This window comes from Pollicipes pollicipes, unplaced genomic scaffold (assembly GCF_011947565.3).
Source record: "Pollicipes pollicipes isolate AB1234 unplaced genomic scaffold, Ppol_2.1 Scaffold_4881;HRSCAF=5763_pilon_pilon_pilon, whole genome shotgun sequence".
NCBI classification, from domain to species: Eukaryota; Metazoa; Arthropoda; class Thecostraca; order Pollicipedomorpha; family Pollicipedidae; genus Pollicipes; species Pollicipes pollicipes.
Genome location: NW_023596576.1, coordinates 1,610,799 through 1,727,804, shown reverse-complemented (window position 1 = coordinate 1,727,804; position 117,006 = coordinate 1,610,799). Strand labels below are relative to the sequence as shown.

Genomic DNA, 117,006 nt, shown 5'->3' with positions numbered 1-117,006 from the left:
CCATTTCCGCGGATAGATGGTAGGCGTTTGTATGACCCGCCGCCAACCGATTCCATGGCCTACAATGACAAGCCAAGGGCTTGGGAAGGTAGCCGCACACCTGGTCTTTGACTTTTGCCGGGTCATTGTAAGCTACATCTTGTGATAGACCCGTCAGATCTGGTCAAACGAAATAAAACCACGATCCAGTGACCTACGCTGTGCTTTCCACATGTGTAGAGAGCAAACCTGGCTAAGATTTGTTTTCCTGGTTCCTGATTATTATATATATATATATATATATATATATATATATATATATATATATATATACATATGCATACACACACACACACATATATATATATATATATATATATATATATATATATATATACATATGCATACACACACACATATATATATATATATATATATATATATATATATGTGTGTGTGTGGTGTGTGTGTGTGTATAAATATATAAGCTTGAAAAGGCATGTTTTCAACCAACTTCCATAGTGTCGTCAGCAGCAATCATTTGTTCCGTCTCATTGCAGCATTGGTAACTCAGTCCTGCACTTCACGTACGAGAGAAGCTAGGACAGCATGCTTCCCTACCTAGATGTGCTGGTAGTGGCCCGGGGGAGTGTTTTGCAGCAATCGTACACCGGAGGCTGTCTGATGTTGAAATCCCCATGACTGTCAGGAGGGAATATTCCGAAAGACGTAAAAGGTGCGTCGTTAAGGCATTTGTTCTAAGGGCATTGCGTACGAAGTCAAGTTATCAGCTTTAACATGCTGAGCTAAACCGTGTCAAACAAATACTAGTGAACAGCGTGTACACGAATAGTGAAATTGACAAAGCAATACATTACTTGCTTGATAAATGCTTCAACCATTATCAAAAACAAAACAAAAACAGTCCATCCACGACTTCTACAAAACTACGTGAAGGTAGTAAAAACTTTAGTGTCCAAAAAGGTACCAAGAGTAGATGGAAATGTCCTCAGTTTGCAAATATTTCACACAAATCGCAAAACTAGAGATCTCTTTGTTAAAAATAATCCCTCCAAAACAGAAATTTTGAATACGCATCACCGAAGCATACATATTGTCTTATCGCAACGAAGATTGCAGGCTTCGTCCGTTTCCTAAATTGGTGCAACAACATTTGTGTCCCAACCCATCACAATGCACCTTACGGAAGGAGCACTAAGAGACCACATGCAACGCGACCACAGGACTCGTCTCACACGCCAAATGCTCAGACAAACCACTAATATACATATTTTTTACGAATAGCTGCACACGACACCAGAAAACTCAACAGTCTGGAGGCTTCACTTATGCATGACCGAACACCAGTTCTAAATAAACGAATTCATCAAACTTGTGAGCAAGCTTTTTGAAGCAATATCGCCCATAAATCACACAGACAAGAATCATGACGCTGATGAAACCCCGCGGAGACTGGGTCATCGGCGTGAAGTGGTGTGATAAGTTATGTTTATTGTGTAGGTCACAACGTGTGACGCTCATGATGCCTTCTGCACTAGTGGATGGTCTGTTTTCGCCAGGCCCAAACGGCAGCCAGCGTCTCATTTGTATAACCGCTTCACGCTTTTTCAACTACGTGACAACGTCTTGTGCCGACAGTTTTTTCCCCATTTTCGGCCATTTCACGTGGACCGTGGTGGAAGACGATGTGCGAAGGGCGCGGGGAAATGCCTCGTCTGCATGATAATAATAGCCATGTGCGAAAGTAATGTTGTGTAAAATGTTCGTACAATAAACATATATACAATGAACTCGGCGCTTTGCACCTCAGCTGCAAAAAGAACTTAGGTTTTAAAAATGACAACGATTATATTTCAAGTACAAAAGGCAACAAACAGGAAAATAGCTTATTTGTTGCGCATTTGGCTGCTTGACAAGATTATATGTTTGCAAAAAATGTCCTAAAATCACACAGTTACATTTATGTTACGGATCAACGCTCTTCAGTCCGAAAGCTCCAACCTTTTTTGTTTTGAGCACATGTGCTGCCTGTTGCGTTTTCTTGTCATTCGCCCCGACAACGGAAGTTTCTGGCGACTTGCACTGGTCCTTGAGCTGTCGCCGCAAGCAGCCAACAGGGTTCTGTAGTGGGCGCCTGAACACTTGTCTACACCTCTGTTGAGGATGGAGACGTCTTCAGCCGAACCCGCGGCCACCCGCCAGCGTCGACTCTTGTTCGTCTTCAGCCAAGCCCGCGGCCACCCGCCAGCGCCGACTCTTGTTCGTCTTCAGCCAAGCCCGCGGCCACCCGCCAGCGCCGACTCTTGTTCGTCTTTAGCCAAGCCCGCGGCCACCCGCCAGCGTCGACTCTTGTTCGTCTTCAGCCAAGCCCGCGGCCACCCGCCAGCGCCGACTCTTGTTCGTCTTTAGCCAAGCCCGCGGCCACCCGCCAGCGCCGACTCTTGTTCGTCTTCAGCCAAGCCCGCGGCCACCCGCCAGCGTCGACTCTTGTTCGTCTTCAGCCAAGCCCGTGGCCACCCGCCAGCGTCGACTCTTGTTCGCTCACCGCTGCGACAGAGGTGAGGCGGCCTCGGTCTTATTAATCCCACTTCTGGTGAGGGCACTCTGTTGTGTGCTGGTAGTAGGTGACAGTGAGAAAATCCGTGTTTGTATTGGTTCCGATGGATACAAATGGGGGGTAATCAGTGACCAGCGGTTATCTGTATTTGAAGCGAGCTGAGGTAAATGTGGACGCTCACAAGCACCTCTCCCAAAGTAAAAAAAACAAACACATGCTGACTTGAAACAAAGGCTTCGAAAGCCCTTTTAGTGACTACACAGGGTTAGTATATGTTGTGGACCGCGACAGCTTGCTTCATTTCGGTGACATCTGCGGCTGGTTCTTTCTTTGGTTCCAGGAACCAAAAAAACAGAGGTTCCAGGTTCCGAGAAGAACCAGGTCCCAGTGACAACCTGCGCTGTCCATGTATGCGCGCTGACTTGGCGGGAGCAACGGCACCGACATCAACTGGTTCGCATGTGCTGTTGAGAGACGCTCAAAGGCACTTATGGAGCACTACCTTGCACGCTCAAGCTATGCTACACGTGCATTTACCTGCCTCAGCTACGTGTTAAACCGCAAATTCTGATCCATACCTCACCTAGCGCCTCTGATGATGATGTTGATTTGGGCTTTGGGGCGCACCGTCTACAATGGTCACATGGCGCCCATAACTTACTTTTTATTCAACAGATGCGTGAAAACAGCGAGGAGACAGGGTTACGTCCGACGTAACGCCGCTAAAGTCTGTTGGGAATTTGTCGGAGGTCTGTTGGCCCGGCTGCGGGGTTCACTCCACTGACCCAGTGGCCCGGCTGCGCGGGTTCACTCCACTGACCAGTGGACCGCGCGGCCTCAGTCCACACGCCGACCGGCATCAGGCCAACGAGGCCAAGACGAGCGGCGCATGGCTGTCTTTTAAATAGAGAACGCGACGCACGTTGTCACGCCCTTTTTGTGGAGTGCCAGCTGCTGCATTAGCCACGTTAGCGCTCAATGGTCATGGGGTGACTGGGATTCAAATACGGGCTCTCCGGGTGGGAGCCCGACGCGTTAATCACTCGGCCATTACGCCCCGTGGGCATGGGCATCACCGTCTCTTGCAGAGAACCCTTGCACTCACCCGGCTGCCTGGCTGGCTCCGAGAGGGGCGCCTTAATTTAATATGAGCGTTTTCGCGCAGCGCCTCGCCATCATTGTTTTGGTAAAGCCTGTGCTCGTGTGAGAAATGTATGAAGTGAGACCTGACGAGAATGCCAAGGAGCCAGCCAAGCTCGGCTGAGGTGTGTGCCTGTCCCCGAGTTCCTGCTGCGTATAGAGGCAGAACCCGTCCAGTCTGGACTGGGCCTGTGCCGGGCTCGGCTCGCCGAAGCGCGGTAAAAAATATGTGAGTGCACAACTACATGGGATGTGAACCATATCTAATCTCATACCAATATCATCTGTGACCACACCTCATCGCACATACCAAACATATAATTTGTGTTATATAATGCTAGTTATATGTTCTTGCCACACAGCCATTTTTGGCCTCCACGTTGTTATTGGAATCCCAGGGATGCTTCTTTCCTGAGGTGAGATGCATCTAAAGGCCGTGGTCGCGACGGAACATTCCCACTGATCTGCGCGTGACATCCTTTGTCAGGACGGGACATGTACTAGCAACCCCTGCAGTGCGATCCATGCTGCACCAATACGCCGAGAATGTCAACGGAACAATGGTGATAACGTCGCGGGCAGAACAACGTACACATGTCAGGTCAAATGGACACCGCGCAGACAAATGCGCCCAAAAGCTTTCCCTGGCTTTGAAGCACGCATACTAAATTCGCCAAGCGGTGTCAGTGACAGAGCATTATGTGACAGGTTGGTGGTTTAACTCGATGGCCTAATAATACCCTAATGCATTACCTTAAGTTATCGCTATCATTCATTTTTATCCACACGTAATAAAACGTGTGCTTATGGTAAAACATTTTTAAACACGAGCCCCCTAAAATAGTGAAAGCGATGCTGGAATACAGCTGCAATGATGCTTTCTGATAAAACAACGCACGATGGCACAAAGTACAACGGCTAGGCCAACATCTTCGTCCAAATATGCTGGTCCGTCTCAGGAACGCGATCTCAAGCTGGCCGACGACCCATACCGGTTCAGTCATTCGGTGCGCTGGACTCCGGCAAAAGGCTCTGGAAGGCTTCACTCAGCGAGCAATGTCACGAAGTGTCTCCCATTGTCGGTCGCGGGCAGCCATTTCGCCCCGCAAGAATTTGCTGCCGAAGCCAGATAAACCCGGAAAAGGGTGGCGACAACGGCACTCGACTGCAACTCGAGCTATTGTTTGAACGTGGGCACGCTGTTAATGAGCCAGCCTTGCCCCGTCGGCCGGAGACGGAGGGACACCGGCCGGTGCCTTGGGTTAACAAAGCTCTTTTTGCTTCGCTGCCTGGCAGATCTTACGTGACGTGCGCTCGTGTCGGCCTCCTACCGTGCGCGAATGCAAATTGCTGGGCGGCCCAGGCGAACTGCTATACAAACAGCTCGCTCAGCGCCGCGCTTCAACAGTGAGATGGTGATGTTATCCGTTGGTTGCATACCGAACGAATCGCCGCGAATTCAGGGCGATGGTTATGTTGTGTGACTGCATGCGTCAGGACTTGCACAAGTTTTTGACGATGGTTCAGTCCGTCTGCTCTCAGAGCATATGAGCCATGACCCATCAAAACAGATTAATTGGCAATTTGAGAAGCCCGGTAGCAGCCTCACGGATTTGGATGAAGCTGCTTGGGCGGAGGCCGAAGACGTGGAGTGACGTCATGTCCGGCAACTTCAACGGGCGCGGGGACACTTTCTGCGAATTGGATCGGGCTCTGGAAAGGCAAGAATGTGCTAATTTGGCGACGAGCCAAATGAACTAATCTCCACAAGTTAGAGGTAGACCCACTGCAGATATTTCCGACGCTGAGACCCCTGAGGGGTTCATTAAAAGCAACAAAGGCGTGAGCATCTAACCAACTCCCAACTATAATTTGGACTGGCTTGGAGCGGACTAAAGGCTTTGATTTGAAACAGAATGTTGGCCTTAGATGTGCCGTGGTGCGCAGGATGCAACCGTGATCGAAGCTTTGTATCACTTGGAGGCTGACTTCCCCCCCCCCCCCCCCGCTTCCCTCCCTCAAGCGTTTCAGTGTTTGACTCGGCCTACCACAGTATATTGTCTTCGCACTTTGCAATAAATAAACTGCATGCGAACGCACATACGGCCTCTGACCCAGTTTAAGCCAAAAAGCTACGTTTCGGAATACCTTTAAGAGGAAAAGGCTGCTCTAGACAACACAATTTCTGTGTTCAGTAAATATGCTCTTCAATGCCTTATTGTTTGATTATGTCATCGTACCTTCCACAACATCAATTGAGAGTCAATTGACGGCCGTTATATCTGGAAGTCATGCTGACGAATACCAGATATAAGCGACTCGACAACTATAGTGTTTGGCCTTGATCGCCGCATGCGCTATGGAATGACAGGCTTTGAGTGGTGTTATGGCGTCGTGGACGCCTGGGTGACCTTGAAATGGTCCCCCGAAATAGTCTGCATATCTTCGCGGGCGTATAGCTCAGAAACTAGAAGGTGTTAGGTCGTAAGAAACACAGGCCTGTGATCTGCACCCAGTGATCTTCGAGATGAATTTTTGGTCCAAAGCCTCACATAGACGTTGGTGCTCCCTTTAAAAGGAATGTTCCACATTTCAAGATATTGAGGTATGCACCACATATGATGGGAAAAGCTTACTTGTAACTCTTGGTACGCTTTCAAGGTTCGAAAACGACGCTAAGTAGCAAAATTTCAAAGTTTGTAAAAATGCGCCCCATTACGTCATTGTTTGACGGCGTCATGGAATGGTTCTGTGACGACAGCAATACCTCGCAGCATCTGGCAGCCAGACATAAAGAATGCCTCAAAACACACGAAAGCTGACGCCAACTGGCCATTCTCGTCATGCGGGCATGTCGAGAGGCGGATTGGTGGGTGGTTTGTTCGTGAATTTGTTGTCGTGGTACTGGCCGTAAGAAAGGCTTTGGTGGACTGTTTGACATACGCAACGTAATGATCGCCAGCTGTTATGGCAGAATATTAATATCAAAGCACGATATGCTGTGCTGCTGCTGTTGCTGATGTGCTGTTGATGATTTTGTCAATACTTTCTTGCTGTTGAAAGTCCCTTGGCATCGTTAAATCACTTGTTGCCGGTCATTCATAAATTATAGGGTGCTGTCTTAAAGACTTGACATGAAGTAATCAACCAATGTGGTACGTTGTTCAATGGCACGGGTCAACAGCTTCATTGCGGCACCACCTCAGTGCTGTACTGTGGCATGGCATAATGAACAACGATGTGGTTTTTGTACTGCAATCCATGCTGCTTTCATAGTAAATTCCGTTTTGAAAGGATGGGTCAAGTTTTCTCTCTTGCATTGACTCCCCATCTGACGTATGACTGACCAAAACCACATGATGCAATATACAAATCACTTTCAGCAAAGCAGACAACCAGTACGTGGCATCACGTGCTCAGCCTGTTTTGGGAACTCATAAAACGTAGGCGAGAAAGATGCAAACACATCTTCCACTTCCACGGCCATGCAATATGCTGCAGCCATCACGCTGCTTTACTAAAAAAAATACAGGAAAATTTGACATGTGGTGCAATGACACTGCAGACATGCTGACCTTGCATAAAGATGGAGACATGACAAGTGCATTTAGTTATGGTTGGATGAGCAAAATGCAAGGAAATGTTAAAGCTGCCAGTGCACACAAGGCTCATGATAAAAATAGTATTAAGTGCTATCCATGACACTAACAGCAATACTTTTCCACCTCTCAGCACCCAGCATCACACGCAAGTTGCAGTGACCATGACATTGATGACTCACGAGCAATGCTCGCCTGCATACAAAATTTGTGAAGACAGTACCATGTGCATCAGTAATAATACAGCCCTATATTCTTAGAACTTTTTAGGGAAAGACAATTTTGCAGAGCTATAAAAAGTGAGCCTATACTGAGCATGTTCATTAACGAACTGCACGCACCAGCCCCCACTGCCAAAATGGCTTGCTGATATAATGCATGCGACTGATTGATTACATGCTGTAATACCTCAATAGGCTCAAAATGTTGGCGAGGCCATAATGAAGTACCCGTTTGCCTTTGTACACCCCTGCAACATAAGTGTTAGTGTTTCTCTTAGTTTGCCAGGATTCCTTTGTCATGTTCAAACGCAAATATAAAGGTAGAGCCAGGTATCAATATATCACACTACTGAGAGTCAGGAGACTTAAAGAATACCAAAACAATGTTTTCTCTCAACGTACAAACCTCGCACGCACACCTCCTATCACATCAAGATCAGTACAAGCCACCGCTGGTCACATATTTCGCACCCTCGATTCACACCCTTTTGTCACATAAGTCTGATCTCACACTTGCACAGCTCACGGGACCATCAAATTGAAGGTTTTCCCGCAATTGCGCGTACAGATTTTCAGTCGTAAGACCGCATTTCATCCTGACCTCTGTTCAAAACAAAGTCCCAACGGAGGTTCAAGGTAATGCGACTCAAGAGATTGTACTTGAAGAACACAATGTTTTGTTCAAGATTTAAATTTGTGGTACAATATGTGTGAAATATTAAGCGAAATATGCATGTAAAATTACTGCAATGTTTCCCTAATTTCATAATGTCTTGCTTACCCATAGCCTCGTGTAAGGCACTGTGCTCTGGTACCCAAGGCGCCAACGGAGCTGTCTGCAAGAGATGCGTCCGTAGAAGAAAAAAAAAACGCCAGCAGGGGAAAAAGGCAGATTTGCTATCGCACCTTCTTTTTTATAACTTTCGGGAGAGTGCCCGTTTGTGGGTGCCGTACTTTTTTGCAGACAGCGGCGTTCTTTTTTATACTATTGACCTGTGAGCTAGAAATAAGGGAAAAAGCCCCGTTCATGACGAGTGCCGCACAGCCCGAAAGTGTTCACGCTTATGTTCGCGACATGCATTCAGCAGCGAAGTTTTGCTACCAGCCAGTCATCTTCCGCGCCGTTCCGCATCATCGCTTTCTCGAATGTACCAGCGGCCATGCTGTTTTGACCATAAGCAGAATACAGCCTGTAGTATGGCCGCGATCGCACAACGTTTCTTTGACGTCATTAATGCCGAGGCAACTTTGAAATAGGCTCCAAATAAACCTTTTCGCACTTTTGCGGGCGTGTAACTCAGGAACCAGATCGCTCTGGGTCCTACAAAGGACGTGACCGTTAACTGCATCAAAAGGTCCTTAAGATGACTATTTCAGTTCGAGGCGCCATACAAGTGCCGAACATTCCCTTTAAGCTCCGCAACGTTGGGGGATTTGTTTCACCAGCTACCCGCTGTGACGGAATCCATGGCTTGTTTAGTCTTAAGGAAAGGCAAGAGCGTCATAACATAGCCGTTAAGCAAATATGTTAAATATGCGGTTTTGTGACACCCCAGGCGATGAGATAAGCAACGCCTGCAGTTCTCGAGAATCGCATGCAAAATGTTAGCTTGGCATCCCAATGATTCCTAGATTCGTAGTGTGGCTCTGGGAAGAGTATCGTAGGAAAACATAGAAATTTGGTGCTCAAGAAATGCTTAGGTTTGCTGGCTGACAAATGACCATCTATAACGCGACAGCTTTAGGTAAAAACCCAGCTTTGTCAGGTACGGATAATATGGCAATCTACTGGTGCTGATCTGTCAGTCAATCTGGTGCAATGACGTACAGTGCCATAATCTGTAAATGACACGAGAGAAGGAGTATCCGAGGTTGTCCACGGACCCAACCCGACTCGAAGTAACCTTGCTTGCCATATCTTATCATAATGCGTCGGCACTACCGACGCAGAAGGCCCAAGTTCAAACGCGTCAAGCATTTATTACTGGACGTGGCCACTAAATGTTGAAAATCGCTTTCACTCGGCAATACACCACGTGTATCGCGCACACTAGTCAGAGAACGCACTTCAGCGCCCCATCGAGATGGCCGCTAACTTTGCCTATTCAGCTCAACAAAGTTCCCCACGTTATCGCTGACAGTCGCAGCGTGGCCCGCCGTCTGACACCGCCAACTGGGAGAATGACATCCGCCCCACCTCCTGCGAGGGCAGACGGATGTTCTTACTCAAAGTCAACGGACCACCACCACCGAACAGCACCGATCTCGCGCGGCGCACCTGCCCCGTGTCACGCCTGCCCGTCGGTCCTCCATCTGACTCGCCTGCTCAGGCGAGGCCTGCACCAGGCCTGCTCAGGCGAGGCCGCAGGGCCGGAGCAGCCACCGTAAAAACGCCCACTCAGAGCTGTCCGACACTGGCCGGCGCGTGGCAACACAGCCATCCACTCGCAATCCGCCCGAGGTCGAGCGTTCTTAGAAAATAGTGAGACACGCGAGGCGAACAGGCGAGAACCGTGCGTGGCGCGGCGCACACCTCAGTAGCGCCGTTCTTGACGCCGCCGCCGCGTCGACCATTCCGCGTGCTGTGATTAAATCTGACACCGAAATGAGCTAGCCGACAGCGCGGCGCGGCCGGTATCCCGCCGGAATTCCAATGACGTCACATGAGTCTACAGAAGACGAGCTGACACAGCGCTACTGCCAACGTCGCGTTCCGAGCGCTGGGCTGCGGATGACGTCGGAGACGCGGGCCCAGAAATGCCGCGAGACGGTGCGCCCAGTTGACGGGGCCGGCTGTTCTTTACTCCGCAAGACATCCCTTGCTCCTTCTGTCTTCTATCTTCTATACCTGTAGTCTTTGTTACCCTGGTCTCATTTCAAAAGCAATACCATCCATGGACTTATGGCTCTAAAACGCTTTTGAACGCTTCTCAATGCCTCGAAATGCCTTTTGCCCTTGAACGCCCTCAGTGCAGCGAAACGAAGCGTTTGACAGTCATCACGCGCGTGAGCTTTGCACGCCACGTGGGCGTGGGGCGCCCACTCCACCACTATCTGCCCTCGCTCAATCCATTTAGCGTCTAGCACGTTTCCTTATGGGTATGGGGAGGGCGCCACGCGCTCCGGGCGGCGCCTTCGTGTTACTCTGGTCGCCTCAAAATGAAACTGACGGCCGGCACTTACGGCACCCGGGCGGACCGAGACCGGACGCGACGCGGAAGCGGGATCTACATCCAGATCCGGGCCTAGGTGCCTGCGATGAAGCCTAATCACGACATCGCACCCTCTGTTGTACCGCTGAGCCACATAACGACGTGGTGGGCTTTGTCAGGATTCTTTCACGCAAGGAAGAAATGAAGAAAACAAAACTGGGCCGTTAGATCTCTGTACGGATATGGGCGCCGTCCTTCGTAAATTGAACATCACGATTCCTCCTAAGCAGGAAGGTCAGGCGATACAACATATAGCGTGACGAGATGCAGCGTCGTTTCCTCCTGCGGCTCGCGGGCCGGCGCGCCCCGGGACGACTCGTCATCGCATCCCAGCCCGGCACGCGCCCTTCCCAGCCGCATCTGTATTCCACGGCGCCGCCGCGCTGCTCCGGACGTGACGCGCCCGCCGCGCCGGGTCCGCCGCACCCGCACCGCCGCCACCACCACCGCGCGGCGCTAATGGCGCCCTTCGTGCTTGATTGGCGCGGCGACCGACCCGCCGCTCCAGCCGGCGTCGTTAGTGATAGTTCTCCGGGCCGGACCCGGCCGAAGTGAGGACGGGCCGAGGACTGTGGCAGGCGGCCGATTGGCACTGATGAGGGACGGCCGAGGACTCGAGAGTTCGATGGGAGTTAAGACCGAGGAGCTCAAGTCTGACACTGGGATGACCGGAATCACGTGTGACGAGCGCAGGGATGCTGGTCGTACATGGAAAATCGCGCTGAGGTTATTTCAGGGCAATGGGTGGATGACTTCAATGGAAAGAGTTCAAAACGGCGTGGCAGCTTGCTACTGTGGTTCATTCGGATTCATCCGCTCTTGTCACGCACGCTGCGAAACGAAAATATTGCGCCAATTTGTTCCACGCATTAGCATCGTTCGTTTTCCACCGAATTTTCGTACAACTGGTTTAACTTTAGGGACATCAAAGCAGAACTTCAGGAAAATTAGTGCAACCCGGAATTTTCTATACTTGGCATTTTTCGAGGTGGGGTACTCCACGCCGTAAGTTATCGCATCACATTAAGTGTTCGGGGACATCGAAGGGCGCTTTATGTTATCATAAAACAAAGTTTCGCTGTTCATGTACGTCTTCCGCTATCCTGTCCTGCTCGAAGAATTGGCAAAGCCATCCGGTCCCCTGAGCATGAAGTTCGGCCATTGGGTGCTGTTGCTCGCACCGAGATGGCCATGGGTCGGTGGGAGCAGCCAACCAAATCGCAGGCCCAGTACGCCCACCTCTCGCCGGCGCCGCTAGATAGAATGCGCAGGGCGAGGCGTCACATCGCTCCGTCGCCCGTCTCCTCCATAGTGGACGACAGCGTGGACGGGGGGGGGGGGGGGGGGTGACGCGTGGGTAGAAAATACGGCAGGGCAGGTGTGGTACCCCAGCTTTCATTGAAGCTAGCTCAATTGTAACACTTCGCCACCGAACGGCGCTCGCCGCGACAGCCGTAACGCATAAACTTTTCTCCACGTGTTCCACTCGCTGGCCTGCCGCTCACTGATTCAGAGCGCGCGCCGTGACCCGGAGCCAGCGGTGCGTCTCCGCTGATGGCTGCCCTGCACCCATCCACATCCACACTCGCAACAAGGCAATGACGCGCGCCATGGATTCCTCTAGTCCTCTCAAGTTCGATGTGGATGTCCCAGGTCACGTGAAGCCGGAGATGCCGGCCAGCATTGCCTCAGCCAGCCGATCCCGAAAGAAGCATCGGGTGCCGGCAGTCTGACGCCGCCCGACCGACCGTGATGATCGACAGACGGTGTGAGCTACGGGTACTCAACGTCGGCCGCAGCCACTCTAACGGACTGAGCGCCACTCTAAATGCATGGATCCCACTGCCACTACGCTTATCGCGGTCTTTTGAGTCGTTTAATGACACCATTCATCCATATTCCAACGGGTCGGGGAGAGGGGGCTGGGCGGCCCGATGTGACCGGAGTTCCTCAGGGTCAGCCGCCGTCGCGGGGATTACTGACGAACGGTGCAATGGACGGACCGCGAGAGCGATGGAAAAGCGAAAGCTCAGGCGAGTGACCGGTGGGCGAGGTGTTCTGTCCAGCGAAGCAAGTGCTGACGTCAGTACGATTATATCTGAAATGACGCTAATGACCTCTCTGAAACGCCAAGACTCCACCTCCGGCGCAGCCGAGCTGGGTCAGGACGCTACAACGTGTCTCGACTTTTGTTTTATTTTCACGAGCGTTTTGAACTGAGCAGCGAGTCACCATGCCCAGTCACCATGCCCGACGCGAGTCACCATGCCCCACCTCCGGGGAAGGGGCGATACGCGAACAGTGTTTTTGTGGCGGACATAAGATTTTAAAGATATGACAGGCGGGGATGCCAGGCGATCTGTGCTGATCTACCGGGCGATATAGTGCCGGGGGTGTGGTTCCAAAGGACAATCTAGTGTCGGGAAGTGTGGTAACGAGGTCGGACGTCAGACAAGGTGTCTGCAAGATCTGACGGACCAATCAGCCAGCCTCGATTGAAGTGTTCACATCGCAGTGGGTAAGATTGGGGACAGTTCAGTCGTCAGCGATTGGCATGCTTCGAATGAGGATGAAGGGAGAGCAGTCACCTAATGCGGGCAAATGGCGTCCGTCACAAACGACGTGAGCAGCGCGAGCTCAATTCGACAGAAATCCGCGAAATGTGCGCGCGGCGGTTCACGGCGATGGCGCGCCAGAGCCGGCGTGACCGACGCAATCTGCGGGTCGGAACAGCACCTGTTCCCCAAGCGACACCCCGCCCGCTGTGTGGCACCCGTTCTCCCAAGCGGTGCTCCGACGGCATCGCCCTCCCCCCTCCCCCCCCCCCCCCCCGTTGCACGGCCGCGGTTGCGATGGATGCTCCCGTCGCTGTCCGCATCGTGCCAGAATCGGGAGAGGTGCAGGACGAGACGGGCCCGGATGGCGCCAGGACGCCACAAACACCGCTGGAGCAGGCTCCGAGGATTGCGACTGCACGTTTTAAGATAGTGTTTAAGAGTCCTGTCAATGGGGCCAGATGCCTTCATGCCTGCAAATGTGGATCCAGAACGACCATGGTAACAAGGAGCCGACACTAAAATAAACCCGTTTGGAGAAGCTAGCGAAATTTCAACAGTCGTTGATGGCGAGGGTCTCGAAAATTTATCTCGCACTTTGAACGTAATAAAATCTTACAGCGCACCTAATTTACATCTAGGGAGTGATTTTAAGTAGCTAGATCAGCTGCTGAAAGGGGTCGGATTGGCCACGGCCTCAGTCAGGTACAACAGTACCGACTGAAATGGCGGCGAGAAACGACGAGACGATATTTGAGGCCGATCGGCCATAACAACGTTCATTTGGTCCGGTCTGCTGATTTGCGACTGATGGCTTGACCTGACCATCGAAAAGACTCAGTCACCCCGCAAAAGACCGGCGCCCACAAACGAAAGCCAACTGCCCTAACGCACCGCCGGCCGTCACCGGTTCCCCACCGCCAGGCACGAAACGGCTCCGGCCCGCCCAGGACGACATTCGCCGCACGCACTCCCCAGGCCCGACCGCCAGTCAACCGGGCAGCCCTAGACGTAGAAGCGGCTCTTTCATCCCGCTCGGCCACACAAAAAGCCGGGCCATCGGCGCCGGGCGGGCCGCCCGCCGCCCGCCGCATGCACTGGGTCGTGCCGATCGATGCGATCCATGGCACAGCCACGCCACTCGCGCGCCATCTCGGGGCCGCCGCGGAAACCTTGGTACGGGCTGTCAATCGCCAGGGTACTTACCAGGAAGCGCGTTGCCATTAACAAAAACGAAGCTTGAGTAAATTCTCGGGCGTTCGGATAGCATACTCCGCCTGCACATCCTGTCAGCCTTTATTTACAATGCAACAAGGTTAGCCCCACCGAAAACACCTGCCTCATCCTCCAGACACCACAGACAACAAAATGGCCGACAGCGTATGCAAACACAACATCGCACTAGCTGATGCGCCAGCTATGCATACGATGGTGAGCGCGCAGTGTTCTTTTCAGTCCTACAGGAAAACTAACGGCATGCTGCAACGAATTCCGGGATGACCATGGCTTGGCATTTGTAAAACGCGGACGTCATTCATCCACGGAACAGGGCCTGGAAGAAAAGACCAAAGTTCGGCTTACGCGAAGTTCACTGGAGAGTCATCGTGGCGCGGAACGCGCGAAAAGAGTGGGAGGCACGAGAAACACACTTAGCAAAGCACTCACTAGATTGGAACTTCACTGAAAAGAAATGAGTCCCAATCTCCACCCGGAAGATCAATACGAAGACTACCAGAACGCTAATGAAAGAGCACCTTATCGATGGAGATCTTCACAAAGTGCCACGCCAAGATGAAAGACGACAAATGTATCTACGCTTATGTCCACCGCACTATCTGCGCGGAACCACGGTCAAATTCCACTGTGAACCGACAATCCCTAGTCCGTTAATTAAGATGCCGTTCACAGCTGGCCAACGACCGCTCCAGAAGGGCGCGGCACCGGACCGTTGGTGCCAACTAGTCCACAACCCCCTCCCCCTCCCGCGCCCCCCCCCCCCCCCCGACTCGGGCAGCCAGCCGCGCCGTGAGCCTCACCTAAGACTCGTAGTGATCCTTAAGCTTGCTGACCAGCGAGTCGCAGGTCTTCTTGGCATCTCCTAGCAGCATCGAGGTGTTGGGGTTGTAGAAGATTGGGTTGTCCACCGCCGCGTAACCTACGCCCAGCGACCGCTTCATGACCACAACCTGGAGTACGGGTCAACCGAGGTCAGCTGAGGTCACCACAGATCGCTCGAGGTCCGCCAACGCCCTGTGCGGTCAGCATTCGGGATCAGCAGCAACGATCAGGTCAGGTAAGCGGATTCAGCAACGCCAGTAGAACGTCATCACACGTCAGTCTGCGGCCCATGCAGGGTTAGTCGGTGCTCAATATCACCAGAGATCGGCCAGACCAGTCCCTGTCAATGACAGCACAGCACGGATCCACACGAGCATACGCCGCTCGCGTCGGTTGCGACGCCGAGCGACACTACCTTGCACTGCGCGAACACACGGACCTGAACGCTCGTGTGCTAGAGCAACGATCCAACCCTGTCTGCCCCCACCCGCCGCAAGCACGCATGCATCAGCTAGGTATCGGTGCCTCAGTACGCAGTCCGACGGCCCCAATACTGAGCGCAGCACGCCGCGCGGCGCCGCTCCTCTGTTCGGGCTGGGTCGGACCCGGACCGCGACCGGCCGCCGCGGGCGCGGCGTCCCACGCCGGGCCGCACGGCATCAGCGACCGGCCGCGCCCCGTCTCACATTCCGCCGACGATGAAGCCCACAGGCGAGAATGATGGCGTGCCGGCGGCGTGCGCGGCGCCCCCGAACGAGCGCGTACCCATAACCCCGGCGGAAGAGCGGCCCGGCGCACCCGCCGCCCCCCGTGGCGTCCACCGAGCTCGCCGGGACGCACGTCTCCCGACGGCCCGACAGCACACCTGCCGCGCCGTGCAGGCCGGCCGAGTGCATGCTACGCGCCGACAAACCCCAAGCTTAGCAGCGGGTGCTTCGGGTGCGTCGGCTATAACTATCACGTACAAGGATCAGCGTAGGCAAACGCAGGTTACATTACGAAGCAACGCACACTTGGCATGCGTCGCAGTTTAAGGCGGATTTTGCCAGCCCAAAACGCGCAAGCAACGGCTGCGTGCCGATTTGATTTTGACATATAATGGCTGTCCGCTATTTCTATCGTCATTTTTTGCGTATTCCGGCTTCGCGAACGCACAACTGAAACTGTCTGAGACTGAAACTAGAGCACACGCCAAACGACGGAACATAGGCAAGCGGCGCGCCTCAAACCAACGACCCACCACGATAACAAGTGAGCCACAACTGAACACGACGCATCCGGGGACCGCGGCGCCGGACGCGTTTGATGTCGCCCAGCGCAACTCAGTGGTACTTCAGGAGAGACGCGCGGGCGATAGCACGAGCGGCCCGCCCGACCGTTAGTGACGGCGAGTAGTCTCGGGGGAAGGGAGGCGCACAACGGGCCAGGGCGCGCTGGGAGGACCACGTTATCGCCACCGACACAAACACAACCGGACGCCGTGCCGGTCGTGCTCGGGTGATGGGCGCCCGCCTGTAGACAGGCACGCCCGGGGCCCACATCGCACTGGCCGGACGCACTTAGATAAGCGAGCTTTTAGCGGTCTTCCGCTACGAGGTGAAAATTAAAGCGCTGGCTTCAGCTCTCAGGGCATGGTCGCCGCAGAACCGGAAAACCAGCTTAGAACAAACCGCTGGCCTCTTAAAAATATATTGCACTCCACCCACTGATCCTCCACGGCGCCAAAACGCTCGCCTGGGCTTATAACGTACGAGCGGCACCACACTTCTCGTGCCACCGACCCGCCCTCGCGCTGGCGGCGGCCGCCATGGCCTGCACAGCGCGCGCTCGCCACCCCACCGCGCCGGGCGTCTGACCTGGTCCGACTTCCAGACGCGTAGCACCGGCATGCCGGCGATGATGGAGTTGGGGTCGTCCTCAGCGGCCGAGTTGACGGTGTCGTTGGCGCCGATGACGAGCGTCAGGTCCGTCTCGGGGAAGTCGTCGTTGATCTCGTCCATCTCCAGCACCTGGTCGTAGGGCACCCCGGCCTCGGCCAGCAGCACGTTCAGCTGACCCGGCATCCGGCCTGCGGCACGCGGAGAGGCGACCCGGCGGTCAGCCGCGCCACAATGGGCGCGCGGCGGACAGAAGTGTTCCGCGGGGTCGGCCGCCCGGCGGCTGCCACGGGAGGTGAATACGGACGGGGGAAGCCACGGGCCGCACCCCATTCGCCGCCCGCAACGCAGCTCGCAATGGGACCAGGCAGAGCGCCAGCATAGGGTAGCGCGTGCTGCTCAGTGCAGCACGCAACTGCGCGCACGTCACAGCGAAGGGCACGGTGGCCTCATTCGCGGCGGACAGTAACAGCGCCGACGGTGGCGGAGGCTCGGTGGCGGAGGCTCGGTGGCGGAGGCTCGCTGACGTCCTGCCGCGCCGTCGCCACACGCGTGGTCGCGGCGCCGCACGCCCACGCAGGAGAAGGGTTACCGAGTCACTCGTGTCACAAGGGCCCGGAAGCCAGCGGCGGGCGGCGGTTAACGGTGCCCACTGGGGAGAGTTATGACACCATCAATCGCAATATCCTGGTTAACTCAGCGTTCGTCCATTCCCCCCCCCCCCCCCTTCCCAGCGCAGCCACCGATTAAGTTTCGCAGCACCACAGATTCACATCGTTAAAACCTGAGGGGCACTCGTGGCCATGTGTACAGCTGGAAACGCACAGTTGTGCCTTAACATACTTCAATGACCGCGCAATTTCCTCTTTCAACCAATGCCATCTGGTATACTGAAGGTGGGTTATTTTCAGCACACGATCCAGAATTTGACAACTATGCAACAAGACTCTGCAGTCCCTTTCATTCACACCAGGCACGTCACTCTTTCTTACGCTAGTTCTTCGGTACCCGCAGGCCTTCCTTCCGTCCCAACAGGCCCCAGTCTGCCAGCCCTCCCAGTGCTGTCAGCCCGGTCCCTCTCCACAGGCGCCCGCGCCGGCTGCCGCCCCTCGACCATCTCCCCCAGGCCTGTCGTGTCCAGGAAGTCGTGGAGCGTGGTTCGTCGTCCAAGCCGTCGTGGAAGTCGTCCAGGAGCCGGTGACGCTCGCGAGCCGCGCCGCCACGCCTCGACGCAGCAATCGGCCCGCCCAACTCGCCCATCCAGCAGCGGCAAATGCGACCATCCGTCGCCGCGGTGCCGGCATTCCAAGTCGGTTTCAATTCTCTCGGAATACGCGCGCCAGACAGCGCCACAAGCGCGGGCGCGGGACAAACACGCAATCATCAGGCGCCGAGGATTACGCGCGCAAAATCTCTCCCGGCTCGTAAATCGGCTCCGTGCCGTCTTCGGCGCAGCTGCGATGGCGAGAAAGTGGGGCAGTCTCCGCAAAAAGAATGAGGCCCATTTATCATACGGAGAGGCGGCGTCGGCTGAATTTCAGCGCAGAGCGTATGATTAATACCGAGGCCACTTTGACCCACAGCAATCCACAGTTTCAATCTGTGAAAATGGTCGCGAGTCACTTGCAGTGCGGCACAACGTCGCATGGCAGTGAGATAGGCGCAACGGCCTGGACCAAATGACACCAGAGTCCACTCGTACGCCGGCGCACTGCCCTGGACCAGGTGCCTGCAGCGCTCAGTGACTGGCTGTATTCGCTGGCCGGTCGCACCGCTCCAGTCTTGCGCGCCGCTCTCTCCACCAGTGCCGCCATCCTCTGTTCCATCGCTCTTGCCGTGCCATGACCAGACGCTCGCCACAAAGGATCCACTGACTCGCGCACCCGGCCTGTTAGCCGACAGCAGAACAGGTGTCATCTGCATTTCCCCGAGAGATGGCTCTCCTGGGGCGTAAAAGACCCGGTTCGTTGGAGAGTTTTAGATCGCGTGGAGGAGAGAAGAGCAGTCCGAAAACTCAGCACGCATGCATTCAAAACATGTTGCTCAGTTCCCAGTGCGGAAAGCTTTTCAACTAAAATACCCTTTTCGTTTATCTGAACACTCACGACCTACGCCACAACGTAATACCTACTCCGCTACGGCACTATGCCAATACGATTGCTATGTCATGTACCAGCGCTTAACTGAGACACACGCACGCAAACGCGCACACACACACACACATACGCAATGCACGCACGCACGCACACACGCACGCAAGTACGTGCGCGCGTGCGCCCACACACACACACACACACACACACGCACGCACGCACGCACGCACGCACGCACGCACGCACGCACGCACGCACGCACGCACGCACGCACGCACGCACGCACGCACGCACGCACGCACGCACACACCACACACACACACACACACACACACACACACACACACACACACACACACACACACACACACACACACACACACATATATATATATATATATATATATATATATATATATATATACATACATACACACACACACACACATATATATATATATATATATATATATATATATATATATATATATATATATGTAACTGAAAGTGATGCATTGTCTCCCTAGATTGCACCCAGTACAAAATTTCCCCTATCTATTTGCTTGCCGAGACCACGCAGAAGACCCTGATCCACCTGTTTTTCAAGTCGCATTGGCCCACGAACGCCGGAAATAATACCACTTTTGCGCTTTACATTTCGACAGAACGTTACGTAATGCTGCGGAGTGCAAAATAACCACGACGCCGACGGGTCCTTAAACCCTACACCACCACCACCGGACTAAAATGCTGCAATAATGAAACTACCACGACGAACTCTGACTGTTTGTACTTACCTTCCATTGGAACAGAAATATGGTGAGAACTTGTTAAAGCTGTTGCAGCATAAAAAACTTCTAGTTCAAAAGTGCCACATAGCACAGCAGAATAAGCCGCAAATTTTGACAAATTAATGTGTGTCGCTATGCTGTTGTTAGCGTCCACTTCCACACCACTTGAACTATATAGACACTGCGCATGACCAGATCCTTGATTTCTCAGTCATGCCAGCCCTTGATACAACTTACAAATTTGACACCAATGCGCGTTTTAAGACTATCTCCTTGACGCTTAGATGGAGACAGATACAGAAGAGAACGTCTGAGCAAATATGCGGTAAAAGACTCACAGGGTACCTGGACAGAGAAAGAGCTGGAATGAGAGCGAGAGCGAAAGAGGAGAGGAGCGAGGAAGGCCGCGATAAGAACGAACAGATGATTGGCCACTGGGAGCGAATTTCCCGTGGGACGGGAGATATCGACAATCCATGGCGCTCGGCGCCGCCAGCCGCCAGCCGCCGGCGAACGCACCTGCGACCGGGTGAATGCCGAACCGCACGTTCTTGCCCTTCTTCTGCAGGAGTGACACCATCTCGGCAATCGGGTACTGGGCCTTAGCCACGCAAAGACCGTAACCTGCGGAGACGGATGGCGCGGGTCAGGTCAGTCACGGATCCTCCCCTCAGCGAAGACGCCAGGTCAGTCACGGGTCCTTCCCTCAGCGAAGACGCCAGGTCCGTCACGGGTCCTCCCCCCAGCGAACACAACAGTCGCCTCCCATTCCGAAGAGCAGACGTTCGGATGGCAGTTGATCACGACTTAGCTGCGCGGATTACAATCCCGATGGACACGATTGCCTTTCAATAGAAAAAGGCAGGAGAAAATCAGAGGCCAAACTGCGTCGCAGATTTAACGGGAGGTCCAAAAAACGATGCAGACGATAAATGAAGAAAGGCTGTGCGCAATCAGGCGCCAGGACATAGTTTCGGTTTATCTAAAAACCATGGTTAACTCTTCCGATAAACAAGTCAAGCGGCACGCGGGTATCTTTCTTGAGCTCCCAGCCAACGTGCGGCCGTGGTCTATGGGTCAAACTGATCAATTATCGCCATGGCAAGCAGCAGGCTTGAAACTAGAGTATCCAACGATTACCGACAAAATTGCCAAAAAGTAAGACAGAAAGGAGCTGGAATTAAGGATGCCAGGATTTACAAATTGTTGAATTTCTGCGGCCAGCACAGCAGCGTGCTTGGCGAGCACACTGGCAGCCCGTAGAGATAGGCGATGAAGTTAGGACGAGTGGCGTCTGAAGTTAAACAAGTTTCCGGGATGCTGGGTGTTGTCGAGAGTAGTTTGGTCATTAGTGTGACGGGCCTGGGAAGGCAATTCGAGACTGTCACGTGGTGTCGTACATCAGACAGGTGATCGAAAACACACAACGGGACCGGGATTCGGACTGGATTCGCGACTGTCACGTGGTGTCGTACATCAGACAGGTGATCGAAAACACACAACCGGACCGGGATTCGGACTGGATTCGCGACAAGCTGGGCATTTCGCATAGGAACTTATTTTCAGAAATAACTTGTAACCAATGTCACATCACACGAACGTAACAATTTGATTTGCGCTTCGCTGCATGGGCCGTGCTGTGCCAGAACACGGGCTGTTGCACATTGGGTTGAGACCAAAGCATCAAAAACGTTTGGATAAGCAGCTTACATCGCACATCGAGTCAGCATTGCCATTACGACGGTGTCACTGAATGGGACAAAGATAACGCCGGGTTTCAGCACCGCGGGCATAAGTTCAATGAATGGTGTCGCCGGGCACAATACGTTACGTCACCAGCAACTGGGAGAGTAAAAAAAGACAGGAATACGTCCAAACCAGCACTATACATTTCATCCCAGCCTCAGCACCATGCATCATCAATCTCGCCAACACAGCAAGGAAACTCACGTCACATGTAAAACACCTCTCATTCCCTGCATACCTTGCTGCGTTAGAACGCGCTGACAGCCAGAGCTCACGTCACGCCCAGTCTTTCGCTAAGCCCGGTCCACGCTGCGGGCCTCGCTAAGCCCGGTTCACGCTGCGGCCCTCGCTAAGCCCGGTCCACACTGCGGGCCTCGCTAAGCCCGGTCCACGCTGCGGCGCTCGCTAAGCCCGGTCCACGCTGCGGCCCTCGCTAAGCCCGGTCCACGCTGCGGCCCGGCGGACCAGACAACATTCCACTAGAACTGTATAAATTCATCGGATGCGGTGGCCCGGGCTTTCTTCAGAGAATCTGTTGACGCCTGACTGGACCGCGGTGGATTCGGCGATTGCGTGAGCGCTGGAATGGGACGGCGAAAAACGGACGAGCGATCGCTAGTTTGTTCGCCAATTTATGAGCAGCATGGATGGCCTGGATCATGACCCATTCCTTTTGATGGCGCTCGATAGCGACGGACCCCAAAAGTATTGTTTCGGTGCGGAAGGTGCTAGAGAGCCATCGTACGAACGGCGAGTTCGCAACGCTCTTTCCATGACTGATTCTATGGACCAAGTGAACGGAACCAAACTTTTGCACCACCAAATTGCGCCTATATGTTTACAGACGAAATAATGCTTACGTGGGTAACATTTGGAGGACAGCACGCGACGTTCCAATGAAAACTGGAGAGTTCCGAATGGCAAACGAAACCGGCACGGCTGGGTAGCAATGAACGATTGGCATTGATCAAATGTGCGAACAAGCGTCCAGGAAACGCGAAATGCTGAAATCGTGCCCATTTGAACGTAAGATGGTGTGGGCTTTGCTACACCTTTTGCACCGTATTTCCATTTATGCCATTTCGTCGTGATCTTTAATACTGTTTAGAATGTAACAAGCAAAGCATTCGAACGCTTCACCTTGACGTATCGGAAAGCTCCCTTCACACAGCCCACCTATTGCTGTACAGAGAAGCACGTATTTGTTGTGCGACTGCGCCACTGAACACATCGTCCACGAAAATGGCGCCAGGCCCCTGGTGTCCTGGCCTGGGCGGCCAAAAGTCGGGCAACGTCCAACTAACCGCCGGCCAAAGTCGGACATCGCTCAACTAACCGCCGGCCGCCATTGTCCCCCGGTTTACACCGCCGCCTTACAGATCGGCCGACGTTTCTACTTAACATGCTTTAAAAAAAACCATGGGCAATGGCAGCGGCAGTCCGGCAGTTCGGCTTAGCGGACCGGTCGCGGTGTGAGCCGGACTTGAGACTCGCGCCGCCACCCCCTCCGAGGTCCGTCTCCTGCCCTCCCACCTGGAGTAATGATGATGTTGCGGGCGTTGGCGATCAAGTCGACAGTCTGCTCAACGGACACCTCCGTGTGCGTGCCCGTGATCTCCATCGGCTTGCCGGTGCCTGTCGACGAGGTGCCGAAGCCGCCCAGGATCACATTCGGCAGGGAGCGGTTCATCGCCTGCGGCGTGATGGGTCACGTCAGGTCAGGCCGGACGGTCGTGACGCGGCAGTTGTCCGTCACCGCCGGTCACGACCGGTCGCAGGTCACGCTAGGTCACCACTCGGCGTGACAAGCGCCGGCCACGGCACGTCAAGCCGTGCGCGGACGGCGGGATGGGAGGTTGGGCCTACGTGGTTACAGGGACGCCCACTGCTTAATGTTTGGCTTCGAGGAACGCGGCCGAGTCAAGAGCAGGATCGATGGACACCAAAGGTTAATCTGCTCAGCCGCAAGTTCCCTGACAAAGCACCCCAAGATAGGGTTTGACATGAGGATAAAATTACTGAGATTCGGTGCCGCATTGGACGAGCGGCACTGCGGAAACCCGAGGAAACCCGTCCTGGCGTGGCCAACAACGGAAACAGCCAAACGGTCGTTAAGATTCCCGGCTTTCTGCAGCACCAGCAACATCAACTAACTGCCGTGAACCGCGTTCTTCGGCCATCGACAGCCCCGCCACACAAAGCCGTCCGAAACACTCAACTTTCCCATCAAAGCTGCATCATCTGCAAACGACACGGGCTCCCTTCCCGCCAGCCGCCCAAGCCGCTGCCGCCGAGCAGTGCCTCACTCACTTTACACATGATGTAGGAGAGGATGGCGCCAGAGCTGCCGATCAGCGCGCCCACCACCGTCATCAGGTTGTTGTTCAGCATGAAGCCCTCCGCGCAGAGCGCCCAGCCCGAATACGAGTTGAGCACGGTGATGACCACGGGCATGTCGGCTCCTGCGGTGGGCGGAGGTGCCGGTCAGCGGCATGGCCGGGGGCGCCGCCGCCCCTCCCCCTCCGCCGCACGCCACGCCAGACAACCACCGCACGCGACGCCTTCGTGTCGGCGCCTTCGGGACGTGGATCGGCTCGCGTGCCGGGTGAGACAACATGACCTGGCAGCGGCGTGATTCACCCGCCCGTTCCCAGGCCTCAGCGAGGACCGACAGCCGCACGTCAGGTGGCAGCACTGCGCTGGCCGGCTGACGATACCTGGTCGGACCGGCCGCGTCTGGTCCACCCGAATTGCGGCAGTCCAATTTCCGTTTCAGCAGCAGGATGCATAAAGATACGAGCCGCATACGTCTTTCCGATCGGAACGCTCGGCACTTTCAATACTACTCCCTGGACACGGCCTGCTAAGCTGTTGGAATACCCTGCTGATCTCCTCGCCAAGTGTTAAACGTGGCTCCGCATCAATCACCGTGAGAAAATAGCATCATGGCCCAGCGGTTCCTCCTCCCTAAGAGTACGAGCCATGAGTTCATAGCGGCTTCCTTGCCCGGCCCCATCACAGGTGCCTCTGCATCACCGGGCAGCCCGTCCCCCTCTCCTGCGCACCTCCGATAGCAGCCGTCAGCGTGACGCCCATGACGCCGCTGAGCGCCGCCGTGCTGCCTAGGCAAGCCAGACCCGTGCCCAGCGACGGCTCGTAGAAGAACAGGCCCATGGCGCCGACGTTGGCCGCGAGCAGCCCGGCGTTGAGAGCGTGCCGGCCGGGCAGCAGCAGAGGCGCCGAGTTTAGCAGGCCCTGCAGCTTGCCATAGGCCACCAGCGAGCCTCTGCGAGCAGACGACGCCGTCTCAGGACGGCACGCGGGCGGCACAGCACGGCACGGCACGGGCGCTGGGCACGTGGGGACGCAAGGCACGGGTGGGACACGGGCCGCACAGGGACTGCGCCGGGTCATGGGGCGATAGAGGAACGAACGCGGGCGGCAGAATGCGGGCAGGACCGGGGCGGACAGGGCGCTCCGGCCTGGGCGCTTGTTGAACAGCGTTACCAGATGCGCATACGCCGCGTGAGCAAAGCCGATGACAAAGAAACTCCGGGGCTCCGGCAGATGACAGAGAAACTCCGAGGCTCCGGTAGACAGCTGCGCGTGAAACACAGGAAAATGCAGTGCTGTTAGTTCACGGATCTTATGTTGAGTTAATGACCTTCAATATACCAGGAGGTACGGGAAAAATCATAGTGTACGGCTGAATAACAATTACGTTGACGACACTCGATATTTCGTGCTTTGCTCATCCTCAAGAGACTCTTGAGGAGCATCTTTTATCTTTTGTTTGCGAGCGTGTAAGTGTGCGTGTATGTGTGTGTGTGTGTTGTGTATCCTCTTGTGAGCTTCTTGAGGTCGTCTCAAGAGGCTCTTGAGGATGGGTAAAGCTCGAAATATTCAGCACCGCCCATGCCAACGTCAGTTAGCACTACAACGTCGTTTAACCGGTGCCTCCTGGTATACTGAAGATTGCTAATTCAACATACGAACTCTGACCCCATAACGCTGAAAAACTAAAGTTGAAGGCCTTCCTTCGTTATGCAAGATGCAGCACGTCTGATCAAATACGGGGCAAGGGTTCGGTCATCCCTGCAGGTAGCCTGCCGTAGCCACGTCAGCAAGTCCAGAACGGGCTGATTCAAGTCCTGAACGGCAGCCGCCCTGCCGGCCGCCCGCCTCCCGCGGGCCGGCTCCAGTCTCGACCCGAGCCCGAGCACGGTCGGGACGCTGACTCACGTGAAGGTGACGCCACCGATGTACGTGCCGAGGAAGAGGGCCGTCTTGACGACGTTGGCGGCCGGGTCGGTGGCGAAGTTGGGGAAGTCGTGCAGGTAGGTGGCGACGCACGTCAGCACGGCCGCCATGCCCACCAGACTGGTGATCAGGTCACACATCGGGTCACAGGGCGTCATAACGGCACAGGTCACGTCACAGCTCAGGTCGGCCCAGCCGCCATGCCTGTCAGGTAAGATCACACTCGTTGGATATCACTGACTATGTACTTCGACAATGGGCTTTATTGTAAGCCACATGCAAAACGGCATATGCCGCATAAGGCATGGCGGATCACAATAAGATCATAGCGTATCACGAGTGATAAACTCTCTGGCGTTGTCCGGTCCTGGCAAGCAAAGCCCCATATTGCTGGCAAAGACGCCAGAACAACTGCTGGCAAAGACGCCGGTTACGTGCGGACAACAAGCCGCAATCGCGCTCCTCCCAGACACGACTCCACGTTGCTAGCGTTGTCCTGCGACGTTGTCAGCAGTGTCCCTGACAGCCGGCGTCCGTCCTCGCAGCTGTTCAGTGGCCGATGACGGTTACAGTTCAGCGAGGCCGATGGAACCGTGATCGCGACGGACTCGGTTGGGACCCGTTCGACCTACTACATACGGTTCAGAACCAAGGAATGAAGCAGGGGTGGTAGGGAGCAAGTTAATGCTGCAGCCAGAATCGATTTGCCCCGACTCAGGTTCCCCACAGCCGAACCCCGTCGCCTTGGGGGCGAAGGCTCGGGGACACGCGATTGGGCCGTCAGGCGGGGTGAAAAGTCCGGCACCTGGGCTCTAGTGCACCAATGGCGCGCACTGCCAACACAGTGCGGCAGCCACATGATATTACAGAACTGGCATGATGACAACCAGAGGCCCAATGCGTGCCACTAGCTCGCCTTCCAAGACGCACTCTACCTGTGTCCTCACGCGTTCCGACATCGCCCACCACTCCCCAGCCCACCCATGACCGGCAGCTGCCCTTCCCTCCCCTCGCCGAGCGAGGCGCGGTGGCGGCGCCACACCTGTGGAAGGCGGCCACCAGCTGCGGCAAGTCGGTGATCTCGATCCGCTTGGCGATGGTGAGTCCGAGGGCACCGCCGCCGGCGCCGCACGCCGCCATCTGAGCCAGCACTGGCAGCGACGGCTGCAGAATGCCCAGCGTGGCCGCGATACCGCCCGACACGCCGATCTGAAGCCGAGGCGTGCTGTGAGAGGGGTGCAGTGAGGCGGGGGCGAAGGTGCAGCGTCAGGGGGACGCAGGAGGACGGAGGCCAGGGATGGAGGCGCAGAGCGAGACGGACGCAAGAGGCGACGGGGGGGGGGGGGGGCGGAGGCGCGCCGTGAAAGGGGCACAAGGGGGAGGGGGGGGGGGGGGCGGGCGCGCAGTGTGAGAGGGACGCAATGGGAGGAGGGCGGGGGCGGAGGCTGACGAAGGACGAACATGGCTGAGATAGATGAGACGTGTGCAGAGGGATGCGAGACAGCTAAGAAGCGACCGGAATGGTCGACGCATAGCAGTGCGTTTCTGCCCAGAAGCGTTACAGTCCAAGACACACAGCATATCAAGAGGGCAATAACTCTGAGAACTGGGCGACAGGGCCACAGACCAGGGCTGATATACTACGAACACCGCCACCACGCGGTCCGCGTACGACGAATGACTGGCGCCTTCGACATCGGCACCGGCCTCACCCACAACAAACCCGCCCATGACCTCAGACCTGGGCTCTCAACTGCACGCTGCACGCACGCGCCCCACGGGACCGCACTGGGACCTTGCGCGACTCAGCCCTCACGCGCCGCCTCCCTGACAGCGACGGCTGCGCCGCCCTCCGACGCACCATTCCGAGCGTGTTGCCAATGCGCGCCGTCGACTGGTTGCTGAGGCCGCCGAGCGCGCCTACACAGCAGAGCGAGGCGGCCAGGTAGGCCATCTGGTGGATCTCTGGGTAGCCCTGGCTGACGGCGGCGCCGTAGCCGCCCAGGAAGCCGGCCGCCGGCAGTACGTACAGGTAGTTGTACTCGGGCGGGTCGGTCGGTCTGCCGTAGGACACGAGCGGCTTTAGGAGATGTAGGGAGGGGGGGGGGGGACGTCGTCGACTCGACTTGCAATGACACTCGACGGGGCAGTTTAAGTGGGAGGAAGCGGCCATGGTGACTTCCTGGTGTTTGGAATACGGGCCACATGCTTTGGTGGCCGGAAGTTTGCCACTCCTAAAGTTGACACGTCATACATAGATTACTGTTCCCCGGAACCCAAAAGCAAATCAACAAGGGTCCCCGGATCTGACGCACCACTGCAGAGCTCTGAGTCAATGTCTTACCGTTTGAACATGTCAAGCATACGCTGTGTAACTACGAATCCTCCGAAGATGTTGATAAATGATATAAAGGCCGCAGTTGCACCCAACGCCTGCAATAAAGTACATGCATTAAAACAGATGTTCATGCAGTGAAAACAGGCAGACCGTAACATTCACCGCAATCAATTTGAAATAATGCAGATGGGCAACTGCTAAAAAAGGCACAACGCAGCACGAAAGTCTCCTAATTACAGAGCATTTAGAGAACCGTCCGAATAAAATGGTAACTACGGTGGGCCGACAATGAGATCATCCTTATTGCCGTCCGCTGAGATTAGCCCGTCCAAGCCAGAGTTCCCGTGTGTATTTTGAATGCATGGGCGTTAAACTTCACTCCAGCACTCAAAAGATATTTAAAAAGCACGCAGATGGTCGACTTCGCATCTTGTACGAAGCTAACTTAACGTAACTGAGACAAACCACCATACTTTGTACCTGAACCACTGGCTGGCTTATGTACGAAGCAGACCATGTAAAAACGAAGCATCGGTACGGGAGCCATTTCGTATAATAACTCCCCCCCCCCCCCCCCGTCAATACCACGACCGCAGCGTGGCTGTCTCTCCCGGGACCGCGCCGCGCTCTGCCGCACGCCGGCGCACCTCGATGGAGTTGGTCGGGTAGTACTGTCCGTTCATCAGCAGCATGCCGCCGACGGCCGTGATGCCGGAGATTGCGTTGGTGACGGACATGAGCGGGGAGTGTAGCGCCGGCGTCACCGACCACACCGTGTGGTAACCCACGATGCCGGCCAGCGAGAACGTCGTGGCCATAGTGGTGAAGGCCGGGCCCGGAGAGGCCACGCCAAGCGCCAGCAGACCGCCCAGACCTGGACGCCGGGCGAGGTCAGCATCATTGGAGGGGGGCGGGCACGCCCAGCGCCAGCAGACCGCCCAGACCTAGACGCCGGGCGGGGTCAGCATCATTGGAGGGGGAGCGGGTACGCCTAATGCCAGCAGACTGCCCAGACCTGGACGCAGGGCGGGGTCAGCATCACTGGAGGGGGGCGGGCACGCCTAATGCCAGCAGCCGCCCAGACCTGGAAGCTGGGCGGGGTCAGCATCACTGGAGGGGGGCGGGCACGCCTAATGCCAGCAGCCGCCCAGCCTTGGACGCCGGGCGGGTTAATATGACCGGAGGGGGAGGGGCGTCCCGTTTCGGTAACGCGTCTTTCGGTTGCCCTGGTCCGCCGGTCGGTCGCCCCGATCTGGTGTTCAGTGGTCCACACGTGTTAACCAACAATGCAGTCATAGCAGCGCCCATATAACCGATGCTGCCAAAATCGGCACCCGGCCGAGCCATCCGATAACGGTACCGTTCGCCCACAGACGGAGACGGTCGGCGTAGACTTCGACACCGTCACGGAGATGGCAAACGGGGTATCACATGATTACGAGCTGCCATCTGCCCTCTCTCTCACCTCCCGTGTACATGAGCGCGTCCTTCATGGTGATCATGAAGTAGTTGGGCGGCGCGGCCGGCTCTACGGCCACGGGCTTGGCCGGGCCGACAGCGGCGGCGGCAGTTGGCGACGGCTCGGGCGGCGGCGGTGGCGGCCACATCAGCTCGCCCTTGTTCAGCACGATCGAGCCGCGCACCACCTCGTCGTTGAAATCCAGATGGTAGTGGTCCTTCTCGCCTGCGGAGACGACCGGTGAGTTGTGAGAGACCGGGCGAATATACGGCACGCGCTGCGGCATGGTCTCCGTTGAAGGTGTGGGTGCAGCACAGCTGTAGATGGAGCCATGACCTCCCAGCAGAGGCGGCCAGGGTTGAAGTCTCCAGCGCCGCAGAGCCGGTGGCGGCGCCCCCACCCGTGGGCGTCAGCATACCGTCCGAGATCCGACCCTGATAACACGGACGACCACCAGCTCTGCATAACTGTTCTGGGGCTCTTCCGCGGGATGGCTGCGTGGTAAAAAAGACAACGCGAAAAATTGCATGCGGATGAAAGGAGGCCCAGATGTCCTATGGCAGCCAAGGTCATGTTTCAAATCGCTAAGCGTCGGCGTGAGCGATGCGTAAGCGTAACGATGACGTGACAGCGGCGCGGTACTTTGGCGTCAGGGCGTTAAAAAATATAGCGCCTAGTTAGAAAACTGAGGGTCGAAAACTCGTGGAAAAACCGGCTCTCAGCTCTCCAGTTATAAGAAGCGAAATATTTGCAGGACGGTCACGAACGCTGTTTGCGTCCGTCAGGCGCATGGGCTTGATCATACGATCGTTGAAGTTCAGCCGCAGAGAAGATGAAGCGACGGTGCAAATCGTCCTACGAGAGGGTTTGCAAGCATCCTGGCCATGGAGGCCGCCATGATGTGGTGACGTCACAGTCGAAGGACCGGCGGGACTTAAGTTTGATTGTATGGGAGTTGGGGACAGGCTACGTGGATATAATTTGGGAGGTCAACAAACAGCTTATGACACTAGGAAGACTACTGAACAAGCTACGGTGATCTCGCGGAGATTCCGAAGCGGATGAGAACGTCATCCGAACGTCATATATAGCCTTGGTACGGGAACGACAGGGCGCTGTCCGTGATATCAGAACGTGAGAGTCACGGACCTCCGCGAGCTGATCACAGCCGGGCCGCGTCGGCGCCTGACGCTGTCCAGACGACCCGATGGCAGCCAGGCCCGGGGCGCGCCGCCGCCGGACCACACCACCGGGGGCACCAGGCGCGGTCCGTTTGTTTACAGCCGTCTGCGCCGGCTGCCACACCGCGATCGCACGCGGCGCGGGCGGGCGCGCGCGCCCACCGCTGGCGCGGCCACTGACCCATGGAGAGCAGCAGCTTGGAGATGTTGTTGGCGTAGAGCGTGGAGCTCTGCGCCGGCAGCCGTGAGGGGAAATCGGTGAGGCCGACGTGCACCACGTCGTGGTGAGTGTAGATCTGGCCGGGCCGCGTGGTCTCGATGTTGCCGCCGGCCTCTGCCGCCAGGTCCACCACCACCGAGCCGGGTTTCATCGACTCGATGTGCTCCTGCGGGGCGCGAGACACGGTGAAAGCGCAGCACCGACACGCCGCCGCCGGGCACGCTATCCTCTCTCCGTCAGGAGAGCGGGCTTTAAGGGAGATACGCAGAAGAGCCATGGCGCAGTGGATATTGTTTTGTGATCTGCTTGTATGACATTCTGTATGTAACATTCTTTAAGATCACATATGTCAAGGATGTGTTCCTTACATATAAGGGCCCTGATGGGAAGATCGCACTCCTGATGAAAGCTGCACCAGGAAGCACTCACAATATGCAAATGTCAAAATGTGTACTTGGGCGCCCACATCAGTAGCCGCATCTTAAAGCCATCGGTGAATGGAACCCTCTGTGAGAGAATAACATACTGAACAAAGATAGTATGCTTGATTATGTTACGGATCGCTGGCGGCGGGAACTGTTATCGGCACCCGTGGTTACATCTGCCCTCGGACCAACCTTCTTGATGAGGACTGGGGCCTTCTTGCCAGGGATGAGGGCGGTAGAGATGAGAATGTCGATCTCCTTGCATTGTTTGGCGAACAGCGCCATCTCAGCGTCGATGAACTCCTGCGACATCTCCTTTGCGTAGCCTCCGCCGCCTTCGCCAGATTCCTGAAACATCAGCAATGATTTCGTTTCACACGTAAACAAAAAGAAAACACGTCGTGTACATTGGAGCTGATACAATGTCCAAAACGATCGTAACGAAACGATAAACATTACTAAGGATGTACCTCGCCAATGGATGAATGTGGTGAAGCAAATGGGTGAACTCAACAACAAAACGTCTCTGAAGTACCATTGGCTGAAATGCACTGCCAAACACACTTTGGACAGAGCAGCACACCTGCAGCGCTTCCCTGAATACATAAAATACTTGATGCTTAGGAGTTTACAGCAGCACAAGAAATTACGATCACATTTCTGGACGCTACCATAACGTTGGCCACTCCCTGTAGCCGTCCGCCACCACCCGACCTCACTTCCCCAGAGCGCGGGCACGCGCACGCTTCCTCAGCGCTCCGGGCCGAATCTCCTGCACCTCCGACGTGCGCCCAGTGACCTACCTCGACGTCGACGGTGAGGAACTCTGCGCCGAAGCTCTCCACTTGCTCCTTGACGGCGGCGCGCGTGTCAAAGGCGCGCACGATGGCGCCCAGGTTCTTGGCCGTGCCGACGGCGGAGAGGCCGGCCACGCCACCGCCGATCACTAGCACCTTGGCCGGGGGCACCTGGCGCCGGCGCACCACACCGGGTCAAGAGCGACGCCCGCTGGCGGCAAGGTGCCGACCGCCACACGGATCACGTGGGGGCGTGATGTTAGTATCAAGTTTCGTGACCGTTTTTATTTACACGTGATATAGATATCGAGAAAAGCCGCCGACGACGTGGCGGATAATGTGCTGTGAGATGGGAGACTGCGCGGCCGGAGACTGCGCGGGAAGAGATGCGCGCGTCGGAGAAGTAGCGGCCGATCAAGGCCAGGAATTATATCGACTTAAAACGAGCACAAAAGTGACATGATTTTCGTTGAATACGCGGCATTGTCATGCTATAAAGGGAAGCTGATGGGAGAGATAGGTCAAACGCTCGTAAATAATAGCTCAACCCAGATGCCATAACGCTAATGTTAAAAGGCGATATATGGCCAGCCGTAATTCAGTGCTAGCCACCAGATTAGTAACCCCTCTTCGGCGGTGGCCCCTCATAATATCAATTTGAGCCTGGGTGTATCTGGTCAGCGTGTCTGGAACTACTATCACGCCGCTCATCTGCCTGTTGACAAGTAACGCCGTTGTTGGTTTTGATCCTGTCGACGTTCGCGGTGTCCTGTCGTGTTCTCTCGCTGCACAGCCCCCACAGAGCGGCATGCGACCAGCTCAGCTGCGGTAAGCCTCGTGCGTGACCCGCCCGGCGCGGTGCCCTTGGCCTGACCTTGCCGGCGGCGGTGATCTGGCCGGTGAAGAAGCGCGGGAAGTGCTGCGCCGCCTCCACAACCGCCCGGTAGCCGGCGATGTTGGCCATCGAGCTCAGCGCGTCGAATACCTGCGCCCGGCTGATCCGGGGCACGCAGTCCATGGCTGCCGGGGGGAGGGGACTGGGTCAGCCAACACCGGGACATGACTGGAACATGACAGCTCACAGCCGTCGAGACGGGGTCTCTCTAATGTGAAATATCACGCCATAAAGAAATGCTAAGTGGTCTTGGCAGGACGGGTCGAAACCGCTAGTGATGTAGCATAACCGAGAGGTCTGATGGTTGCGCCTGCGAAACAGGTACTGCGAGCTCCATATGACAGAAATCAAATATAACGTACAGAGTGACAAATGTTTGTGAAACCTGAAAAGGGAGCCACCAGTTTTTCATCGCACCCGATGGACAAAACCCAAATACGGCGGAGTGTGTTCGCTTCGTTAAAAGCGTCCACACCCGTCGACAGCATCACCGGGACTGACCGAATACTGTCATCTTCTTGTCGGCCAGCTTGTCCAGCACCTCCTTGTTCTGCGCCGGGTAGATAAAGGAGTACAGAGTGCCGCCGTCGCGGAAGCTCGGCACCTCCTCAATAATCGGCTGCCGGATCTTGAACAAAATGTCTGCAGAAAACGGGCGCTGAATCAGCACAGGAATGGGTAGGTTTGGGGTTAGAGTCCCGATGCTGCTGTCGGCGTCACCTTCCCGAGTGGCGGATGCAAAAAGTGAGACAAAAACCTTCGGTATCACGCTGAACACATTGAAAGATGGCCTAATGATGTATGACAATGATGTCAACAGACCGCAGGTCGATCCAGTGGCCGCGGGATCCACCACTCACCAGCATTTTACGAACGTGAATTTTGACACCCTTCAAGAGCAATTCCAAAGCGTTTCGGTAGTTGGCAGCACTACCCAAAAGCTCTCAGAAAATGTTTACAAGCATTGGCGCGCAAATTTGTGCAAGACTCATAACGAGATCCCTAGATTTCATGATTATGACAAGTCATCAAAGGCACTTCCCAAAGTGTGTTTTATGCCTTGTTTCTTTGATGCACGCATCGGCCGCATGCATCATATTCCACACGTCATAGTAGATTTCCGGCCGGCGGATTACCCGAGTTATAAGCAGTTGCCTTGTCGACGATCTTGGCGCCCGCCTCGGCGAACGCGTCGTTGGTGAAGGACGCCTCGTTTCCGGCGTTCTCCTCAACGTGCACAGTAAAGCCCTTCTTGGTGAGCACGGCCGTAGCGGCCGGGGACATCGCCACCCTGCGAAAATCGGCGGACTATGGTGGCGCGATCAAGACAGCACGCTAATTAGTCGTCCATGCCAACTTAGGGGACAGCGAGCGTCATAACAGACAAGCGGCCCTGGCAAAACGGATTTTGTTCCATTCAAATGTACTCCTGAGGCCCGTGTGAGCAAGTATATGACTCAGCCGGCCCCTCTTCCAAACAGCCACATCCCATCACCACCGAGCACTGCCATCCGTTCTGCCCAACCTCCCCGGGTTGCGCCAGCTCACCTCCGCTCATTCTTCCAGATCTCCTTGGGCACGCCGATGCTGAGACGACCGTAGGGCACGCCCTGCGGCGCCGGCTCTGGCGCCTTGCAGCGGAGCGGCCCGTGAGAGCGGAGCCCACGCACAGCGCAGACCAGCTGGGCGGCGCCCGGCCGCCGCCGGCCCAGGCCCAGCGTGGACACCGACAGCCGCAGCACTGTCGACATGGCGGCCGGCCGCGCGGCTGCAGCGGAGCGCCGGTCAGCAGGAGACAACGCAGGTTAGCAGGGGTCGGCAGGGTCAACAGCGGTCAGCAGGGGTTACCAGGGATCATCAGGAATAATCAGGTGTCAACGGGAGTCAGCAGGGGACAGCGACGGTCAGCGCGGATCACCATGAGTCAACACAGAAGAGGTCAACATGGGATCAGAAGGCGCAAGTAGCCTCAACAGGTCAACAGAAAAGGGTGGGTAGGGGCCAACATGGGTCACTATGGGTACGAGTAAGAATCTCTGAAGGAGTGACGCGTGACAGTCTGTCAGTCGGACTGGTCCGGATGTCGCTTCATGACACAATAACACCACCAGAAGGGTGGCGTTACCGATCAAATCGCTGATCCGGCCACCGATCAGACAGTCGGAGTCCGTTAGGTCTGTCACAGACTGGAGGACACTTTTTATTCGCAGAGGACATGGTGTTTGTTATCATGGCTTGGCCACTGGAGTATTGAACGAGTCTGGTTCACCATTCCGGCATTACTACACACAATGTGATGTCGAGCAGTATCAAGGATCTTCACAGCACACAGACCAGTGTGCAGATGTTCTACCCCGCATCACTCCTGATGCCAGCGAATCCATTCGAATTGCGTCCAACGGCGCGAGACATAACGGCGCGAGCACCGCCCCCGTCGCTTGCACTGCCTCACGGGTCACGTGACCGGCGAGTCCGTCCCAAGCGGACGTCACGTGACAGGGCCGATCAAACCCGCCCTCGATTGCATCACCGGGTTCACTCCGGTCGGCCCGGTCCGCCGTCTCACCCCCCACCTGAGCGCGGGGGGCGGGGCGCCGCAGACGCGCCGCGTTGCGTCACCCGCGGCGCCGGCGCATAATAAGGGTGCCGATCGGCAGCGTCCAGCTGCTGAGTGGTGGCGTTAGACGGCGGAGCGGGGCACAAGACGGCTTCCAGGGCAGGTGCACGCTTGACAGATGCGTAGCGGCCAGTGCCTTCGGTTAGAATTAGCACCATGGTCCGGCAGTGTCAGGACTAAAAATACGCCACACTTATGTGCCTGCGTCTGAATTTCCAACCCGTTTGATAGGCAGTTGCTCTGCAGATACTTCCTCCTCGTTAAAAGACAAACTCATGAAATCTGAGCTATTAAGCTTACGAGCACCTGTGCTGTGAGCCGTCTCTGGGGGGGGGGGGGGGGGGGTCAAATTGAGTCCGATGCCTGACATTCAAAACCTTTGCATACCGTTTCACCAACGACGGCAAAACGGAAAGCTGACGAGCACACTCGCGGCCAGTCTGGCTCGCACAGACAGGAGTCGCTGGCGGCCAATCCAGCCCGCAGCATCTTCGGATAAATAGCCGACCGAAGACCGCGTCCGTGGCTCTCTAAGGCCATGAGCCCGTGAAGCCTCGCGCAGCGCCCACCACACGGAGGCCGTAAGCGTAACCAAGGGGGGGGGGGCTAAAGGAAGGAAATTCGGCTTCCTTCTCCCAATAAAGATAAAAATAGCCACTGCCGACATCAAAACGAGACATTGAGCGCGCAACAGCACCTTTCATCTGCACCGTTTGTCTACCCAGCGCTCCGAAAACGCCGTAACTAGAGCGTCATGTCTCACGCATCTCCACATAACCGTCCGCCGCCCATGGCCTAGCATCGCTCGGCCATGGGCGCTCCGGCGGGCGACAGGCCGGACCGGTCACAGCCCGTATGACAGGCCGGTCGGCCGGGCGCCAGTCACGCCGGGTATTTGTGTACCGGGTTGAGGCTGGTCTAAATGCTTCGTGACGGTCCGGTGACAGAAATAGCCGTCAGGAGCGACGGTCCGTTGGTTGTAAGACGCGGTCATGCGAAGCCTCTCGCTGTGTCCGGTATGAACAGACTGACGTCACTTAGGTCCCAGCCGACAATCACGTTGGCCCTAGTCCAGAGGAAACCGGGAGTCGACAGGTAGCGACACCTATCCAAGGAAAAGGGAACTAAGTGTTCCCAACGTGGGTTTAGGCTCAACATATGACAATGCATGGAATGGACAGCATGAACATCCCACATACATCACCTTTCTGTTGATTGGAATCACCTATCACTATGGAGATTGCAGCAGAATCCAATTCACACATGATGCATCATATTTGCTACAGCAGTGCTTTACTTTCCCAGGTCATCAAACTTGATTTTCAAAAACACAAATAATGTAAGTAAATAATGATTTAACAACATATTATAACAAATATAATTCAACATTTGTTTGCAGTTTTACCATTCAAAGTAGATAAACTCTTATATGCCACAATAGTAAAATGGCCTTAGCTTGAGCACTAATAGCATTTAAACATGGAGCCCTCAAATTTAACATACAAAAGCTATTAGGCATGATCAGTTATCACTAACCCCCTGCAAGCACATTGTTCTGCAACAATAAGGCAATATTAAAGCTTCCTTCTACTATTCAATATTGTTTTCAAGTATCATGCTTACAATTTAAGATATCTATGACTATAAAATGGCACATCAAATATTGCTTAACATATAGCATTTAAGAATTTATGATATATTAATATTCAGATCAAGGGGCATACACCTGCAGGAGGATGGAAAACGAGAAGGATAATTTTTCAGTAATGCTGCTGTGTGAGATACTAACTACTCCACAAACCATGGCAGGAGTATTAAAAAAGATGCTTAGAGAAGCTTGAAGCCTGCCTTAAATAAGCTGTGTCCCAGCAAACTAACCTTTTTGATGCACCTCCTACCAACTTTACCTATCACCAAAACATTGTTTTTCACTGATACAGATTGACTGACTTCTGATCATCTCTATTTGTGTGGTGGTTTGTTCAAGTTAAGGAATGTTTGCCCACACATTTCAGGAGCTACCAGACATTTTATTTCTGTCACAGCCTTACCAGCAAGAACTTGCCAAAATCTACAGTTTGTGGATTGACTCATTCATATTGACACAGCAGTCAAAATGAACATGGGGATAACTGGGTTTTACTCCCACCACCTTTCAAGATGGCTTAAGTTTTGCAAAACACCACATTTCTGAACTTTGAAGGAAGTCTAAGCAGCTTGCGCCATGTGAAGTCTTTTTTACACACTGGTGAAAAATCAAACTATTTTGAAAAATCAGGACACCCCTTTAAATTCCCCCCCCCCCACACTCAAACCGATATCACCTCAATAACCCAATGCCGCCACCACGACCAAAGGCTCCATTCTGCATCTGCCCTTACTTTAGCGCGACGTCACAGTGGCATCACTATCTAACCTACCCCAAAACTGGAGAATGACTGGCGGCTCCTATTCCAAATTGTTCATCATCTTATCTATAAGGGCAAACAGCTACCTAGCTTCCAATCTGTCTTCTTACTTGAAAATCATGCGGCATCAGCCGGTCACTCAGCATTGACAATGTGCCTGAATTTCACCTGGTTGCATGTATACTCTTCCTACGGGGAGGAGCACCATATAGCGCAGGAGATAGGTTGCCGGCAACAAATCATATGATCACAAGCAATTTCGCTCAGCCACTTACGTATGGACAACCCTGTACCAGCGACCGCCTCCTCCCCTCCAAGTTCTCGGACGAATGTGAGAAAATATTGTTGTTCTTTGTATTCCGATTTCGGGTGAGGGGCTGGCCAAAATATAACAAAGCTAATCATTGGTTACAAATGTTAGGTCTTTTTTGATTTGTGTAGTTACCCAGTGGAGTGAACTACTGTTTTGCCGATCATGGAAGACTCTCCTGTATGCAGTTTAGGTAAGAATAGCATGAAGTTGGAATGTATAATCGTTTTTAAGATTTTTACTATATCAAAAATATATCATAAGCCTGACTGTGAACTAAAATAATCTTTGGGTACCACGATTTCTACATAACCCTGCAAAGATCGAATATTCCAGTGCATCCGTTTTCGGTAGAAGAATAAGCCAATCAGAAGCCAGAATGCTGTGGCCGCGTCGATTGGAGCGCTCCTCCCTCTCTCCCGTGTCGGAGCCGGTACGGGTGTAAGCGGGGTTTGGAGACTGTGGCTCCCGTGGGTCAGCGCAGGGCTAGGTCTGAGAGGCACGTGCAGGAAGAATGGCTGGCGTACTCACAAAGCTTTCGCGTAGCGCTGTAGGGGTGCTCGGCCAGCAGTCGAAATATGCGGCTCCCCTCAGCGTGGCCTCGCACCGGAACTGTAAGTACCATGTATCAAAACATTCACGAGCATCCGGTAAATGTTGAAGTAGCGAAGCTTCCGAGCAGTTACTCTTTGGGTATATAAGGGCAGGGCAGGTGAACTGTATGCATTATGGATTTAATGCACGATCGCCGTCAAGTCACGTGCGATGGTTACCGTTTTTTTCCTCATGTGACCTTGGCACTCATGATACAGGTACCTATTTATCCCATACCGGTACTGGGAATCCCGCTCGTCTTCTGTCCTTTGAGGACCTGACATGCGACCTTAATCCTGCACGGTCTTGCCACCAGGGGCGGCGCCACGGATTTTGAGTCGGGGGAGGACAGGATTTTACAGGGGGTTTCCTTTTAGGTGCGGTGTGGGGCCTCTTAGGTGTGGCGGAGGGGCGGGGGCTCCTGGGTAGTCTTGTACTCAAAGGGTAGGGGCACAGAGGGTATGACCTCATAATTTGTGATAGCTGTCCTTTGCAAGCCAACAGACATCGTGGCTTGATCATCCATTAAAGAGGGGTCTCGCGATCCTAAAGCAGGGTATCATGTATCAGAGAAGGGCATTCTGATGCATGAAGGGTCTTCCTAACCCAGAAAAGGATGTTTCAGATTTACGAAAGCGCCTCCGAGTGTAGTCAAGGGGTCCCGTTATTTCAAAACGGGGCATCCTGATCGGGAACCGCGACCATTTGATGCATGGAAGGGACCTTCTGTTCCAGAAAGGGAGCATCCTAAATTTTAAGGCTGCTTACTAGCCCAGGACAGGGAAATCCTAGTTCGTAACCGGGGCTTCCAGACCGAAAATTGAACCTTCTTGACATAGCATTGGGTAATCTTATTTAGAGTATGAGCTGTCCTTTTCTTAAAGGTGTCATTGTGATTCAGAAAACAGGTCACTTTATGTAAAAATTGATCGTCTAAACCCGAGTTATTACGTTCTATCTCAGTTATGAGTGTCTACCTGATGTGCATTTTGGTAGCCTAGGAGTAGCTACAGTGCCCTTAGTTTGGGAAAAAGGGCCTCCCAAAAAGTTCTGAAGTGGAAAACATACCCTTGCCTCATGTTGCTAGCAAGGGGTGTGACTGTCTCCTCGCCCCCCCCCCCCCCCACGCTCCCTGCTGTGCGCCGCCACTGCTTGCCACACAAGACCTTCATATATCATAATTAGATCTATAGTTACAGCTAGGTTTACGGGAGGATTGGGACAAAGTGTTTGTGTTACAGATGGGTTCATCGTTGAGGCGATCGTGCTCGTACGGTGTGTTAGCATCTACGCAACATTTCGGTCAGCTCATTCTCTGGCCGTTTTCCCACATTGCTCAGTTGGCAGAGTGCTAGGCGTATATCAGAGGACCCCCGTTTGAATTCCAGCAAGTTCAAGGAGATTCGTTTTTTTGGCGTATGTGACTGAAAGCCAAACACCAGCCAGTCTTCAAGTCTTAATAACAAATTTCCAGATTGCCGTCAGGTTCCAGCTTTGGCATTGGCGAGCAGTACCTTGGTCAATAGCCTCAGGCATAAACATTGATGTTTCCATGGGAGGGCGGGGGTAGGACAGAGATAAGCTAAACAAGTGGCGATTTTTTTAAACATTACACCTATCGTCGTTGCGTTTACTGTGCTGACTAGATTACATTGCGTTCCTCTCAGCTGTCTGTGAGTGTCCTATTGTGGACCGAAAAATTGACGTCAACTAACATGCTTGTTATCCATTCCTCCTTCCAGGAAGCAAGAAAGAATTGCGATCAGGGACTGTTAGCGCAATTTTGTAGCTAGAGCTTTAGGTATTGCTGCGGCATACTCTCCGGATTCACTTCTTATCGCTCACGTTCGTACCAATTTTCTACTAACTACCATGATACTGTGAAGTTTTGCCCCTAGCACGGTTCCGGTGAAAGACAATCACAACCTGGCGTCACTTTCGTCTTGGTAGTGTGTTAGTTTATAGCGTTAAGGTTACAGAAAAGAACAAAAGCGTCAGTATTTCGAGTGTTTGGGAATCGCTGGGGTTGAAAAATGGAATGAAAGAAAACATCTTCCCGAATATATCAATGAATTATTCCTATTGATAAAAGAATCATAATGAATGATCCTATCCTAATAATAGAATATATCCTACGGGTTTATTTAAAAGAAGTTTCATGTCTGTGCTGTACAAATCGTGCCGTTGGAAACTGAAATCCTGCTAAGGAATATACGGTACTCAAATTTTTCATGCATTTCGCATCAAGCATATGGAAGGGAATGGTGCTCTATTGGAGGATCAAGTCATGGAAGAGCCGGCGAAAGGAAATAGCTCACACCCGCACCGCGTTCGGCTTGGTGTTTGCTTTCTGGTGTCGTTAAAGTCACGAGTCTGACAGCAGCAAGTCATTCGTGAACGTCCAATTGTCATTGTGCGCCAACCCGCGCTCAAATGGACTAATTTGCTCATTCATGAATCCGGTTTTGGTCGAATCGAGCTAGGGTTTTCTCTCTCTCAACCTCGCACCAAGCAGCGCACCACCGCACCGCCTGCCAGTCGTCAGCCGCTTCACTTGTGTACCGCGCCGCGTGGAGGGGCCCTGGGGCACGACCATTTCTGGGCTTACTGCGGCTCCTGCGTTGCTCCCCGCGCTGCGGGCGGGGCGCCTCGGAGCCCGCCCAAGGTGACCGTGCCGCTGTTCCGCGCTCGCGGTGGCCCCCTCTGACGTCAGCCGGCGCGGCCGTTGGCGCCAGGAATCGGCGAAATAATAACTCCCGGACGGCCGGCTGTCACCAACACGCCGCAGGCAGGGTGACAACCCCGACCACGCGCGGTCGGCGGGCCGACCCGCGGCCGTAGCCGGTCATGGGTGGGGGAAGGGGTCGAGGGGGAGGAAGGGGGAGCACCGCCGGACGAAGTCGGGGCGGCGTGCGTCGCTGGGGGTATTGTTTGGCTGCGTGCATTTTCATTGGCATGTGATTATTTGAGGGCTTGTTGCGTTTGATGACAAATGTAGGGGATATTGGAGCTCACAAGCCGGATAGGGAGGGGGCGGAGGGGGGAGAAACATAGCGGAATGTTGGTGTGCCGTTCAGTATTTTGCGCGCGCATACTGGTGTGCTCATCTCAGCTCGCAAGTCGGTACCGAGTCAGCTGACTAGCATGAAGCGTGTCGCTGGAAAAGGTATGCTGGAATTCCAGCTCCAATTTACGTTTCTGTATATATGCCGCTGCATAGATTGAATGGAAGACACCCTTTGGAAGCGTGGGACCAACTACATGAAGTAGTTTGAATTTTAGCTCTCTACTTCGATTTTGGCCCGCGCTTTGAGTCAGGGCCTTATCTGTCCATGTCATTATCGCCACCACTTCATATTACGCGTTGGTTTTGAGTGTGGATCGATCCCTGTCGACACTGCTCCAATGTGCGAACAGTGTGTGTGCTATTCAAGCTCCGACAGCGCATTGGGGCGAGAGGAGAATATCCCCAGCTTGATCACATAGGCGCTGTCCAGACCGATTTCTCGACGAGGCGTCACAGTACGGACAGTCTGACCTTGGGAGATTCATCTGCGTGCGTGTCTCCATGCGTCCCTGGACTCTGTTAGCTTATCTCATCGTCCTTGTCCGAAATTGATTCCGGGAATGTTTACGGCAGCTGCGTTTACGGATATCGAAGTCTTGCTTATGTCACCGAAAATCTGGGCCGCTCTTCCCCGTGCGGAGTGTAATGAAGGCGTGCCAGGCTGCCGATGGTATGCTACTCGTAGAGTGGATGCGAGAGCGTTAGCGGAAGCGGAGCGTTAGCGTTAGCGGAGCTGCGGGCTGCGGGGAGTGGGTCTCTGGTGTTCTCTTGCTAGACAAGGGGATATCTGTTTATCGTGGCGCCTTGGGGATGACTGAAGGTCCGTGCGTCGGTGCATCGATATTTCCGAGTCCGCGTGGTTGGATTGGCCCTAAGGGCCAGTGAATATCCAAAGTTCATGCCGTGACAAGCCGAGCTAACGCTTTGTGATGGGCCGTGTCCAGCCTTGGGTAGCCGTGAATCACCAAACCCCGAGCCTTAGCGGAGCGGAAGCTTCGACTTCGTTAGTGGGTTTGGCGACACTGGTGCTTTAGCTCCGCTGGGAAGCGACGCATGAGCTCCACTGGGTGGCGATGCGTCTGCTCCGTCAGTTGGCTGCCGCGAAGGCACCATAGCATCGAGGCAATTCAGTAAATGATGGGGCCATCTGGCTCCACCGGCACGGCATTGGGACGCAAGAAGACGTTTTTCTTGGCTGGCGTGCTTGTTGGCCCTTTGCGCCTAGACGGCAGGATTTATAGCCATAGAGGCTGGCTGTCTTCCCAACGAGGACAGTACGATGACGGTCGTGCATCGGTGATGTTGAACACCATGTGAAAGGACCAAATATCAAGATGGTCATCTGTCATCTATCCACCTTTGTTCACCTTAGTGCTAATTCTGACGAACTCAGTTTTATCGTTGTTTCAAGGGATGTCTTATATGTGCCTATGTATTCGTGTTCCAACCGAATGTGGCCCACTTGTTGCGGAACTCTATTGCGCCACTGTTCGCCATGAGGTATGATCTGCCAGAACGGACAGTAAATGTTTCCAAGCGACCCAGAGATAATGTAGCTGCCGTTTTCCGTCCTACGTAAGGTCATCTTGCCTTCAAGCATTTAGCAAACGTTATTTCCAGTAAGTTTGCATTATAATTATGTAGTCCGTTAATATGCATTACCTTCGCCACATTTGATGCACGGGACCCCGTGTCACGATTTTTCCGCAATTAGGGCAGCATTTTTCCCGCATGAATTTCCCGCTTGCGACGGCAGTGCCATAGGCTGGTATTATCACTGCAACTAGCATTAATGATTGTAGTTGGTGGCAATGCTGGTGGTATGCTGTTGGGACGCCTGGGCTCTTTTGGTAGTGAGCTCCACTCTGCTCATTTTCCGTCTCCCTCCCCGTCCTTTCTCCTGGCATTATTCCCTTTCTTCCCCTCCCCCTTCCACTCCCGGTATCGGACCCCCCCCCCCCCCCGAGTTCCACCGCCCGGCGGTGCCGCACTCGGCTGACGCAATCCCGCTCACGTTACCCGAGCGTGTGACCCCTCGTTGGCGTCGCCGCCCCCGCCCGGGCTCGTCCCTCTCCTCCTCCCCTCTTCCACCGCTGATCGTGTTCACCTAGCTGTCAGTGGTTGGGTGGGTTCAACACGACGCCGATCTCCGGTTGTGAAGGCCACCGGGTACCCAGTGAATCTACAGCCCGCTTTCATTACCTGTGCGTGGGTTTATCGAGGCGCTGGCAGCTTTGTTCTTGGGAGACGTTGACGCTGTGTTATGGACGTTGATGTGAATTATTAATGTTCAATTGCCCTGGTGTAGTTACGCATTTCGAAAAGTGTTTCCAGGCCTGTCGATCCAAGTTAGCGCCTAGCTTCAACCAGTTCCAACCACACTGTCGGTCATGGTGGCTGGTCGTGTGCGTAGCGCGGCCGTGGCCGCTGTCGGCGACTGCGTCATGTCGGGTCTTTTGCGATGGACCCGACCCGTTCAAATAAACAGGCGGCCTGCGGTCGCGGCCGATAGCCGGGGACCGTATCTGGCACGGTACACAGGCGTGGGATAGCGAGGCGGTGCAGCCGACGGCGGTGGCGTTACGGAGGGCCGGAACCGACGGGCAGGATTCTGCGGCCGCGGGGAGGATTTTCAGGACCGATGGGGAGGATCCGTGGGACCTTGGGGAGGATTCTCCGGGCTGCGGGGAGTGGGTCCCTGGTGTTCTCTTGCTAGACAAGGGGATATCTGTTTATGGTGGCGCCTTGGGGATGCCTGAAGGTCCGTGCGTCGGTGCATCGATATTTCCGAGTCCACGTGGCTGGATTGGTCCTAAGGGCCAGTGAATATCCAAAGTTCATGCCGTGACAAGCCGAGATGACGCTTTGTGATGATGGGCCGTGTCCAGCGTTGGGTAGCCGTAAATCACCTGTCGTCGATAATAATGTCGATAATAACGGGTAGTGACCGCAGTAGTTACCACAGCAGTTTGTTGTGTCGATCTGGCGAACATTGGTTAGTGATATTGAAATCATCTAAGTCAAATGTGAATATCGCATAAGTTTGCGTGGTTATCCAGTCAGGTAAAGACCCCGTTGAAAACAGTCATTCGAATTAGGCTGCGGTCGGTTATTGGTTCGCATACAGCTGTTGCCGTGGCCACAGCGACCAGCAGAATCGCCATCGCCTGGCCGCCACACCTGTGACGGCTGTGGGCCTCCCCTCCCCGCCGGGCCAGGTCGATAATGACAGGTGGGCACCTGTCACGGTGAACACGACCAACCGACCGGCCCGTCGGCGTCCCTGCGCCCTGCCTCCCGCCGCCTGCTGACGGGAGGCGGGGTGCGAACTGAGATGCAGGCCCACCCGGCCCTGCTGTCGACCGAGTTAAGCTAGGATATGGCTCTCGAAGATCGAGGTCCTCGTGACGTAATGGCAGGTGACCGCGCGTCAAAGTATGGCTCTTGTCGCGAGCGTTTTCGAACGATGCAGACATTGGACAACGAATAAAGAATCGTCTTCACGCGATGATGTTGCCGCTTGAATGCAGTGATCTGAGATGTGTAATGCCTGGTTGTCATATTGTTTTACCGTTGAACATTTTTGCCGGTGCATGCTAAACGGACGACATTTGGCAGGCTCTGGGTGACTACGTCTTCCTCTTTTTGTAAGCCTATAGTAATGGTCTGGGCTGAGTTGCTCTCTCGCATGGCTTCCTTTCAGCATTCAAAGTGCGACTGAAGTAGGACCCACTTCAGCAATTGTGGGTTCGAAATTATATTAAGTCAGATGTTTAACACTGTCACTTTTTGCTTTTTGTGCGAGTTGTGGTATTCTTGCTTTTCATCCAAGTCTTCCACAACGTGAAATTCTTTTTTCTTCTTTGAGTTCTTAGCTTGCTCAAACATGATCATGAAAAATTAAGGGTACTGGTGAAACGGAGACATGTTACTAGGCAGAACAACGCGGTATTCCCTTATAATTCATATGGCGTCTTCTTTTCGTCAGTCATTCACTCTTTTTCACTGCAAAAAGTTGGTGTATGTTGAGTGTTGCATAGCATTGCGCCGGACCTCCTTAGGACAGGCAGTATTTCTGTAGTTCTGAAATCGCGTGCCATTCGGAATGCTGCATTTTTTTTTAGAAAATCACATTTTTGTTTTGAAATCAGAGAAAAGAAGCTCGTTGGTGTGCCCACGATTGTAAGGGCTGTTTAAGGATTCCAAGTACACGGTATTTTGTTTGAATTGTCAATTCTAAAAGAGCTGTGATGTTTGTTAATTGGCATCTATTAAGGTACTTTGTGGTATTGCAGGTCTTTCAACATTTGGACGCCCTTGGTTTTTTTGGTCAGTGTTCATCTGTCGAGCGAAAGGACTACACGGCAGCTCCCTGAACACGAATGCACTTCTCTAAATCCCCGAATGGCCCACACTTGATACGGCTGCTGGTGTCCTGCAAATGGCGCTTTGAGCCGCTGAGCGCGGGGACGGCGGCCTGCATCCCTAGATCCCGGACCACAATTCCCTGAACGAGAATTTAACTGTCCGTCAATTTTGTCCATGATTTGCGTGCGGATCCATCCACCAGTTTTTCATGTGCTACCGAACCACCAGGAGAGGCTCCAGATGAATGTCTATATTGTAGTTCCTTATTTTCGCTCCAAACGATCTGTTTTCATCTGTTGTGGATGGTTTGTGATCGCGCTTAATTACATAGATGCATCCAAACAACGATATTATGGAGGGCTGATGAGGGTGTTAATCGCGCGCATAATTACGCGTACCCAAACGATATTATGGATGGCGGATACAAGTTACTACTCGTACGCCTAATTGTACTCATCTGAACAATGTCATTTTGTGTTAATGCATTATTCGGTAAGTCTAGAATTATTATCATCGATAGCCAAACCGACACTGGCGTGGAAGTTTTTTGTGTAAAATGAATGCAACGCGCGTCGTCACGCCCCTTCTACGCAGCGCCAGCGGTTGCATTAGCCGCATAAGCTCTCAGCGCCCCACCGTAATACTTCGGGTTTGAGTTTTTGTCATTTTGTCATTTCGTCATTTCAGTCATTTTGGCCGTCCGTGTAGGCAGCCACGTGGCCTGCTCGGGACAACAGCGTGCAGACTTAACCATCAAACGCGGATTGGGTGCGAACAATGCTGCACGAATGTGTCCGTTTGACCACCTTCACTCATGACACAGGCCAGGAGAACCAGACCAGCGCTGTACTGATGGAAAGCGTGTTTTAGTTTTCCTCTCAAGCGCATGAGTCACCACGTAAGGCCATGTTGCTGGATTTTCCCAAGTCGGATGCCGCCTCCCCCAGCCTTATTATTGGAAACCCATGATAGTTTGCACAACCCCGCGGGGCAGCCCTCCGTCAGTTTACTCTGCCGGTGCACCCGCGGCCGCCCCTGGTCGTGCTGCAGTCGCGCTCCCTTCGGCATAATTCCGCGGATCCGGCCTCCACCGCCGCGCTGGATCAATAGTCGGTCTGCGCGGGCCCGCCGCCGCGTCGGGGTCGCTGCCCCCGCAGCGGCGACCTCGGCTCGTCCCGGCGCCAAGGTCACCGCGTTGTTTAAGGCCGTCTCCGGCACCCGAGGTTGTGGGCGCCCAGGGTGTGGTGTGGTGGTGGAGAGACGCCGCCGTGCGCCCGGGATGCGCGCCGACAGCTCGCGTTAGGTTCGGAAGCGCCCACCAGCCTGGCGGATCGTCGTCAACTTTTTGCGCGCGTGGTGAGGCTAACTGGGCCGCGTGCCGGCATGCTGTCACACGTTTTTGTTAACGCGGCGTGATTTACGTGTAGTGTGCCGCGACCGTTAGCGTAAACAGACCGCGGTATGGAACGGGTTGGACGTTGGACGGGGACGGTGTTCTTTGCCCTGCTTATCTGCTCTCTGCTCGCACGGTGGGGGGTAGGGTGGTCAAGAGTTGTTTGCACATACGTCCGTATTGGCGGGATTTGTTTTATCCCTAGACTTGCGTTATTTTGCCTGATCCTTAAACCGAAATACACGATGGGGAAAATGCAGGCATTTTCGACGACGATGTAAGGTTACAGTGAGCTTTGCTCAGTCACAGTCGTAAATTTCCACCACGTGACCGATTTGGCTCACCTATCATACCCTAAATTCATTCTTCTGGGATTTAAAAGACAACAAAAAAGTGGCAAACTTGCTGCGATATATTACGGGGCTATAACGAGCTCGTCAAGGGGAAAGAGTAGCCGTCTGTGAGGGAATATCTGATACTGGGGAAAATTTGGCCGATGATGGAGCCATCCCCCCATACATGTACACACACGCTCACTGAACGTGTTAAAATGGTCCTGCTGGTTAAGCACAACCAAGACTATTAGAGTAAAGGCACAACCAGGTACTATTGATATTTGCCCAATAGTGCTTTATTGCCCGTAAATTCGATTCGTACCAGGGTGCAGGAGTTGAAAACGCATCAGCAAAATGCTTTAGCAGCGATGTGCTGATCGCTTGTATACAGTTTGCCGTGATTTCACGTTGGTGTCTATGAAATGCCTCTAACCACGGTGGAGTTGTGTTCGGAGATGCCCAGTATTGTCACCGCGCCCGACTGCAGTGGGCTTCTTTTACGCGCGCACGTCTGACGTCGCCGGCCTCGTTTCCAGACTCCGGCAAGCGTATCCAGGTGGTGAAGCCGGTCGTCGAGTTGGACGGCGATGAGATGACCAGGATTATCTGGGAGAAGATCAAGGAGACGCTCATCTTCCCCTACCTGAACGTGAGTGTGTGCCGCGGCGGTGGCACCGCTCCGCGCCGCCCGGTCGTTCACCTGCCGTCCGTCCATCCTATCTCCTCCTCGCGCTCAGTCTTGGGCTGGCCCCGGGGCGCTGTCGGCCGGTAAAAAGCGGCCGGCGAGAGCGCCCGCTCGCGACGGCGCTTCTCGGCCGCCTCGGCCGGCGGCGGCCGAAGCGCTGCCTGGTCACTGGAGAAGTGGCGGGATGGCCGAGCCGCTGGGGAGGCGCCGAAGCAGGCGAACCGCACCTTGTTTCGTCATTTCCACATTTGGCAGGTTTTATGTGCATCGTCATTGATTACAACCGAAGCTGTGTTGAACTATGCTATGTGTTTGGGAGGTGCGTAGCTGGAAAACGACGCCCAACCACGTAAAACTGACACCCTTCAGCGCGACCCTGAGCGCACCACGCGGCAAATTGAAAATGTGCATGCATGATGAATATATGCATGACGAATGCAACCTATAGTTATCAGTTTCATTGAGAAAAGGAGCATTTGTACGTATGCTCATATATCTAAATATAGTCGCCCCAATTTTCCAATTAACATGAGTACTACGCCACTTGACACAGCGTCGAAAGGCCCTGAACCGGCGCATAGGAGTGATGTCCGAGTTCCGATGCACCACGACTATTTAGCGACGCGCGCTGCGGCAGGAGGCTGCGCGTGGCGTCCAGCCGCGCCGCTCCGCCGCCGCCTGTCGCCGTATTGCGCCACATTCCCGGGGACGGACGGCCGGCCGGCCGGCGAGGGCTGCAGATGTGCTGTCTGATAGCGGCGGCGGCTGCACGCTCACGTTGCTCGCGTTGTGTAACCGGTCGGGCAGGTGGCAAGGAGCCGATGGCCGGCCTGGCTCGGCTTGGTTACACCGGCCCGGAGAACGCGCTACGTGAGGCGCCAATAAATAGCCGGTAGTGTTGGACGGAGCAGGCACGCTCGTGATCGCAAAGCAGCACGCGATGTTACAGAGGTATTATGGCTGGATACGCCTTCGTGTCGTGGCTAGGTTATTTGCTGCGGAGCATCACGGAATGGCAGGTCCTTTATGTTGTTAATTTGTCAGCAGCGACAGATGCATATGAATGTGAAACGTGGTAACGATGCGTGATATGTACGTACATGCACGAAGATCCGACAACTGGCGAGTCGCTATCCCAAAAACTTGAGAATGTTGACGTTCGAGCTAATTGTGGTGGTACACAGCAGTCTCAAGTTTATTTCCGCTGCTGCCGAACTGCGGCTGCGGTTAACTTTGTTGTTTAAAGCCAACATAAAACGCCACCATCGTCCATGGACACTTGTGGCCCGTGTGAGACTGTTGTCATTGGTCGGTACTCCAACAGTCCAATCCAGATAATGCTCAGCAGAGACGAGCACTTCGTCGAACATATCGGAACATCTGCAGAGCTCTTTCCAACACTGCACTGTGACACTGCAGAACACTGCCCAGAGATATCCCTCGCCGGAAAAGCTGAGCCGTTGCCGGCTGAGGCCTTCTGAAACACTGCCAACATCGTCGGCCAGACTGCGCAGCGAGCTCAGTTCTCATCCCAGGTCCCGAGGGTGCGGTTTGAAGCCCGGCTTGACCTGTAGGCGCCACTGGCCTGTCGTCCGCAGGAGCTCGACCTTAGCACCGACCCGTCGGCGCCGACGAGAAGCCCCCTATCGGTGGCGACGACGCCCTCGTCCCACCGCCGGCCGCAGTCGGTCCGAGTGAACACCGGTTGTTTCCGGCAGCTTAGGCTGGCCTGCGGTTTCCCCTGCTGCTGCTGGCAATCTGCGGACGCCGGCCCCATCGGTTAGGTCGGGGGTGGGCTGCAGGCGGTCTGCACTGTGCTGCCCACGTATAGTTTCACGGCATGCACGGCTGTGATTTGTCGGGCTGAAGCCGACATGGTCAGGCGTGCTGAAGAGCTGCGCCAGGGGGCGCGAAACTGGGCCGCTGCGGCGCGGTAGTTGGCTGACCGCGCAAGGGGACCGTGACTGGCTCATGCGCGGCTCTCAGCTCTGATCTTCACCGCCCTTGTGTCTACCTTGTTTGGACGCGTTCGGTGGAGTTTCGAGGCGACGTGACTGATCAGGATCCCCACACCGTAGTGCTGCCAGGTTCTGGGAAATCCGGTAGCATTCGGCAGGCAATGGACTCATTTGCCCTTGGAATACTGCATGGCGCTTATGATAGGTTTGCTTGTTAGCGCAGAGTTGACAGTATGCTTGCTCGTTGAACCTGGTGCATCATTATTTCCGTACGGTGGTTAGTCGTCATGCAAAACGTCTGGAGCGGAAGAGCGCTGCTGGGTCCGTATTTGCGGCATTCTCACATACATAGAAGCAATGTTTTTTGTTTTGCAGCGGCTGGCATGACTCTCAGCGTGCTCAAAATGAACAAACGCCACCTGGTAGCAGTGAACTGGCGGCAGATATCAGCCCCAGGTCTTTATCCACCGTATATTTTATTCGGACCAGTAAGGGGTGTGAATGCGTACTCATGGCCCATACTATCCCGGATAGCATAGTACGTAATGAGAGTGGCAATGTTTCGGTCTCGAGATTATACCAGGCATATTATTTCATGCAGTCCTGGCCCCGATATCATCATCATCATCATCATCATCATCATCATCATCATCATCACTATATTACTAAAGGAACAGTGTATGCGTGTGTGTGTGTGTGTGTGTGTGTGTGTGTGTGTGTGTGCGTGCGTGCGTGCATGCGTGCGTGCGTGTGTGTGTGTGTGTGTGTGTGTGTGTGTGTGTGTGTGTGTGTGTGTGTGTGTGTGTGTCGAAAAAAAGAACGCAAAAATCCCGCAGGGTTAACACGGGCGACGCCAATTTCGCGATTCCGGCCAACGCCCCGACATGCCTCGTTTCCCGGAGCCGTATTTCGGTAATCAACGGTCGCAGCGACATACAACTTGCACGGCGCGATAGAGCACGCAATTGGCCATCACGATCGGGTGTGTGTTTGGCGCCACGTCACACGTGTTTACAAGATAAAATCAACCGTTTTTACGCTTACTGCGAAAGCTCGGCGCGCAGGGCACCTAAAGGCATTCACAATTGAAGCGGGCTTTGCTTTCAGTGTGCATCGCAACGTATCGTTGCGCTGCAAATTGCAATACAATTTGCCACAGACTGAGTTTTAAAAACCGGTGCCAAATGCTAGCCGCTACGGTCAAAACCATGCGTGATCTGGCGTTGAAAACTACATCAGCGTGTCGGCTGATTTGTCCTGTCTTTGATGCACCCTTCTGTAGATGGCATGTTTAAAAATATCGTTTGCAAATGAGCCTAGACTAAGGGGCTGCATGACATCATTTTCGCCGCGACGGCGGCAAGTTGCGTACCCGGCTCCCGGCGTACGCCCCAGGCGTTAAGGGTTAAAATGGCCATTCGCGCCGCGGGCTTTCGGCTTTGTTCATTTCGCCAAACTTCTTATTACAGAACGAGCATTCTGGCGCAGATTCTGGCGTGTTTCAGTCTGTCCGGCCGTGGGCCGGCGGGCGGGCGGTGGGCTGCTGCGTGGTGGTCGACGGCGCGCTGTGCGTGGCTGTCGCTGTGTTCGCAGTGCGCGTACAAGCGTAAATTTTGTTTCCGCGTATTCACAGTTGACGCGACTTCACTGTCGATCACATCGCAAGTTTGCGCAATCGAAATGGTACGGTCACACGGATCACGCGGCACTGGATCACAGATGGATTTTGCTCCCTCCCACGGGTTTGCACGTTTTGTGACACATTTCGGTACCTATGGAACGAACACACCCGGGATTGGCGCGCTTATTCAGGAGCCAGATGATGACTGTGGTGACACTTGCCACATGTCATGGCGCCCATGTGTTAAACTATGGGTTTGCACGATTTTACTCTTTTGAGGGGCTTACATGTTTTCGTGATATCTCCAGAAACCAGGGTATAAAGTGCGTAGAGACTGGCATTCTTCGATAGGTGACCTAACGGGCAATCACTCAGACGTGTACAATGTCATGCTGCATGTGTCATGTGACAGGTGCACATTAGCTGCGAAGCTCTATTTTGCCGATTTCGTCCATTTTCACAATACGCAGGATTTCCGCTGTTATGGCACATAGTAACACGAGACCGGCATGCTGCGATAGGACATTGAACGGGAAATTCTATGGTGTCACAAGTGCGGGGTGGCACGTTACACGTGTCGGGAGCACAAGATCCAGGAAGATGGCTTTTGCTCTTTTCCACGGGTTTTCCACGCTTTGTGCCACTTCTCGGCACCCAGGGCGCGGAGCCACTGGGGAGTGGCATGCATTGGTAAGAAATCGCACAGGCAACGACGTTGCATGAATTGTCATGTCGCACGTGCTTTGTGCGACACGTTCACAAGCCAGCGAGACAGATTTGGCCGTTACCGGCCGTTTTTCCCGTTTTGCGCCACATCTCGGCAACTAGGGCACCTGAAACCGTGATGATGAGTGGCTTTTACTTAGGATAATGGATTTTTCTATTTTGCACACTTCCACACGTATTGTGTCACATCGCTGCACTCCGGGCGCGTGGCGCACCCGGGAGAAGCATGCATTGATGGGGAGTTGGACGGACAGTCGCGTGGTATATGTTGTAGCGCCGCGTATGCGCGAGCCAGCAAAATTGATTTGGCCGCTACCACGTTTTTTTTTTTTGGCCGTTTTTCACTGTTCGGTACAATACAGTGTTGTTTAAAACAACGGCAATGCGTGCTGCCATCATTCAAAAGGCTGACAGCTGATGAAAAGGCAAAAATCGCCGGCTTTGTCCCACGATCAATCGCCGATCCCATGCAATAGGTTCGACTGTGTTGCAGAGAGCGCAGGCGAAATGCGCTCTCCCGCCGGCGGCCGCCAGAGACCGCCAACGCGGCCTGCGGCCGAGTCTTTTTCAGACTCCGCGCGATATCTCGGCAACCAGTGCACCTAGAACCGTGATTCCAACTGCAAAAGATGCATAATTGAAATTTCCCAATTCTACATCGGCGCAGCGAAGCAAGCACGCAAGCGCTTGTCAGTGCTATTTCGTCTTACATGTCATGCTGCCCCGACTGATTCCATTGCTTCGCAAAGTAATCTCGGTAATTGGAATGAAATTGTAAATATATATAAATATACATATATGTATACATATATATAGATACATATATACATATATATATATATATATATATATGTGTGTGTGTGCACATAAATATATGTACAATATATGTACATTTACATATATTTATATGATACTAAACAACAGTTCATTGCATGCCCGTGGCTGAGATCTCTTGTCCCACAATATCCCTGCTATGTGTTTGAAAATGTTATTGAGCTTGAACATCGTAAAAAGGGCAGTGTTTCAAACGCCTTGTTTTTAGTTAACGAGACCCTTCTTGTTTTATTCCTGTCCTTTTCTTTTATTCTTGTCCTTTTATTTTACTCTTGTCCTTGCTATCAATAACCATGTTACCCTAGTCTCATCTCATGATACCCCAGCCCTCACGTCCCCAGTCTAAACTGACCCTCATCTGACAATACCCCAGCCCACATCCCATGTTACTCTGGCCTATCCGATATATCCCGGCTCTCACGTGCCATACCATCCCGGCAGACCTGGCCACCTCTGCCGGCATGCGACCTTAGGCCAGGACCCGGTCCAGAAGGGCCGGAGTCCGCCGCCCGGCTCAGGCGGATCATATCGCACAGGTCACGTGACACTGGCCGCGGGGATCAGGCGCCGCCGCGCCTCGTCGCGCTGTGCCAGAAACCCCGTGTCGGGCGGGCGGGCCGGGGTCTCGGCTTCTAATATCGACCAGCGGCGCGGTCAGCGACGGTCAGCCGCTGACCGCCGCTGACAGCCGAACTGCAGCTGGCGTGAGCGGGCCGAGCGTGAGCGAGCCGGGCGCGAGCGGACCCGCAGCGCCCGCTTTCACTGGGCTGCAGTCCGACAGCTGTTGCTGGGCGATGGAGCGACGCGTGGCGCTCACGCTGGGGTGTGCTGGGTTGGCCACGAACGTGACCACCGGCGTGCCATGCCGCTACGCTTGGGACTTCACTTGCCTTGCTTTGTCGCGCCTCGTCTACAAATGAGATACATTCCTTAGCATATGTCCATGAATACTCAACCGTCTCACCAGCGTACAGGTGTCGAGAAGGTCGGGTCCGACTCCTTTTAACTCATTTTATCCCATGCATGGTCGCATGCATGTCATGTTAAACGTTCATTCAAGCGGGGGCCATGCCCCTCACCCTGTTCGTTCGTTTATGCGGCGGCGATTACATCAGCGCCGCTGGGCTAGCCAATGTGCCGCCCATCTGCGAATGAGCCGTTGGTAGTGGTTATTGGCTGCTGTGCTGGCTACTTTGAATTCTGCACACACTTGAGATGCCCAGGGCTATTGGATGCTTGAGCGGGTTTGTATTTTGAATGGCGGCAATGACTGTGGAGTTTGGCGCAACGTAGTCGAAGGTGAAGGCATCGATCACATTGAGGCTGGGAAGTGGGTGCGAAACGTAGACGAAGGGAAGACCGTTTGGTTGCGTTGGTCTCCAGATTGTCTGTGGGCGAAGCTGGAACTCATTACGGTACCTCACCAATAATGCAAAGCCTGTACTTCACGATTGTCTCGTTTTCTGTAGATTTTGTACGTGTGGCCGACTTCTGATAGTTCAAGGCTGAGCGTCTGTACTGTAACAACCCGTCGCAACAATCGGCTTGCGGCAAGCTAGACATTGACCCCTGGGACGTCGTCGGCAGGTGGAGTGCCTGTACTACGACCTGGGCCTGCCCTACCGGGACCAGACCGACGACCAGGTCACCATCGACTCGGCGCTGGCCATCAAGAAGCACAACGTCGGCATCAAATGCGCCACCATCACGCCCGACGAAGAGCGCGTGGAAGGTACGCCGCTCCGTCCCTTGCCGTCCCGTCCCGTCCCGTCCCGTCCCGTCCCGTCCCGTCCCGTCCCGTCCCAGACGATTGTGAGGTTCTACCTGCTGTCTGCCTGTAACTGTTATATGTAGGATGCTGAACGGTCTTGACAGTCTGGCGGGACACATGGGACAGACCAGTCGGGTGGGACACACGGCACAAAACCAGTTGGGAGGGTGTTGGTAGTGTAGTGGTTGACGCGTTCGCGTTGACCACTGCTCGGCTGGGAAACAGGGGGTACGGGGTTCGATTCCCCGCGGTGCCCGCCCTTCCTGTCAGGGTGAGAGGCAGACGACGCCGCATAGCCGCAGCAGTTGGGTGCGTCGGAAAGCCCCAATAGCAACATTAACGGACCAGACGGGCGGAACATGAGACAGACCAGCCAGGTGGGCCACATCACTGAGGGTGGTATCCAGCCGGTTGGCGCCGGGTGCAGCCATGGAGCAGCTGCCCCATTGTATGGCTCATACACAGAGCGAAAGGGGAACTCGTCTCAGCCTTGGCCGATCCCGGCCCGGTTCGTGACGACTGACGCGCACTGATCCTGATAGTGGCCAACAAAATGCAGGGAGGCTGCCCGAATTTGGTCCAGTGCAACGCTCCGCATGCTTTAGTACAACGGGGTAGCAGCTGACGCGACGTTGAACGGAAAGGTATGACTAGTTTTTGGGCACACTCAGTCCAGGGTGCAACATGTTCTTTGCACCCTGGCGGAAAGCCGGTCTCGAGACCGAAGGGTTGCAGGTTCAAAACCTGCCAGCTGTCTTCCGTTTTGTCCCGTTTCAGTCAGTCTTCGTGACAGGCTGGGATATTAGTACTGACAGTGAGCTCAGTCAAGAAATTAAGTGTCCAAAAGCATGTCCATGAATAGCAGTTTCGTTCCTCGTGCATGATCCAGCGATTCTTGTGCCAATAAATGCACTTGAGTTCGACGGTTCCTCTTCCTAACCTCTCTGCACAATTGTGCCGTCGTTCGGCTCGCTCTTCCGCGTCATCCACCCGCCGTTCCCTGGCCTGCCAGAGTCGCCGCGCGCTTTTCGTGCTCGCTGAGCAATGGCCATGGCGGCGATATGCTGCAGGTGTGCAAGACATTGCCGTGGGCTGGTCACTGGTGTGGCGGGTCAAAATAAGACGCGGTGGTCCGACTAGTCCTCAGGCTTTGCGGGCTGGTAGGCTTTCATGCATGTTGTAACGGGGACGGTTTCAGCTATGTAAGCACGTCCGCCGGCTGAGGAAAAAAATGCAAACAAAAAATGCGAGCGACCCGATGCCTTGTCAGCTTGATTGTGATAGCCTCAACGTATCTATTGGCGTCGAAGGCTCACTTTTGTTGTATGTTCAATGTGGTTTGGATACACGCGCGTGAACTAGCGGCCGAGGGTAACCATTTTGCCAGCCGTCCGTCAACAGGCCTGCGTATCGTTCAGATGGTTATCCTGGGCTCAGGGAGAGCGCCTCGGCCGCCAAAGCCGTTTTGTCTGCTCTCTGAATCCTGACCCTAGCCTTAAATAGCATTTGATGACCGTTCACCTTACGGACCGGGCGGTTCCCTGACGAATGCTGGGGACGAGCCGGCCGGCCCACGGATCTCCCGCGTGTGCAGTAACGCGGCGACATTTTCAGGCCCGGAGCGTTGCCGCCCCTCGCGAGTTGGCGAAGGCAAGCGGTCGCGGCGCTGCCCGCTGAACAGGCGGCGCGTACGCGCCCCTGAGAGGGGAGACCTTTTGAGAGGCGTGTGCCGGCAGGGGCCGAGCGAATGTCAGAAGGGCTGTCGGTGACAGCGAGCAGGCATTGGTGGCGTTGGCGCACCTGGGAGTGCGGCCGGTGCCTGTCGTGGGATTGCATCGTGTCGGGGCATGAGGCTGCAGCTTCGTGCGGGTTCGCCGTGGCACTGATTTGCGAAATATGTGTCCGGTGGATGCCTTCACCGGCAGTACGGACCGCAGTAGCCAGCGAACTGGAATACTGCCGTTTCAAAGAGGTGCCCAGGCTGAAGATTAGCTGAAGACATCACCGGATTTAATTCCATGCATCGTTGTATGTGCAAACGGCCATTGCAAGTGGGGGCCATGACCCCCGCTCTGTTCGTCTGTTAATGCAACGGCGATTACATCAGCGTCGGAAGCCTCGTCGTTGTGAATGGGTGGTTAGAAGTCGTTCTTGGCTGTCGTGCCGGCTGCTTCGATAGGTCGCGCTCCCAGCCATCTGATCACCATTCCTGTTGAAAGCCTTCTTCTGTTTGCCCGGTGCGCCGCCGGCACTAAGGTCGCAGGAACCTGAAGAAAACTCGATCCGTAACGGTGCGATGATCGTCGTCGCCTTAATTGGAAGACTGAGCGAGCCTGGCCAGCTTCGGCGCGTCCTTTCCTGCCGACTGGAGCCGCCGCCAGTGGGCGCGCTGGTCGCTAGGCGCCCCAGCCGGTCCCCTGGCACAGACGGCGCGCTAACGGTGGCGGCGTCCCCAGCGCGTGATCCGGCCGTGCTGTTGCCACCTGGCGGACCGCCGGCTCAACCACTCACCACGTGAGCCGCCGGCTCTGATGTCACGCCACCAACCGGTCCCGGCGACGAGCGGGGGGAGGGGGGGGGGGGCTGCGGGGCGTCTGCCGGGTGCGCTCGGACCGGCTCGAATGGGTGACGTGGCGGCCAGTGTCGTCAGTATGTATGGGCCGGGATGAGCCGGTTTTTCTCCTGTCACTGTCGGTCTCCGCCGCCCGCCCGCTTGAGTTTCGACGGCCCGGCGTCAACGGTTTGGGCGGCGGTGAACTCCGGCCAGCGCAGAGACCCATGGGCTCTGGTCGAAGTTCGACCCAGCGCCTATTTTGCTGTGCCGCTGTCGTCGATATCGCCGTAACCGGAGCTGCACTCAGCTGAAGCTTATAGTCAGCGGGCCTGCTACTGGGTTGGGGGTGGCATGACCAAGAAAAGTTCACACAGTTCATACCTTTCCATGCATGGTGATGTGAGCACATCGTTCACATTGTTCATTCATGTAATAAAAGATCTCAAAGCGGCATGCAACCTTTGAAATGTGCATCAAACCAACGAAGGATGTGCTTACTAAGATGGATCAGGAAGCAAGAAGATGTTGCATGTTCAATCTCAATCCGCTGTCGATATTTCCCCCTTTGGGATTCCTATCAGATGGCGCCCCATTAGTTTGTTCAAATCAGCCCATTCTGCGCGGCTCTGCGAGGACCTAGCTGCAAGTTACACGAGTCGGGTTGATGTGGCTGGCTTTGCAATCACGTGGGCACAGCGTGACCGTGATAGCGTGGCGAGCCGGGCGCGCGGTTCAGGCAGGGTGCAGCCGGCCGATAGCGGGCCGTCGGTGGGTGCTGCCCGTTATGCCCTGCATTGGAGCAGACGCCTCCCCCCCCCCCCTCCCCCCCCCCCGCACACAGACATCTCGGGAACGCTCTCAAATGAGACGAGATACGGGACTCTGGTGTTTGCGCCTGCTGAGTGGGCGTGTGGAGTGGACGTTGAAGTGGGCGGACGGGCCCGTGCCCACTGGTGATGGGCAGACGGCCAATGTACCAGCGCTGGGGAAGCGCTGGCATATCGAGGTACAGCGGGTTACCCTCCGGTAGTAACGGTATATCTTGTGAAGTACTAGTGATATAATGGAAACGGCGCAAGTTGTTAGAGCCATGTTCCGTTCCCTGCTAACGTCAAGCCTCTGCCTCCCCAGAGTTCAAGCTGAAGAAGATGTGGCTGTCCCCCAACGGCACAATCCGTAACATCCTGGGCGGCACCGTGTTCCGCGAGCCCATCATCTGCAAGACGATCCCACGCATCGTGCCCGGCTGGACGGAGGCCATCGTGATCGGCCGCCACGCGCACGGCGACCAGTACAAGGCCACCGATATGGTGCTGCCCGGTCCTGGGAAGGTCAGCAGCCGGGCCGGCAGGTCACGCTCGCCGAGACACAGCGGCGTGCCTTGCACAGAAGCTGTACTGTCGGGTGACGTCAGCGCGTTGTGGCGGAAACGAAGGCTGTCATGACGGCCGTGCGGCGTGTTGCTACTCAGCTGTGGTGGGGCCGTTCCCGTCACGGTCAGCCCTAGCCCCATCGCGGCGGGCCGCGGCCATACACGTCCCGGCTCCAGCTTGAGCCGCTGATGCGCGACGGGCGCGTCGCGCCTTGCCGCGTCGGTATCTGGTGTGGTCAATCATGTGCCGACCGGGACCGGGGACCCCCGCCGTGAATCAGAGCCAGTGGGCTGGCGATGTGGACGGGATCGGCGGGACAGGCTTCCGGAGGGCCTGGCCCCGCGCCGACCTGGGGTCACGCCGTCCCGTCTCTCTGGCGGATCCTCCCGCGGCGGGCGCTGCTGCGGGTCAGCCACCGCCGCCGCCGCCGCCGCCGCCTGACGCTGGTCGGCTATTTTCGCCCGGCCAGCGCGCCGGCCGCCTGGTCAGCTGGTATTTCGGCGGCTTTGGCAGCGGCCGCAGCAGAATCTGCGCCCTCAGCGGCGGCGGCGGCCGGGCGCCCGTCCGTTGGCGCCGCTAGAGGCGGGTGACCGCGATTTTGTCGCTGACTGGGCGATATGGCGGCCAATATGACGGGTGGCGGCTGCCGCGCGCACCGGGGCGGCGCTTGCCGGGAGGCGTCCGGCCCGAGGGCGGCCGCTGATGTGGTGTGCGGGTGCGGTTCACACAAAAAATGTCTGTGCTGCAATTAGGTGATGAACTTCATTGAATTCTGTCAATTCGTTAATCAACCATCTTGACACAAAAGAAATATCTGTGGCCACGATGGTCTCCACCGCGGCGTGATGTGCATAGTGTGAACTATTGACTCGGCGTGCAGGCTATCCTGAAAGAGAATGCTCCGCCTTTGAAAACATGGATGCGATCATCATGTATTACGGAAAAGTTCGCTTGTAACTACTGATATGGTTCTAAGTGCAGGAGATTGCTCCGGATGACAAAAATTTATTGTTAAGCAAATACGCTGATCAACACGGCATTGTTTTACTTACGTCATGGAGCGTTGCTTTGACATCAGAGTGGCTGCCAGACTGATTGCATTAGAATTGCCACCGTAGCGGACTGGCTGGCTTATTTATATTTCAACTTGTCACAAGCTGGTTTATGAAGCTATGCGCGCGTGATAAAGCCGACCAGGGCTTAGTTTCACAAAATGAATTGGGTGGGGGGGGGGGGAGGCTGCACGGTGAAAAATGGCCCAGAGTACCCCCAAAATGTGTCATCAAATAGGTTTCTCCCTCGGATTTTGACCGCTTCCTTCCCTAAGTTGGGAAGCCCCCCCCCCCCCCTCTCCCCCTATCTGAATAGGAAACTACACTCCTGAACCCGACGATCGGTATGTGCGCGTGTTTTGGTCCGTACTCGTAGTGTGCTTGCATGTTCGTCCGTGATGTTATATTTTTACCCCCACTCGGATTCGTATTTACGGCGCTGTTCTCAATTTATTGGATTCCCGGTCTCGCATCCGTCACAATTGGAAGGACTGCCTAATGGCCTGTATGATGTATCACAAAACGCGGTTCTTCCTGTTAGCTGATTGAAAGCCAGCTGCCGTTCGTTGATGCGATAATGGTTGTTGCCGTACTTTAGACAAGTCAAGCGGTGCGGAAATTCTGCACAAGTTCGTGTGCATCTAGCTCAGAAACGAGGGGATTTGAAGTCCTGAAAAGGACATAACTGAACTATATGTAATAAAACTTGAAAATGGCTATTCCAGTTGAATACTCTAGACAAGTTTGAAACGTTCGCTTTAATTTTTCAACGATTTGTAAATACCGTCCCACATACATTCTGCATATGTGTAACTGAGCAGTGTAGTGTTTATGCACATCTTGCATGGAATGCGCCAATTGATATGCGTACCCCACGAATATAGACTGGTTATTGTAACGGGTTTAAATTTTGTGTTTGGCCTTCCCCATTCGCCTCTTGCTGTCATATCAGCTTGGAGCTGCGCGCGCCCGCTCGCAGTCCGTTGTGGGCCCCCCACCGACGGTGCGCACATCTTCCGGCAGGTCGAGATACTGTACACCCCGGCCGGTGGCAGTCCCACCTCCACTGAGGTGTTCACCTTCAAGGACGGCGGCGGCGTCGCCATGGCCATGTACAACACCGACGAGTCCATCCGTAGCTTCGCCCACTCCAGCTTCCAGGTGGGCGCGCTTTCTGTCATGTGCTCAGTTGCTGTGTTTCTAAGGACGAACGTGGTTTCTCTGTGAGTGCTCCTCTTTTCATGCACCCCTCCCTCGTCTTCGCACTGGCTCCTGCTGTTCTGTCACGGCGCCGCAGCTGCGGTAATTCTGTCGCAGCTGTGGTTTTCGAGCGCCTGATTGTCAGACCTCCTCCATGGTAATTGCTGAGTGCCGGCCTAACGAAGTCAACCATCTAGAGGCTGTCTCCTGACTCCGGTGGCGTTTGGTCAGATTGCATTGTTGCGTCACAGACTGTGCGGCTGGCGGGTGGACCGCACGAGGTCATCACGTGATCGGACGCCGGAAATCCAGCCGGCTGATGGCTTGCGTCAGCGGTTTACTTCTAGCGTAGAAATACAATGGCGCTGGGGCGTGTTTGTCGCTAGTAATTTGTGACATTGGTAGAGGAAAGAATCCAGGGACGTTACGTTACGGTCTTTCTGGAGCTTGGTCGTGTGCTAGACGCTGCAGGCAAGCACCGCATCGATGCTAGTCATCCCCTCCCGTTGCCAGGTGGCGCTCCAGAAGGGCTGGCCCCTGTATATGTCCACCAAGAACACCATCCTGAAGCGGTATGACGGCAGGTTCAAGGATATCTTCGAAGAAATCTTTCAAAAGTAAGAATTACGTAATGATTTCTTGCATTTTTAACATGACGCTGTATAACAGAGTACCTACGTAGACAAGTGATTCGATTGAATTTAAAATAGCCAGTCAGTATTTAACATTTCGTGAGGAGGACCTCATCACTTCATCACTGCAACTTGTGTTCTCGGTCCTGTCTGACTATCGCAAGGTGTTTGTGGGCAACTTAGCAGTGGAGCACGTACGTGAATACGTTTGTGATCCCTCTCCCCCCCCCCCCCCCCTTGTGCCGCAGGGAGTACAAGGCGCAGTTTGACAAGCAGGGCATCTGGTACGAGCACCGTTTGATCGACGACATGGTGGCGCAGATGCTGAAGTCTGCCGGCGGGTTCGTCTGGGCCTGCAAGAACTACGACGGCGACGTGCAGTCGGACATCGTCGCTCAGGGATACGGTGAGTGGTCGCCGCCCGGCGTGCGTGGCGGCAGCAGTGGCGACTCGGGGTCGGCGCTGTCTGGGTGGAGCTCAGGGATACGGCGAGTGGTCGCCGCCCGGCGCGCGTGGCGGCAGCAGTGGCGACTCGGGGTTGGTGCTGTCTTGGTGGACCCGTCTGTTGGTCGTTTGTTGGCTGGCACGCTGGTGACCGGCTGAAGATGTCTGTGATTGGAAGTCATTGCTGGTGTGTGAGTTCTCTGCGTAAATGTTGCTGGCTGGTGCTGCATCAGTAGGTTATGGCCGTGTTGTCAGGCAGATGCCCCCAAAGGTTAATGGGTCGCCTGACATTTTTAGCTGAGTCAGACAATTTTTTTGGTCGTGTCGTGGTCCTGAGAAGTAGAGGCCAAAGGTGCCAGGACCCGCCCCCTATCTAGATACAGCGCCAGACTGCCGTAGGGTGACGCTGGCCCAGATGTGTGACCTTGCGATCTGATCCCGGAAGCGTATTGCGTGTCCCCGGACTCAGAGTCTCTCCCGTGTCCCCGAGCTCCGACCCCCTCCTGTGCCCCCGGGCTCCGACCCTCTTCCGTGTCCTGGGGCTCCGACTCTCTTCCGTGTCTCCGGACTCCGACCCGCTCCCGTGTCCCCGAGCTCCGACCCCCTCCTGTGCCCCCGGGCTCCGACCCTCTTCCGTGTCTCCGGACTCCGACCCGCTCCCGTGTCTCCGAGCTCCGACCCCCCCCCCCCTTCCCCGTGCGCCCGGACTCCGACCCTCTTCCGTGCCCCGGGGCTCCGACCCTCCCCCGTGTCCGAGCTCCCACCCTCACCCGTGTCCTGGGGCTCTGACCCTCTCCTGTGTCCTGGGGATCCGACCATCTCCCACCCCATGAGCATGCGGCCTAGGATGCTTGGAGCGTAGTTGACGTTTGATGTGGATGTGACATTTTAAGTCTGACGTGTTATGCCCTTGACCAGTGACAAGTAGCCAGGCCTCCTCGGTCCGGTCATGTCCGTGCTGACGTTGTTGACGTGGGACTTCCATACTTCCGCTATCTCGGCCTGATGCTATCGTTGCTGGTGTTGACCGTATGGTGTTTAACGTGCAGCCCCCCCCCCCCTCCCGTCCCCTCCCCTGCGACCCCGTGATCTGATAACGCCGGTGTTGATGTTGACTGGCGTGTTCGACCCATGATATGCCCCAGGCTCGCTCGGTCTGATTACAGAGTGCTGACATTGACGGTGACGTGTCCCCGGCTGCAGGCTCGCTCGGTCTGATTACAGAGTGCTGACATTGACAGTGACGTGTCCCCGGCTGCAGGCTCGCTCGGTCTGGTTACAGAGTGCTGACATTGACGGTGACGTGTCCCCGGCTGCAGGCTCGCTGGGCCTGATGACATGAGTGCTGACATTGATGGTGACGTGTCCCCGGCTGCAGGCTCGCTGGGCCTGATGACTTCGGTGCTGATGTGCCCTGACGGCAAGACTATCGAGTCGGAGGCGGCGCACGGCACGGTGACGCGCCACTATCGCGAGCACCAGAAGGGCCGCCCCACCTCCACCAACCCGATCGCCTCCATCTTCGCGTGGACGCGCGGCCTGGAGCACCGCGCCAAGCTGGACGACACGCCAGAGCTGGCCAGGTCGGTAGCCGCCTGGCATATGCTCCGGTCGGGGGTCGCGCGTGGTGGCGAGCCACACGCGCACATCGCTAGTCACAGTGTCGCCATGGGGGGGGGGGGGGGGGGTTCGCGTGCAGTCCGACTCGTTTAGTATGACTGTTGCATGATTTGGACGGAAGTGATCAGGAGGCCAGTAACGTGTCGAATGGCTTAGCGGGGTCGTGCATTTTTGTCTTGAGCTGTTATAGGTCAGCTAAACCTAGCGCACATGGTCCTGTTCACCGTCTACTTTATGGACGGAAAGCAGTTCAGCCATTGCGCAGAGGGGGGGGGGGGGGGAACGTGTCTCTCAAGGGCGGCTTGGACGTTTGCTTGACTGCCCGATCCTCCGCTTCTAGGTTTGCTCAGACCCTTGAGCAGGCGTGTGTGGACACGGTCGACTCGGGCAAGATGACCAAGGACCTGGCCGGCTGCATCCACGGCATCAAGAACGTCAAGCCCGACATGTACCTGAACACTATGGACTTCCTGCAGGCGATCGCCGAGGACCTCGAGCGCAAGATGGCCAAATAACGCTCTCGACCTTAGTTCTCAAAGTGTTCGCCGGGCGTCGCTCGCGTCGCCGGTACAAATGTCCGCGCCGCGCGGCCGACGGGGCAGCGAAGGCCCGGCCGGTCCTAGCCCGGCGGTTACGAATGCTTCTGGCGAGCTATGTTGTGTCGAGGCCGGCGTGAGCGCGCGCGTGCGGCTCAGTCGACCACAGGGGTCGGGCTGCACGGGCCCGTTCCCGACACGGGTACAGTGATGGTGTGAGGGCCGCGGTCAGGCCTTCCAATAAAGCCGGGTCCGAGGACGATGTCATCTGCAGACGCTCCGTTACCAAAGATAGGTATGTATTTGCAGAACGGGCTTCTATCACATGTCCACTCACGGCTACGGCTACAGCTGGACGTCACGCTAGGAGGTACTGGGAACATCACTAAGCGATCAAAACCTGAGAACGGCTAGCGTAGCATACTTCAACGTATGAGGGTTAAAACCGCACCCGTGTGCGACGCGCAGGATGCATGAACATAAGTTTGCTCGAGTCGCCGGCGCGCTTCGGTAGCTCACGACAAACGTAGCGCGGCGTTCGGAAACATCAGGCCGCCACGGAGGCACCGTATCCAAACACAGGCACCTAGCCGCATGTGCGACACCCAGGCGAGCTTGTACAAGTGTCCTAAATCCCAGGCTCCCAACGGCACGTGTTTGTTCAGGACGACAATTACAGTGGGTGCCTCTCATCATGCCACTGTTTGACAAAAGTTAAATTTTCGCGAAAGGCAAATCAAGAAGTGAACCAGATCAGGGGCGTTCCGAATTTTGAGGATGGTAACGAGAACGACCCGTGGAATGAAGGGAGACGCCGGCGCCGACGAGGAACACTAAGCGAGTGCCGACGCTGTCGCAGGTCGCCCACCAGCCCAGCGCCACCACTTACTATCGAACACGAACAACGCTTTCACCAACCGGCATTAACAACACAGCTTCGTGCGTGACGACCCCCTTCACAACCACGCTATCCCTCGTCGCTACTGGACGCGGTGTCGTGCTCTCGTATCCCGGCCGGCTGACGCTCGTGACTCGCGACGGCAGCTGCTCGGACAGGGGCTGCACACCAGCAGCGAGCTGAACCTGCGCCGGCGCCGGCGCCCTTGAAGTTGCGTGAAACCGCCACATGTCATGCAGCTGTTACTATTCACTCACTTAATCCAGACGGCTTAAATCGCAAATCGGTCCAACTCAGCGGTACCGAGAAAGCTAGTGCTGGGCCAGCATGCCAGCAGCTCGCAGAGCCGCCCGCATGCCCCATTCTACGTCTTGCTCGACAACCTCGCAACCCGCCAACGAACAACAATATCTCATCACAGCGCACACTTGCCTCGGGCCCACCCTCACCGTCAGCTTCCGTGCGTCGCTCTCACTCCCAGGACGGCGCGCCGGGGCCCGGCCTGACCCACGAGTACGTCCTGAAGCCGCCCTGCCGCGTGGCCATCGGCGTCAGGTCCGGCGTCTGAGGGCCGACGAGTCGCTCCGACTGCTGTCGGCGCCTTTTGGCGATGGCCCCGCTCCCGCTCCCAACCCTGGCCGCGGCCGCGCCCGCGGCCGGCGACGACAGCGGATCCGACGGGGTGGACCAGCTCCGCTTGCGCACCACCTGCGGCCAGGCGAGCTCACCGGCCTCGACCAGCGTCGGCCACGCCGTACCGACCGCGCTCGAAGCCAGCCGCCGCCTCCGCGCCGCCGGCGCCACGCCGGAGCGCACGCCCGCCTTCCTGGCGAGCGTGGTGAAGGCGCGCCGCCGACCCTCGGCCGCCGCAGCCCCCCGAGGCGGCGAGCTCCCGGGCGCCGCCGCGCGCTTGACTGGTGCGCCGGCCGCCTCCACCAGACCGGAGGGTCGCCTGACCCGTCTGACCGCGCCGGCTCGCAACGAGACGGCACGGGCTGCCGTCTTCGAGGCGCCGGTTCTCTCCGACGCCGACGGCGGCGCCCCGCCTCGGTCCGGTCGGCTGGGGGGACAAGGACGGACCAACAACGTTCCGTTCTCCCTGCTGTCTCCACTTTCGGGTCGCCCAGATGATACAACCGAACTCCACTCGTCACCCAGAGTCAGGTCACTTTCTGACTTCATCTTCTTCAGCAGACGGCGGGACCCCTTCCCGGCCGTGCCCTCAGCGTGCACGCCTCCCGGCGTTGCCTCTGGCCAGGTCGTCAGCGTCGGCAGCTCTGACGGCCGCTCGTCCCCGCCCTGCTCCTCGTCGGCTGTGTTCGGCGACACCGAGCCGGAGGCGACGGCGGCGGCGCCGCTCGGGCTGCGTTGCCGGCGGGCCAGATCCGCCGGCTCCAGCGATACGGCCGCCGCGCCGTCGCTCGCCGCCGCCTCCACGCCGCTCCCATCCGGCGCGCCGGCCGCCGGGCAGAGATGGGATGAGTCGGAGAGGGCCATCTGAGGACCGATGTTCATGAGCAGCACGCGCGGGAAGAAGCTGACCGCGTCGGCGGAGGCGGTGCGTCCGTTGTCGGCGCGAGCGGCGCGCTTGACAATGCCGGTCGAATTAAGCGGGTTCTTCCCGCCCGGCTCAGCGTCAGCCTCCTTGTACATGCCCTCCCGCGCGATGTTCTCGTTACAGTCGTGCTGCTCGGCGTCCAGGAAGCGCTCAAAGCCGCACCGTTCCCCGCTGCTGGCCCGCCCCGGTTTCGCCGGCTCCAACCCGCGGGGATCGAACAGCGACGGAGTAGCGTCGGACCGCGCTGGCCGCTCGGCGTCCACTGCCGGCCGGCGCTCCGCCGCGGCGGCGGCGAGCCTCGAGTCAGCCGTCCCCGCTCCCGGCGAGTCGCCGCTCGCTGACCTCCGGCCCGTCGAGCCGCTGGGGGCGTCGCCGTCGGCAGTCGGCGCCGCCGCCGCGGGCAGCGCGCGCCACACCGCGCCCGGCGCCAGCTCGCCACCGCTGCAGAGCGTCATGAACTCCTCCAGATCGTCAGCGTTACCGCCCGGCTGCGGCTCCGGCTCCGCTGCGGCGCCGGACCGTTCTGACGCTCCGGCCGCGGTGTCGCTCTGCCCCGACACGCCGCCTGCGGGGCCATGTGTCTGCCGGGCGCTGGTGGCGACGGCTGTTACCGACTGGGTCGTGGTGCCTCTGCTGCCGCCGCCGGGCGCCGCGTCAGCACCGCGGATGTAGTGGATGATGCTGGCCAGCGACTTTCTGCCGGCGCGGCACTCCGAGCGTGGCCCAGCAGGTGGCGGCGGTGGGCGGACGAGGTCCTGACGGAACGTGGTGATCGCAGGGGGGATGCGGGAGGGTCCCGCCTGGGGGATGAACGCCACTGCCCTGAGAGCGGCAGGGAGAGCCAGCGGGACGGAGGGGCGCGACCGGGAGGCAGCCAGGTCCCTCATCTCGTACGTGCGAGGGGCTGGCACGCTGCGCACCGCCGGCTCCGCCGCGTCCGGCAGCTCTGCCACCTCCGTCTGCTCGGCTGCCGGCGCCTCGGCGGCGGCCTGCCGCTCCAGCATGGCGCTCGCCTTCTGTCGCGCTATGTGGTGGATCCGCCGCATGTGGTTGACGGCGCTGTAGCGCGAGTAGGCGCGGAACTCGCAGCGCGGGCAGGCGTAGCGAAGCCAGCCGATGTGGCCAGCGATGTGGCGACGCAGGTTCGAGAGCGACAAGCACACCTTGCCGCACTGCCGGCAGCGCAGCCGCTTCACATCCAGCAGTGCCGCCACGTTGGCCTCCATCGCGGCGTCGCCCGGAGGCCCGGTCGGCCGCCTGGACGCTGTCTGCTCTGGCGGCGCCAGCTGAGTCCGCGCCTGCGCGCGCGGCCTGCTCGTGGCCGGCGGCTCTCCGCGCCCGTGCGGCAGGTAGCCGTGCCGCACCTGGATGGCCGACGCCACCGGCTCGGCCGGCCGCGCGTGCGCAGTCAGCTGGTGTCTGGCCAGCAGCTGGGTGGACGGGTAGCAGCCGCCGCACTCGGCGCAGCGCAGCCCGGCAGCCACTGGCCCCTGCGGACAGATGCCACTGACGTGGAACACAGCCTGTGTGTCCGGCGGCGACATCGAACGAGACAAAATGTGTCAGGGGTGAACGTGCGAGGACTTTTGTGACAGTTGGAACTGAGAACAGAGGACATTAGCGGCCTTGTGTGCCACCGTCACGCCCTTCCCGATTTGGACATAATTCGACTGTACGAGTTCCTCTCATTTTCGCGAAAGTTTACCCGCTAGAGGCGCGTTTGTCATACGTCGCGCACAAGCCTCCGAAGTGATCCAAAGCAACGTCCGGCCCGGAGTCCGCACCAAATCGTCTAATTCGCTTTGTATGTAAATCGTGACCCGCCCAACACCGGCTGTGCCGAGCTCGGCTCATCTCCAACCTCAAAACAGCGCGTGCTGATTCAGCGGACGAGCGCGCGCCAGATGCCTGAACTGCCCGTTTTCCCGCCTTAAGGAAGCCCAGACGGCGGTTATCAGCTTACTGGCGCAGAGCGAGACAAGCCGCTGTTGCCGACAGGCGCGGATAGTGCAATGCGTCGGGCGAAAGGGGGGGGGGGGGTCCTGCTTCGGCAGCGTTAGGCGCATTATCAGCGTCTGTCCGCCACAGCCCACAGCGGGCTGCTGGCCGGCTTCCGGGACGCGTTTCCGGTATTGTTGATGAGGCCCATGTAAGTCAAGCGGCCCACCCTGGGCTCACCAAAGCCAGCCAATGTCCTTATGCACATGCCCATCCATTTCGCTAGGCGGCCCCCTTCTCACTAATTGAGGATGGTATCTGGCAGTATTTTTGAGAAGTGTTTAAGCCTGTTGGATCATCTATGTCACGTATCACCAGGAACAGTCTTCCAGAAGACTCAACAACCCTGATCGTACTACACAGCTTGGAAATATCACTTTAACAAAACTAACCAAATAAGCTTCATGCATATTCCAAGAAAGGACAGATGACCATGTCGGCGCCGCCACAACGAAACAACACTTTTCAAAATAAAACAATAGTTTATAACTACTACGAGTACTATGCAATACAGCGATTGATGCATTCAAACCGTCCGTACAAACTTCACCCGCTTGTCAAAGTGTATTCAAGCGAGATTAATGCATAAATAACGCGTGCACGTGCGATAATGTATTCATGAATGTACCGAACTTGGCATTACACCATCGGTATTTGTGCATCAAATTTTATAACGTCACTCGAGACGTGAACGCAACCCGATAAAACTCAAAGCAGGTCAGAACAACAAACTGATGTCATGTGAACGCGCACACGTACGAACGCACCCATCCACACGAACTCGCGAATATGTAGGAACGCACACATCCACCCATGCAAACGCAATGCTCGGCTAATTGTCCTAAGCGCTGGGGCGAGGCAAGGCGCGGCCATCTTCCGCAAAGCTTCAGGGGCCACGACCCCGCCATCCCACGGCGGCTGCGGCCCCGCCCGGCTGGCCGCCGCCGCCGCCGCCGAAGGAGCCCCGGTTAGGACGCCCGACGGCGGCTGACGTCATGCCACGCCGCCGCCGACGACCGCCATCACTTGCGCTCGGCGCCGGCGCCGCTGCTGCGCCGCGTCTGGCGCACGCGCGCCGCCATCGCCGCCTCGGCGCGGGCGCGCGTCTGCGGCACGTCGCCGGCGGCCAGCGGCGGCTCGGGCGCGCCGCGCGCCGCCGCCCGGCTGTTCGGGTCGGGCGTCCAGCAGCGCGTCAGCGGCCGCGCCACCTCCGGGATGAAAGCTCGCTTGGTGGCGACCAGCCGGCTGGCGGCCGCGGCTGCCGGCTCGCTCGCCTTCTTGGCGTCGGCTTTGGAATCGGCGCGCTCGGCTGGTCGCTCCGTCAGCAGTGGTGCCCTCTTCTGGTTGTTCTTGGCACTGGCGGGAGAGTCCTGGCGCTTTTCCGAGCCACCCACCGTCCTTGCCGGGCTGCCCCTCGCCTCGCCGAGTCGTTTCGTCGCCTCGGGTGACAGTTTCCTGGGCTCCCTCACTTCCTTCCGTCCGCCCGCCTCGCCCTTGCCGCCGTCCTTGTCCCTCTGCGGCGCGTTTTCGCGACCGGCCAACGCCGCTGCCAACCGTCCAGGCGCCTGCTTCGTTTCGGCACCCCCGACGTTCGCCGCCAGCGCTGCCCCGGCCGGCGTTGGCGGCCCAGCCGATTGGCAGTTCACAGCCTGATTGTCGGCAGGTCGGGCCGCCGCCGACCCTACCCTGGCCACGGTGGCGCCGGCGCCGGCGCCGGCGCTGCCCGCCGGCGGCGTTTTCAGCGCCGGGATTTGGATTGTAACGCGGCCGCCGGCGCCCGCCATCGACTGAAGGACAGGCGCGCGCATCAGCGGCGGCGGACGAGGGCGCGGTGACCCTCCGGCACCGGCCAGCGGCGGCTGCAGCACCACCACCGATTGCGCCGCCGACGCCGGTGCCGGCGACGGCTGTGACGGCTCAGCCTGGGCCGCCGCTTTCGGCGCGATGGGCCGCAGCACGCGGGGCAGCGCGCCAGCAGCCAGCGGCAGCCGCACACCTGGCGCCAGGCGCATGATAGTGCGGCCCGACGTGATGCAGCCGTCCGGCGACTGCAGCAGCGCCAGCTTCATCGCCGGGGTCAACTTCAGCACCTGCGTCACCCGCGTGGGCGGCGAGGAGACGCCGGCCACCGGCTTCGGCGCCACCAGCACGGTTTTGGCCGGCTGGGCGGCCGCCGGCGGCGTCGGTTTGGCGGCAGACGACGACGCTGGGGCCGGGGCCTCGGTAAATGCGCTCTCCTCTGGCTTCGGCGACGTAAACTCGGCGGTCTTGGCCGGCCGCCCGACCGTTGGGCTTCTCAAAGCCTTCGCCGGCTCACCGTCCTCCCCGACGCCGGCCTTAACTGCCCGCGGCGACATTGGCAGGTCGGGTGGCATCTTCGGTTCCTCGGAATTGGTCTCGCTCCCGGCGACGTTCGCCGGCGAGCTCCGCTCCGCTCCGGCGACCTTGGCCTGAGATGCCCCTACTCCGCCGCCGTCCGGTCGCTTCCCCGGCGGCGCCACGTCGTCCGCGTCCGCCCTGGCCGCGCGCGCCGGTTCCGAGGCGCCTGCGGCCTTGGCCGTCTTCGCGGCGGCGGCCGCCGCCGCCGGCCGCTTAGCCAGTTTGAGCAGCGCGGCCGCCTTGCTGCGCATGCGGTTGCGCCAGGCCTGCACCTCGGCCACGCCGTGGTGCGAGAGGTGGCCACAGGCGGACGAGTGCTTGCTGAACACGCGCGTGCACAGCAGGCACTTGGTGCCGTCCTCCTGCCGCTTGAGCAGCTGCACCTTGTCAAACACCTCGAACTCGCGTACGGCCTCGTCCCGACGGAAGCCCTGCGGCAGGCCCTCGCCGTCGCCGTCGTCGCTGTCCGACTCCTCGCTGGCGGCCGCGCCGGAAGCTGGGGCAGCGGTCCGACGGCCGGCGCGCGCCGCCTCGCTCGACGGTGCCGTCGGCACAGCAGACTTGGCAGCCGTGGAGGAGGCTTTGTCCGCGTCGGAGCCCGTCGCGGGTTTCACAGGAGATGCGGCGGGGGCACCCGCGGCAGTGGAGCCGACAGCAGCGACGCTGTTGGCGCGCACCAGGTTCGGCACGTAGCTCTTGGACTTCTGCTCTAGCGCCGGCAGAAACTCGCGGCCGCGCGCACGGATGAAGTTGCGGATGTCCATGTCTGAGTGCTGCCGCATGTGCACACAGGCGGCCGCGTGCGTGTCGAACTCCTGGTCGCACACGAGGCAGAGGCATGGCGCGCCGTCGCGGCGCTGTAGCAGATCTGAGCGGGAGATCTTAAGGATCTTGGTGTTCGGGCCTATCGGGCCCACCACTGGACCTCGCTCTGACGGCGCCTTCACGCGCGGCACGTTCAGCACTGTCACATCCCGCTTGGGTGCCTTCGCCGGCGGCGCGGACGCCGTGCCGCCAGTCTCCGTGGCGCGCTTTACGCCCTTCGGCTGTGGCGGCGGCGGGGGCAGGTCTTCCTCCTTCACTTCCGACGCAGCCGAGACCGGCTCGGCCGCCGCCGTCTCCCGTCTGTCCATGGCCGCCGAGGCGGCGTCATCGTCCTCGTCCTCCCTGCCGTCCGGGTCACCCGAGCGCGGGGGTGCGCGCACGCCCTTGGAGTGCCATCTGTTGAGGAAGTCGCGCACCTCGGCGAACGAGTGTGCCGTGCGCATATGTGTTTCAGCGTAGCTCTCCTTGGTGAAGGTCTTGTTGCAAACGACGCAGCGCAGCCGCTCGCCCTTGCGTCGGATCGCCTGCCACTTGTCCACCACTTCGCCCACCAGCTCGCACGACAGCGGCCCGGCCTCCACCCCGTCCTCATCCTCATCCTCCTCCTCCTCCTGATCTTCCTCGCCGCCATCCTCGTCCTCGTCGCCACTCCGGCGCTCCTCCCCGTCCGACGCCCCGCCGCGCTTCCGTTTGCTCGGGCTCCAAAGCTTGCACGACACGAGCAGTTTGGCGCCCGCTTCGATGTCCGTGTCGACGCTGGTGGCATCGTCGTCTTCCTCCTCTGGCGAGCCGCGGCCGGACAGCGCGGCCGGCACACCCACCAGCCCGTTCGCCGCGTGGCGCGCCACATAGCGCTCCACCTCGGCGCGGCTGTGGCGCGCCATATGCGCGCGCGCCGCCGGCCAACGCGCGAATCGCGCCTCGCACAGCGTGCACACGCACTCGCCGGCGGCAGAGACATGCACAAAGTCGCGGCGCCGCACGCGTTCGGCCGGCACCATGCGCACTGAGAAGCCACGCGCCTCTACGCTGGTGGACGGCGCCGCCGCGTTGGAGTTGGCGTCGGCGTCGGCGTCGGCGTCGGCGTCGGCGTCGGCGTCGGCGTCTGCCTCGGCGTCGGCGTCGGCCTCGTCCCCGTCCGAGTCGGGCGGCGAGGTGGCGGCCGGCTCACCCAGCTCGTACTCCTCCTCGGGCGCCTCGGTCGACGCGTCGGCCGGCCGCCGCTTGCGGATGAGACGCACCTTCTGGCCGAGGTAAGCCTCGATCTGTGACTGGTCGTGCAGCCGCAAGTGGCCGCACGCCTGCAGGTGGCCCGTGAACACCTTGCGGCACAACACGCACCGCTCACCGCCGCCCGACAGCCGCTTCAGCAGGTTGGCCTTGTTGAACAGCATGCGGCCGCCCGCCGGCTCCGGTTCGGTTTCCGCGCCGCCGTCGTCATCGCCGTCGTCATCGGCGGCGGCGGCGCGGTCGGCGTCGGCAGGCGTAACGGCGCCACTCGACGAGCGCGTCGACACGGCGCCGACGTCGGTCGGCTGTCGGATGATGCGGCAGACGCGCACGAGGCCGGCGCGCGCCGTCGCGAACTGCGGGTGCACCGACTGCACGTGTTGCAGGCCGACCGGCAGCGAGAGGTAGCGGCGGTTACACTGGCGGCACTTCCACTCGAACGAGGTCTGAAAGACAGAGCGGTGCAGTCAGCGTGCCGGCCGCGGCCTCCCCCGATCTGAGCGCGCGTGCGCGCGCGCCGTCGCCGCCGCCCGGCCCGGAGCCACGCTGGCTGCACCGCTCTGTGCCGAGACCTCGCCGCGCGCAGAGCCGACTTACGCGCCGCCGCTGCCACCGCCCCGGTGCGCGCTGCCGCCGCCGACCGCGCCCGGCCGGCGTCCAGCCGCCGCGGCGCGGGCGCGCGGTGTCGAGGCCTCGAGCAGAAGGGTGCCTCCGGGCTCCGGGAGCGGAGACGCCACGCGCGTTCCTCGCGGCCAAGCAAACCGCGCCTCGCCAACGTTTCCCGCGAGTTCGGCTCCGACTGTTTCCGAAAAGTATTTCGTCGTGCGCGCCTGTAACTTTTCCGCATGCTTGAAAAATTTACGAAAATATAGCCACGCCCCAGGCTGCAAAAGTGAAGTAGGGCAAGGCGTGCCTGCATGAGGAAGCGATTTCATCCACCCCTTGACTACTCCCTTGCCCCCCCCCCCCCCCCCTCAGTACAGCCTAGCCGCCCATTGATTGGCCTGACACTTACCACCTTCATCGGCATGTTGGGGTTGGCGGGCGGCGCGGACGCCTGCGCCTCCGTCACGCTCCGGTGGAACGACTTCTGCTTGATGCCTTCCTTCAGCACGTCTATTTCCTCCTGCTTCTTCTTGTGCACTGGAATCGCAAACCGGTCCTTCAGTGGCTGTCGCATATGCTTGAGATGGCCCGATGTCACGAATGCGACTCTGACTGCGGTATGGACTTCGACATTACTATTAAAGTTTGACATTCCCAACAACCGTCAAATAACCCTGCGACGCCAATAAGGGACATTTTCCGTAAAAGGACGGTGGTATAAGCAGGGTACAAAAACATGACGAAGAAAGCGGCTGAAAAGTGGGCATATGGACTGCGATCTAGTTTGGAGCATTTCATACAAGATCGCCTCGTGTTTCTTGCATGTGAAATTTGGAATGTCTCATTTGTGTCATGGGATAATAATCGAAGTTATGAACTGACTTTTTAAACGATGCATCACAAACTAGACCGGTGCAGTTAATCTTCACGATGTAAGTCGGGCAGGGTCAGTTTTGGAGTTCATACAATTGGAATTGGAAGCTGAGGGGGAACGAGAAACACCGCACACTGAGTTTCATGTTGGGGGAACATTTGTCCCGATCCCCCACCCCACCCCACCCACGGCTCCATATTTCTTCCACCTCATCGCACGGTTCCAGCTGGAAAACCATGCAACTTATAAACTTCTGAAATATCCCAATTTGGCATATCCGTGAAACAATTTGGCACCTTCTGGTGGTCAAGAGAAGGCCCACGATTGGGTTGTGGGAGGCACGCAGCGATAAATTGCTGTCCTTTCAGAGGCGTGTATTGGCGCATGACTTCCTACTTTTGAAGGCCAAAGTTTGAATGCACCGATTCTTCACATCAGATCTACCATAAATAAGGATTTCCCGTGTCTTCTGAAGACTTTGGATCGCCGTAGATAGACGATGGGATAAGCACTGAACGCGACGTCATGATGCGCTAATTTTATTGATTTCGGCGTTGAAATAGGCGTTTGCTCATGTGACAGCGGTTAGCGCACCGTCAAACACGCACTTGATGATAAAACGCACACATTACGGAGAGGCAGGTAAGGCAGATGACGCCGGCAGATCGAGCCAAAGACGTTGGGGAGCTTTACGTTGAAATATGGGTGACCTCGAACGAGTTGTTGATTATTAACAGTGGCAGTGGTTATTGCGTGGTTTATGTTGTGGTTCAGTGGTAACTAATACAGCGGTAGATGAGGCGTGAAGCCATAGGAGCGCTGCCAGATAACGAAAAGTGTTGTCCTCATGTCCAACCAAAATACCCGACTTCCACCCCACCGCCACATTTTTGCCCTCTCGAGTGCGTTATTGACGCTCACAAAAGGTTTGTGTGGCTATCTGTTAAAGACATAAGTTGAGGCCACCAGCTTCTATTCGGAACTCGCCTGTCCAAATCGCATTAATAAATCGAGATATGCCTGGTTAGCCGAATCGGCCCGTTCTGTGGCAGTCGAGTGCCACGGCTGTCGAGTCGAGCACGAAGAATGGCTGACTCTAAAGTGGCCAACACGTCATAATATCAAGCGATGCACGCAAGTGACGCTACGACGGTCGTATAAAACGCGAATTCCCCTGGACAACAAACTTGCACAACGGGACTGAATGATGGAGCCTCCTGAAATTCGATGAGATGTTAAAGTTGAACAGCATCCGACCTCCGACGAGCCGCATAACGTAAATGCCCTTGGCACAGATGTTGACGTCCTGGGATGCTCGCATGCTGTGACGTCACCAACAAACGCTTCTATTGGTGCTTATTAAGCAGACTGCGCACATCAAAGGCAGATGTTAGTTTGCATGCGCATGTTTCCTCCCCCACCCAGGCGAAGCCCGACCACACGACTAAAATCTAAAATATAATCGTCAATTTGATACTAAAACTGTGCCCCATTTTGTTCCACGGTGGATTTCAACTTTAGGATGAGGTCTTCCAAACAATAAACGAATATGTAAAGAGTATCCTCACGATAAGAATGATACTTTCCTTGTTTCCAAGACTTTTTTCGTTACTCTACAACAATCCTGAGAAGTTTTGGCTTTAATACGAGCCAAATGCGAGGCGTGCGCTACCTGGTGACGCTTCCGCCATGCAGTGCCTTAACCACAGAGTTACAGTCCAAGTTTAACCACAAGTGGCAATGTTACGGGTGTTAAGGTTGTCGATATGCTGTCGCGTTTGCTTGTCGATTTGTTGTTGCTTTGTCGTCGCATGGTGTTGCTTTGACATCCTGTATAAAACCAAACTCAGCTTGTTCCCAGAAAAGCGACATCAAAGCATTTTTGGTAGGCTTAGTTCCTCTAAGTCACGAAAGTGACATATGTCTTCAAGATGTCCGTGCGCCATCTACTCACGGCTGGACGGAGCCACGCAGACGCAGATAAGCTCACGGGCAATGCGCAGGCTCCTGCGCATGTGATGAAGAGATCTCAAATCGAAAGGGATGCCAGACGTCGCGGGGTGCGACATGCACACATGTAACCAAATTTGGGGCAGCTGCACGACCTCGTACCACATTCGACTATACCCAGCTTTGGCGCACTAGGCCGGCACTAGGGCTTCTACGGCCGCAGTGACATGTTCAAACATTGGATGCACAGGAGGCTGACATTCAATTATTTATGACCCAGATGTGTGTGAATGTCCGACCCCGGGATCCGAAATCGAGACCCGATCATCAAACGTTCCCACGGGATCCGGGGTACATTCCAACACAACAACACCGCGCAAACTGTGACGGACGAAGTTGCCCGCCAGAAGAGTCAGCCTCCCCGCGCAAGACCACGTGTTGCCACGCGCCTTGCTCATCGCCTGTCGCCCAAATGGCCCACCTTTCTGCAGGTGACGCTCCACGCTAAACATGTTGATGAAGGCGGCCGAGCAGCAGCAGCACGGGTAGTAGATGCGCGTCGAAGAGTGCAGAGAACGCACGTGGTGCGACAGCGTCTTACGGGTGGAGAATGACGTGTTGCCTGGAGAGGGCAGACCGGCGCTTTTACAGTACCTGGGTTGTGTTGTGGGGTTAACAAAGCAGTCTCCACCACCCGATCATTAAACCCGACTCGGTTAGCATCACAAAAGCAGACACTCCTCTCGCGGCGATCCTGCCCGTTGTGCATTGACTGAGATTGATGTGAGACCGTCAGGCAGTGTGGGGAACCGACAACGCGTACGCGAACGAAATTATTTTTCGAATGACACCGGACATCAACACAACCGCTTTCCCTCTCGGGCGCTGCGTTCACCTCGGCCGCGCTCCACCGCGCCCACTCACAGTGCGGGCAGACGTGCCGCCCCTCGTCGCCGTCGTCCGCCGGCTCAACGCCGTCAGTCTCCTCGTCGTCCGACTCGAGCACGCGGCCGTCGCGACCGAGCCGCACCGTGCGGCCGGCGGTCTCCTCCAGCCGGCGCACCTCCTCCACGGCGGAGCCGACGCTCGGATGCTCACCCACCGTCTGGAACATGGCCGCCCGGCTGCCGGGCAGCGGCTCCAGCCGCACGGTCGGCACCGGCAGCGCGGCGGCGGCGCGCGCCTCGCACGCCGCCGCCTGGCGCACCTCCGGCAGCCGGTCGATAGCGGCCGGCAGCGGCAGCACCAGCACGCCCTCTGACGCCGCCGCCAGCGACTGGTCCGGCCCGTCGCCGAACACCTGGCGCGTTTCGGCGTGCCGGCGCGTGCAGAAGCGCCGCTTGTGGCTTAGCAAGTTGGCCAGGCTGCGGAAGAGGCCGCGGCACACGCGGCACTCGTAGATCAGGTCACACTCGGCCAGCAGCATCTCGCGGATCTGACGGAGGGGGATGACGTCAGGGGGAGGGAGTGCGGAGCGAGCGGGTTGAGAACCCCACGCGCCGCACGTTGAAACGCCAATATTTGGTTCGTGTTTCGCTACAGAGGATTTAATCAAACTCAAGTAACCTTCTGTGGTCGATGTTCAGAGGCATTACATACTCCCTGCTCGGTCTGGGCAGGTGCAACGTTCGAGCTTATCCATTGGCGGGATATCCCCTGCGTGACGCGCTGTAATGTCGTCCTTGGCGGTCTCCGTCGGGAACTAGATTAGCACTCTGCATCTGGACCACACGTCGCCGCTGACCTCCTGCGTGCCGAGCTCGAAGACCTTGAGCAGCTTGCCGACGCTGGAGAGGTTGCCGTCGGCCGTCTGGTTGATGACGGCCTCATCCGGCTCGGCCGGCATGGTGATCCGCACTGTCTGTCTGACGGCGGGCCGCGGCCGGCTGGAACTGCTCGGCAGTAGCGGCTCCTGCGCGGCACAAACACACATCAGAGGGAGGGCACCATCCCACACAAAGGTGCCCCTGCTGGGGCCGTTCCGGCGCCAGGCACCTCACGTGCGTCGATCGGTGACGGGCTGCGGATCGAGGTCAGGCGATGTGCGATGCTCAAGCCGTCGCCAGACGGGCGAGAATTACGTCGGGCTTGCTTGAGATGTCCCAGTTGTCTCTGACTACAAAAAGTCACCCCAGTTCATCTTCACTCCTCAAGTTATTCATAACCCTTCATGAATTGGTATATGTTCACTTAGACCCATCGCAAGAAGGCGTCAACAAACCATCTATGGGCGACATACATCAAAACATTTGCTGACACTCAAAAATCTATTAGAACTATCTGAACCCGTAAGGCCAACACAAAACAAGGCATAGTTTTGATGTACCCAACCTAACCCAACCACTAACATCTCTGACATAGGCACTGACTTTGAAGGCACTGCTGGAACCGCCGGAAGATTTGCCGGCCTTGGCATTCTTCCGCGCCACCCTCACGAGTTCATGGATCTTCAGGAAGCGGTTGATGGTCTTGGAGTCCACGCCGAACTTCTTGGCCGTGGACTGCTTGTTGCCAAACACATCACCACCATTGCGGAAATAGTGTTCAAGCACCCGTAGCTTAAGGTCACGGGTATACTTTCCCCCACTTGTGGAGGATGACATCCTGAGGGGAGTGAAGAGCATTCAGTGACATGATAATTCATCCAGTGGGGATGACACGGGTGCACAAATGACAAAATGCTTGCTGTGTGTGTATACTGTATGCAAATGTGGGATGGAATGCTGCTTGCAGGTCTTGCCTTGGTTAACTATCATACAAATGGCTGTCAAAACATCATCACAAAGATGGCAATTCAATGTGTTGTGAATTCCAATCTGCACACAAACCTTCTTCCATTTCAGTGTCTAGCTTTGAACTGACCAGAAAAGATGCCCGTAACTGGCATACAGATTCATTTGAAATGAGTCGCTGAAAGGTTCTGATATTTTAAAAGCCATAGTTGTCATCATCCTGGGATAATGTAACTCTAGCTGAATGTGCAACATACCAGACACTGCATAAAAAACCAGGTTGAGCCTTCCCATGTAGTTAATTAAAAGTCAAAGCAGCAGCCATGGGGAAAAATGTCTACTTGATTTAAAAAGTATTGAGGTATTGTTTTAGGCACAATGTATATTTTAACAGTTTTGGATAGAAGGCTGAAAATGTGGGTTAAAGACAGTCAAATTAAATGCTCAGTAACCATTAGTCCATTTGATTTGTCTACCAACTGGCATGAGTGAACATACACTATTGAGTAAAAAACATTACAGGTTAAAACTTGCCTGTGAACCTAGTCAGAATCTTCATGTGTTCTGAAATAAAATAAAAAGCACATGCAAAGCATATTGTATCAGCATTTATGTGATGATAGCTTGGCAATATATCCTAAAATCTGCAACAAGCATTATCACCGCTCAAAATATTTATGTTTATACTAAAAAATCATTGCACACCTCACTCATATATACATTTTACTTGTGAACAGGGACTACTATGCACATGTAAACAGGTGCTGAAAGAGGGCAAATACAAAACAGAAATATATCTGCAGAATACTATTAAAACAAACATACCCAAAAAGCATTTGACATCAGCACACTGCAATCAACTACAAACATAAATGTGCACTTCTTTCCAGTCACACTCTAGCACAGCTTATTCAGATTAAATTCAGATAAAACCCTCTTGCACTCCCCAAACAAGTCTTAAAACAAAACAGGGGTCTGTTTCTTACAGAAACACCAACAGGTATCAATAGCTGGCAGTCTAGCATTCACCAACATCCACTCCCTGCTTTCAACAAGCCGGAGATCAGCAATGTAAGGCTGAAGATCGCACGGCCTTTGATCGTTACTTTATGCCAGTCCATAACACAGCTCCTTCATCACAGAAGGTACCGTACGTACCCGCGCGATTCGAGCTTCCTATCAGATTCCAAGCGAATGCCAGCAGCTCGTACATCGCTCGGTAACCATACCCCACCCGGCCGTTGAGATCTGCACGCCCGCGTTCCCAACGATGTTTCGACGCGTCCCCCGCTCGGTCGCTGGCCTGCCGGAACGCCCGCCTCGCCCGCTGGCGGCCCGGCCGCGCTACACGATCCGCGACGGCGGCCGCCTGGCGGAAAAACCTTGACAGCCTCCGGGATGATTTTAAGGTTTTCCCGTCGTTGTCTCGAGACAAAACCAACCCAGAAATCTGATGCGGCGAGTCGCTTACGCTTTCCGATGCTGCTGCAAAAACCACAGGCACTATCTTGTCACAATGCGCAAATATTCATTACGACCGTCGTGAGCCCAACCTGGCTCCACCAACGCGAACGGACAAGGGCCAGTGTGGTACGCGGCCGGTAGGTGGCGAGCAGGTTCGTTGCTTGCGGGCTTGAGATCGATAGAAACTCGACAGATGGCGCTATTTTGCTCAAAATAATGCTTATTTCAGTCTTCTCGCAAATATTCAAACGAATGCTCGTCTAATTTCTCAGGGAAGTTTAAAGAATGTTTTTCAAATAGCTCAGGGCGAAATAACCACGGTGATTTCCACGGTAAGCGTCGCCCGACTGCTGGCGCCATCTGCACCGGAAATCGAGGCCGCAGCAGCTGTATGCGGCGGGCTTGGCGCTATCGGCGGGCCGGGCGGCGTTGCGTCACTGGCCCCGGGTACCATGGCTCCTGCGCGAGGCGGGGATGGAGGTGGCGGACCAGCCCAGGGGCCGGCGCGTTGGCGTTGACTTTCTCCGGGCGGAGCGCGGCACGGTAGACCTGGATGTTTAAAGGACAGACCAAACATGATCGGAAAAGATTTGCGCTGCAGATGGCGGTTTCATTGTTTTTGGTGTGAAATGCCCAGAGCATGCTAAAACCGAACGTGTCAAAAAGATATTTGACTCTAACGTGTGCGAGCCAGGGATTTCACAACGACGAACGTGGGCCGGCTTCAGTCATGACCCTACGCCGGTTGCAATTTTTGATCAACTGGCTGCGGTCATCAGTGCATGTGGCGAATGTGTTATAATGGCCAGAGTGATATGCCATGAAGTGTTCTGCTTCTAATCGCTGATTTTTCAGTCCTGGACGGAACTGTCCAAATTGCTCTAACAGCAGCGGCGTGCCGCCCCCCCCCCCCCCCCCCATTTGGGAAAGAGGTGGATGGCGTTTTCCGGGTAGTATGCGGATGCGCTGCCTTGATTGACCCGAGGCCGCATCTGGCCCAACCCTGCGCACGTCCATCTCATGATCAGATCATTTCGACGGCAACTCAAAAGCGGTCTGACGGCCACACAAATTAGCAGATGATCGCGTATATTTGAAGGATAAGTACCAGCTCATGCAGAGATCGGCGCGCTGACGCACGTGCCTACTGATCTGTGACGCGGTGAGTGCACGTTTCATCTGGTCTGGTCGCAGGTACGGCAAGCTTGTGGATGCGGATGAATTGTTCGGAGTCGGACTATACAGTACCAAGTCGCAGGCCGCTTAACATTCAAGCCGAATCACCTTGGGTGTTTGACGCCCGTTCCACCGCGGGGTGATAAGTTGAATACGACGAATGTTTCCAGGGACATTTAAAAAGCCTTTACATACGCGGATCGTTCTCACGAGACCTAGATTGAAAGATAATCGTGCTGTTGCCACACGGTATGCTCCGATGCTACCGCACTGCGAATGTTTTCTGTTGGAACCAAGGAGGGTAGACTGCATTTTTTCTCAACACGGATATGTCGATTGCAAGAAACACCGCTTTGGAGTCGAACTGCGTATCACCTTCATATGCTAAGTCGTCTCAGCATTTAACACGCGCCCGGGTGGCCGGTTAGATATCCTTCGCTCGGGTGGGGGTCAATTTGACTCCCCCCCTGATGTCTCGTCACCAAATTTACGGGGTGTCTTTACCTGTACGTGAACTCACTTAGTTCAAAGTTTAATATTCCTAGGTTTTGACCTTCAGGTCAAATAAGGTCAAACAAGGTCAAATTCCAGATTGGTCTCTAGAGTGCCCCCAGAACCTAGGCAACTGTTTCTAAGCAAAAGTTCGCAAGCCCCTTTGAGGTCAGTGATCTTGTTTGACCTTTTTAAGGTCATGGTGAACAAAACCATACAATATTACTCTGAGTTTTGCATTTGAATAAGCGACAAAGATTACGCTGAGCAATATGTTCCTAAAACAAAATGCCGACCCGGGTCATCTCAGGTCAATGACCTGTTCTGACCTCTAAGAAGTCAATGGAAGAAGTATAAGGAGGCTCCTGCTGTCAATAAATTCAAAATGAGCATCACAAACTATCTCACACAGCAAGCCCTAGAGCAATAAATCAAATTGGTTTTGACCTTGGTCTGACCTTCATACCTGACCTTAGGTCAACTTAATTTACTTATTCAATATTTGTGGTGCCTAAGAAAGCATCTCAGAGATGTATGGCTTCGTCAAACTCTCCGTTATTGTATCAGATTGGACGGTTCCCTAGAAATTGCCTTCGCTGAAACCATGGCCTAACTTTGACCTGTCATGGGTCAGCGACCTTACAAGGTACATATAGATTTTTATGTCATACAATCCACTATTCAATTGTCTACAGCTAACCAAATTTGGCGCGGCTACGCCGCGCCGTTCGGAAACTATTCTGGAAAAACCTTCGTGGGGCGGTCAATTTGAACCCCCCCCCCCACCCGAGCGCGTGTTAATGCATAGCCAAGCTTTGTACATAGATAGTGTTCACATCTGATCCCATGTCGATGATGCTATGTCTACTGGTTGCAAAGTAGAAAGCTCAGTTCATGCTGGCATTGCAAGCAAGGCCGCAGGCCAAGTGAGTCAAAGAGCTGCAATAGCTATAAACGTCAAAGAGCTGCAATAGCTAACGCCAACAGACGGGCAGACAGCCACCTTGGCCAAACTGAGCCGATATGCGCGCGCTCTCGCGCACAATCGTGCGCAAACCATGAGTCCACCAGTTTCTTAGGCTTTTAACGAAGAGAACTGATGTTGTATCTCGGCAACCGTAGCAGGAAGAGACGTGACAGCAACTGCGCGGTGTAAAACAAGAACAAAAAAACGAATTAACACGCGACACCGAGATAATGAGCATGCGATAGATTTGACCATGATAACTACATAGGCGCTTAACGCGGCTTATTCCGACCATTGCACACAGCAAATTACTTTCGTCATCATCACCAAAACGTTAACTTTTCTAAGTTAATCCCATCTCGTTGTTTAACGTTGTCAGATCGCGGCATGCCCAAAGGTGAGCAATATTCTGTTCTAACTCTGGCAGTTCTAAATGAACAAGCGGGACACTAAACGTCTGTGCGCCTCCGCCTGCTGAGGTAATGAAGGAGGAGATGTTAAAGCATTGAAACCGAATGCGCATTGGTTCCCACGGCAAAGAGCTCCTTTCGCTGATATTGATGTAGGATTTGTACAGCATCACATCTGTTATCACCTTTTACGTCACACGCCGCAAGCAAATGCACATACCTATATGCCTTGTTGTTTAAATTAATTACCTATAACTGTGAGGCGTCTTGCGGCTAAGGATTGATATCAATAGGTAAGTGTTGATGTTATATATATATATATATATATATATATATATATATATATATGTGTGTGTGTGTGTGTGTGTGTGTGTGTGTGTGTGTGTATATATATTGATAATATAATATTTTTAGGAAAGGGCCACTTTGTCGCTTGGTGTATGACTGCTAATTACATCAGTGTACAATCAATCATACTCTCAGTAATCATACTCTCAGTGCTGATAATCATGCAATCAGTGCTGTGGCCAAAAAACCAAATCAAAATATTGCAAATTTCTTGAGACTAAGCCACGGGTCACGGATTGCCTCAGCCGGGTGCAATTCGTACGTCATCGTCACAGTGATGTCCGGATGGCCTGATCGGTCTATGGGTGTAGAATAGGGGGGGGGGGGGCAGGGGGTCATGGTCCCCTACTATTCAAGGTGGGGAGGGCCAGCAGTGTCCCCCCCCCCACACACACACTTCAAATTAAGGTTATGTTTAGCTTACTTTGGCACCACATTTAAATACACATACCGATTTACCTAGTTTATCGGCCGTCTTCCTCAACATGTCATCTTTTTCGTTTGCTTATTGGCCATCGTTTAATGTCACAGCCGCGGGACAACGCCGCGCGGCTTACAGAGACTGCAACGCCGAGCGTCGAAGCTGTTGTTGCTATAACTTGCGAGCGTATATGTTCAAACCATATTACATAGTTGTCATCATTAATCAATTCTGACTGAGTATTGAACATTTTAAGACGAGCATGGATTAGCCATGTTAGTGCAAGCTAAGGACTCCATTTCATCTACAATCTATGTCCAGGGATTCCTTCAGATCTCTAAAGGACGCAGGAAATCACGGAACTGGACCCTGTGTGACAATTATTGGACCACCTTTGACGATCAGGGATGTTGTTGCGTTAATGAGGGTTCCTCTGCTGCTCCGGGGCCAACTGCGCGGGTCAGAAGGCCTCCCATGTCAGGGAGGGGAACAATGTGATACATATCCTTCCAATGCCCTCCGGATCGGCCAGGAGACCCCGCCTCATGTCGCTAGAATGAAAGTCAGAAGACACTTCACGATGGGGCGGAGCGGCGCTTCCGCTCTTGACCGGAACCGGTAAGCTGCCCCTAGTGTTCTACTCAGGGCAGGAAATAAGGGGTATTATTGTTGTTGAGTAGAGTTGGGTGCCTCGTTATTGTTGAATAGAGTGGGTCGAGATGGATTTCTTAAAAAAAACAAACAGGGCAATCCCATGTTTGCCTGAGAGCGTTAATTTTTAGAATGCATGAGTGAAAAAATGCATCAAAAGGTTTGAACATGCCCACCCGCAACCTTGAGAGCCAGGACAGCGATGGTCTGGGTCGCAGCTTCCATAAAACCGAACGGCGTCGGAGACTGCAAGTGCTGCCAGACGGCAGGCGCCGTGTTAACATGTCTTCTGGAAAGATGAATAATCATAGAAACACGAAAAATAGGGAATCTTCCTTTGCTCTTCCAGTTCCCCGATCAGATTCCAGCACAGCTTCGTGGTGCTTTAAGGGCCAATCGGTTCTTATCATCAGCCTAAAAATCGCACACGTGAATTATGCGCTCAGACTGCCTTGTAGATGTAAGATTCAATGTCTTTAAGTGTTCAAAGGCACTTTTTTTCAAAAGCGTCATCATTTTCGTCCATCCGTTGACCACGGCTCAGTGTTAGCTGATGGCCGACGGAGCGGCCTACGGAGACTGCAACGCCTGACGTCGAGGTTTTTTTAATTAAGATTTACGAGTACGCATGGTCAAAATTATGTCACATAACCTTTATTGCTAATCGATTTCAGTGTTAAAAGGTAGTCATTTCAGAACCGTTATCATTTTCGTGGGCCACGGCTGAAAAGTTAACCACTAGGATTATGGATTAAGTGGATTATGGAGACTGCAACGCCTGGTATGTGAGGTTCCTGTTATTCAGATTTGCGAGCGCGCATGTTAACAGCCATGTTATATCAATTATATCAGTAATTGATTCTGACTGAATGTGAAACATTTCCAAACAAACATGGCTAGGCGATGTTAATACACAATGTTGGCCACTCGATCTACAATCAAAATTTTCACCCTCAAAATTCGATCAAACATATCGATCTACAATCTACCTTCGTGATGTTCTCAATGTCTGCAGAACGCAAATAAAACAGCGTAAAAAAGCTTCTGATTTCTATCGGTTTAGAAAGAGTCCACTAAACCATTGAAGCTTAAGGACACTGGTGATTCATTCCACGCGATCGTTAAACGCCTAATTTCTGCAGTCTATTGACCTTAAACATGTAAACAAATTTATCTCACGGTAACTTCTGGTTTCTGTTCTGGTTGCAACGCAGAAATAGCAATGAAACGAAGACAACCGTATCTCTTGGTAACTAGCAAACAATATCCGGGGATTTTTTTTTTTGGAGGGCGGATCCCCATAAGCCATTTTCGTTGAATGACGGGCAATTAAATGTCTGTTGAGCCAGTTCATACCTCAGGTAGGCAGCTTCCCGCAAGCATCTTTCTGGAGTGGTGTGGTGTGAGGGAAGATATTTCGGAAAAAGGTGCTGTTGCAGGTGTCCAACACATGTTTTGCATCCCAATTAGTAGCAATGCTGATCCAGAAATGTGCAACAAAGCAGCCATGCCGTCAGTTCACGGTCAGTCTCTCGGAGACAGCCGGGCCAGGGCAGTGGTCACTGACGGCGGACGGGAGCAGGGCTCAGACAAGGACTATATGACAGAAGGGCTTTAATTGTGTGACTTGGTTTTCAAAGGAGAATCTCCAGTTCCGTGGTTTTTGTCACGTGGTTTTTGGCAGATTCAAGGTTCTGAATTTGTTTCCACATAACATGGGTGGATCCTGGGGGGGGGGGGGGGCACGGGGCCATAGCCCCCTCCAAAAACTCTGAGAGTATGTTTTGCCCCCCCCAAAAAAAACATTCCTAGAACTTCATAAAAGTTTCGTCTACTTACCTTCTGTTTTAACTTTGAAAGTGTAGCATCAAACATTTCTTTCCGCTTCGGAAAAAACTTCATGAAGAAAAGTTGGCAGCGATTTGGATATTAAAATAAAACGCATGTTGACACAGCTTAGTCACACTCGGCGCAAACATCGTGTTTGATAAGTGCACTGAACCTCGGATCCCGCACCAGCCAGCTGGCGACGAACGGTTTCCCCCCTCCCTCCCAAAAAAAAACAACTCCAGGCTAGATCCGCCCCTGCCGCCTTAAATGGCGCGACAAGTCTTATCCCTTGAAAAGCAGGCAGCGAAATGAAGGCGCATGCAAAGTCTGCTGTGCTGTGAGTCATCGGTTCACTTTCAAAATTCTCACCGGCCTATGCTTAGGCCATATCGTGGCATCTACCCTGTGGAGACAGATGCCTCCTCAATGACTCAAAGTGCCTACCCGCTGGTGGAATTTCGCCTCCCAGGAGAGACAATGTTGCAATGGACGAATAATCTTTGGACGCTGTATATCCTTATTTGCCGAATGACACAGATGAGTCTGATAGGCAAGAACGTGCACCAGTGAGAAACAGCTCTACATGCATATCTAGGATAGAAGTCATTACATTTGAATAAAGGGCGATAACATCCATATCCAGCTCCCCCCCCCCCCCTGTCATCGGGTTTGTTTTCTAGAAAAAAGTTCCTGAAGTAGGCCCTGAGCTTGAACCCCCCCCCCCCCCCCGACACTTTTTGAAGAGTTCCTACGCCTATGGATCAATCTATCCACTAGTAAGTGTTACAGCAGTCATACCCGTCGCATGTGCGCGTTTTCCCTCCAGTTCTTGCATCAGTGTGGTGCATATTAACACAGGCCGAAATGGATCTTCATACAGCATGACTAGAATTTCGCGCGTCATAATGTGAATGGCAACGAGGCATCGCTCCTCTCGGAACGAAAATCCACCAGACCATCACAAAGCTTCCGGCTGCTGCCACCACAGAGGCATCCGTCAACACGCCCGGACTGCGCGTGTTTTCCGACGTTCGTGCGGCCCGCACAGGCTCACGCAGTCACGCCCCAGCGGAGCGGTGCTGACGTCCGGTCGGCCAGCTCTGGGCGCGGGAGAATGCGGGCTCCAGGGGCGGCGGCTCCACAGCCCACCACCGCTCCCTCACGCCTTCGCGCCTCCACAGTCCGGCGGCCGCTCCCCCCCCCCCCCGCGCCTCCACGGCCCGGAGGCCGCTTCCCGCGCCTCAGCAGCCCGGCAAGACAGCTGCTGGTGCGGCCCGCAGGGAGAGACGCCGTAGGTCACGGGCCCCGGGATGACCGCTGGTGAGTGAGCCTGCCTGTATTAATTAGGTCAGGAGGATTACACCCGAAGGACCGGATAGCGAGGGAACTTAAGCATTTAAGCACATGGGTTTATAAATGAGCATGTTTGGGCCGTAAGCCGTCACTGCTGAAGACAGCTGAGAATGGTCACCTAGGAATGTACTTTTGCATCAGAGTAGAGCCGTCCATAGCGATTACGTGATGCTCAAAAGGGAATGGGCGCATTTCACTCACTCATTGGAGGGATTCGTCCCCATTGGGGAAAGCGAGCCGCGTTCCATCAAATAGGATCAACGAATTACCGCAGCAAGCAGATCACATCAAGCGCGAAGGTAAAAAGGCGATGTGGACCGTGGAATGTAGAATCCAATGCACCATGTAAACGCACGCTGTTTGTACCGCCATGGACACAGTGTCGTACCGTGTCTACCAATGCTACGACTGCTACCGACGCAGGAGTCGTGGAGTGTCGGGTAGCCAGCCAACTGTGGTCGGTTAGAGCGGGCTCGGTCCGGGTTGTCGTGCTCAGACCGGCTCCGTAATTCGCCACCTGCATAGTCCGTGTGGCACGGCGCCGAGCGCAGTGACAGCGCGTACGCACCGCAAATCACGACAGCGTCACGGGCGCTCGACGCTGCGGTGCCGTTGGACGTGACGTGGACACACTGCGTCAACGCCGGATCCCACTGAGCGCGTCGCGGCGTCATTCGGCAGTTCCAATGCAAGGTTTCTTTGGAGTCGCCGACGTGCGCACGCTAGCATTTGAGTGCCGTTCACATTCTGCCCGAGTTCTAAATCTTTCCATGCCCCCTGTCCTAGTGGATGGGATGGTCGCAATGGCGCCTCTGTCTCTGCTGCTGCTTCGGTGCCTCGATATACTTACCGCTCCACTGAGGTGACAAAGCCGAGGCAGGGACTAAGTACTGCTATCCACGGGCACCGGGTTCGAGTCCCGGCGAGGACGGACTGTCTGGCTCGGCTGTTACAAGGCGATCACATGCCTAAGGACTAGAAGCGGGTCGATCGTTTTACGGCCCAAAAGATCCTCTCAAATCCTGTCTGGGCGAACAGCCGAAATTGAGCCGTACTCCTTGAACTATCCTGGCCTTTTCCGTGGTCGATGACGGAAAGCTTAGGAAATAGACGACCTCTTTCTGTCACGGCATGTTCAAATCTAAATCAGCTTCCAGACGAGCCATTCACAAGCCGCTTCATCCATACAAATGAGTGCAATCAGAATAAGCTGTGGCTTGGTGATCGGCGGGCACCAAACTCTCGTCACTTCACCAAGTCGTGATATCTTTAAGCACGGTGGGAAATATATATGTTATCCATAGCTTCCTCACTCCCATTTCTCTAAGCTTCGTGCAGCTCCAAAATTAGTGGTACCCTCCGTTTTAGTATTTGTTATATTATTCGCAACAGAAAAAGCTGCAAAATCGTTGTCCGGTGACGCAACATATGCCGAAGTGGTACGCTTTCACGGATGTGTCGTACTATCCTGGAACGTGTCGTACGTGACGAGCTGTTTCGCAACGTTCCACATGTTTTTGGCCCCAGCAACAGTTTTTTTCCAGGTGTTCGTGTGTCACCAACTGAGCTGTCTACCTTAAGCCGGCGTGGAAGAGCACAACGGACGGATGCCGGACAAATGTTATCTGTCCTGACATTTGTCTGACAGACACCAGGAAATCATCGTTAACGGAAAAACTTTCACTTGACATTCCGTTATTTCTGGAATTCCAAAAGGACCGTTTCTGGCTTCTATCCCATTGTCCTTGTTTATTAATGACCTCCCGCATAGCATCTAATTCGGCTGTCCTTTGTACACCAAGGACGTCAACCGCGAGACCGCATCCACGAATGGCCGTCTGCTACTACAGCGGCACGTTTACCGCCTGGAAGCTTGGCCCACCGGGTTGGGACTAACACGAAGTCCTTGGAGGGCGCTTACCAGTCCAGATCAATTATTACAAACACGTAGCGGGAGGCTGGGCATGTCAGCGAAAGTCAAGACCTACGTGTAACACTTGACGTGAGGCTCACTTCTGCTTCTCAATGTCTCGAGAACAGTCAGTTAAGCCAACCAAGCACTTGGCCGTCTTGTTCTGTCGTCCCTCGCTGCCGCAGGCACGCTGAAACTTAGCGCAAAAACATTGTTGGCTGCGTATTACACCAACGTACAAGTGTTACAGTGCTACAGTACAGTGACGTGATCTGGGAGGTCGGGGCCGAGCTCCACACAGTGCGGGCCGGCCGATTGCAGTACATGATTCTCACTCGGCTAGAAACTCAAACATCTTCCAAGATTCACACATCTCTGTCATACAATCACTTCAGAGCCACTTCAGAATTTCATTTAAGTTTTCCTGGAGTGTGCAGCATGGTGCTTCGTTCCCAAGAGACACATTTTGAGGAAACCTGGATCTAGAAATTCCGCTCCGCCACTTCTCTTGACAAGCGTCCCCTCAACCGACCCGCACGCATCACGCGCCGATGCCGAGCCGCAGCCACGTGTGAACAGTGAACGGCGGTCTTTTCTGCACGCTGACGAGAGAGGTCAAAACTTTTGAATCCTGCGATAGACGTGAGAAGACTTGTTCAACGCCGGATCTTCCATGCATAAATCTAGTACGATCAAGTGCTTCTCAGCCCTGGAACATACCCATTCGTCTTTCACCTGTAGTTACTTATTGCAGTTTGTGATACATACATAGTGAATACAACGTGTCGCTCCAACAAAAGAGCTCGCCTGTTGGTGGGATGCCATGATATTGGCGTTCAGTTGAATAAAGAAACAGGTGCACCTATAACATCTCGCAAAAAACAGCCTGTTCACGACAAATGTCAAAACGGTAGTATGATAAATGTATCGATGCAAAATGGCATCTCTTAAAAGTCTTGATAAGTCTAGGATCTTTAAAGCTATTTGAAATGCAGAACTCCGTGGAGGACATTTATTTACCGAGTGTTGAAACATAGGTTACACATTTCATGTCCCAAGACCAAGATGCACACGACTGCGACACGCACAGCTTGGATATTTTGCACTCTAGAGTGGCATGAAATACACACACCACCTTTCCCCGCCGCGGCTCCTGTGCGGCGCTCGTGCAGTGTCCTTGTGGCCAGGCTCTGATAGGTATGGCAAGTGGTTCAACATGATCACCAAAGCTACCAAATCAACGCCCAAAACCATTGTCATTGTGAGACCGTAAGTCTTCTGCACAAGGTGAACCTTCAAGAATAGCTCACGTGACATGTGCACATCAATGCTCGTGCGAGATGAATGCACTGCAATGAGTGCAGTGTTTCTCCATTGTGGAGAAAGCTGTTAATAAACTGGTACGTATTGTGGCGTGCGTCCTGTTATTCGCAGTATACACACACCACCACAGCCATTTTACATTCAGCGGTAGCGCAGAAAAGGCGTTTCAAAGTTACAAACATGATTTTAACTGGCATTACATAAGACAACTAAATCCATGTCGCGCGTGTCACCATCTAACCCATGTACCGAACAGCCGTCTACAACACCGCGACTGCCAGACTGCCTTAATCCAGATCCTATCATATTCATACGACCAGCCCTGGTGCTTTCAAAGCCTACATCTGGCCGTGGGTGGCACTCCCCGTATCTGCCGCTGCCGCGCCTGCTTCACAGCATTAGTCTCGAAAACGCGGGGTTTTCGATGGATGGCCGTGACAGGGCGAGGCATTCGCCTGGCCCGTCCATGTCCTTTCCAACGAGCCGGTGAAACACATGACCTCAAACGACGCCCAAAAGCCCCACCGCCCACACACCGATAGCAATACCAGAACAACACATCACTTTCTTATGCAGCTCCTACACTCTCCGACTACCTCAGCGGGCCCTTGCCTCGCCGGCATCCCTTTCACCGCGGTCACAACGCATCCGGCAGTCACGAGCCGTCCCCCTTTCCCACAAACACGACCAACAACCACACACGTACCACACACCGCGCAACCGGAGGACGCATCAGCGGACCCCTTCCTCCGCCGCCGCCACCGCCGCACACACGTCCGTCCGCTGCTCAGAAATCATTCTTGCCACACGCGTCCAGGTACACGTCGTACGCCTCGCGGTTGCAGATGCCGTCGGCCGTGAACACGTACTTGTGGAACGTGCCGTCCGTGCACACGGCGTACACGGTGCCAGCCGCGCCGAACGCACATGCGCACGGCCTCTCGGCGGGCACGGTGCACGTGGCGAGCGCCCACTGCGACTCGAGGTACTGGCCGCGCAGGCCCAGCCTACTCAGCGTCGAGCGCCGGTTCAGCGCCGGCTCCTTCAACGCGAACACGTGGATGGTGCCCTTGTCGCTGCCGCAGCAGAGGTAGGTGCTGTCGGCGCTGAAGCCGATGCAGTAGAGGACGGCGGTGTCCGAGCCGCGGCGCAGTTCGGCTAGCAGGCACCGCTGTCCGATGTCCCAGACGCGCACCAGGGTGCCCTTGCGCGAGGCTGTCGCCGCCTGTCGGAGAGAGGGCGCAAGGTCAGGGCAGCGGCGGCGGCGGCAGCGGCGGCGGAGAGCCCCGGCCGTGTCGGAGGTGATTCGCTGCCAATGACCGACACGCGACAGGTCGAAACTCGCGCTTCAAGTGCTTCAAACATACCAGTTTTAGGTTGTGATTTTGGGGCCAATTATCACTGTTACCTGACCCCGATAACGAACACCGACCTGGCACCGATTTTGTCGGTTGCGTTCCCGATTCCGGCAATTTTCTGACGCGCCATATAAGAGGCGCGCAAAACTTATCCACGCTGACGGCAAGTTATGCCCGTCTTGGCGAAGATACTTGGGAAAGACCACGACACCAGATGATACCAAAGAGCAAAATAATCATGATGCCCAAAACATGCGGTCCGGACGGCTCAAAAACACATCACGAGCCCGACGGAGGTCAGGGTAAGTCTCGACACCGGACAGAAACGGTCGTCGCAGGTAGCTAGTTATTCCCGAAAGTGTGCAACCAAATACGGCCGTGCCCTTCCCGACTGGTGCTGGGTATGCTGCCACCTACCTCAAGGCCAACGAGGCGAACCCTACAATAGATGTCGTGACCGTAGAAAATTACGCAAACATGATGTGAAGAGAGCCGTGCTCTCCGCATACACAGCCTCGCGATGATCATCAGTTAGGGCTCGGGCCCCATCACTGACCATTGAAACCCTGGGTATAATCAAGGGAAGGTCGTGAATCTGCACGCATGCAAATGAATTCCAGAGTTCATCTGACTCCATTGCGGTAAGAGGCATGCCAAGCCCACACGTAAAATGTACGTGTGTGCTGGGCATAAGAACCCAATTGTATATGCCGAGTCGCACATCACACAGATACGCCGGTGCTCAGTACGTGGTCCTAAACGGTGGTTTGTGACAGGTCCCTTTGTCTGAAGCTTTCCGACCAATTTAAACCATGTTTCCAAAGATGCCAGAAATGTTTAAGAAAATGATTGTGATCGTGATACTCGCATCTAAATTACGTTCAACAGCGCCGTTTGCACAGCCACATTCAACAAACATAATATTCCCCGCAGTTTAAAAGAAATCACACGAGCTTTGCGATGCTGTTACTCGAGCCAAATTTGATATAAAATTTCCTAGCAGTACAGCGTGGTCGGCGACGGGCAAGCCCGGTGCGGTGCCGCAGAGCTGGGGGCCACATCCAGGCCGCCGGGACGTCTCGCGCGTCCCGCCTTGCCACGGCAGGTCGTCCAGGTTCCTACCGACGACAGCTCTGCCGCAGGCGGACACGGCTCCGGGGGTCGATGGCCCCGGCGGCCAGCGACCTTGGGCCCGGCCGGAGGTGTCAGGCCGGGCGGCCGGGCGGCCGACTGACCGACTGACGACGCGGCGGGGGTCGACCCGGCCAGGACCGGCTAATGAGGCAGGGTCAGGTGTCAGGCCGGGCAGCCGACTGACCGACTGCCGACGCGGCGGGGGTCGACCCAGCCAGGACCGGCTACTGAGGCAGGGTCAGGTGCAGCCGGAACGCCGGGTGGGGTACTGACATCCAGTGTAGCCTTACGGAAGGATGGGACCATCGATTGAAGCAAAGGCCGGTGGTCTTCTCCATCGTCAACTGGTTTCGAGGAGTAGCGGCTCTGTCAAATTTGGTTTCAGAGTAAATGGAACGATTTTCCGATCGTAGGGCACCAGCTGGTAGGACACTCATTCCGCAGCGATTATACGTACTTTTCTAGCAAGGACTACGGTATCATTTATGGAAGATGCATTCAGATCATTTTGTGCACTCCACATAAGCTTCAATCCATGAAGTGATGCAAGACACCTTTATGAAAAACATAAATGTCTTACACTGTTTCATGTGAGGGCGTACTAAAGGTAAGGTATCCCCGCATGGATCATAAGCGAAGGTGCGTAACGTAAACTTCATCTCGTAATCTTCAGTGTGACAGCATGTTTTACACCAGAGCAGCCAAGCAAGAAAGCACGGTAACAGGCACGTCTGACCGACGGTACATTTGTAATTAATAACTTCCAGTCGCTAGGATGTACCACTGACGTTCATGGGTGGGAAAATAATCATCTACCACGTTTGCAGCATTTGCTGGGTGCAACTCATCCTGTTCAGTTACCTGCACAAGCCGTAAACCAAAAGTGTTCTCAACGAGCGGTAACAAATGGACTACGTAACAAATGGACCAGTGTTCTTTGAGAATCAAATGGCAGCCTTCACGACTGGCTTGTTCCTATCGGTTGCCTTACACACCTTAACTGCCTCAACCACGGACTGACAATTGTCCACTCTTATCACTAATCGTGAGTAACATGCCAGAGAATGTCCCACGTTTCGGAACCGCATGGCATTCGGGATAATTTGCGACGGACGGCTGATCATCCTCGATCATCCATCCACCAACCGGGCCTGAAACGTAAATAAACAAACGCTTCATCCGCATGGCATTCCACTTCTCATTGCCAAACGCGTGAATGATTTGTGGCATCAAGGTGGCAGGCAAAGACGATCAACATGACCGAGTTCGATCCAACATAAAAACAACTTATTGGCGGTCAACAAAAGTAAGGATGGAGGAGTCACCATATACATGAAAAATAACATGCCATACACAGAGCCCAAAATTGAAATCCCGGACGAGCTGGAAGTTTGCTGGAGCATCATTCAACCTTTGCAACCCAACAGCATCATAATAGCTGGAGTTTACCTCCCTCCTGATGCATCAGTCTGTCGCCGGAAAATGCTATCTGACCACCTTCTGGAAACACTTGATCGTCTTCGATCCTCAAGGCCAAGAGCAAAAACTCTATCTGACCACCTTTTGGAAACATTTGATCGTCTTCGATGCTCAAGGCCAAGAGCAAAAACTGTCTTGGTAGGAGACTTTAACAGAACTTTGATGCAGAATTGTTAGCGTGTCAACTGGGTCTATTGCAAATAGTTACGGAACCCATAAGGGGTTCAGCCGTACTGGACAAGATAATGACTGATTTTGATTCTCCAAGCGCACGCTAAACCTATTACCCGTTGGCACGACAGGCCACAAAACGATCGCATGGTTGGCTGCAAAACAAGTAGAACAATCTCAAGGCTATTGCTTTGTACGGCCTTTGAAGGACTCATCTTGATAGCATCTTGAAACTGTTGCATCTGCATCAGAGAGGCTGTTGTGAGACTGTTGATCTACTTGAGAGACTGTTGCTGTGGTGATCGCATGTCTCAATGTTCGTTATCCCGAGACCCTGGGTTCCACTTATCAGCGGCCGTGTTTTAACAGCCAGCGCTACGTCCGGCGCTAGAGCTTATGCATCAAAAATGGACCATAGAAGTAGCTCGCGTCGTAAAATTATGCCCACGTTTAACCCCACCCTCATCCTAGCCGACACTTGCTGCTCGACTGAATGTACTAATGGCCCCTCTCCCTTCCTGGTCTCCATCACTGACCGACATAACGGCTCCTGCTGGTGATCCCCCAGCTAGACAACTGTCCCGCTACTTTAACCGGCGAAGGCAGCGATAACACCGCCCGGCCCCGCCTGCCACCACTACAGACTATCACTCCCAACTCCGCCTGCCACCACTACAGACTATCACTCCTAACTCCGCCTGCCACCGCTAGAGACCGTCACTCCCCACTTGTCTGTCTCCCCCACCAACCATAGCTCCCCAAGGCTCTCCTTCATCATCGCCAAGCCTCTCCAACCCTCTCCTTCACTGCACAATAGCGTCTCCAATACCCTGCCCACCTGCCAACAGCGTGGTCCAGTCTCCCCACCCCCGCCATCAGTGTTCCCCTATGCCCCTCCCGCCTCTTGCCGCCCACCCCGCCCCGTCTCCCTTCACTGACCAGCGTGCCCTGCTGGTTGACGGCGAGCGCGGCCAGCGGCCCCTGGTGGGCGTTGAGCGTGACCGGCGCACACGACACCTGGGCCTCCGTGGCGGTCAGGTCAATCAGTTGCAGGGCGCCCCGCTTGCGCGCTGGGAAGCACAGCACGTGCGCCTCACTGGTGGCCAGCGGGCTGACCTCGCACAGGCCCAGCGGGTTGTCGCCAGACTCGACCGTGAACAGGCGCTCGCACGGCAGCGGGAAGGTGAACACGTGCACCTGTCGCCTGCCGGCACGGACGCCACGGGGGGTCAGCCCGGCCACGGACGCAGGCAGGGTGGCTGTTTTACAGGTCACAGGGACGTGTGATGCTGACGGGCTTGAAATAAAGACACTGGAAATATTGTTAGGAGAACTTTGGGAGAAAAAAGGATCGCACATGACTGGAAACAGGCAAAGGTACGCAACAACACAAACATGTTTGCCGCACGCCATCTACAGCCATCCTGTATCAGGAAATCAATGCAGGCGCTCAATACATGTAGATGGCGCAAATACAGGGATGAGCGTTTATGAGCAATCAGCGCTCCATGAGCGGAACTTTGCGGTGTGCGGTTCTGCTGTTGTTCCCACACTTCCGTATGGAGGATAGGATTGACTGTTAACAAGACGGGATGCAACGAACAAATTATCAAAAACCAAGCCTAAATTGATGGATTTCGATAAAATCAAAATATTGTAGTTTCGGAACCCAGCCCTCAGCGGAACACCACCAAACTCAACGCCCGGTTCATTTCAACATTCACAAGCAGACAGACCCTTTCTCACGCGTACTACGTAGCCATCAAACGCCACAAAGAAGGCAGGCCGGGCAATTGCGATTTCCAAGGGTAAAATGCGTGACTGGAAAGCACAGACGTGCCTACATGGGGCTTCCAGTTTGTCTTGACAGCCAGGCTGGCAATGCACGACACCACGAACACGGCGCGTTTCAAAAAAGAATTCAAACATTTTCCGTACGAATCACGCGTGAGCGTGTGATGAAAATTGCGCTAAATGCACATAGTGCACATGTCATGTAACTCGAACCAATATGTGAGCCATCCGATTCGGTGAGCATAAATCCTGCCAATGACGTGGAGGGGCGCCTCAGTGGACGATCCCGATTCCCGTGCTGCAACGTCTGAGAGCCCTCATCTCACCTCACGTCCCATATCCGCACGGCTCCGACCCCCCCCCCCCCCCCACCCCCATCCCCCCTTCTGCTCACCGCATGGCGACGATGAGCCTGTCCCTGCGCAGGCGGACAGCCAGCACGGGGCCCGTGAACGTGAGCTCCAGTACGAACGCCTGCAGGGCCGAGTCGTATACCAGCACCGTGTTGTCGGCGAACCGGGGCGTGGCGCCGCCGCCCACCACCGCCATCAGGTTGGACCTGTCGTAGGTGGAGCCGGCGCGGGTCAAAGATGGTGCTACTGTAGAGTGGGAACGTGTGGGGTGCGGGGACGGCGCGGGGTCAGAGTGATCGTTCGGACTGTCGGAGGCGGGGGCAGCGCGGGTAACAGCCACGCGCGTGTTATTGGGGATTTACGAGACACTCAAATGCTGAGGCTATGTGGCAGTGTCTGCTTCTCATTCTGGCAGGAAGGACAGACATCGCGGGAAACTGAGCCCGTGCCTTTGGTTTCCCAGACTGGTAGTTTAACCACACTCCAACTGCTGCCTTATGATAGTGGCATCACTGACGTCAAGTTATCCTTGCGACGAACGGCAACGGGGTGGGGTTACAGAGCCTGTCAGTGATGTCACCAATCCACGTTACTTACGATAGCTCACGACAGAGACAAACATGAATGGGGTGGATTGGAGGGTATATCGGCGAAGTCTGGTAACATTTTTGGAAAACGGAGACGCCGTAGCTGCCATATTGCCAGCGCCATCCCGGCAAACATACAAAACAAGGTGTCTGCGCGACATTAGCTGCCACAGTACACGCAGCACAGCACAGCACAGCACAACACGGCACAGTATTGCACTGCATCAGGTACGACATATAGGAGAAGGCGACGGTGTGGGAATGACGTCCGCCCCCGCCGACAGCGCCAGCAGCTGTGCTCCGTTGGTCCACGGCACAGGAGTCAGTGCTTGCTGAAATACTACAGCAGCAGCATCGAGTACGGCACGCGGGACCTGGGATCAGCGTGAGAGTAAACCACCTCTGCCAGCAGGTGAAGCATGCAGGGAGGGCGGGAGCTTACTTTGCTGCCACCAGGCTCTGCGCCCCCGGCGAGTGAAGGGTGCTACGCGACCCGCCCCTCACAGCGGCGAGGAACAATAGGGTCACGGGGGCAGCTGCGGCCAGTCAATCGCGAGTCAGTTGGCGGCCTATGGCCAGCATCTCTCAGGTCACAGCCGGGGCCGGGTGAGACACAGTTCAACGACGGCGACGGCTCATGTGCAGCATCGCTCAGGTCATAGCGGCGGCCGGGTGAGACACGGTTCAACGACGGCGACAGACGCCAACATACCAAGCAGAAACTCATCGGGAAAACACACGCAAGCCACAATGAGTGCGCCTACAGCCCTAGAGGCCTGTTTGAGCGCGCGTCAGATTCGCCTCCAACTACCACACTTCGTGGAAGTTCGCTGAATTGTACAACAGCTGGGACCCCGCACCGTAACCATCACCTCTGTTCTCTAAAAGCTACTTGTGGAAGGCTTTAGTCTCCAGATCAAACTTCAACAAGGAAGAATGGCCGTGAACCTTCCACGCCAGATCACCATTTGCGGCCGCCCACATTTGATCGGGCTCTGGGACGTTTCCACACCGAACGCGTTTGAACAAAGAAATACCACGCTGGAAGTTATGGAAGACCACAAATACCCACCAGACAACAAAGCGTAGACGAAGTTATCAAATAGATCAGGGCAATCGGCAGAGTTCCGGCCATTCGACTCATTTAAAATGCTGCTGACAATGGAACGGTAACACGGATAACAACTGAATGCAGCAAGAGGAAAAGGATTTGGAGCACGCATTTGATTGAAGATTTTACGTCACAATACACATAGGAAGGTTGGGGGGCTTCCAAAAAGACGTCCCGACAATCGTGGAATGAACACACTGATATCACTAGTAGACACGAAAAGGCGCATACCAGGCATCGGTATCTTTATCACGTGCACACCAGGTGATTTATGCGGTACACCTAACTGCAGCCCCCTGAAGCAACGCAGGACGGAGGCACTCATCTCAAACTCATCAACGCGCGATGCGGGGGTAGAAATCGCTGGCCGGAACTAAACTGACACCACATACAGCGCCGCCTTTTTTCTCCGGAATGCTAATCCAAACAATGACATCACCTTGTGGGGCGGCGCGGCCATCACGTGGCTCCGCCAGATCACCGTTCCCTCGAGTCCGCGGCAGTGACATCCTCGGCCACCCCCGCCCGCCCACCTGTCCAACATCTCGCAGATGGCGATGCTGCCGAAGAACTTGGGCCCGTGGGAGGCCAGCTCGGAGAGTGGCTCCAGGTTGTACAGGCGCACGCCCGAGGAGAGGGCGCAGGCGAACGCGCTGCCGTCCTGGCTGAACCGCACCGAGTATACCTCGTCCGGCGGCGTGGACGGCATGGTCTGGCCCTGGGGGCCGACACCGATGTCAGTATACATCCAGCTCAGGCCCTCAGCCGGCGTGTGCGACATGAGGGTCTGTGTGGGTTGGTGGGTGGGCGGCAAAAAGAGGCCGGTAACCGTGACATCAGCAAGGCGCGAGAAGTATTTGTGATGACTGGCTGATGCAAACATTCGCACTTTGCGCCGGGGTATGCACAGCGTCGAACAACACCTAACATTGAGGTGAAAAACGAAGTCAGAATCGCTAACTTCGAAAATCTGCTCCAGCATTAAGAACGAAAAACCGGATTCACACAAAAGCTGATACGAAGCACAGGGCCGGCGAAGCTGTTTTAAACCCTTCCATTGAAAAATGTTTGATAACCCAAACGCGTGGATGCGTCCATACTGACACCATACGAAAAAATACTGCAGCTCGTTCCGCGATTACGATTACTGAGCGGGAAGACCCGCATCCACTGTGGAGCCGCGGTCTCCGCAGCTCTGAACCTCCTCCGGTCTCATCTTACGCCAGCACGCCAGCGACGCCTCCAGCTCCCCACCAGCTGGGTACCAAGCCCGTCACGACAGACCGGCCACCGCTGCGGCCAACGCGCGGTGACCTCACGGAGCGGGCCAGGCCTTGCCCCGCCAGTCAAGCCCAAACAGCGCCGGATAAATGATGACAAGATATGCGCGCAATCGCTGCCGAGGCCTCTCGGGAGGCAGTCCATGAGTGACCCCGGCGACCAGGCTGGCGGGCACGTGGACAACTGTCTCCGCACAGGGAAGGGGAGGGGGGGGGGGGGAGTCACAGGTCGCTACGGCCTCCGCAGAAAGCAACATCCATCGCTGCAGCGGCGGCCACAAGATAACAATAAACAAACCGGGCCGGGATGCCGTGTCGAACAGGGGCGTAGCTGGCCAGTGACGTCACGCCGAAGCGGGGCGAGCGAGGACGGCGGACGGCATGTGTCGCATCGGCCGTCGTGCCCACACTGCGTCTGTCGCCGGCGCCGCGGTCGGCCTCCGTCCGGCGCAGCAGTCGTTCTCGGTGAAGTGCGCGGGAGGGACGGGCGCGGGACGGACAGGCGCCGTGTCACGGCCGCGGCGCTCCGCTCCGCTCCGGTCAGCCGCTTCTGTAAACAGGGCCGGCGGCGGCGGCGCGGCGGGCGGCACACGCCGCCGGCGCCGCCATGCGGCCGCACGCCGTGCACGGCCCGTTCCAGGGTCGGACGTGGCTGGTGACCAGTGCGCCGCTGCCGCCCAGCCGCGTCAACGTGATGGCCGGCCTGCGCTCGTTCGAGGCACGCCTGGTGGAGGCGGCCGCCGAGCCGGCGGTGCCGCCAGCGGTCGGGCGGCGGCCGCGGCGGCGCCTGCTCAAGCCGGCGCCGCCGCCGCGCGTGTCCAGCCTGCGGCGGATGCGCGGCACGCAGAGCGAGGCGGACCTGCGGCAGGACGCCGAGCGGCCCGACTCACCGGCCTCGGCCTACAGTGAGGACCAGGCGCGTTGCTCCACCATCGCCAGCATCGACCGCATCCTCAGCTCAATGCACAGCCTGCAGGAGGCGCTGGAGGCGGCGCCACTGGACGAGGAGGCGCCGCCGCTGCCGGCCACCATCCTCGAGGAAGAGTCCGAGTCGCCGCCACCGCTACCGCGCCGACCCACGCTCAATGCGCAGATGTCGCTCGAGGACATGTTCTCAGAGATCGAGACGCTCTATGACAGCCTCCGGAGTCAGAGCGGCACGAGGGCGGACGAAGAGGCAGCTGACGGTGCTCCGAATGGTGCGCGCGTGAAGGGCGGCTGTGACCAGGTCGCCCCTGAGACGGTAGTGACGTGCGAGGGCAAAGACGCGATAAATGTGTCACACGTCACCAATGCGCAGCAGCAGAGCAATGCATCCGTACGTCAGGTACAGCCAGACACTACCGTAACTTCGGTGTCAGAGAAACAGTGGAACAGAGACGTCAAGCCAGTGACTAAGCCACACGACGGGGTGTCTTCCGTGTCAACGTCGAGCCATCGCAACCCTGAGGCGCCTCCTCTGCCCGCACTGCCGTCCATGAGTGACCGCCAGGCGGCGCCAGCGGTCCCAGAGGAAGTGCAATACGACGTGCCACGCCTGTGGGGCGCAGCCGGGGTCGAGGTCGTGTACGATACCCCGCGCGCGCTCGGCAGCGCCCGGTCGCGCCTGCCGCTGCCACCGCCGCCGGAAATCCCGGCTCCGCCGCCGCCGCCGCCGCCTCCACCCCGACCCGTCTGCAACGGGAAGCCCAGTCCGGCCTCCTCGCCGCCGCCCAGGCCGGCGACCGCGCAGCGGAGCGCATCAGCGGCCGCGCGACCGATGGCGGCGCCCGCCCCACTGGCAACGGAGTACGCCGGCCCGCCGCCGGAGCAGGACTCGTCGCCGTCCGAGCAGACCATGCTGCCGCCGTCCGAGCAGGCCACCCCGCCGCTGGCTGTGCGGGCTCATCAGCGTCCACCTCTGTCGTCTCACCAGCCGGCAGTTTCGACATCGCCGCCTGTGCCGTCTCACTACACCCGACCTCCGCCACCGGCAGAGCAGGCGGTGCCACCGCCGCCAGAACTGGCCGTCTCACCGCCGCTTACGCCGTCGCAGCATCGCCCGGCGCCGCCGGCGCCGCCGCCCCCACCGGACCCAGACGTGCCATCAATGGAGCTAGCCATCGCGCCGCCAGCTGTACCGTCTCACCGCCGGCCAGAGACGGGGCCAGAGCAGGCCCCACTACCGCAAGAACTGGCCGCGCCACCACCGCCTGTACCGTCTCACCACCGCCGCCCGCCTCCTCCGCCGCCAGGGGGGGTCCCACCTCCGCCGGGACTAGCCAATCCACCGCCGCCTGTGCCGTCTCACCGTTCGGAGCTGGTGCCGCCGCTGCGGCCACACGCTCGGCAGCTGTCGGCCGCGCGGCGCCGCGCCGTCGAGCTGCTGCTCGGCGACCAGCTGCAGCTGCCCGAGCCGCCCACGCATGACCCGGCGGCCGGGCCGCCCGGCCGGCGGACGCCGAGTCGGGAGCAGGTGGCGAGGGGCGGCCGGCGGCCGAGCGCGGTGGGCCGTCCCAGGCTGCCTACGCCCGACCGCTGCGCCAGCCCGGCCTCCGAGGCGGCCTTCGGGCGCGGCGGAGGGGCGGGGCAGGCGGCGGAGACGCCCGGCAGACCCAATGGCGACTCCGGGGGAAGGCACGGTCCGCTGGGGAACGGTACCGTTCCGATTAGGGAGGTGACGAATGGTCACGTCGCCCCGGCGGGAGACGGCCTCGCTCTTTACGGGATGAAGACAGATGGCGCCGACAGGGGTAACTACGTCAGCCCGACACAGCAGATCGACGCTATCCTGGAGGAGCTCTCAAGAGAGTCCGAAGTCGTCTACGAGCGCCAACGCCGGGAACAGCTAGACGTGATCCAGAAGGCTGTCCAAATACGGGGCGAGGCTCCCGACGACCCCGAAGCCGGGACAACGACGACCGATACTGCTCAGGAGTCGGGTTTGCAGGCGTTACCGGCGGTAAAAAATGGATTCACGTCGGAGGGGGTGTCGTCGGCAGCAAAGGAGTCCTCAGCGGCGGCGGAATCCCCGATGGAGGGGGAGTCACCGACGGGGCCCGTGCGGTCAGCTGTTCCCGTCAGTGAGCGCGTGCAGCAGCTGCAGCTGCAATTAGCCATCGAGCCGGCTGCTCCGCGAAAGGGGGCCGTGCAGCGTTCGCTCGGAGGCTCAGCCCGCCGAAGCCCCGAGCAGGAGCGGTACGGCGGGCCGTGCCGGGTCGGCTGACGGCTCCGGCTAGAGCACCGGAGCACCGGAGCATCGGAGTAGCACCGGAGGAGAAGCCGGAGTACGAGAGGGGTACCCGAGATTAGCCGGAGCAGCAGCCGGAGTAGCAGCCCCGGAGTGCCAGAGGGGCACCGGAGGGGCAGCCGGAGCACCAGCCGCCTGCGGAGCGGGTCCCTGCCAGGCACTGGGGCTCCGCTGGGGACAGCACGCCAGACGGACGTGCACTGCCGCCCGGGACAGAGCGCCGGCGCATCAGAAGAGCCCGCATCACATCGGGTACCGGGAGCAGGACATCGGGTACCGGGAGCAGCGCGGACCTGGCGCGGGCGGGATGAGGTCCGAGCCGGGTCCAGCAGCTGGCCGTGACGTGTGCACGGTTCGAGCAGCGGCGAGATCGACGGAGAGCGTGTGCTCGCGCCAATGTTGAACAGAGTTAGATATAATGTCCATTCCCCATCCGGTTGCAAGCTGTCCAGTGCACGCGCGAAAAAAGGTGTGAGGGACGCTGCCGGACCGTAACAGGCAACGGTGCCGCCCAGGGGAGTGATAACAGATGTTTGTCACTTCGCACATTTGTCCTCTACCAGTACATCAGTGCCCGTGGCGCCGCGAACAGACGGACGGCTTGTCGGCATTCCACCGTGACCAGTCGACCACGGCAGATAAATAAATCGGTTCAAAAAGCATCTCTAATGAAGATCTAGGTCAGAAGTACCAGGCGGCATTCCTTGGAATAGATACAGGATATTTCGCACCGCGGCACAAGCAACATATCTGGGAAATGTTTATTTACGAAACTAGCCAGTGCCGCAGTTTTAATTGCAATGTTAAACGGACCTGCTCAGAAATCTCATCTAGCAGACTGCCCAGTAATACAACTTAGTAAAGACTGCCCAGAAATATAATTTGGTGAAGACTGCCCAGAGACATCATTTAGCATAAAAACAAGTCCGGAAGAGTGACAGAGCGCCGCATTATGAATTAAATGCTTTAAAAACAATTCATAAAAAGGAGAGCATGCGCAAATTGCTGGGCTGCTTTTCCGCTCGCGTGCACACTGACAGTCTAACAAGGTGAAACATGAATTCCAACACAACCGTGTTATTTACGCACATTGACCCCTCGTGCGTATGAAAGCAAGCCAGCATTTCCATTTCGAGGGGACACTTCACCGTGGCAAGCATACCATTTCTCGGTGGAATAGTGGGGTCAGGAGTTACGCGACCAGCATTGTTCACTGCTCAGCGTGGGCAACGATCTCAGAAATCCATTAAAGCAAAGGTTCGATTTTTTATCCGAATGGGTAATATAAGCGTAATCCTGACCGGCCTGACCAGGATCAAGCGCTGCGCCGCAGCTGAGCGGCGCTCGACGGCAATGAATCCGCCGATCACGCGCGGCCCAAGTGACGCTATTAACCTTACAGGACCCCTACACCACGCGGGACCACACCGCCCCCTTGGGGGCAACTCCGCTTTGGGAGGGGGGCAAGATCCAAAGAGGCGTCCTGACTTTGAAAACCTTAAGGGATTTTGCTTCCTTTTACCTGAAGCAGCTAAACCGCCCCTTCAAACAAATTTATAAACAACTTCTCCACAGAAAACTACTGAGATTTTCCTCATTTGCCCATCTCAGAGGGTCTCTGGCCCGACCCCACCCCAAAAAAACACTCTGTTCAAAGCATTTGGTTAAAACCAGAAGCTATGATATTATTCACTGAATCAAACACGTATTGGACACATCATTTATGCGTGTTTTCAATCATACGCCATTAGCATAACGCAACTCTTATTACTATTCTACTGACTTTCTATGCTCAAAAACACGCTATAAGTCATGTTGACATATCTGGTTCCTAAATAAAAGAGGGGGAGCATGCCACCCTCACCCCCGTTTCAGTTCACAACATAAAACCGTATAATCCGGCCAGGTGTAAAGTACAAAAGAGATTCGACAGCTTGTGTGAAACCTAAGAGACCCAAGTTCCAACTGGGCGCTTGAGGACACCCACGACAGTAAAATTGTCAAACTGTTTATGCACACCTACGCATTACCCGTACCGTCAACAAATGTATGAGACCTGTGGGTAGAAGGAATACGGGCGCGTAAGTGGCGACACCTATAAGAGTTTGGTGTAACTAGTGCATCACGAAGGTGAGTACAGATCACGTAAACTTAAGGTCATGTTAACAGGCCCCTTAATCTTTGAATCTGACTGATGCATGTTTAGTTCACCAGATTTTTTAACAGTGCTACATTCTGCCCAAAATGAGCTATGGAAATACTGACAATTGGTTACTCAGTCCAGCAGAGTATGCATAACTAAAGTTGGCCATCTGACCATCTTGGACATAATTGGCATCCATAGTAAATCCTACTATGCAGATGCTTGTGTTAATGCTTGGAATAAGGAATTTCAAATTTGATGTATATTTTGTCTCAGGTGCACTGGGGTTAGAGGGAATAGAGTTCTGCACATCAAAGGACATCTTGAGCCAAAATTGATCCATGTGGTTTCATACACAGTTTGTGACATAGGTGATTAAATAATATGATGCAAAGCTTATGGCATCAGCAAGAGTATATGCTACCACTGGTGCTTAATCCAACTTGATTACCAAAAACTATAGACCAGATTCCACTGCCTTGCAAAAATGGACTGAGAAAATTATTTAATATAGCTGATCGACAAAAAATTGCAACTGCTATAAAGGTGAGAAGCCTGAGATAAGAAGGGTAAGTGCCAGTATGTTAATTCCTGTATGATAATTATGTATATAGCATGATATAAGTCATAAAAATATATGCATCAGGCTTCCTCACCAACAATGTTCAGAAGCCTGCTAAGGTGAGACTATTGATTCTATGGGTATACAAAGTGATCCAAATTTCAAATAGGCCACAAAAAATGCACTGAAAGGAATTATAGGATATGCATTGACTGGGTTGCTCTACAGGTAATGGATATGCATGACTGGACTGCTTTACAGGCAATGCTTCAGATTGCTCTCACTAATCATAGAGAAATCATAATAACAGTTTACTGGTATAGGACCCTACCTAGTGGCCAAAAGTATGTGTAATATTTGCAGAAATAAATATCATATATCACTGATAATCAACCTACCAAACACAATACCATATTGAAAGACTATACTCCAACCAGGAACTTTGTGGGTGGTGTTCCACACCTTTCTACCTGTGGTAAGAACCTGCCCTTGCACATTGGGTCTGCTTTCTTAAACAAGTGCTAAAAAGATCTTGAATATAGCACAAACTGTTCTATTAGCTTCATAAAAGCCAATATAAGATGATTATTTTGAAAGCAAGCCAGCAACCACAGCTTGCACTTGATCTGCACATCAGCTGTAGTAGCATTTACATATATTGTAAAATAAATTTTACTTTGAGTCCATCCACCAGTTAATTGGTTGCCTCAACTTAAATTCTGAACAACAGGCTTTCAATTCAGAAATACCACGACTAAATGCAAGTCTGGTTGCCTTGGGAGATGAAGCCTCAGCACAGGCCGAATGGGAGGCAGTTCTATACCCTTCTGCCTAGCATGCACAAGTAATAAACCATCACATGATTGAGGTTTCCTGGGTTGAAAAATCATTTTCTAATGAATGGTTGAATCAGCTCAAATATGGACAGGCTTAAGGGGATCTAAATTTAAGATTTTCCCCTCATTTTTATAACAACCAAATTATACACATGCAGCACACCACCCCAATAATTCTGCATTCCTGAGCTCTATATGACTCAACCTGTCTACTGTGTCTACTGTGAAGAGAGCTGTCAAAAACCATTCACACATTTTCATAACACTGCTTCAGTTTCAATGTCCACCAACGACCTACAGTTAATTTCACACTTCTTTTCAGTTGATTATTTTGTAACAGCGCCCACACAAGTGAGCACAAAAGCACATTTACCTGAATTAGGACAGCGGAAACGGCAGCGGCGATCCCTCTCACTATGAACAAATTATCGACATGACAAAATCAGACTATCATCCCTATCAACACTATTCTATCAGCCAAACTACGAACATGAACGTGCGGATAACGTGACGCTTTCTTTTGTTCATCGAGTGTCGTTTGCGTCAAGGTCGCCGAGCTGTGCGACATATGCAAGTACTTTTGATGCCATATTTTTGCTTCCAAATCATGATTATTACTCCAACTTTTTGGTGCGTACAAAAACGTTGAAAATATACCAATTCCTCCAAAACATGGATAGGCACACAGTTGGGCATTCTAAACCTGATATTCTGAATAAACTAGCAATGTTTTTGGATGCAGCCTCAGAAAGGTTCGAGTACCTTATTCTTCGTGTCCCGTGTCGCGTCATGCGAGGCGTGCATGCGATTACTATCGTGAGCAAAATTCCGTGAAGCTTTGGAACCGAGTCAGCGACGTTCAATGAATATTTCAGAGCTATGCGGTTGAGCACCCAGGTATTTAATTCATGATTTCATTACTAGGGTGTTGTTGAGAAAAATGACGGCTGCACCACTAAGCATAATAGTGGATCTGAGGTCACGCAGCGCCGCATACTAAGTGAAGCGCCTGAGAACAAGACTGGCATGAGCCATCGAGCTTATGCCGTCGAACGTAAGCTTTTCAAGTCTGGCCTACAAACCTGAACGGAGTTGGACGTGACGGGGCAGCACCAGACGTGACCAGACGGGACCGGATGGAGCGGGACGGCACTGGATGGGGCCAGGCTGGCTTGGTTTGGACCGAGTTGGCGCGTACGTAACAAGGTTAGGCTGGGCTGGGCGGGCTGGGCTCGGCTGGGCTCGTCCCGTATGATGGCGTACGGTTCAGTCCATTTTCGTCCGGTGTCTTCTGGCCCCATCCGATCATGTCTGGTCCCGTATGATCCGTCCGGTTCATGGCGGTCCTTTCTGGTACCGTCTGGTACATAAAATTACGCACGGTTACGAGTGGTTCCGTTTTATTATGTCTATAATTTCATACTGTTTTACATAAGCGACCACGGATATGTGTGGTTACGAGCATCTGTGATACGAGGAATTACGGCACGTGCGTTAGCCGCTAATGCACGTGCCGTATTGTTGTTAAAAATAACCGTTGTGGTTATGGATATTTGAATTTATGAATATTGGTGATAAGAATGACTGCGGCATGTGCGCTCACGAAAATCAACGTACATATATTTACGCAGATGTGTTGTAAGCACGTTTGTAGCTTTACAAGCCCCAGTCTGCACAGGCGCGCGGACTTACCAACTGCACCACCGAGACAGTATGTATCAGGTGACGTGTACACTCGCTTAAGCTCAAGCAAGCGAAGCTGCGTTTAGCTGGGCTCAGCCAAGTTGTGTCAATGCCCACCATGATAGGGCTGCGCCCCATCCTCTCCACCGCGGATATGTGCAGATGAATGAGCTAAGCCCAAGTTGTCAATCTGCCGACCACAGCGCAGGCTGCGCCCTATCAGGCATATCTGAGTACGACTGGGCTGCGCCCATGCTATGGCTTTGCCCAACAAGATAAGAGCTGCACCCACACAGTTTTTCAATGATCGTGGGCTGAGTTTAAGCTGTCTTGGGTTACAACCAGGCTGTACCCACTCTCCTCAACCTCAGCCCAAGCAAATTGCTGGCTGGGTCATGACCCTGCCTGCCAGTTCAGCACATCTAAACGTAGGTGCAGAGTGCGGCATCGGCCGAAAACTTACTCCGCAGAGGAGGATCAATGTTACACATTGGGGGACCAACGCAGCAGCGGTGCGACACGTGCATCGCCTTCGCCTGTAATGAGCGGATCCAGCTCATGCCGCGGTCGCTTTGGGCAGTCCAAACACGTCATGTTGAGGAACGTGATGCGCTTATTGCCGCACCATATGTAGTGTTGTTGCAGACCGGGAGGAAACATTGGCTTTATGAGCAGCGGCGTGTTGTTGGAATGATGATATCCCCGCCGTAAAAATGGCCAGATTTACACTCTTTTATTATTTCTTCAGAAGTGAACGAGGAACAAAAGGAGCTTCGATTGTTGTAAACGAAATAATATTTCCAGAACTCAAGAACGCCGCGGCGGCAGCGCGTTCCTTTTAAATTTGCATGAGCTTGACGTGGCACCACTGCAAGATGCTCACTCTTGCCGCTGTGCCCAAACGACGCTTTTAATCGTATCTCACCCACTTCCTCACCTGAGTAAGTGTATGTAGAGAGGAAGGCCGGCTGGATTTCACCGAACAAGGACAATGCGGGGCATGCATTTTTTTAGAGCGTCGGAGCCGAACCTCGGCCAGCAGTGCGGGGCGTGGCCAGCAGTGCCACGCGTGGCTAGCAGCTGGTTTTTAGGGCGTTTCTTTTCATGTATCTCTCGTAAGTGCAAGTTTAACTGCGCAAAGATGGCGGATTTCTCCTCCATCCCGCCCCTCTGTATAGTCCACATAGGGTAGGGGCGCCCTACTGGTAGTGCGCCTTGCGTTCTAACGGGCAAACTCCGTACAGACTAAATAAAGGATGATGCAGTGAGGATACATTGTTGTGACCTAAAAATTTAAACGTACATCTCATGAGACAACGGCAAGTGCAGCAAATTGCACCATTTAATGTGACCCACGACCTCTCTCGCAAGCCCTTGCGCACAGGTTCAAAGGTTAGAGGTTGCGGCAGGGGCCATGGAGCATATTAATTACAAACAAGGGTCGAGAAAAGTTCAATTTACACATAGGTGAAACACCACGATGGACAGAAAGGTGGACTGAAGCTGGAAAGATCGACTGAAACAGAGCATGGCACCTGACCGCTACTCCGCAGCACATCTGCCCACCATATTTCCATATGATGTCGGTGCGTATGAAAGTCACGGCCTTTTGCCTGGAACCACTCACCCGCAGGTCACCGACAGGTAACCGGCGGGTCACCGATAGACTCTCCTGGAAGTCGAGCATGGCGCACGCAGGTCGGACTGCGGTGACTGCAGGCCAACCAGAGTCCAGAACAGAGCCTGCCTGATTTGGGGGCGCTGGGTGACGGCGTCCAGTTTCTGATGCGTCGCGTAGTCTGACGTCATAACCAATGACCTCACGAAATTGGCACGGCGTCTGCTGAAACTGGCTGAGTCGAGAGGTGCTTGAGTCCCGTTAGCCCGTCGACCGTTACGTCACTCTGGCATACTCCTCCCCCCCCCCCCTCCCCCGATGAATTCGTTCGTGCCATGCTGGCATATGGCACAGGTTGTTTACGCGGTGGCCTCGCCTTTACTGCGCCTCAACTGACTGCGGCACATTCGTCGCATGATCATGTTCCACCTGCCTGAAATAACTTGCCCCTGTATGATGCAGCATCAGGGGCAAGTTATCCCTTAAATCCCTTTAGATTTTTTTGAGTAACCGATCGTGCAGCATCCGGTTCAGTGTATATGGTTGCAGAAGAAGGGCCAGATATCGAGAGCATGAGCCAAGGTTGGATGGAAAATGCTTGCGTATCACTAATTGTCTGGGATGTAACAGTCAAGCTAAAATGCCAAAATGACATTATTGGTCATCCGAAATGAATGGAGGTCACCTTAAAGAAATCATACCAAATAAACCCTTTTCCCATCCAAGTCGCAGCACCGAGATCGCAATCACAAAATACTACGGCTTTATTGAGGCTGGCGCACAAGCTCAAGACACGCATACCTGAACGCTAAACCTGGTGACCCCAAGGCAGCTTAAACTCCGGCGGGCTGGGGGCCCGTTTACAGCCTGCAGCTCCGTATGTGCCGATACCGGTGCGCGCTATCGTCACCTCTATGACGCGCCTGTTGACAGGGGGCCGGCGATCCGTGTGCTCAGCGATACGGTATCTGTGTCCGACAGGCTGGATCACGGACCACTTCTCACGTGAACGCGCCGGCCACCGCCAAGGTCCGCGCCCGCCGCAGGCTCGCGCCCGCCGTCCCGCGCGCTGTTTGCACGTCGGTTATCGTCACTGGTCGCTGCCTGTAAGCGGCGCGGCGTTGTAAGGACGCCCTTGCCACCGAAACGCGCCGATAGCAGCGGAGTTGTTAGCAGGACGTGAACTGGAGCTCGCACGATGGTGTGATGGCCTTGCGGACCGGTGGTCGTAGGAGGTCAATGCCGGCTAGCGATGGATGTGGAGTTAGTAATCAGTGCACAAATATGCTTTGAAAGAGTGCTTGACAAATATGCTATGTTGCTGAAAGAGTGCTTTGACAAATATGCTGAAAGAGTGCTTTGACAAATATGCTTTGAATGCGAGGATGTGCAGACTATTTTGACGAGACCATTTCGAGCTCACTCAGTTTCGAGCTCACTCAGTCACTCATGACGCCAAAATAACGTCATTTAAATCCTGCCATTGAATTAGTCATGCAGCGATCCAGGCCAAGGAAAATATAACTGTCGAGTCGTTCATATTTGGCTTTCGTGAGCATGATTTCCAGATATAACGGCGTTCAATTGGCCCTAAATCAATTTTGTGTATGGTACTATGCGCTAATTAAACAATGACGTATTGAGGAGAATATTTACCAAACAGAGAAACCGTGCTGTCTAGAGCAGTCATTTACACTTCAACGTATACCAATAGTTATGGGTGAGAGTGTTGTATCACATCTGATGCTTGCTTCAATATCATGAAATGTGGAACATTCCCATTAAGGCCTTGGGTGTAACAGAAAATCGCTCCTTGGTTGAACATCAAGACAGTAGTGGCATATCTCCGATTTACGTGGTACTCTGATCTAGGAGAGTGCTTTCCTGTTTATGCTGTAATTATTCAGTTTAAGAGCAATTGGCCTTGCCGCAGCCCAGAAGGAAGGCGAGTGCGTGACAGGGCACCTTCAGCATGACAGCTTTCGGGCTTAAAGCATATGATGACCGAGGACAACGCACAAAGATACAATATTTCAATTATTTGTAATTCGCTGGGATTGAAAACCACCTTTATTAATCACATTTGCCGGCTCGCACTAAGGCATGTGATAACAGGAAACAGTTTTAAACCAACCATAAATATACAAAATTGTGTAAAAGTTAATTGAGTCTAACGGAAAGTGTCTTTGAGTTCATAAAATATTTTAGTTTCATTATGCTCGAGAACAAGAAGGAAATTTGATCTGTAAGACAGGTTTTGCACTGCTAGAAAACATGAGTGCCAGGGATATTGTCACCTTTGCGCCATGTTTTGGCTCGTAACGCTTTGCTGTGGCACCATGTTATGATCAAAAGCATATCCGCTATGTTGATAATGTCAACGGTTTTTGAATTACCCCAACGTGAATAGAGATTTTCTGGTAACAGGAAGTAACAAGCAGCATACCAGACTAAACCAAGGAAGCTAAACTACGGAGCTGTAGCTAAATTTCTGAATTGTAGCCGAATTGCTATAACCACTCAACCTGCGGCCACAACTACGGTCCAGTGGAAGGGCTTTAGTACCAAACAGCGGTACTATGGTCGTGACAGTAGCTCACGGCAAGGCGTTACGGCGCAGTCCCTTGGACATTACAGTCCAAGAGTGTGAACAAAGACAAAAGACATCGAGTCGCGTTAGCGCAGTTGATTATACTTCTAGTTTGGTAATGGTATTGGTAAATTCAAGAGACACATTTTTTTCTTGTCTTCTACCTCCAATTCGACAATATGTGAACTTTCAGAGCCTGTCACTGCAAACCATATGTGTAATTTACAAGTATGTGCGTTACACTGTCTCGGATTAAGGTAATAGTGTACAAATTAAGGCATCAATGTGACGACACGAGCTGTGCTCTGAGTCGGGGTGCTTGTGAGTTGCGTCTGGACGGTGGAGACTTCATGATGGAGTTATCTAGCAGTCAATTGTTGGTACATTATCAAAGCTATCAACCACCATTGAGAAGATGAGAGGAGGGTTTGAAATTTGTCTTCTTTATACGAGGACGTGGTACTGAGCCTTCCGGGTTTCGGTCCACTGATGACCTGCTCCCCGTGCACTATCTCGAGTGCACTGCACTGGCATACTGTGCATTAACGTTTTGCACCTGGGCTCATAAAAAACATGGGTTCAGGGTTTCGCTATTGAAGCAATGAAATAAAAATATAATTGCAGTTGACCTGAAATAGCATGCAACGTCGTAGCCAGAGGTGCTGGTTCCAGGCTGAGATGCTCATTCTGGTCGCGGCCTGAGGTGTGGATTCGTACCGATCACAACCACGCATAGGCTGCTTCGATGCAAAATTATCACAGGAGGAAAGACCATTCACGCCTCTCGCCATATCCTAATCGAGGGGTTTCTGTTGTCTCAAAACACGCCATTAGTGAGCAGGCGTATCGGCAGCGCCAGATTGCCTTCTAATCTTGGGACTCCAAAGCTCGCACAAACTACGAGTTGAATTTTAAGCATCCAGGAATGTAGTAAGGCGCGCGGGCTTCTGGCAGTACCCTTCCAACATGCACCGAGTCCAGTGGTGCACAGCTATTATGGTGACGTCACCGGGCGCCGCCGTGCACCCAGCGCTGGGAGCAGCCGCCGCCGCTGCCCGGGTCACCGCGGTGCCGCCGCGCCTCTGCTGGGACGCCGCTGCAGCTGCGGCGGCGGCGGCTCCCGGCGGCGGCTCTGACGTATGGTGCTGCGTCAGCTGCGCACCGACCCTGCACGAGCCTATGGCGCAAGTGCGGCCGGCGCGCCGAACAGGTACGGTCACCTGCGCTGCGCGTCCAATTGGCAGTGAGCAACGTTAGGAGTCAACTATCGCGATGGAAGTAAGCGTTGAGCGACTAAACCACGGAAGACGAATGCAAACAGCCTGCATCAGCTGTAAACTTGAGTGGTAGTTTGAGCACTGATGGTCACCCTGTAGAGGCTGCGCTCGCCAGACCAGATGAGTTCCTTTCCCACGCCCAGTGGTAACGTACTCCCAAGGGTCTTGTCCGCAGCACTCCCTGGCGTCAAGTGATAGGTTTTGAAGATCTTGCTCAGGGCCAAAGCATTCAGCCACCCAGACCTTAAGTCTCGCACAAAAACAGTGAACGATGATCTCGGGTAGAATTAAAAGACATTCCAGCGGCGTGACAGAACAGTGGCAAGTCACCGTGTTCACGCACTTGAGTCTCTCCATGTTACCCACGTCGGTGGCATGGAGCTGTGGGAAACCGGGATGACATGATAGGCATACACCGGGCAGAGGGCCTGTGCCTGGAGCCCTCAAAAGATCCCAGGCTCCGGTCCTATGACGCTATACCATAGGGTTGCATGAAATGCTGGACCCACACACACACACACACACACACACACACACACACATATATATATAGAGAGATATATATACATATATATAATACATACATACGCATATATACATATATATATATATATATATATATATATATATATATATATATATATGTATAGGAGCTAGTCGGAGACTGTCACGATGCTCGACTGGTCGAAAGGTGGATGTTGATAATGATTGCAGGGTGAAAGAAAATGGCATAGCCAAAAAGCGACGAACGTGGGTGATCACATGATCTTCGTTGGTTTAATTTCGTTGCCCTTGTTTTGTCGTATGTCGCTCATCACGTTTATTTCGCTCACTGCTTAGTCGTCCTCGGTGCCCCGGCAGCCAAGCTCTCAGTCCGCCACA

General features: G+C 55.1%; 4 protein-coding genes across 4 annotated transcripts; 1 reads left to right on the top strand and 3 right to left on the bottom strand.

Annotated features, from left to right (window-relative positions):
* Window positions 1–14,562: 14,562 nt before the first annotated feature.
* Window positions 14,563–38,783, bottom strand: LOC119099909 (NAD(P) transhydrogenase, mitochondrial). Its single transcript, XM_037223003.1, has 21 exons — window positions 38,725–38,783; window positions 34,973–35,192; window positions 34,561–34,715; window positions 33,926–34,066; window positions 33,404–33,549; window positions 32,536–32,700; window positions 31,925–32,080; window positions 31,269–31,473; window positions 29,913–30,131; window positions 29,095–29,321; window positions 28,454–28,542; window positions 27,971–28,169; window positions 27,152–27,318; window positions 26,092–26,229; window positions 24,915–25,135; window positions 24,160–24,311; window positions 23,383–23,542; window positions 20,623–20,727; window positions 17,199–17,410; window positions 15,321–15,470; window positions 14,563–14,836 (listed from the first exon to the last, which is right to left on the bottom strand). The coding sequence occupies exons 2-20, from the start codon at window positions 35,173–35,175 to the stop codon at window positions 15,321–15,323; spliced, it is 3,210 nt and encodes a 1,069-aa protein (XP_037078898.1). The 5' UTR covers window positions 35,176–35,192; window positions 38,725–38,783; the 3' UTR covers window positions 14,563–14,836.
* A 398-nt stretch (window positions 38,784–39,181) lies between these two features.
* On the top strand, window positions 39,182–65,781 carry LOC119099900 (isocitrate dehydrogenase [NADP], mitochondrial). The gene is made up of 9 exons (XM_037222996.1): window positions 39,182–39,373; window positions 49,053–49,165; window positions 55,928–56,072; window positions 59,797–59,996; window positions 62,114–62,251; window positions 62,804–62,907; window positions 63,171–63,328; window positions 64,745–64,949; window positions 65,327–65,781. The coding sequence occupies exons 1-9, from the start codon at window positions 39,274–39,276 to the stop codon at window positions 65,499–65,501; spliced, it is 1,338 nt and encodes a 445-aa protein (XP_037078891.1). The 5' UTR covers window positions 39,182–39,273; the 3' UTR covers window positions 65,502–65,781.
* Window positions 65,782–66,891: 1,110 nt separating this feature from the next.
* Window positions 66,892–78,975, bottom strand: LOC119101745 (uncharacterized). The gene is made up of 10 exons (XM_037225164.1): window positions 78,765–78,975; window positions 78,322–78,462; window positions 75,426–75,553; window positions 72,526–74,856; window positions 71,899–72,066; window positions 71,185–71,490; window positions 68,873–69,150; window positions 68,590–68,674; window positions 67,882–68,175; window positions 66,892–66,951 (listed from the first exon to the last, which is right to left on the bottom strand). Exons 1-10 carry the CDS (start codon window positions 78,952–78,954, stop codon window positions 66,892–66,894), a joined length of 3,981 nt encoding a protein of 1,326 aa, XP_037081059.1. The 5' UTR covers window positions 78,955–78,975.
* Window positions 78,976–92,594: 13,619 nt separating this feature from the next.
* LOC119100718 (WD repeat domain phosphoinositide-interacting protein 4) lies at window positions 92,595–109,482 on the bottom strand. Its single transcript, XM_037223807.1, has 5 exons — window positions 109,330–109,482; window positions 101,440–101,624; window positions 99,250–99,414; window positions 98,001–98,265; window positions 92,595–94,144 (listed from the first exon to the last, which is right to left on the bottom strand). Exons 2-5 carry the CDS (start codon window positions 101,613–101,615, stop codon window positions 93,707–93,709), a joined length of 1,044 nt encoding a protein of 347 aa, XP_037079702.1. The 5' UTR covers window positions 101,616–101,624; window positions 109,330–109,482; the 3' UTR covers window positions 92,595–93,706.
* Between the last annotated feature and the right edge of the window lie 7,524 nt (window positions 109,483–117,006).

Excerpts from the sequence above, each read along its gene's own strand:
- LOC119101745 (XM_037225164.1), bottom strand. The coding sequence starts at position 78,954 with ATGTTCCAGACGGTGGGTGAGCATCCGAGCGTCGGCTCCGCCGTGGAG. Across the intron at positions 69,151-71,184 it reads AGCGAGCTTTCATCCCGGAG|TGCGGCAAGGTGTGCTTGTC; the intron begins GTGGCGCGGCCG and ends CGCTGCCGGCAG. Across the intron at positions 66,952-67,881 it reads CATCCCATCTCTGCCCGGCG|GGCGGCTTCAGGACGTACTC; the intron begins GCCGGCGCGCCG and ends GCCACGCGGCAG.
- LOC119099900 (XM_037222996.1), top strand. The coding sequence starts at position 39,274 with ATGGCTGGCGTACTCACAAAGCTTTCGCGTAGCGCTGTAGGGGTGCTC. Across the intron at positions 62,908-63,170 it reads TTCGAAGAAATCTTTCAAAA|GGAGTACAAGGCGCAGTTTG; the intron begins GTAAGAATTACG and ends CTTGTGCCGCAG. Across the intron at positions 64,950-65,326 it reads GACACGCCAGAGCTGGCCAG|GTTTGCTCAGACCCTTGAGC; the intron begins GTCGGTAGCCGC and ends CTCCGCTTCTAG.
- LOC119100718 (XM_037223807.1), bottom strand. The coding sequence starts at position 101,615 with ATGCCGTCCACGCCGCCGGACGAGGTATACTCGGTGCGGTTCAGCCAG. Across the intron at positions 98,266-99,249 it reads AGGCTCATCGTCGCCATGCG|GCGACAGGTGCACGTGTTCA; the intron begins GTGAGCAGAAGG and ends CCGTGCCGGCAG. Across the intron at positions 94,145-98,000 it reads TCAACCAGCAGGGCACGCTG|GCGGCGACAGCCTCGCGCAA; the intron begins GTCAGTGAAGGG and ends TCTCTCCGACAG.
- LOC119099909 (XM_037223003.1), bottom strand. The coding sequence starts at position 35,175 with ATGTCGACAGTGCTGCGGCTGTCGGTGTCCACGCTGGGCCTGGGCCGG. Across the intron at positions 31,474-31,924 it reads CCCCAGTCCTCATCAAGAAG|GAGCACATCGAGTCGATGAA; the intron begins GTTGGTCCGAGG and ends CGCGCCCCGCAG. Across the intron at positions 26,230-27,151 it reads CTGGTGGCCGCCTTCCACAG|TCTGGTGGGCATGGCGGCCG; the intron begins GTGTGGCGCCGC and ends CCTGATCACCAG.